This window comes from Panthera onca, chromosome D1, assembly GCF_046562875.1.
Source record: "Panthera onca isolate mPanOnc1 chromosome D1, mPanOnc1 haplotype 2, whole genome shotgun sequence".
NCBI classification, from domain to species: domain Eukaryota; kingdom Metazoa; phylum Chordata; class Mammalia; order Carnivora; family Felidae; genus Panthera; species Panthera onca.
The window spans coordinates 10,825,554-10,968,410 of record NC_138348.1 but is presented as its reverse complement, the minus strand read 5'-3'; the positions used below and the strand labels follow the sequence as shown (position 1 = coordinate 10,968,410).

The 142,857-nt window shown below is 40.9% G+C and overlaps 7 protein-coding genes and 1 pseudogene across 11 annotated transcripts; 4 read left to right on the top strand and 4 right to left on the bottom strand.

Moving 5' to 3' along the window:
- The first annotated feature begins 1,918 nt into the window (after positions 1–1,918).
- Positions 1,919–17,542, top strand: MS4A3 (membrane spanning 4-domains A3). Its single transcript, XM_060606769.3, has 8 exons — positions 1,919–2,000; positions 2,999–3,501; positions 8,633–8,804; positions 9,450–9,584; positions 12,046–12,102; positions 13,988–14,146; positions 16,378–16,479; positions 17,103–17,542. The coding sequence occupies exons 3-8, from the start codon at positions 8,649–8,651 to the stop codon at positions 17,130–17,132; spliced, it is 639 nt and encodes a 212-aa protein (XP_060462752.2). The 5' UTR covers positions 1,919–2,000; positions 2,999–3,501; positions 8,633–8,648; the 3' UTR covers positions 17,133–17,542.
- Positions 17,543–27,400: 9,858 nt separating this feature from the next.
- On the top strand, positions 27,401–38,184 carry LOC132661817 (high affinity immunoglobulin epsilon receptor subunit beta). Its single transcript, XM_060606770.3, has 7 exons — positions 27,401–27,674; positions 28,726–28,849; positions 29,385–29,519; positions 31,574–31,630; positions 32,580–32,735; positions 33,081–33,179; positions 34,042–38,184. Exons 1-7 carry the CDS (start codon positions 27,613–27,615, stop codon positions 34,138–34,140), a joined length of 732 nt encoding a protein of 243 aa, XP_060462753.1. The 5' UTR covers positions 27,401–27,612; the 3' UTR covers positions 34,141–38,184.
- A 9,081-nt stretch (positions 38,185–47,265) lies between these two features.
- On the top strand, positions 47,266–53,469 carry LOC132661818 (membrane-spanning 4-domains subfamily A member 4A-like). 4 transcript variants are annotated; one of them, XM_060606773.3, is made up of 7 exons: positions 47,266–47,508; positions 50,388–50,497; positions 51,108–51,242; positions 51,452–51,508; positions 51,895–52,011; positions 52,790–52,891; positions 53,272–53,469. In XM_060606773.3, the coding sequence occupies exons 1-7, from the start codon at positions 47,391–47,393 to the stop codon at positions 53,356–53,358; spliced, it is 726 nt and encodes a 241-aa protein (XP_060462756.1). In that variant the 5' UTR covers positions 47,266–47,390; the 3' UTR covers positions 53,359–53,469. The 4 variants fall into 4 exon arrangements, with proteins under 4 accessions (XP_060462756.1, XP_060462754.1, XP_060462755.3 ...); XM_060606771.3 differs by having other exon boundaries at positions 51,108–51,356; XM_060606772.3 differs by having other exon boundaries at positions 50,359–50,497; positions 51,108–51,356.
- Positions 53,470–54,491: 1,022 nt separating this feature from the next.
- LOC132661820 (membrane-spanning 4-domains subfamily A member 3-like) lies at positions 54,492–69,797 on the bottom strand. The gene is made up of 7 exons (XM_060606776.3): positions 69,720–69,797; positions 66,550–66,706; positions 65,917–66,048; positions 64,856–64,912; positions 64,080–64,223; positions 62,605–62,706; positions 54,492–58,037 (listed from the first exon to the last, which is right to left on the bottom strand). The coding sequence occupies exons 2-7, from the start codon at positions 66,703–66,705 to the stop codon at positions 57,897–57,899; spliced, it is 732 nt and encodes a 243-aa protein (XP_060462759.3). The 5' UTR covers position 66,706; positions 69,720–69,797; the 3' UTR covers positions 54,492–57,896.
- A 1,287-nt stretch (positions 69,798–71,084) lies between these two features.
- LOC132661821 (membrane-spanning 4-domains subfamily A member 4D-like) lies at positions 71,085–78,956 on the bottom strand. Of its 2 annotated transcripts, none has more exons than XM_060606780.3 (7): positions 78,702–78,956; positions 75,842–76,011; positions 75,403–75,501; positions 75,130–75,186; positions 74,414–74,545; positions 73,267–73,368; positions 71,085–72,807 (listed from the first exon to the last, which is right to left on the bottom strand). In XM_060606780.3, exons 2-7 carry the CDS (start codon positions 75,959–75,961, stop codon positions 72,718–72,720), a joined length of 600 nt encoding a protein of 199 aa, XP_060462763.1. In that variant the 5' UTR covers positions 75,962–76,011; positions 78,702–78,956; the 3' UTR covers positions 71,085–72,717. The 2 variants fall into 2 exon arrangements, with proteins under 2 accessions (XP_060462763.1, XP_060462760.1); XM_060606777.3 differs by having other exon boundaries at positions 75,367–75,501; positions 78,702–78,954.
- Positions 78,957–79,778: 822 nt separating this feature from the next.
- On the bottom strand, positions 79,779–79,891 carry LOC132662607 (U6 spliceosomal RNA; annotated as a pseudogene).
- Positions 79,892–87,881: 7,990 nt separating this feature from the next.
- On the bottom strand, positions 87,882–106,458 carry LOC132660712 (high affinity immunoglobulin epsilon receptor subunit beta-like). Its single transcript, XM_060604490.3, has 7 exons — positions 106,373–106,458; positions 98,199–98,355; positions 97,680–97,811; positions 96,845–96,901; positions 96,092–96,235; positions 91,845–91,946; positions 87,882–88,657 (listed from the first exon to the last, which is right to left on the bottom strand). Exons 1-7 carry the CDS (start codon positions 106,456–106,458, stop codon positions 88,538–88,540), a joined length of 798 nt encoding a protein of 265 aa, XP_060460473.3. The 3' UTR covers positions 87,882–88,537.
- Positions 106,459–129,129: 22,671 nt separating this feature from the next.
- LOC132661822 (membrane-spanning 4-domains subfamily A member 4A-like) lies at positions 129,130–131,665 on the top strand. Its single transcript, XM_060606781.3, has 5 exons — positions 129,130–129,391; positions 129,586–129,642; positions 130,042–130,173; positions 130,942–131,040; positions 131,475–131,665. Exons 1-5 carry the CDS (start codon positions 129,242–129,244, stop codon positions 131,547–131,549), a joined length of 513 nt encoding a protein of 170 aa, XP_060462764.3. The 5' UTR covers positions 129,130–129,241; the 3' UTR covers positions 131,550–131,665.
- Positions 131,666–142,857: the final 11,192 nt, after the last annotated feature.

Here is a 142,857-nt window from a genome sequence, read left to right as displayed (position 1 = left end):
GCTAAAACAGGAAAGAATAAGGCTTGTTTCTGATCATTGGTTTCATTTTATTTGATGGCTCACAATTTCCAGACCCTAGTAACAGCAATCTTTGTCTACCACAACCTTTTATTGTCTTATGGTTATACTAAGTAACGTCACACCTGGCAGGGCATGGTTTCCAAGCAGGGACTTAGAAACTTGCAAAGCTATAAACTAGTAAGCAATGAGCCAGACACATTGAACATATTTCAAAGTCAGAGATTTTAGATGGTTAACTAATTTTGTTTCTTAACAAGAATACATATGCTTACTAAGATATATAAAGGTACTGCCCCAAGAAGAGCATGATTTTAGTAGGTATGTGCACACATTAGCGTGCACTTGGGTGTAGGGATAAAAGCAAGGATGCAAACAGTACTTAGTAACTGGATTAAGACAAACAACGCTTGAGAAATGTATCACTTTTCAAGGTCTTAATGGGTCCCATGTGGATGAACAGCTGGAATATTGACTTCATTCAAATCAAGATTCATTTTTTTTTCCTTTTGGAAATTAACAACTTGAATTTTGAGCTTGATTATTCATTATGTTATTGCAGCACCAAAAGCTAGTCAGCATCCTTGAAAACATTTTCTCTTGAAATTAGGGACTATTGCACACCAGCAGAAGTCATCTGTGCAAATCGTGAAAGCAGTTTCTCATAATTCTCTCTCTCTCTCTCTCTAAGGAACTGAAGAGCCTTCCCATTTTTATTCATTTATTTCCAATGCATGTAAAGATCTTAGTTGCTAAGACCTCTACATGCATTCTGTCATTTAATCTTTATACGTGCTGTTCTCTAAGGTGGGTACTATGGTCTTATATTTACAAACGAGACAACTGAAGTCTTAGAGTTTAATTAACTTCCTTTCAGAGCTCTTTTTTTTTCCTACAGTTCTTAATTTAAAACGAGTATGTTAAAAGGAACTACTCCTTTCCTCACTTACTCATATTTCTTCCTCTCCTTCCCTGAGAGCACTTTCTTGTCTTTTCCCTTCTTATTCTTCCTCTTCCTTCTCCTCCTCCTCTCCTTCCTCCTCTCCCTCCTCCTTCTCCTTTTCTTCCTCCCTCACTTCCTCCCCCTCCCTACATCCCCTGTCCCTCCCCCCTCCTCCCCCTCCTCTTCTTCTCTTCCTCCCTCTCTTCCTCCCCCCTCCACATCCCCTGTCCCTCCCCCGCCCTTCTCCTCCTACTGTTTCATCAGTATTCCATTTGCAATGGCTCTGGCTAAAGTGAAACATGAGGAACATACCTTTTGCGGCCATCCTGTTAGCTATTTCCTTATGTTTAGAGTTTCTCTGTCATCCAAAGCTCCAGAGTCTCTACTCCAGGCTCGGGTACCAGCCCTGGTCGCAGAGCTCCTGCACACGATTACATTTTCCTGGCTGCCAGGCCTCCGCTCACTTCATATTCAGAGTCCAAGTTCACCATGTCCCCTCCCAGAGCGCTCCTTCGGTCATGGTATCCGGCCTCTTTTTCTCTTTTCTGTGACCGAGTTTCCCCTTCTGCTCCAGTTTCTAGAATGAGGACCTCACCCAGTCATGGGCTGCCCCCTCCAGACTCTGTCCTGTGACCTTCCTAAAGACTGCATTTTGAATCTCCACATGTGATTTATTGCCCTACTGCCTCTTGGCTCTGATCTTCCCATCATCTATTTAAGGGCACTTTATTTATTTAGGATGATTGTGGAATGTTAAGCCTAAAAATAAAACTGCCAGTCATTTCACCAGCAAAAATGGGTTGGTGCAGGAATAGTAGGGAATTGCAACGTGACAAAAGCAAGCTACAGCAAACCATAGGAAAATCCTCAAAAGGAAGGGGAGGACCACTCTTTTATCGAGAAAGGGGCGGAGCTGGGGAGGGCTGTTAGAAACAAAAAGTCCATTGGGGAAAAAGGGAATTCTAAGTGTAGGGGCTCCTTGTTGGCTGAGTGTGACTGTCTCTCATTGGCTGGGCTGTTGCCAGGAGAGGGTGGTGAGGTGAGAAACACCTTTCTGTCTTCTGCTGGGTATTAAAGAAGGCAAAATAGTATGGCTTGAGAAGGGAGGTCTCTTCCTGTGGGCTCTGCCATCCCAGGGAAGCAGTAGGGTGTGCGAGCTGCCTGCTTTTGGCTTCCCAACACCATTTTCACAAATGAGGTTTCTTTTTATTCACTTTCCCAATAATGTATCTTCTGAGCTGGGGTACTTTTGAAAGTGAGGAGAGGCTTTATTAATTAATTAATTTGTTTATTAAATTTAAGGAAATGTATATTTATTTTTGAGAGACAGAGACAGAGAATGAGCGGGGGAGGGGGAGAGGGAGAGGGAGACACAATCCGAAGCTGGCTCCAGGCCCCGAGCTGTCAGCACGGAGCCCGACGCGGGGCTCGAACTCACAAACCTCAAGATCATGACCCGAGCTGAAGTCGGACACTTAACTGACAGAGCCACCCAGGTGCCCCTCTTTATTTATTTTCAACTTTATTTATTTTGAGAGAGAGAGAGCAAGTGAGGGAGGGGCAGAGAGAGAAAGGGAGAGAGAGAGAGAGAGAGAGAGAGAAAGAATCCCAAGCAGGCTCGGCATTGTCAGCACAGAGCCAGACGTGAGGCTCGAACGCACAAACCATGAGATCATGACCTGAGCTGACCTCAGATGCTTATCCGAATGAGCCACCCAGGCACCCCAGGAGGCATCATTATTTACAAATCACACTGGGAGTAGCAGGCATGACCCTGACCTCACCCTAGCCAGAGCTTGAGGTTTGCACACAGCTTGGCCGGGCACCGGATCCGGTTAGGAAAGCTGGTTAACGTTTCTATGCCATAGTTTTCTCTTCTGTGAGATTGGGTTACCCGTTGTACCTCGGCCTGGAGTCATTGCGAGGCTGAAGTGAGTTAATGCGCGCAGGGCATTTAGAGCAACGACTGGTACGCAGCAATCATTCAATGCCATCAAACTACAATTTGCCTAATTTTTGTATCTTTGACGTTGGCAGACGAACCAGCCTGTCTAAGCCTGTGAGAATTGAACGTAAGGATGCGTGTGACCACCCTCCCTCCTCCAGACGCTGCTCTTACTATCTGACTTCATTCTTTTCTTACTGGGCAAGTGACTGCTCGACGCCCCCCATCCCACAATGCTTTCCCACCCATCTCCCTGTACTTCCTGCTTGCATTTCTTGGTCCAACCATATGTTAAGCAATGTCACAGGGCCAGCAGACGGTTACTCCTGCTGCCAGTTTCCTAATCAACGGCAAGCCTTGGGGACGCACAGTGAAAGCAGAGTGGTCCCAGGTGCCCGTGTGGTTGGCACACTCTGCAGTCAGCCAGCACCACATTTCCACCGACTCCTCTAGAGTGTTGCCTCAGGCAAAGGTACGTTAAGCCTGAGTCCGAAGAGGCTGCAGTTTTCCAGAAAGGACATCATCGCTATCATTACTGAGCGTCTCCTACTCTGCTTCAGAGGCAGGACGTCTTCCAACGCTTGAAGCCTCCAAGGTAAACCCTACAGATTCGCTCTTCAGAGAAAGCCCCCTTTTTTCTTGTCTCCTGGGTGCCACCCAGGAGAGTCAGTGGGCCGTGAGGATGTCTGCAGAGTGTTCTGGTTGGTTGTCACGTAGAGATTTGGAACTTTCAGCTGTGAGCATGGCTTCCCCTTAGAGTCTGATTGTTCCTCTGGTGTTGAAAATGTTAGACATAATTGTCTACTTATTTCTTTGGAAAGACACGGGCGCGGACACCACCTACACACACACACACACACACACACACACACACACACCTCTTAGATGTATATAATCCAAGTGGCTGCCGCCAAATTCGGCTGCCGGCTGTGGGAATGAGAGATGGTCTGGACACATCTGAAGTAAAGATTTAGTAAGTGAGTTTCTGCATGAGCTCAGAGGGACGGTAACGATACTCTGAAAGCCAGATTGCCAGGTTCGGGTCTCCAGCTCCTGAAATTGCTGGCCTTGTGGGTTTTGGCAAATTACTTAAGTCTTCTGGTGTTCCGCTTTCTCGCCTGCAAAATGGAAAGGATCATAGCAGCAGTACCTATTTATATGGATGTGTGAGACATATGGTGGTTAAATGGGTAAAACATTTAGTGCAATGCCTGACACACACTAAAAGCCAGATAGGTGAACTTAATGGGTTCTCAGGAAATCTACACTTCTCCCATTAAAAAAGAAAAGCTCAATTGACCACATTATTGAACATAGTTTATTTTGCCTGAAGCCTGAAAATTCTCCCTGATATGTATAGTTATTTTATTTTTATTTATTTATTCTTTAATGTTTATTTACCTTTGAGAGAGAGAGAGAGAGAGAGAGAGAGAGACAGAGTGTGAGCAGGGGAGGGGCAGAGAGAGACTGAGACACAGGATCTGAAGCAGGCTCCAGGCTCTGGGCCGTCAGCCCAGAGCACAACACGGGGCTTGAACCCATGAACGATGAGAGCATGACCTGAGCTGAAGTCAGAGGCTTAACCGACTGAGCCACACAGGCGCCCCATTTATAGTTATTTTAAAAAATCAAGAGGTACCTGGGTGGCTGAGTTGGTTAAGCATCTGACTCTTGGTTTCAGCCTAGATCATGATTTCATGGTTCATGAGTTCAAGCCCCACATTGGCCTTAGGGCAAACAGCACGAGCCTGCTTGGGATTCTCTCCCCCTGCCCCTCCCATCTCTGCCCCTCCTCTGCTTGTGCTCTCTCTTTCAAAATAAATAAATAGGATTCTTGCTCTCTCCTCTCTCTCTGATTCTCCCCCACTCAAGCTTTCTCTCTCTCTCAAGAAAAATAAATAAATAAACTTAAAAAATAAATGATAGATTTCCTCCTTCCAGAGCTACTCGGGAGTTTCTCTGTATGAGAGGCTCCAATCCTCACAAACATATTTCACATTATCATTCATAAGGCATGGCTACATCAAGCTGGACCAAAAGTTCATTTATTTATTAAGCATGTATTTGCTGAGTGCACAGCATGTGACAGACACAGATCTAGGCCCTGGGGTTACCAGGATGGGAAGACATCAGATACAGGTGAACATCCAGTCAGTTGAGGTTCAGACACGTAGTAGTAGGAAAAGGGAAGCAGAGGGCAGGGCGTTCTGAGGTAATAAAGGGGAGGCTTCCTCCAGACCCGGCTGGGACTCAAGATGGCTTCCCTCAGGAAAGTGTGGCATGTGGACTGAGAGTCAGTCTGGAAGAAGAGCAGAAATTTTCTAGGTGGAGCTTGAGAGAAAACGTGTTTCAGGAAGAGAGGAATAATACTGAGAAGGAGAGTTGAAGACTTTTGAGAACTTGATGCTTGGGGGGCATTAAAAGAAATAAAACATGGCTGGACAGAGCTGTGAGATAGGGAGGGGGAGGCGTGAAGCTAGACTAACAGGCAAGCAGGTATCTGATCATGAAGGAACACCGCTCTCCACATTAATACATTTTAGCGAGGTAGATATCTTATGTAAAATATAGTTGTATTTCCCAGGGCATGTGGTTGGCTGTCAGTGAAGCATGCAACTCTTGATCTTGAGGTGGTGAATCTGGGCCCCATGTTGGGTGTGGAGATCACTTAAAAAAGAATAAAATCTTTAAAAAAATGTATATATATATACATATTTCCCAATGGATAAATGTTAAGCCTGAGCTTTGCAAGGTGATGTTCAACATAGATGAGAGAGGGATTTGAGGGAATTAAAAAAATTTTGTTTTACGTTTGTTTATTTTTGAGAGTGAGAGAGACAGAGCACGAGCAGGGGAGGGGCGGAGGGAGAGGAAGACACAGAATCCAAAGCAAGCTCCAGGCTCTGAGTTGTCAGCAAGAGCCTGATGTGGGGCTCGAACTCATGGATCTCGAGATCATGACCTGAGCTGAAGTCAGACGCTTAACCGACTGAGCCACCCAGGTGGCCCTGTTTGGCCATTCTTATTATTATACATCCTGACCAGGATTACATTAGGTATTTATTAAAATAGACTTTGCTGTCAACTTTTTGACATTTCCTCCTTCTTGGATTCCGTGCATAGTGTTGAACATAGAAGGTAAGGGTTCCTTGTCATTCTGTATTTATCAGTGTTTAAACAGAGCATGTACCTAAATGCTAGCATGGAAATCAGTATTGGCAGGACATTTCGACGAGAGGTAAAATAGCAATTTCCAATGTGATAAAGTTAAAGATAGAATGTGTTCTGACTTTCACCTTCTTAGTGCCTTTGTGAATAAATAAGCATGACACATACCCTTTATGATAGAGAACTGGAAAGGTAAACCTTATCCTGAAAGGAAGCAGCATGGGTCTAATCTGATAAAAGTGAGTGAAATTATTAGAAAAATAGATCTGCCATACAATTTGCAACAAACAGTAGAAATTAAGAAACCATTTTAAACTCAAAGTCAATAGTTTTGGCAGAATTCAGCAGTATATAATGGGTTTGTAGTTAATCTCTTTTTTCTTTAAAAAAAAAAAAAAGCTTTTTTTAAGCTTATTTATTTATTTTGAGAGAGACAGAGAGCAAGTGGAGTAGGGGTAGAGAGAATCCCAAGCAGGCTCTGCACTGTCAGCACAGAGCCTGATGTGGGGCTTGAACTCATAAACTGTGAGTTGTGACCTGAGCCAAAATCAAGAGTCAGACGCTTAACTGACTGAGCCACCCAGGTGCCCCTGTGGTTAATCTCCTACTGTCCACCTCATCAGTTGTAAAAGCAGAGAAGCATTTTGCAATCACTTTGTGTTGGAGAAGCCTGTTATCAGTTATTTTACTAGCAAAAATGGGTTTATTCAGGAAGAGTAGAGAATTGCAATTTGGGACAAGCAAGCTAACACAAAATCTTATGTGAGTCCAGACAACAAAGAGAAGGAACTGCTCTTTTTATAGAGGGAAAGAGGGGAATTAGGAGTTACTGTTATACACAAAAAGTCCCTTGCAGCAGACTGGGACTTGGAAATAGAGTAGCTTTTAGTTGTGACAGCCTCTTGTTGGCTGGGCTGCTCTTCTCTGGGATAGTAAAGTGGTATTGACTTGGAAGATGCCAAGTGCTTCTCTTCCTGTTGGGTCTACAACTGAGGAGGAGGGACAGGGCACGAGAAGCCCCTGTTGTGGCATCCTGACTCCATCTGAAACAAGTTTCCCTTTATCAGTTTTCCCACTAGGAAGTTATATTGCTCAAGATTGAACATACTGTGTGTGTGTATATATATATATATTTTTTTTTAATTTAGTTTAGTTTATTTATTTATTCTTTTTAAAAAAAAATTTTTTTTTCAACGTTTTTTATTTATTTTTGGGACAGAGAGAGACAGAGCATGAACGGGGGAGGGGCAGAGAGAGAGGGAGACACAGAATCGGAAACAGGCTCCAGGCTCCGAGCCATCAGCCCAGAGCCTGACGCGGGGCTCGAACTCACGGACCGCGAGATCGTGACCTGGCTGAAGTCGGACGCTTAACCGACTGCGCCACCCAGGTGCCCCTATTTATTTATTCTGAGAGAGAGAGAGAGAGAGAGAGAGAGAGAGAGAGAGAATCCCAAGTCACTGAAAGTGCAGAGCTTGATGTGGGGCTTGAACTCATGAACCATGAGATGGTGATCTGAGCTGAAACCGAGTCAGACATTTAACCAACTGAGCCACTCAGGCGCCCCCAGTGTATATTTTAGCGACACATCTTTTTTAGGTGTAATGATTGAGGTGGTTGTTTGGTGAACCTTATATACAATACTTTGAGTCTTTTTTTTTTTTTTTTTTTTGCCACAAGGCAGAGTATGAGTTAAAGTTAACATTTACCAACTGTCTATTAGGTTAGGGACTTCAGACCTTATCAAAGTTGCCTCTTGCCATGTTAATATGAAATTAAAATTATTTTCATTTTACATATGTGAACACTGAGGCTCCCATTACTAGATCACACAACTAATAAGTGGCCAAATTTGGATTTAGATTCGTCTCTTCCACGGTGCTTAAACTCTTTCCGCTGTACCGAACGGTGACCTAGAACGGTATCTTCCATATAGTACTATATAGCATAACGATTAAAAAATGTTCGACCTTAAAGTAGAACGTCCCTAATAGAGCTGAACTCAGTTATGAGCTGTGTTAAGTGTGGGTAAGTTATCTGACCTCTCTATGCCTCAATTTTTTCATCTTTAAAATCGGAATAATAATATCGCAACATAGATTGTTGGGAGGATTAAATATGTTAACACGATCACAGCAACCAGACAGTACCTGGCATGTAGTAGCAACTCAATAAATTATACTTTTTGTTATTATAAGGAGGTGACCAAAGTCATTTTCCTCAACCAAGAGATCAACTCTCAGTGAAACCATCTGTCTGGTTGTCCAGGATTGATTTGAAGAAAGAGGGGCTATGTAATGTATACATACATATAAAAATGAGAAAGGAATCACACTTCACTGTTTCAAAGTTATGTGAGGCACTCAGACTTACTACAGTAGTTTGATGGTGTCTACTACTCCAAGACAAAATGAAATTCAACAATGTAAATTGATGCTCCATTTGTGGAGAGTCATTTTGATGTATGGACGGAAATGAACCCTTCTGTTGCACTCAAAAAATTGTAGCTGGTGGGGAAAGGGAAAACATCAAACCTTTGGATTTCTTTTCTGTGATAGCCATCAATAACCCCAGATGGCCTCCCGAGGAGATGAGAATGCAGAACTGGAGGCAGCCTCAGCAGGTGGTACCCCAGCGAGCCAGGTGGAACCAGAGGTGGTGAATAACTCTGTCTACCAGCCCATTAATGGATCACAAAATCAACAGAAGGAGAAGTTACAGGCCCTTGGGGTAGGTCATCTTTAGTTTACAAATTGGTTTAAGACAGAAGAAAATAAATAGCATGTGGAAAACCTTGTCCTCATCAGGAGAGATTTCTGAATTATTCATCACTAAGTCAATAATGTTGCTTCTTTAAGAAAAGACTGGGACCCATTTTAGACCTGGGGAGTAGGAACTGTCCTGTCAGCATTGGAGAATGGACTCCAGTCTGACCACCACCTCGGGAGGCTGAGTTCTTATGAATGCCTTCCGTATTTTAGATCTAAAAATTGGATTGACGAAAGCTTGGATGAACTGCTGTTTAATGTCTGAGTGCCTTCATCATACTATGGCCCCAAGGTGTGCTAGGAAGATATTTGACCCCATCTGTGTTGCCAGCCATATTGCCTCTAGTTTTCTACCACTGTCTGGAAGGAGTTTGTGAGAATGGACAGGAGGAGGGAGAGACGTGGTGATGAAGGGCTGCCATTGGGATCGGTGGGAATGGCATAGAACAAAAACCTCCCAGAATAAGGCCTTGCCCAGTTAAGCTTGACATTGTCATCATTTCCAGCACTGATATCTCCTTTCTGAAGAAAATTCAAATGGTCTCTTCTCCATGGACACTAGTACATGACCATTATGCTTTTTTTTTTTCTTTTTTCCTTCTTATAGGCCGTCCAGATCCTGAATGGAGCAACAATTCTGGCTCTGGGTGTTTTTATAGGTTCCTCACAAAGCATATTTCGTCCCTTCCGCCAGTTTTTCTTGGTCTTCTACACAGGCTACCCACTATGGGGTGCTGTTTTTGTGCGTATTCATGTTCCCCTGACCATAGATCATTTCTTAGATACCACTGCTAGAAATGTGTTAGATTATTAAAGTGTTGTTTTTAGGTTATTTGGAGATTGCATGCTGTGGGTTTGATTTGTAATTCCTTACACAACTTTTAAAAACAAAGTGCCTTCCTGAGTAAGAGAAATCACATTTGCTGAGTACAAATTAAGTCTCAAACATTAACTTGATGTATTCATGCATTAAATCCAGCTATTACATTTATGGATGCTAAGAAAATCAAATGAAAAATGAGTATTGGTGAATCGTCTTGTGCAGTCAAGAGAGTCCTGGTTTGGGAGATAAGAGATTTGCCTGCTGATTACAGTCTGGAAATCAGAAGACTGATTTCCCCTATTTGAGTCAAAACGGAATCAATAAAATAGGCTTTGGTTCTAGGTGGTTTTAAAATTTATTTGAATAAATAAATTTGTTATTTGATTATCAACTACCTGATGTTTTCTTTTTAAAAAGATAATTAGTTGGAACTATTTGCTAACCAGACACTGATTTTTTTGTCTTTGTTTTTTCTTGTCTATTCTGGTGTTAGACCTTTGAGAATTTATAAGTGTTCGGTCCCAGGCTACCATGAAATCCAAGATGGGCAAGTTTAGTTGAAAATAGTAAATGGAACATGTAATTGGCAAATGAAGAAGATATAAATTTATAGCAAATCTGGGGCTCTAATTTATTCGTGAGTTTAGTTTTTCAGAATCATCGACCTTCAGATCTTCTTTAAAACAAAATTGCTCATAATTTGGCAACAATCTCATATGCTGACAAAAGATGACATTCAGTTTCTGGATGCAGTATAAAACACGTAATTTGGATTTAACATTTCTGAAATTTTTAGATAGTTCCTACTATCATTTTGATGAAATACTTGGAGTCTGAATTTTTCTAGAAAACCTGAAGTACACATTTTCTCTGCATAATGAATCCTGACTATCTAAATGGAAAACTTCCATATTGTATAAGAGAGGATGGTGAAGTGTTTCAGTTATTCCATCAGGAAAGAGTTTTCTTTTCTCAGAAAGCTGGGGTCAGTATGTTGGGAAAATGTGGTCAGGAAGCCAGAGCTCATTCTTTGAAAGCGTCCTCAGCATGAAGGTTCAAATCTGACCATTGGATTCCCATCGCTGGAAGCTTTGCCCCAGCTCTGTCTATCGCTGATGGAGTAAAGTCTAAGATCCACGACATTATCTGGCCTTACCTGCAACTACACCCCTGTCTCCCTCCCCTTCCCTCTGTATACGGGCCCTGCTCTTTATTGACCGTGTGCTTCCTTATATGAACCAATCTTCCTCTTACCCATCCTTATTGACCTTTGAGAAAAATATCTAAGTTCTTACCCTTTAGTTTCTTCAGTAAGATAGTAGAAATAACATGGGGGCCCTCTTTTTGGGCCATTTTTAAATGGGGAAAAAATACATAAAAACCTTAGCTATTGTTAATAATACAAGTGCTTTAGGTGTGCCGGGCCAATTTCCAAGACCTCATCAAGTATCATTTCATTCCATCCCCATATAGCTACAAGGTCAGTAATATTAACATGGGGATATGCACATCTCTATTTTACAGAAAAAGAAAGTAGGCAAAAACTGAGCCTAGGTGACTGAATGAATACAAGCTGAAGATAGGGTCAGGGTGCATATGTTCTCGACCATAAAGCTCTAGTGACCCTGAACTTTCTCGTGATAACCATCTTGTTATTTGACGTGGAATCCGAAGCCTGTTCCTTTGTGTTCAGGCAGAATATTCGAGAATTGAATCTATGGAGCCAGCTCTTGCTCTCCATGATTTTGGCAACTTTGCCCTCAAACCATAGGCGTGGCTCTGCAAATTGTTGTAAGAATTTGTGGGGTATAAAACAGCATGAAATTTTGAGAAAGCCATCAACTTGTAGAGAATTCACTTTATAAAATTAGAGTCATGAAAATAATAGCTTATCAAAATAATCATTTAAAATGAGTGGGTATAGTGATGTAGACAGACTTGCTGAAGTTCTTTCAGAACATCTAATCCAATAAATCAAACCCTCATCTGAAGCTTGAGTCAGAATATGAGAATGACGTTATATATGCATGTGTATGTAAATAAATATTATTTACATTTAATATAAGTATAAGCATAAAGATAATTATATCACATTACATATATGTCTTTATCTTATGTTTTTAAAGTATGCACGCTCATATAATGTATAAAAACAGATGTAATAAAATATCACATGTTTGCTCAAAATTTTAACTAATTTAAAATTTTATTCATACAAAATGATGAGCAACATCGAGTATAATTCTCTGTGATAGAGTGTGAATTTTAGAAAGAAATTTTATGCATCCATTGCTAGATATCTACTAATTGACGGAAGACAAAATGAAAATGGTTGAGACTTAATGTTCTCTTATCTGTTTCATTTCCTGTGTTTAAACAGTTTATTGTTTCAGGATCCTTGTCTGTTGCAGCTGGGAGAAAACCCACAAGAAAGTTGGTAAGTGGCAGTTCTTCCTGTATTCCTATGATTGTGGAACTAGAAATAAGTTACCCATTAATAACAAGAGAGTAGAGGTTGGTGAATTCAACTGAGACACCGAGTCTTGTGTAATGCACAAGAAAATTCTCTTAAGGCATTCAGATGGTAAATTATCAGAAAATCATGGAGATTGTGAATGATTCCTGGGATGGTTACTTTGAATATTTGATGAATCTGAAGCTCAGAAAAAGGCTTCTTGATTTTTGCGTGTTGTGAAACTTGACTAATTCTAACTACTTTGAGTGTACCCTTTCCCACCACTAAGTCCACACCCAAAAGCCAAAAGTTCTATTCCTTTAGTGATTCCTTATACACTTCATAAGTCCCTGTTATGTGTTCTCACTAAATCATCTCTCTGCCAGCTACACGCCTTTCCTAGCTCATTCACTCTGCCTTCTCCATGGATGGCCACCTTGAACACCAATCCCTTTTCTTTTACCTTTATTCTCTGTTGATGACCTTGCTCCCTATTCTGAGAAACCCAAGCCCTTAGAAAAGAACATTCAGATGCCCTCTCTAACATCCACTTCACAGAACAGGTCTGAACCGATTCGTTTTTTATTCTAACTTCTTACCGTAGGTGACTCTGATTTTCTTCAAAGCTGTCATCCCTATTTGAATACTAGATTCTGTTCCTTTTTTTCCCACCTGAGTGCATCACTCCAAATGTCTTTCTGCTAGATTTTTTCAATCAGCCTATCAGCATCCAGTTACTAATCTAAGCAGAAAAAAAATACCTTGACCTTATTTTCTCCTGATAGCTATGGGCACAATTTGCTTTTCCTTCTGTAGTTAAACTCCTCAAAGGAATTATCTACACTCTGTCTCCAGTTCCAATCTACCCAGTAAGGGCTTTATTGTCTTCCCTACCTATCGAGTAAGAACTTCCAATCTACCCAGGAAGGGCATTGTTTTATAATAAGGCTTTATTTTCTTCCCTGTTACATCTTTGTAACCACTCTCCTTAAGATCACTACTGATTTCTCTGTTGGCAACGCAGAGATCAATTCCCGGTCCTCATCTAACTTGATTCATGGGCAGCATTTAGTACGCAGTGGATCACTCATTCCTCCTTCCAATCATTTCTTCGTTTAGCTTCTAGATCACTTCCTTTAGCTGGTTTCCTCTTGTCTTTTCAGTGTCCCCTTCTCAATCTCCTTTCCTTTGCTTCTCTCTGACCTTCAAAAGTTGGGGTGCCCCAGAACTCAATTCCTTGTTACCTGCCCTACTCACTCCTTTGGTGACCTCATCCATGCTCCTGGCTTCAAGTGACATTGCATGCCCACAACCCTGAAATAAACACTTCCAGCCTAGATCTCCCTCCGGGCAACAGGCCGGTGCATCTCATTGCTTCCACTTAAGAGTTCTAAAATCTCCCAAACTCTATCCTAATCTTCCTCCTCCAACCTTCTCCCTCCATTTCCTCCCCATATCAGCTGATGGGCACTCCCTCCTTCCAGATCCCTGAGGATTATCCCTGACTTCTCTTTCTTTGACAATCTTGAATCCAATTGATTCACACATCCTGTTGGCCCTATGTTCAAGCTAAATCTGACTTTGACTGTTTCTCATCCAGTCAGACACCATCTTTCTTAACCGGGTTCCTTGCTTCTACCGCTGGCCCTGTCTACACTAGTCCTGCTTGAGACCTCAGTGCTCCCATTAATCTAACTGCATTGCCCCTTTGCTCAAAATCCTCCAGGGACTCTATATTTTCCTCAGAGTAAGAACCAAAGTTCTTCTTAAGACCCGCAGGTCTTAGATGGGGGTTTAAATGAATTGCTACCAAAGGAAGGAAGCATGTGCTTCCTATATTAATTGAAAATTCCTGTTCTTTTTTTAGGTGGAACACAATTTTGGAATGAATATTGCCAGCGCTACCATCGCTCTAGTTGGGTTTGTTTTTGTCTCGATCAATTTAGCAGTTAATAAGTATTCTCTCAAGGGATGTCTGTCTTCACAGTCACTGGACTTATGCATTTGCATGGGCGTCTTATCAAACGTATGTTTTCAAAAATTATGTTTAATTATAAAATATTCCAAATGATCTCAAATGTACAGAAGAATATCATATCGGGTATCATGCTACCTTGATTTGAATCCGGGCTTTGCCACTTATTAGCTCTACAATGAAGGGCAAATTAGATAGTGTTTCAATGTGCTCATATTTTTTTTTTTTTTTTATTAGTTTTTGAGAGAGAGAGAGAGAGAGAGTATGAGTAGGGGAGGAGCAGAGAGAGAGGGAGACACAGAATCTGAAGCAGGCTCCAGGCTCTGAGCTGTCAGCACAGAGCCGGATGCGGAGCTTGAACCCACAAACTGTGAGATCGTGACCCGAGCTGAAGTCGGATGCTTAACGGACCGAGCCACCCAGGCGCCCCAATTTGCTCATCTTTGATATGAGGATGGTAATAGTATCAATCTCACAGGGTTGATGTGAGGGTTAAACAAGTTCATATTTGATGAGCAATTAAGACAGTGCACCTTGGGGCGCCTGGGTGGCTCAGTCGGTTGAGCGTCCGACTTCGGCTCAGGTCATGATCTCACGGTCCATGAGTTCGAGCCCCATATCGGGCTCTGTGCTGACAGCTCGGAGCCTGGAGCCTGCTTCGGATTCTGTGTCTCTTTCTCTCTCTGCCCCTCCCCTGCTCGCACTCTGTCTCTCTCTCTCAAAGATAAGTAAACATTAAAAAAAATAAAAAAAAACCCAGTGCACATTGTGTTATAATATTAGTATTTATTGCTGCTGCTACTATTACACTCCCCAGAGAGATTAAATGAAATTTTTTAAATTTCATATCTTACTTAATAAAACTGACTTGGGAGATTTACAGTGTTCTCTGTGACCTGGGATTTTTGAATCATGAGTCACCGAAGTTTGGAATGTGGTACTTCACGTTGGAATTTTGGGGGTATATTATTTTTAAAGGGAAGCTCCCTAAGAAACTTTTCAAATGATGTTGTTGTTTGCGTTAGATATTCTCCCTCTTCTGAGGTCAATTTAGAATTAAGGTTTTCCTTTAAATTTGCCTTTTTTTTTCCGTGATGACCTATTTGATGACCTATTTTTACTGCCTGACTCCCAGTCCTCCTGTTTGCTGGCAAAGAAGTTTGTGCCTCATTTTTTTTCTTTCTGAAATGTATTGTTAATTATCTAAGTTTATATTTCTATGGGTCTGGGTTTTTTTTTGTTGTTGTTGTTGTTGTTTTTTTCAGGTGGGTTTTGTAGTATTTTCCTTCTGGAACAATCTTGTGTTTGCTTCTCCTTCGAGGTGCCTCAGTGATAATAGCAGGATCGCTAGTCTAGTAATTTTGTGTTTAATATTTCAGTTTAGTGTTTAGTTTCTAGGGATGGCATAGACACATAAACCTTCTAATAAAATCCCATTAATGAAATGGTGGGGGGTCATTTTTGTCCATTGTTCTGAACTACCTACTCGTTTCTTTAGTTGGCTATGACTCAGATTCCTAGACATTAGCAAGAATATCAGAATTTTGCCTTTACAGCCTCTTCAGCTGTGACCACTTCACGTGGTTGATAAAAAATGCAATGTATCTCTCTCTCCAGGTAAATTTTTTCCATTTATCTATTTATTATTTACTTATTTAAAAACATTTTTTTTTAACATTTATTTATTTTTGAGACAGAGAGAGACAGAGCATGAACAGGGGAGGGTCAGAGAGAGAGGGAGACACAGAATCTGGAACAGGCTCCGGGCTCCGAGCTGTCAGCACAGAGCCCGATGTGGGGCTCAAACCCACAGACCGCGAGATCATGACCTGGGCCGAAGTCAGACGCTCAACCGACTGAGCCACTCAGGCGCCCCATTATTTACTTATTTTTAAAGTTTATTTATTTATTTTGAGAGAGAGAGAGAGGGTACGCATGGGAAAGGCAGAGAGAGAGAGGGAGAGAGAGAATCCCAACCAGGGCAATGCTGTCAGCAGGGAGCCCAACATGGGGCTTGATCCCATGAACCGTGAGATCATGACCTGAGCCAAAATCAAGAGTCAGACACTTAACCAACTGAGCCCCCCAGGCCCCAGTTTCTATGTTTTTAGGTTGATAAGGTGTCTCTTAAAGAGTGTTGGTGTGTGCCTGTGTCTTAAACCTAATCTATGGTTCACTTTGTTCTGTTTTAAGGGAGGGAGATGTTATATTTGGTTTCTTGATGACATGTTTTCCCTCTGAATGTTTGTACTATGTGTCATATGAGGCATCATATCTCCTAGGGCATCATGTCTCTAATGCTCATCCTTACCTTGCTGGAATTATGCATCAACATCTCTGTTTCAGCCATGTGGTGTGCAGAAAACAAATGTAATTCCAGAGAGGTGAGTTTGTTTCCATGACTAATAATTCACATGGTCTGCTAAGGTTTAAGGTTCTCTCCGACTTCCAGAGTTGAAAAGATATACTTTTATGTAGTAAGGATTTGTGGGGTTCCTGGAGTTAGAGACGGTGTGAAAGTGAGGGATGGAATGAAGGCTGGAAAAGGATTCTGATGTGAAAATCTAACCGGAAACAATATATTTAAAATAATATTCAATACATTTATAACATCACAGTATGATCTTATAGTAATATAATTAGTGTGATAATAAATGACAATATCAATAATAATACAGTTACTACAATATAATAATATAATAATAATATTTAACATATTTTTATACAGATATAATTAAGTTCAATAATTTCCATGTAACCTGTCAGTTTCTAACTGTATACCCAGGAAAAACCATGAATTCTTTCTAGATTTTAGGTAACTCACCTATAAGATGAAAACATTTTCATTGTCTTCTGACATTTGTTGTGAGGACTATGTATATAAAACTTTAGCATAGTAGTAATCAGTGAACACATATTATTGACGATAATCATGATGATTAAGGAAGGGATGGAAGGAGAGGGAGATGATGATCCTTTTCTTGGAAACTGATGTTTTATTTTCCAGGAGATTTCCTCACCTCGTAATTCTGTGTAAGCAGAAATGCCTCCTGATGAAACTAAATCTGAGAGCAAGGAAGTTCAACCTCAACTCTCCAAGGAGTCAGAGCTTCATCAAAGACCTCAGGAAGACAGGGGCCTCCTCTCTTTACGGCACGAATCAAGAGAAACTTGAATTTCTGACTCAACTTTTTTGTTTTTGTAAATTCTGTGCTCACCACTCCAAAGTTGTTCCCATAATCGGTGCTCTTTCTTCTTACCCGCCTACCCCATTGCCTTACAAGGTTTAAAGGAGGCAGGCAGAATAATTCCCGTTTTATGAATTCTCTCTAAATCCAACTCCCAACCACCCATTGAGAAGGAAAACGAGTCAGATGTTTTTTGCATTGCAGAAAAATGCTTCTTGACTTTAGCTGACGTCAGCATTGTAAAAACTCAAATAAAAAAATCATCATTATCATCGTTAAGATCGTTTTTTTCTCACATTTGAGGGGGGTAGGGTCATGTCTCAGAGGTTTTATTTCGGTCAGCTTCTGAGATTCCCACAAGCCCTGATACGTAAACGATGGTGTCGATCGGGGACTTTGAGAGCAATATCAATCAACATTTGTTCTTCAAAGGATGGCGAGAAACTGTAAAACGGAGAAGTAAGGAATAAGGGCTTTAGATCCTTACAGATCTGGGTTTAAATTGTGGTACCGTCACTTGTTACCTGTGTGAAGTTGAGCAAGTTACTTAAGCTCCCTGACCTGTTTTTCCTCATCCATAAAATAGGTGTAATATCAATGGACTACCTCATCGGTTGTTATAAGGCTTCAGCCCTTGTAAGTGGTACGTAGAACCACAAGTCCTAAGTGGCCGTTGTTGGTGCCGCCACTGCTGTTAAGGCTGGGGTGGGACGGTGGTCAGATGTGCAGGGAGGATGGCAGAAACCCTCACTTCCATTGTGGCTCCTCCCATCCCCCTGGTGACATCAATGGCTGTCTTTTTAAGGTGGCAGTTTGATGTTAAGTCTCCTCCTGATGTATCTGGTTCCCGATTTATCTTCTGCTGAAGCGCTTATGTTTCAGATTTAGAAATTAATTCCCCTCTCTTGATACTGAGCTGAGTCATTCATAATGTCTGTAAGTTCATACCCATAGGCTATTCTTAGCATCATGTTTACCACATGGGCAAAAATTCTTTCATACGCTTCTCTACTAATTGTTGCCTCTCTTCTTCAGAACACACACACACACACACACACACACACACACTCATTATATAATATTGGTCCCTGGACCAATATTATATATATCATATATATCATATATATATATATATATATATATATATATATATATATATATTATGTTTTTTAATCCATTCAGCAATATTTAGGGAATGTCTACTATGTGCATGCGCTGTGTGAAAAGTTTGATGTGCAATAGAGAATGATATATAGTCTCTGCTCTCAGGTTGCTCATAGTGGGGGATTTAGACCCAATGGAAATGTGTAATTACAACATGCAGTAATAAGGGCTGTGGTAGGAAAAATATAGGAATCTTGGGAAGACATAGGGAGAATTTCTAACCTGGGTTAGAGGGGATATCATTTTTTTAGAAGACTTTTCTTCTAAAATGAGGTCTTAATGATTACTAGAATTTGCACGATGAAGGGGGATTCATGCAAATGTCTTTCAGCTGAAGAGAATTGGGGATATCCAGGGAACTAACAGGAGAGTTTAGTGTATCTAACTTTGATGTGTGTGGGAAAGATGGCAAGATAAAACTTTGGAGAGAGAAAAAGCACACGCTTCACAGGAGACCATAAGACAGAGCAACTCTAGGAGTCTTCAGAAGCAGTTGAAAATTTCTGCAGTGGTGTTGAGCGGGCTTATATCGACTTGTGAGAGCTGATTTTAAATTTGCAGGGACCGCAAGTTAACATATTTTTGGTAGCTGACAATTGGCTATGGTGGTAGTATTTACACCTCAGAGATTGGTAGAAGCCACAAGTCACGTTCCCACCCCACCCTCTAGCTTTGGAAAGCCAGTTGTTGAATATCCACCAGCACACCACTGGATAAATATGGACAAGCCATGCACTTACTTGAAATTTAGAGATCTCCTGTGGAAGGAGTTAGTGGAGGAAAGGTTGGTTAGGAATCTGATACAGTACACAAGGCAACAAACTTCAGTTGAAGGAAAGGTATTTGTAGTAACATTTGTATCAACATTTTCATTATTTAATTCTATTTTTCTCCTCTAATATGTTATAAATAAATAAATCATTTCTTTGCATTTTGCCAAAGATAACGGCTAACAAATTTTGATCAAAACAGGATCGCTACAGGATTTTGACATCCTGTAGTGGATATTGTGATTGACTAGCCAGCATTCATTCTAGCTATCCCCAGATTGATGGCAACCTTGAGATTTTGGGGGAGTGAACCTTACCCTGGGCTCCACCATGATAGATCCAGATCCATCAGAACACTTCCATTTGTGACTCTCTCAGCCCATAAAATGTTCCTGGACCAAGGCTTGATTCAGTTGTGGAACCATCATCATTAAGTTGGAGTCTTTGTTGACAAATGTAAAATATGAGGAACGTATTTGTGAATTAAGATGCAGCTGGAACGAGTAGCTACTAGTGGTCGTGGCAAAAACTAACCTCAGTATTAAACTGAAGGCGATGTAAGAGAATTTCAGAAAATAGAAATCGAACTCTCACCCAACCACCTCTGAAATTTAGCCTATTTCTGGAACTGAAAGTCTCAGGAACACATACATTGTATTGTTCAACAGCATTTGTTGCAAATATCTTCTCCCATTCTGATTTTGTTTTGTTTTATTTTGATGTTTTTGTTAGCTGTTGTTACGTTTCCACCCCACGTTTTTGTTATAGTTGTATTTACTCAACGTTTCATTATGATTTATGCCTTTCGTGTTTTGTGCAAGAAACCCTTCCTTACCTCAAGTCCATGGAGACATGATGATTTAATACATCTGTAATTTACTTTATAGAGAATGACATCATCATCATCATCATCATCATCATCATCATCGTCTTTTTAGAAAGCTAATAATTCTAGAAATTTATGTACTATATTGTAGCACACAAACATTCAAGCATCTATCCAGAACTTCCTCTTTGAGGAACTTTGTTGTTGTTGTGAAAATACCACATTGTTTTAGTTGCACGGTATAATTATTGTTGGGTAGTACAGACATTTGACGGTATAATTCTTTAAGTCCATGAGCATGGAATATATTTCTATTAATTTTGTCTTCTTCAATTTCTTTCATTAATGTCTTATAGTTTTCAGTTATTCTCCTTAATTGTATGATTTTTCCTTTCAAGATCTTGCTCATTTTTCACTATATGTGCATCTACAAGTAGGGGAAATTTTCTTTCCTTTTTAAAGATCAGTATAGATCCTTAGTCTCTCTCTCTCTCCCTCTCTCTCTGCCCCTCCCTGACTTGCTCACTCTCAAAGTAAATAAATAAATTTTTAAAAACCTTAAGAGATAAAATTATAAGTTGTAGACTCATTTTGTCCCTATTTCCATTGAACAATAATTCATGAAGTCAAACATTTAAAATAAAGCCACAACCCAAGAAAGGGTTAGATAAACTGTCACAATTTGATACTGATTAAAAATGAACCGGAGTCGTCCATAAAAGTGTTTGCCTCTAGATGAATTGTCTCACCATATCTGATGTAGATGTTGCTTAGCTGAGACTCGGGACTTAATGATGTGGCTTGAAGTGTTGGGATTCGGCGTCGATGGCCAAGAAAGAATTCTTGAGACGTCTTTGGTGCAAAAAGGTGTTTGTATTAAAGCATGGGGACAAGACCTTGGGCAGGAAGAGCTGTACTGGGTTTGTGACGGGTGACTGATTATATACATTCAGGTTGGGAAGGGGTTAGGGACAGCCTAAGTCTCTAAGGAATTTTGGAAACAAGGTTTCCAGGACCTTGAGGGGGCTAGCTATTGTTAGGAAAAGATAATTTATTACTGTTTAGTAAAAACTCAGTCATGAGACACTTCAGATGTTTATGAGGGGACCATAAGCTTGGAGTATGATTGCCAAAATATGTCTTGGGAGGGGGTAGAGATAAAGAAGTTTTCAAAGGCATTTTTATTTTTTTATTTTTTTTTAATTTTTTAATTTTTTTTATTTTTTTTTAACGTTTATTTTTGAGACAGAGAGAGAGCATGAACGGGGGAGGGTCAGAGAGAGAGGGAGACACAGAACTTCAAACAGGCTTCAGGCTCTGAGCAGTCAGCACAGAGCCTGATGCGGGGCTCGAACTCATGGACCGCAAGATCATGACCTGAGCCGAAATCGGACGCCCAACCGACAGAGCCACCCAGGCGCCCCTCAAAGGCATTTTTATATGTTAAAGTAGACTTGGGATCCTGGGGGTCAGGATAATGTTAAGCTGAGATTCCCTTTTGCCCTTAGCAAAGTGTCATCATTAAGACAGCTGAGCTCCCAGGCAAAGGTCACTCTGCCTCTCTTAAGGACTTGTCAATGGCTGTAAGTTGTGAGGAAAATTTTTTCCTTCTGCCTTGGTTTTCCACATCATTAAGATTTTTGAGTTGATGCTGGAATGAGTTAAGCCATTGGGCTGGAATGAGTGTATTCTACATGTGAGAAGGACATGAAAATAGAGACAAATTCTGGATGTCTGCCATCTCCCTAATAAGCGGCCCACAAAGATGAAAGAAACAGGCTTTTTAAATGAGGAAGTTATCAAAAAAAAATACATGGATAATTTTTTTTTTTTATAACAAAGTACACAGGTGGGTCTCCAGTTCAAAAATGGCCCCTGACTATCCAGTAAAATTAATGTGTAAGATTTACATTAAATCCAAACATCATGTATTTTCACCTCTATGGGTGAAGAGATATTACACAAATCTCTAGAGAGAAAATACATGGCACATACAAATATTTGTAATTAAAAGTTACATTGGAATTGCTAAAATGAACTATAGATGAAGAAAATAGAGTGAATGATTCTGAGCAAAAGAATATTTTCCCGTTCAAACTCTATGCCTCTTTAGAATTCAATCAAGTACAAGGGTGTAAAACAGGAAATGTTCAGGCTAGCAAAATCCCAAAAACCCTATCTCCCAGGTACCCTTTCCCAGCTCGTAACTGGAGAGTGTGTTCTACCCCGACCATGAGTAAATTGAAAACGGAGCTAGGGAGCCCTGCAGGGGGCGCTCTCGCACACACACCACTCCCCCCCCCCCCCCCAACCCCCACCTCCTCACCCCAGCCTGCCTTACCAGCAGGAGGAAGGAAGGTAAGAATTAGTTTAGCAAGAGAGGATATTTTCACATAGAATTTTATCTTCTGGGGCGCCTGGTTGGCTCAGTCGGTCAAGTATCCTACTTCGGCTCAGGTCACGATCTCACAGTTCGTGGGTTTGAGCCCCGCATCGGGCTCTGTGCTGACAGCTCAGAGCCTGGAGCCTGCTTCGGATTCCGTGTCTCCCTCTCTCTCTGCCCCTCCCCCACTCACACTCTGTCTCTCTCTCTCTCTTTCAAAAATAAACATAAAAATTATTTTCTGCTTTTAAGAAAAAGAAGAAAGATTTCTCCTTGTCCGTGCAACGATGCACTCACCTCTGCCTGCAGCCAGTGAAAAGCCACCACAACCTCAAATCCTTGTTTTTCACCAATGAACTCTTGTACAGAATAATCCTCCTTATTTTCCTTCTGAACTCTAATAAAAGCTGAGCTTCCCTGGTCTTTTTGGACTCGCCTGCAGGTTGCCATACTTTGCTTGTCTCAAATTGCAAATTCCTTTGCTATTCCTGAGCAAACTCATTTTGCTGTTAGAACAACTGGCTGTTGTTTTGTCTTTGTTTTCGGTGTTTTTGTTCTTTAAGGTTAACACTACCAACCTGCAATGGTACACTAAGCAAGAGAAACACACGGGATCAAGGAAATAGGGAACCCAGTGTCAGACAGGGCAATGGAAAGTACTACGATGACCGCAGTGGGACATGCTTAGAGGCAACCAGTCCAGACTGGAACAAGGGCAGACAGGTGATCCAGGAAATAATCTGTGCTACCTTATTCTCCAGGGTTAGCAATGGGAAAAAGAGGATTGACAGGCAATTTATACCACACTTGGAAGGTACTGGGAGATAAAATTACGTTTGCTGGGCACCTGGGTGGCTCCATCAGGCAAGCATCCGACTCTTGATTTTGGCTCAGGTCATGATCTCCCGGGTCATGAGCTTGAACCCCAGGTGGGGGTCTGCACTGACAGCACGGAAACTGCTTTGGGATTCTCTCTCTCTCCCTCTCTCTCTGCCCCTCCTGTCCTCAAAATAAACAAACATTAAAAAAATTACATTTTCACCAATAAGCCGATAAAGAATAGGAAATTGTGAAAAGTTTGGAATAATACTGAAAACAGTAAAAAATGAATTTGAGCAAATATCCCAATATAGTTATTTTAGGAGGGCAGCGGGAAAGGCAGAGGATTCAGGAAATCTCACAAGCTCATCATCCATACGAGGAATACGAGTTGATGTCTGCCCCTTGCCCATGATTCTAGGTGTCTCATATTCTCCCCACTAAGCAGATGTTTTTGGTCACGAGAGAACAAATATATTACATGCGTATGATTTTCCCTGTGAAAGTGCCATTTGGGGAGCTGGAAGGAGTGTGAGCAGATAAAGAATGAACATGTGCAGGACCTTGGCAGTTCAGTGGCCCAGACTGGCAGATAAGCTCCAATTTCAAAGAAGGGTTCGAGGAGATTTTAAGCACCTGAGGCAGTCTGTGTCAATCTTTCTCTTCCCATTTCTGGAGTCATGTAAATGAAGAGAAAAAGGTTTTCTTTTTTTTTTAGAGCCACCTGGCCTGTTTTTCTTATTTAAAAAGAACAATATTTTCTTATTTCCTTCCTTCCTTTCCTTCCCAGTTTCCCAGGGAATCCTGGAGTTTGGTGTCAGTTGTGGCCTCTCTGGGCCTCTCATCCTTATTTATTTATTTATTTATTTAAAAAAAATTTTTTTAATGTTTATTTTTGAAAGAAAGAGAGACCGAGCGTGAGTGGGGGAGGGGCAGAGAGAGAGGGAGACACAGAATCCGAAGCAGGTTCCGGGCTCTGAGCTGTCAGCACAGAGTCCGACACGGGGCTCAAACCCATGAACCACGAGATCATGACCTGACCCGAAGCTGGATGCTTAACCTATTGAGCCACCCAGGCATCCCTCTGTTGTATTTACTGAACCCATACTCTGGGTTGTAGAAACCAGAGGGTGGGTAGGGGGAGACAGAGAGAATAAGGCTGTAATAATTCCTTTGGGAGTATCAGAAAATACCCGCTAAGAGATAGCAACTTTCCATTTGTAACATGCAAACTGGTGCCTACTTATCTCAAGGAAACTGAGCATTCAGTTTGAGAAAACAGTTGTTCAGATGGGATCTGAAAGCAAATTTCTTCTGAGTTTGGAAAGACAAATCCAGTGTGTAGTGTGTACCTGGAGAAGAAGCTTCGCTCGTGGAAAAGATGTCGCATGGATGGAAAGTGCCTGCAAATACACTGCCCGGAGGTGGAAATGCACGGCCTGCGGGAAACCTTTAACTATTATCTCTTCCTTTCAGGCAGAGGCATGATTAAAACTCATCTGGACGATTTTGCCTCCACCAAAACAGGAAAGTCATGTTGGCCTAGGTTTCAATGTTCACGATTGTGAAAGACAACAGTGCGTGCTGAAAAGACCCACATGTGGGTCCAGGAGAGGGTAGGCCTCTCAAGAACGGTGGGAAGAGGGGGCTGGTGAAACCCACATATGAAACAGTCTGGAAGCCCGCAGATATGTCTTCTGTTTCTGATCTGCACTTTGCTATTGAAAATTCTTGCAAACGAGTATCCTGTCCGAACACCACAGACCATCCTCCATTTATTTCCCGTCTAAATCTCAAGCCTAGTCTCTAATTTTTTGCTGCATGCCTCATGCACTATTCCGGGCTCCCAGGAAACACCATCAACAGGCATTTCTTCAGGCAATTTGCCAGCAGATGTGGTCTCATTTCACTGAGGGAGAGGCAAGCAATTTTAAATCCTGGCTCAAATGATACTTGGCTCAGGGAATCTCTTCCTTGAACGCTGCGTAGCCCTTATCAGGTAGAGTTGTTACAATCTCCTGTGTTTCCAGCGGCATCTGACATATTGGAGACCTGATCTCATTTATCTACGTCCTACTCTGCTAGCTTGTGAGGGTGAGTAGGGCCAGTGCTGGGACCATGGTATCCACCCCTGCATGCTCGGTGACAGAGCAGTGCCTGACCCAGAGCCTGATGTCCTTTTTGGATAAATATGTAAGTAAACGAGTGTTCTTTCTTTTCTTTCTTTCTTTCTTTCTTTCTTTCTTTCTCTTTCTTTCCATTTGCAAAACATTTATTATTTTAATTTAATTTAATTTAATTTTATTTTATTATGAATATAATTTATTGTCAAATTGGCTTACATACTCTTTCTTTCTTTCTTTCTTTCTTTCTCTTTCTTTCCATTTGCAAAACATTTATTATTTTAATTTAATTTAATTTTATTTAATTTTATTTTATTATGAATATAATTTATTGTCAAATTGGCTTACATACAACACCCAGTGCTCATCCCAACAGGTGCCCTCCTCAATGCCCATCACCCACTTTCCCTTCTCCTCCCCCATCCCCCCTCAGTTTGTTCTCTGTATTTAAGAGTCTCTTGTGGTTTGCCTCCCTCCCTCTCTGCTTGTAACTATTTTTTTCCCCTTCCCTTCCCCCATGGTCTTCTGTTGAGTTTCTCAAGATCCACATATGAGTGAAAACATGATATCTGTCCTTCTCCGATTGACTTATTTCACTCAGCATAATGCCTTCCAGTTCCATCCATGTTGCTGCAAATGGCAGGATTTCATTCTTTCTCATTGCCAAGTAGTATTCCATTGTATATATAAACCACATCTTCTTTATCCATTCTTCAGTTGATGGACATTTAGGCTCTTTCCATAATTTGGCTATTGTTGAAAGTGCTGCTATAAACATTGGGGTACATGGAAGGAGTGTTATTTCTTAATTCCAATAAGACATTGGTTAGGTCCACAGGTTCCCAGAGGCACAGTGGGAAGATGGCACATGGGTTAGTAAATTTCTGTCATGAAAGTTATGCTTGTATATCATGTAATGTCCTCTGTTCACACACATATCTCAGTTTCCTGGAGAATGAGGGGGGATTTTATCACATCTCAGAGACACTTGGCAGGTGACTGACTAGAGGTGCAATTTGTAGTATCTCATAGTTTAAGGAAGAGCCACTCTGGGTTATGTCTGTAGTTAAACTCAAATGAAACCATCCCAGATCTGTGAATCTTAACCTGTGCATTCATTTGTCTAGCTAGTTATGCTATTAAAATGAGCACCTTCATTCAGCTGGGACCCTAATTTAGACACCTTGCTCGGCCCGATGCTGCTTCGATCGGCCTATAAGATTTATTACCAAGTTCACGCCCCTCATTTCTCCATGGCCGCATCCTCACCATCACAGAAATCAAAGCAGCAGAGTCAGTGTAACATTTAGCAGCTCGTGGAGTCTTTCGTGTGAACACTTAGCTGCCACACTCTATCAGGAAAGGCCCACAGCATTCTTCCTGTCCAGTCTTGGAGCCTGTCTGCTGCAGACTCATACATATAGTGTCCAAAAGTCAGGAAGAGAGAGAAAGACAATAAATATTGAAGTCAGAGACCAATTCAGAGATCCAGAGGCTAAGACACACTTGCAGACAGTGTTTCAGCCTTTGTGCGTGAAGGCAAGTACACTTTAAACAGGGAAGACGGGGTGCCTGGGTGGCTCAGTGGGTTAAGCGCCTGACTTTGGCTCAGGTCGTGATCTCACAGCCTGTGGGTTCAAGCCCCGCGTCGGGCTCTGTGCTGACAGCTCAGAGCCTGGGGACTGCTTCGGATTCTGTGTCTCCTCTCTCTGCCCCTCCCCTCTCTGTCTCTCTCTCTCTCTCAAAAATAAACATTTAAAAAATTAAAAAAAATAAACAGGGAACACAGGCTTCTCAAGGGTACCTTTGGAAATCTTCTGGCACAGAAACGGCCAAGTAGAGAAAGCTCCAGAAGAGAAGAACATCTCTTTCTGTCCTGTGGTTCTCTCTCACCTTCTCAGTCTCCACTCAACTGTTTTTGTTTTTTGTTCTTTCTGGTTCTGTAAATGGTCCGGGTCGCAGGCGGGTCTATTCTCCAGGAGTCTCAAATTTCCTCATTCCATACTTGTCCCTGTTCAGTCCCTCAGTTTTGTTCTTCGATATAACAAAACCACAAACAAACCTACTGCTCTTTATCAGCTGGGAAGCTTATCTGTGGGACACATGCCTTGAGTATGAAGATAGTCATCAAGGTCATGAGACAACCCATCCTCACTGACCATCTGGAGCACACGACGAGAGGAAGCCCACCAAGGCTCATCGTAACAGCACTCTTCACGGGTGGCTCGCTCAGCTCATGAGAAAATGGACACAGAAAGTAGTAGCAGGGAAGGTCTTGCTTTCCCAATGCCACAAAGCCCCTCCAGGTAGGTACAGGCTACTGTTTTCTTTCTGTTCCCAGTGGGCCAGTGATAGTGACAGTGCCGGGGAGACGCCAATTCATGGATTTAGGCACAGACCCATCTGGTTTAATGAATACATCGAGTATAAAGAAGCTATCTGCTATACTTTGCCAGTAGTTCGTTCTCTCTGGGTGATGGGGAGGAAGGTTTTCCCTCAGCTTGGGAACTGGGAATAATGTGAACTTCCTCACAGAAGGACCTTATATTGTGGGGTTGAGGTAGGGGAGTTTCGTACTAACGAAGATTGAGATTTCTTGCCTCTGCATCTGAGGTGTGTTCAGGGAGAGAAAGTTTTCAAAACAACCCTGGGCTCATCCCTGGTTTAATCTTTGTGAATCTCCTTCCACGGAATCCTGTCCCACTGTTTAGAGAGAAAACAGGGGGTGGCGGGGAAGGTGCATAATTCAGTTTTCCTTTGAATACTGAAGATGGGCATGTTATTAAGACTTTCCTTTTAAAGATTTTAGGAGAGGCTGATGACAGAACTTTGGGAATCAATATTGGACTGAATATTATTGCAAAATGTTAAGTATATTCCAAAGTTTTAGAAGGGACAGTAGCTCTGGTTAGCCTCCTCTGAGGCTGAAAACAAGAATAGAGATTTAACCAACCCTTAAAAACCATTCCTTTGTGCACATGGTGAGTGTGTCGTTGGCAAAATATATTCAGGTCCATTTCTGGGTTAAAAAGACTGAGAGACACATAGGTAAACGCGTCTGTTTGCTTTTATGTTTATTTATCAACGTAGATCACTGAGAAAGAAGTTGGTAGTGACCCCACACCAAGAATAAGAAGACTTGGCTCATTTTTTGTTCCATTTTGTTCATCTAATCACTAGCCAGACAGTGATCTTGGCCACTAACTTTGACTCAGTTTCTTATATATTATAATGAAGACTTTCACTGAAAGATTGTTTTTGAAAAAATAGTCAATCCCCGCCCCCCCATTCCTGTCAGTTGAGAACTTCACAGAGAGAGAATTTTCTCATGGCTGAATTTCTGCTTAAACTATACAGCGTGCCCCAGATCGAACTTTCGGAAGTATCTCTCCATGATAACGCCTTACGGGAGGAGGCTGCCTCAGCCCCACCAAGCCGTACCTGGCTGAGGTTTTTGAGGAGGGAGCTGGAATTCCTGGGGGTGAGTGAACATCTTCCCACATCAACCAGAGTAGAACTGGCTCTACTCTGAGCCAGAGTATTTGGGTGTATGAACAGTTTCCCCACTTGGATTCATGAGGCATGAAAAACCTGGTAGATGAGGAGACAACATGGGGCCCGGTTGAGTAGAGAGAAGCATTTCCTCATGAAGACTAGGAGAAGAATGGCAAAGAGGATCTGCCAACACTGGTCAGTTGCTGGTGGGTTAATATCATGAATATCAAATTAATAATTGTTGTCTGCACCTCGATGGAAAGAACAATTATTGATGTCTACCATGACTATGTAAATAGAGGCACATGAGAAATGCATTGGCCATCCCTGCATCAGATCATGCCTGTATCCATTCTTAGAGGGGCCTGATGATTCTAGAAAATATTGCATTTGAATTCTGTCTCAGGATGGCTTAAGACACCCAAGCAATTTCTCATGTTTGGCCTTCATCATAAGGACTTTGATGCAGTCTTGAAAAAATATCTTCTTATTTTACAAAACATATGCATCTTTTTCTACAGGTAACACAAATTCTGATTGCTTTGATATGTCTTTGTTTTGGAATGATCGTCTGCTTTGCGATCAATGTTTCCGAATTTAAGGAAGATTTTTTTTCATCATTTAAAGCAGGCTACCCATTCTGGGGAGCAATGTTTGTGAGTAAACATCTACAATTGCCTCTGAGATAACACTGCCTGTAGCTTTTCTCTTGCCCACATCAGATCTAACCAACTATTTATTCTAGTATTTAGAGTATATATATATATATATATATATATACACACATATTGCAGTTTACAAAGCACTTGGGGTAAGCACATTAGTACTCTTTTATCAGATGAGAAACCTGAGATTAATAAAAGTGAAATGAATTGCCCAAGGGACATTTAGCTAATAAAAAATGAATCGAAACTTTCAGAATCCAGGGGCGCCTGGGTGGCTCAGTTGGTTAAGCGTACGATTTCAGCTCAGCTCGTGATCTCATGGTTCCTGGGTTTGAGCCCCGCATCGGGCTCTGCGTAGACACCTCTGAGCCTGGAGCCTGATTCAGATTGTGTCTCCCAATCTCTCTCTGCACCTTTCCCTCTTGTCTCCTCTCTCTCTCAAAAATAGAGATCAACATCAAAATAAATAAATAAATAAATAAATAAATAAACATTCAGAATCCAATTCCAGAAAAATATCCCTCACACTATTTGTCAGTCAAGTTATCTTCGTGACGGCAGGAGGAAGAGACTGAGGAGGTGAGGAGGACAAGGTCAAACAAGGCCAAGGGCATCTGATAAACTCATACTATGTCCTGGAAACTCTTTTAGGTGCTTTCTCATTGTATCTCCTTTTAAAAAAATATTTATTTATTTATTTATTTATTTAGAGATAGAGAGCACAAGTGGGGGAGAGGGACAGACAGAGTAAGAGAGAGAATCTGAAGCAGGCTCCATGCTCATGACCCTGGGATCATGCATGACCTGAGCCAACATCAAGAGTCAGATGCTCAACCAACTGAGCCACCCAGGCACCCTTCCATGACTCTTTTTGAACCTTTGCCATATTTTGACACGTCTCTCTACTGTCCTTCATCCCATACACTTCGCTTATTAGGTGTCTCTCTACCCATCATACACTCTGAACCTTTGAAATTGTTTTTAATTTGTGCTATTGATTTATATTTTCAAGAAATCTTTACCCATGTACATCTTCATAATTACTTTGTGTCTACATGACCTACGTGAGACCCAAGATATGCATGCCACAAACACATGCTTCTTGCCCAAAGGGGCTGACACTCTAACACACAAGATGCTCATACAAACAGATAATTACAACAAAATGAGAGCCATTTTACAACAGTCATGTACCAGGTCTGCTGGACCTTGCTACTCCAACAGTAACTCATGGATTGTCAGGATAAGCATCACTCGGGAGCCTGGTAGAAATGAAGAATCTTACGCCCCCTCCAGGACCTACTGGATAAAAGTCTGCATTTTGCAACAGACCCATAAATACGGACAACAAACTGGAGGTTGCCAGAGGGGAGGGGTGTTGGAGGATGGTCAAAATGAGTGAAAGGGAGTGGGCAATAAAGACTTCCAGTTATGGAAGGAATCAGTCGTGGGAATAAAAGGCACAGCACAGGGAGTATAGTCAGTGGTATCGTAATAGCATTGTACGGGGACAGATGGTAGCTATACCTGTGGTGACCAGAGCGTAATGGATTGACTTGTCGAATGACTATGTTGTATGCCTGAAACTAATGTATCATTGTGTGTGTGTCACATATACTTCAATTAAAAAAAGTAATCTGGGAATGCCTGGGTGGCTCAGTCAGTTAAATGTCCAACTTCGCCTCAGGTCATAATCTCGTGGTCCATGGGTTAGAGTCCCATTGTTAGCACAGAACCCACTTCAGATCCTCTGTCCCCCTCTCTTTGCCCCTTCCCTGCTCTTTCTCTCTCTCAGAAATAAATAAACATTAAAAAATAATAATCTGTATTTTAACAAGACTGTCACATGATTCATATGCACACTTAATTTTGAGAAGCACCCTATAGGACATAAGAACTCAACAATGATGAGCTTATGGGAAATATTAATACATAGCTTTATAGAGTACCCACAACTTAACCTTACATTTGGAGGATAGGGGAGAAAGGGGAAGTAAAGACAGACAGAGACTCACTTTATTTCTCCCTTCCTTCCTTTTGAACAGTTTGCTATTTCCGGATTTTTTCCAATTCTGTCTGAAAAGAAATATGCCATATATCTGGTGAGTTGCAATTCTGTCTTTATCCATCTGTGAGAAAATAAGAAAAATGGAATTTTAAGAGTCTTGAGGGAGATGTGCCATCATCTCCCCTATAATGAGTGAATGTGGATGTGGTTTTTTTTTTATCCAATCTACTTTGTGTTGGATATAATCATTAAAAATATAACCATTACAATATCAATCGTCTTCTTAAAAAGACAGTAAAGCATCAGTACCTTGACACTTGTTTTAAGAAATATCCCCACACTGGGCCTTGTCCTTGTGAGTACAGTCATATGATCAAATGGATGATTTGTTTCTTTTTTTTTATTTCCTTTTTTTTTTTTAACGTTTATTTATTATTAAGAGACAGAGAGTGAACAGGGGAGGGGCCGAGAGGGAAGGAGACACAGAATCAGATGCAGGCTCCTGACTCTGAGCCGTCAGCACAGAGCCCGACGCGGGGCTCGAACTCACGAACTGCAAGATCGTGACCTGAGCCGAAGTCGGGGGCTTAACTGACTGAGCCACCCAGGCGCCCCTGATTTGTTTCTGATTAAGGAGACTGCTTGAGGAGAGATGATGTGTGTCCACAAGGGCCTTCCTGACTACAGTCCTAGCAAGAAGGTTATAGATGCTTAGTAAACAATGAGTACATCAACCAGAGTAGAACTGGCTCTACTCTGAGCCAGAGTATTTGGGTGTATGAACAGTTTCCCCACTTGGATTCATGAGGCATGAAAAACCTGGTAGATGAGGAGGCAACATGGGGCCCGGTTGAGTAGAGAGAAGCATTTCCTCATGAAGACTAGGAGAAGAATGGCAAAGAGGATCTGCCATTCCTTTTTCAATTTACATTTGGAACCAAGGCATAATTTACTGGATGCAACCAGCCGTAAGAATGCAGGGAGGTCTACTGAATGCACTGGCAGATGGAAGCCCAGGTCTGAGTGTTGTCCTTCACCATCAGGTGTGGGGAAGCCTGGGAGCAAACACCGTCAGCAGCATTGTTGCAGGAATAGGAATCTTCATCCTGACCATCAACTTGAAGAGTTGCTGGCCTCATATCTACAACTGCCAGGAAACTCATGGAGATGACTTCTGCTTTGTGGCTTGGTTTTCCACCGTATGTATTTCTTGTGGAAGTGCTAAGATTCTGACTCCCAATCCAAGTAAGAGCTCTCTTTCCCTTTTCCGTGAACCCCATCCTCTGCTGTAACCTCTATCACATAATGTAGTGTTCTGGGGGTGCATGTATGGAGATGCTGGCTGCTGACCCCTTCCCAGCTGAATTCTGTGAGGTTGGAGTCACCTGCCTGGACGACCATCGTGTGGTGTCCCCAAGCGTATGTCACTTCATTGGGACTGATCACGTTGACGGGGTGATGAAATCAGGGGCTGCTATAATGGAGCACATTTTCAGGGCACCTACCTTGTGACTCCACTTGTCTTGTTGGTTATTGTTCAACAGGAGATCGTGGCAATGATCCTGTTTCTCACCGTCCTGGGGTTTTGTAGTGCTGTGTCACTCATGATCTATGGCCTTGGAGAAGTATTCCAGAAAAAGAAGGTAGGTAGAGGCCTGATAATCCTGAATGACAAACTGAAGAATTTGAGCTTCATCTTAAAAGTACGGCCTGGATCTCTGGGAACGTTTCTTCTAGAAAATTATTTCTTCATGTTTCAGTATTTTGGTTCCCAAATCTCGTATTTTAAATCACATTTTTCTACTTGTAAAAGCCCCAATCTCCGGGTATATCCTCATGACTGAGCATGAGGAAAGTAGAGTTTTCATAATTTTAGAAAAGGCTGTGGGTTGAGCATGAGAGACAAATGTGAAAGTAGCATGTGATGGAACCTCCCAGGTATCTGGGCTTATTTTCTCTTCCAGAATAGGTCCCTCATATGTGTTCCTACTCTCTCTTTTTTCTTGGCTTTCACCTTCTTACTTGCTCTGAAGGCTCAATTTTCTTTCCTTCCTAATTCATGATTACCAACTACATTTCTGCTTGCCTTACCCATCCATTATACCTTTGATGTATGAAAAGAACTCACCAATACTTGCACAAGCACTGACTCAAATCTTCCAGATGATACACACTCCCTTCATCTGTCCATTTGCCAAAGCATTCAAGTCTGGTGGCCTTTTTTTGTTTTGATCACTTGCCTCCAAAGATAAATAAGACAGCAGATATACCAAAGTTCAGACACAGTAGTCTCACCAGCTTGTTATTGACTGATGTAATTTCTCCTGGGCCCACTTGGCCAGCCAGTCTGGCTTGGTTTATTGGAGATGGAAGTAATAATTACAGTGTAATGAGAAAGAGAGTGACACTCAGAAAGTCAAAAGAGATGAGATAGATCTCTCAAACAAGTCGTCTAGTGGTGGAAAATTCCTGGTGATTAATATTAAATCATTTTTCCCTCATCAGATTCCAGAAGATCGTCTTTATGAAGAATTAAACATATATTCGCCAATTTACAGTGAGTTGGAAGACAAAGGGGAGACATCTTCTCCTGCTGATTCATAAGAATTATGTGTTCAGAACATTCTGACTCACAGCAAAAGGTCTAGAAAAAACCAAGATCTTTGTTTAAGGGGCTACCGACAAAATTTCAATTCTCTCTATGGTCTGCCAGTTTTACATTAAGATTTATTCTCCAGATGGTAATACTCTATCTGTTGTTTCTGCTCACCTAGACTCCCCCTGCCTCACCCATTTTTAGATATGATTGACTCCTATTTTTCTTGTTTTCTATTGCTGTCTCGTACCTACTTTTGTGGGAAGTCAACAAATAATCAGTTAGCATTTACTCTGTGCCTATAATGGCGCAAATAGAGGAAACAAGAGGAAGTCTGGTTGAGAGATGAGTTAAACTTTGACAGTTCGGTCATGTTTGGTTCTTAGCCCTTTTCAGAGTTCGTAAGGGCTACAGATGTGCGTGATATATGTCCCCCTACTGGACTGTAAGCACCTAAAGGACAAAGCCCATTCAGCAAATGTATACTGAGGACCAAATAAGTGTTCTAAGTTTTCCACACTTGTCTCTTTCGCTTCATGTTTCCCAGTTTCCTATATCATGGGAGCTCAAAGTGTATTTATGGAGTGGATGGGGGAACATTCGGAGAAGATATACCACTGGGTCAGGTGCCAGGTTGAGTTGCGAAGAAGAAAGAAATTACTTTAAGGTGAATTTGGAGGTGAGAAGGAGGCCAATTGGCAGATAATTAGCAATAGGAATATAGTCAGATGGAAATTTGAAAAGAATTCTATTCTATTAATCATTTTGGTGGATGTTTATCACATCAGCTTAGCAATGGATGCTTCCTGCTTATGTTTGATCTTATGTGGAGAGTCCAACATGGAATGTTAGAAGGATCACAGATCTTAGAAAATGCATTGGAATCCCAGGCCTATTGCTTATTAGTTGAGTGGGTTGTGGGAAGTTATTTAATTTTTTTTTTTACTTAATCTGGTTTTTCTCATATGTAAAATTAAGACATTAGGAATAATTTACCTGCCAGGATTAAAGGTCTATTGTGGGAACACACACACACACACACACACACACACACACACACACACTTAAAACTAACTCAAATGGCCCCACTCTCTAATTCCACTTCAATTTTCTCTCTTAAATACACTGTGTTTGACCATCTCACATCAGCACCCCAACTTGAAACGTTCTGTCATCTCTTCTGTGCTTGCTTGAATTTCTTCTTTCTTCAATCCCTACTTTAAGTCCCTCCTCATTCTTTAAGGTTTTCCAGTCAAAATTGTTCTTTTCTCTAAATGATAATTTTTTTTCAAACCAAATACTCACACACACACACACACCTTACACTATATACAACTTCCACATGCAAATATTTTTAATGGTTATTTATTTATTTTGGGGAGAGAGGGAGTGAGAGAGAGAGAGAGTGGAAGGAGTATAGAGAGAGGGAGAGAGAGAATCCCAGGCAGGCTCTGCATTGTCAGCACAGAGCCCAACATGGGGCTCAAACTCATGAATCTGAGCAGAAATCAAGAGTCAGATGCTTAACCCACTGAGCCACCACCCAGGTGCCCCTCCATATGCAAATACTTTACATCCCCTTAATGATCATACATTTTTTTCAAAGACACAAAGTCTCACAAAAATCTGTATATTTTCTGAATCATTCATATTTCACATTCATGGACACAATTTTGTTCAATAATGTTTGCAGAATGATGAGTGAGCAGTGGGGAGTTTTACTAGGTTACTCAGTATCTGGTGACATGGATGGGTAAAAAAAACAGGAAAACCATAAATGGAAAGATCATTTAATGAGGAATTTGAAATGAAAGAAGAATAAATGAATGAGGACTTGAGATTAAATGGAGTCAGTGGGGATGGAGAGAAATGGTCATACCTAAAACATGGAGTGAAAGAGAAATTGGTAGACGTTGTTAACAAGTTGAATTAAAAGACAAGATTTGATAAGCGATTGGTTGATAAACACATTCCGTCACTGGGTCTAAGGTCAAAGGAGAATACCTGGTAAGTGTGTGTGAAACATGGATTGTCAGAAATATGAATTGATGAATCTGATGTAGGAAGTCAGAAATATGAATTGATGAGGGGTGCCTGGGTGGCTTAGTCAGTTAAGTGTTTGACTTTTGATTTTGGCTCAAGTCATGATCTCATGGTTGTGAGATTGAGCCACGAGTTGGGCTCCTCACTGGTGGAGTCTGCTTAGAATTCTCTCTCCCTTGCCCTCTGCCCCTCCCCCACTTATGCTTTCTCTCTCTCTCTCCCTGTCACACAAAAAAAGTATGCATTGATGAGGGAGGAGCACCTATAGACCTAAATTAGGCTCAGTCTTAGGCTTTTATTTTTAGGAGACAAAAAAGAAATGCAGTAGAGAGAGCCTGATGGCATCTAATACAGAGTTTTGGTCAAAATGAAATTTGGTGTCATTATTGGAGAGATCATTAATGAAGCAGATTAATACTCTGGGGGAATTATTTTGAGATAAAAGGGAAGCCAAGTTAACTTTCACATGCCTATAATCACAGGGGTGATGGGAAGGACAAAATTCTAGGGTAGAAGATACAAGAATTAGTCAGAAAAGTGCATTGTGGAACAGTAGACAGCAGGTAGTTCAAAGTAGAGAGAGGTCAGATAAAGAGAGAATAACTCACCAGCTCAGACAGCATCTGCTGGCAGGGTGAGAGAGAAGTCTACAAGAGACGTCTTGTCCTGGGTGTGGTAGGCAAGAGAGAAGTCTGCCTCCAGGTGAGGCACAGAGATGGGGAGAGAAAGTAGCAATGGTGAATGAATGCCAGAGGTGCAGAGAAATTTGAACCAGGGGCTGGTGGTGAGTAAGTGAACAGAACATCTGCAGAAGCATTTAGAAAGAGACAATGCAGGTGTATGTGATATGAGAAGTAAGAGAATAGATTGCGAATCAAAAATCACAAAGAAAAATAAGCAAAATGATTACATTGCTGTGGATGTTTTTGTTAGTAAGAGGAGGAAAAAATAATTCACATCTTTAGCCTAAGCAGATGAGTCCTGTGGAGGGTCAGAAGAGTCATCTTGGGGCATTATTCACAAGTCATTAATAAAATAATTATGTTTTATATACTTTGCCAAAATTAAAAAGTGACAGGGAGAGATTAATTTCCCCAGGCCATAAAAGTGATCACATAACCACACACTTGGTATGCTTAATCTAGCCTTAGGACCTCGGGTTTTCTACTTTCATTTTTCTGAAATAAAATTGTGTTTCTCAAAATTTGATAGCAACATGAAAATATACCCTTTCACTGTGTTGCTTGTTACATTGTATCACCATTCTTGATCACATCGCTTCCATGGCATATATATTCCCATCCAAACTCCAAAGCCTGGTCTACCAGGACCCCTAGAAATGGATTCAGTCCGGGGCGCCTGAGTGGCTCACTCGGTTAAGCATCTGACTCTTGATTTTGACTCAGGTCATGATCTCATGGTTCATGAGTTCAAGCTCTGTGTCAGGCTCTGTGCTGACAGTGTGGAGCCTGCTTGTGATTTTCTCTCTCTCTCTCTCTCTCTGCCCTGCCCTTGTTTGCTCTCTACTTCTCAAAATAAATGAAAATAAACTTAAAAAATGCAAAAAAATGAAAAAAAAGAGAAATGGATCCTTTACAATTGTACATTATCATTCTTTCTCTAACTCAATTCATATTTTAACCATGTTATTGACTATATCTTTCCTGTGTATATGACACAATTTTTGTCTCAAGACCATTCTGATAGTTGTCCTGCCCCCTGCCTGCCTTTTATCATATGCCCACTTCAGGCATACCCTGAGCACGCAACTGGCCTTCTTCACACATTCATTGCTTCAAATTATCTTTCTAAGAATTTCAACTTGAAAGTCATCTACTCCATGAAGACTGCCTAATGCACACCTATTCATCCAGCCTTCATTTTTTGCTTCATAACCACTTTACCCTGTGATGCGGTATGTGATCAATAATTGTTAGTGTACTTGTGATCTTCCTGATGTATCCTCAATTACTAGTATTTGTGCAATAAATTGAAATAATTTCAGTTGATTTCTTATCTGTGTTTGTATTTGTGTTTGAGGGTGAGGGTCTGACCAAGGATGACAGAGAATCAAAGCACCAATTCAATTGCCTGGGACCAAGAACAGGGTGTGGAGTCCTCTTTTTTTAATCAATGTTTTATCAAATGGAACAATCTATAAATACCCTATGGACAGAAAACAGTTGTAAGAACAATTGTCAGCCATGTCTTGTCAATAAATGGTGGGATAAAGGGTTAAAGAAATTGTTATCATGAACCTCATTTTGGGGCGCCTCGGTGGCTCAGTCGGTTAGGCATCCAACTTTGGTTCAGGTCATGATCTGGCAGTTCATGAGATCGATCCCCGCATCGGGCTCTGTGCTGACAGCTCAGAGCTTGGAGCCTGCTTCAAATTCTGTGTCTCCTTCTCTCTCTGCCCCTGCCCCGCTCACACTCTGTCTCTCTCTCTCTGAAAGATAAGCATTAAAAAAAAATGAATCTCGTGTTACAAGTTGGTCCTGACTCTTATTTATTTGCTATGCAATGTGAACTGGGAACAGTCTTTTCCTTTTGTGGACTTCGGGCTCTCCATCTAAAATGATCAGAAAATTGTTGAAGAGGTGACAAAAGATTTCTAACTGATATTTCTGTGCTTTTGGTAAATCACAATTATTAAGTTTGTAGTTGGGATGGCAGAAGCAATCAGTGCTATCTGATGCTATTTAACGTGTGTCCTAGCAAGGTGTCTGCAACAATAATATTTGTTCTCAACTCTTCTGACAAAAAGCTCACCTAAGGTTTCTTTCTGAAAATTGTCTTAGAAATAAAATTTCCCAGATTATTCAATTCTATGAGGGTTGGGTTTACCTACAAAAAACACTGATAAAATAAGGTACTGTATCCATAATTTCAGATTTATGTAGAGTGTTGAGGTGAATTTATATATGCAAGAGTGTGAAAGTCCATTGATAGTTGCTATGTTTCATGAGTATTTCCACCCCCCGCCCCAGAAGACCTCTACTCACTCCACAAATGGTCAAGTGGGCTCAGTTTATGTCTCTCAAACAGCTTCTCTCTGGGATGCCCTGCCTAGGGTTTTGGTGAATGATATCGAGGAACAGGAATTGTTTAGAATGTGAACTTGGGAATATAATACAATCAGAAGCAAATTGCAGTAGCTGCATTAGATACCAACTCTCTGACCTTGGGGAATTTTATCTTAGGTTATTTTTCTTATTTCTTAAATGGGTATATGAAATATAACTATTTCAAATTCATTATGCATGCCCAAAGATCATGTAGCCAAGTGCCTGAAATGGTGAATAGGATATACTGCATTCATAAAGATTGATGCCTAATCTTGAACCCAAAAAGAGACACACCATCCCAACTTCTCAGAAGTCCTTCACAAAATTCACCTATACCTTGTCATTTCTAGTGGGAGAAAGTGGGTGTGGGATCCTGGAAGGGACCAGGGAAGGTAATTATTAGCAGCCTTCACATAGAATATTTCTAACTAAATTGAAATGCATGAAATGTACATTAGAGGATGATATTGTCTTAGCCCTAAACCATCAGAGAAGTAGGTGGGGAGATGCTATAGAGAAAAAAATGCTTTCAGATGAGCCTTGGGAGGGCCACTTATAAAAACATTTCTCTTGGGTGATGAGAAATATCTTAACACATACTATTAACCTATTAGGAACGAACTCCTAGGAAAACAGTGCAAAAGCCTCAATCTGAAACAAACACAGGGAAGAGAGGGATGGATAATCAAGGGAGATTCTGGGCTCTAACATTCAGCTGTGGCAAAAAGGTGCCCAGATAGAACAGCTCATTTCCTGTTCTTGTTCTTTGGTGGCCTCAGATAACATTTTGGGTTGGATTCTGGCCCATGCTTCTGTAAGGACTTGGTCACAAGGATAGATTTAAGCCAGTCAGAAGGAGTGTTGGCAATTAGTCTATGTAAGAAAGTTAGGAACATCTTTTACATGGTGTAGTAGTTTTCAATATTTTTTTGTTTCAAGAAACAAGTATCGTAGGATAGACAACTATCACTTCCAGCCTCTGGCCACATTTTTGCCACTCGTAAATAACATAGATATTTTATCTAATGGGATTCTATGGATATGACAATAGAACAGAATGATGGCTGATCTCATGTTGAATTCCAGATACTTTACTCTGTCACAGAAGGTAAGAAATATGCTACAAATCCTGTCCTTCAGAAGTTTATATTCAAATAGGGAGAGAGAAAAAGAAAGATTCATTTGGGTGAATAGAGACACTATTAGAACAAAGAGGAACAATATCCTTAGCAGGGAAGTTACCATAGGAAATCAACTAAATTTCAAAAAGCTGAACTGGAATTCTAACTCCCAAGGGAATAAAGCGAAAGTTAATTGAATTTCCACTAGGTCTCTAGCCTTCTGCTGGAAGCCTTGTTTTAGTTCACTTTTAATCCCTAAAACAAACTTAGAGGTAAACAATATCTCTCTTTAAAATCTGCAAGGTTCTTTACACAAGTATAAAAATAATTCACCGAAGGCCATTTAGCCAGTAGATTCTAGAGTTGGGATTTAAACCCAAGCCAGCTTGATTTAATAGCCATGTTGTTTCCACTTGGTTCTGCCACCTCTCTTGGTAATGAGACGTGTAGAATAGATGAGTTCTATCATCTTCTAAGTGATTGTTCATTTGTTCCTGATGTGGAAAACTTGGAGCATTGAAATGACATCAACATCACGAAGCATAAGATATCTCTCTTCTTTGTTCCCCTTACTAAACATTGACTCTTCCATCTGTGAACAAAAGCACCTCTACAAGAGCTATGGGGTTCAGCGCCAAACACCAAGGGACCTAGGAAGAGTTTTGCTGACTTGTGCATCTGGAGTCAGGCAGACAGATGTCAGGAGGGGCTGCAGAACCCGTGGGAGCTTGCTACCTGGTCCCAGACCCCTTGGCCTCCAGTAGGGGAAAACCAGGAGAGGGCTCACCTGGGCAGACACTCATAGGCAAGAGAGACTTTGTAGAAGTCCAATCTTGCCAAGGAAAGACTCTAGCACTCTGAACAAAGCAAAACCAAAACAAATGCCAAGTTTGGACACATTGGAGAGTGTTAGAGGAACTTCCGGTGGTGCCCTTTCCTTGAGGAGCCACAGCATGGGGGCTGAAGTAGTTGGCGGTGACCTCTCTCAGGGAAAAGTGAGAGCAACGCATGAATTCCCAGCTGCCACAGCTGTGCAGCTCACTGCTGGAGAAACCTGTCTCTCTCTGGTAACACCCTGAGTTTTGTGGCTCCATGACTGGGAGTATGGAGGAGATCAAGAAAGAGCCAGATAAGAGTACCAGAGAACATGAAAGGGATGTAGTTCCTGCTGACTGCTTTTAGGACCCCAGCAGGAAGCCCACCCTACAAAGAAACCCTACACAACCATCAGGCTAATAGATTTCTCCGCAGAAACCCTACAGTCCAAGACGTAGTGGAATGACACATTCAAAGTGCTGAAAGAAAAAAATTGCCCACCAAGAATACTGTATACAGCAAAGTTATTTCAGACATGAAGCTGAAATACAGATCTTTCCAGACAAACAAAAGCTGAAGGAGTTGATCACCATTAGACCTGCCCGGCAAGAATCTCTGAAAGCAGACCTTCGGGCTGGAATAAAAAGATGTTAGTTAAGGACATGGAAGTACACAACACACTGGTAAAGGTCAATGTGCCTTTGGGTTCAGAAGACCGATTCTGTAACGGGTTGGCATGTTAGCCACCTAATAACTATAGTATAAATGTTAAGAAAAATAGTGTTAAAAATCACAATAGCCACAATAACTTATTAATGAATACAGCATGTCAAGAAGGTAAATTGTGACATCAAAAGTGTAAAGGGGAGTTAATGGGGGGAGCTTTGGTATGCCATTAAAGTTAAGTTGCCATCAGCTTAAAATGACCTGTTTGTCTATGTTTCATCTAAGCCTCATCGTAACCAAAGAGCAAAAACCCTGTAGTAGATTAGGATGGCCATTTTCAAAACAAACAAAAACAATAAATAATAAGGATTGGGAACGATGTGAGGAAAAGAGCCCCCTTTCACTCTGTTGGTGGGAATGTAAATGGGTACGGCCATTACGGAAACCAGTACGGGGTTCGTCAAAAAGTGAAAAAATAGAACTACCATTTGATCTGGGAATTCCACTTCGGGGGATACATGGAGAGCAGGATCTGGAAAAAATATTTGCACACCCACACCCACTGCAGCATTACTCACAATAACAGAAGAGGTGGAAACAACCCACGTGTTCATCAACAGACCAATGAATAAAGAAAACGTGGTCTACACACACAGTGGAATGTTTTTAAGCCTCAAAAGAGAAGGAAATCCTGTCAAATGTACACCATGGCTGAGCCTTGAGGACATTATGCTAAGTAATGTAAGCCAATCACAAAAAACAAATGGTGTATGATTCTGATTCCACTGTTATAAGGATCTAAGGAAGTCAGATTCTTAGACACAGAAAGTAGACTTGTGGCTGCCAGGGATTGGGGTAGGAAATGAGTTGTTCAGTGGGTATAGTTTCAGTTTTGCAACAAGACATAGTTATTTTTCAGTTTTTTTAATCTTTATTTATTTTTGAGAGAGAGAGACAGAGTGAGAGCAGAGGAGGAACAGAGGGAGAGGGAGATGTAGAATCCAAAGCAGACTCCAGGCTCTGAGCTGTCAGCACAGAGCCCGATGCGGGGCTCGAACCCACGAACTGTGAGATCATGACTTGAGCCGAAGTCAGATGCTCAACTGACTGAGCCACCTAGGCGCCCCAACAAGAGATAGTTCTAAGTGCTGTTGCACATGTATCTGAATATATTTAACAGTGCTGAAACTGTACTTAAAAAGGGTTAAAATAGCAAATTTTTGGTTGTGTTTTTTTTACCATAATTAAAAATTTTTAAAAATGTTGGAAATTATTGGGGAGCCAGATTCAGGAAGACACTGCCATTGCCTATCCTTTTAAAAAATTACAGCTGTTTCCAGTATATTAAGATGATAGGATGATAGGAAGTTCCATGATAGGAAGGAAGTTGCAGAAAGCCCCACCAGTGGCCAGACAGCTACCCTAAAACACTGAGGCAAGTGACCGATAGGAAAACCAATGTTGCTGGTAAAACTCGTGCTTGCTGAAACATGCATCCACCCCTTTTCCTGCCATTTTAGAAAAAAGTACGTAACTTCTCTCTTTCTCCTACCAGATCTTCTTCTAGCATGTATCATGGGCAGAGTATAAATTGCCTCTAGAACACTAGCTAAGGTATCTGGGAAGTATTGACCCCAGTCTTCCAGCCCCTTTTACACAAAGTAGGATATGGAATGAGAAGCGCCCCCCACCGCCACCACCGGTTTCCATTATAAAAATCCAACATACATATTTAAGATAATCTTACCAAATGCTGGATGTTGACCTATTTGCATATTCCCTTTCCTGTATGGGTTAATTTATATTTTCTACCAGGAAGAGAGAAATTTAGGATGGAACGGGATGCCAGGATGGACACGGGTGTCTGTTGCCAGAGATGACTCGCCATTACTAACTCTGAGGGTTTTTGGTATGTGTGGAAGTGAGGACTGTAAGCTATAGGTTCAAGACAGTCTTTCTCCCATGTCTCTGTGAAAATGTTCAACCATGGTTATGGGTTTGTATTGCGGTGCATAATGTGTGGCCCAACCTTTGCATCTTGGAGGGTAGATTCACTCACTAAATACAAAATCTTTCCTTGTGGTTATTGTGACATGAATGTGCCCAGTGATGGTGTTGAAGATAATTCCATTTCCTGTGTGGGAAAAGGTGACCTTGTAGATTATTCCAGAAAGAGGAACCTCTTTGAAAAACAACGTTATCTTTCTTGCCTCTCTTCCTTTCCCAGTCATAATGTGATAAGATATGTAATCTCTTTTGACAACCATGTGCTCTTTTATGTTGGGCTTCTTTTACTCAGCAACCTTCTACTGGTGGTCATCCATGCTTTTGTGTGTACACAGTAGCATTCCATTGTATGGATTTACCACAGTTTGTTTATCAATTTGCCTATCGATGAGCATTTGGACTGTGTCCAGGTTGGTATATGACAAATTAAGCTACTGCGAACATTCATGTTCAAGACTTTATATGGATGCAAGGTTTAATTTCCCTTAGGTGAACACCTAGAAGTGGAAAGGCTCAGTCCTACGAAAGATGTTTTACATTTAAGAAACTGCCAAGTTGTATTGTCAGGGACCCCAGTGAAAAACAATGGGGTGATGAGATTTTGGAATGGGGATACGGTCATGAAAACTCAAAAATTTGAATTTCCAGGTTTTCCTTTACCCTGTAAACTGGCAGAGGCTTTCTTGCTAGAGAGAAAAATCTCTCTTGCTCTTGCTGATGAACTTGGAGAAGTGCAAGCATGATCCACTTTAAAAAAATGCAAATTGGAATTCAAATTAAAAACATCTGTTCTTTGAAAGATGTTGATGTAGAATGAAAAGATGAGAAAAGGCGGGGAGTAAAGAGTTTTAAATCATATTTCAGATAAAGGTCTTGCATGCAGAATATACAAAGATTTCACTCAATAACCAGAAAAAAAGCAATTCAGTTTAAAAGGAGACAAAAGATTTGAACAGACACTTGACCAAATAAACAAAGGATGATATGAAAAGAGCTCAAAACACAAGTTAAAATCACAATGAGATTACTTCACATCTGTTAGCGTGGTAGAATGAAAAAGACTGGCCATACCAAGTGCTGGCATCTTTGTGGGGAAACTGGAACATAAAAGGATTCAATCATTTTGGAAGATACTGCCTCTCTCCTGTAGCACCCTGAATTTTGAGGCTTCATGAGTGGGGGTATGGAGGAGATCAGAAAAGAGACAGATAAGAGTATCAAAGGGCACGAAAGGGACATAGTTGGAAAATAACAGTTGTTTCCAGTAAACTAAGATGTGGTTGCTGCTGTCCATGGTAGGAAGTCGCAGAAAACCCCACCAGTGGCCACACAGCTCCCCTAAAACTGAGGTCCCTGACAATACAATAAAAGCCTTATTAAAGACACGTGTCTGGTGCCCTTTGCAGTTGTATTATCTTTAAATTTTTTAATTTGTGCTTGGTTTTTTACACAGTCTGCTCTATGGCTGCAGAATATATATATTTATAAGTGTTTTAAGGGAAGCCTCATGACTTCCATAGTGTGTATTGCATTGATATTTAACTGACCTAAGAATTTTATTCCTTTTCCTCTAGATTTCTAATGCAGTTAATATCACCAGCCACAGCCACAATCCTTATCCCATATTGTTCAAAGCACTAAAACTGCTTAACTCAAAGCTTTCTCTTCTACACTGACCTCACTCCTACCTACTGCAGTCTGGAGTCTCAGTAGTGATGTTACAGCATGCTAGAGATCATCGTTATAATTCCCCCTAATATGGAATCTTTATGATTATCTGATTGTGTAGACACTTACTTCCAAAATCTAATAAATTTTCTTCCTAGAGCCACTTCCAGTTCTATTCTACTCACTTCCCCTAAAAGCAGCAAGGATTTGAGTGCAGAGGGTTTATTGGATGGTCAGCTCAGAAAGTTGTGAGAAGGGGTGGGGAGAGTAGACAGGAAGGGAGAAGGAAAGCCAAAACACGATGGTTAGGTCCACCATTTTGCAAAAGTGGGATTCGATTACCCAAATACCTTTGAAAGAGTGTGTAAAACACCTCCCAGAACCATCAGCTGAAAGCACAGGAGGCTGAAACGTTTAGCCATCTTTTTGGGAGGGTACACAAACATTTAGCCTTTAGTGTGTGTTAATCTTGTGCAATTTATATATCTTGCAAATATTACCTCCAAGTAGGTGGCCTTTATTTTTCATCTGCATGATTCTTTTCTAGGTACTGAATACTGGTTTAAATTTTTTTTTTAATTTTTATTTATTTATTTTGAGAGAGAGAGAGAACATGTGCACATGCATGGGGGAGATGCAGAGGGAGAGAGACAGAGAGAGAATCTATCACTATGTTTCTTGTTTGTTTTTTAATTTTTTTTACATGTATTTATTTATTTTTTTTAATTATTATTTCTTTTATTTTTTTCAATATATGAAGTTTACTGTCAAATTGGTTTCCATACAACACCCAGTGCTCATCCCAAAAGGTGCCCTCCTCAGTACCCATCACCCACCCTCCCCTCCCTCCCACCCCCATCAACCCTCAGTTTGTTCTCAATTTTTAAGAATCTCTTATGCTTTGGCTCTCTTCCACTCTAATCTCTTTTTTTTTCCCCTTTTATTTTTGAGAGACAGAGCACAAGCAGAAGAGGGGTAGAGAGAGAGGGAGATATAGAATTCGAACCAGGCTCCAGGTTCTGAACTGTCAGCACAACTCTACTTTTGTCTGCCCATACCCTAACAGAATGCCCTCCCTTTCGCAGACTTTCAGATCCAGTGAAACATGCAAAGGGCAGGGCATGGAAAATCAATGTGGGAAGAATATAATTTTTATTTATGTTATATATTGTAGAAAAAAATAGTATCAGTAAAAAACCAAATTTTTGGGGTCTGATTTCTACCTCTTGATCTTCTGCAGCAATTGGTTCTCTGATTTAAAAAAAAAAAACAAGTAATTAGCAAGCCATAAAATAAATGGAATACCTTTCCTGATTTTGTAGACCAACTGATGGGACCTAGGGGCTGTGGGTAAATTTTTGAAAACCCATCTTGGAAGACCAGGGTAGAACATCATGTGTTATATCTCAAGAAAAATCATAATCATAATCATGATCATAATCATAATCATAATCATAATCAATAAAGGTAGAGGGGGAAGAGTTTTCCAGTGTAGCCAAGAGAAAAGGGCTATCAAAAGGGTTGGTTGGTACCTATGATTAGTATACTCAATTGTAGCGGTTAGTGATTTTTGTCCTGATGTTTGTTAGCAAAATGTTAATTTGCACAAATTCAAGTTTATTCTTAGCTGCTATTTGGCCCTTGGATAAAAGTCAGAATCACGTGTTCTCCTGTGACTGAGGTTTTGCTATGAAAAGCCTTAAATACGGTACTTAAGAAAACAGCCTGGGAGTGCCATCAAGATCTAAAAGCAAGTTCTGTTGTTAGTTTGTCCGTGGCTTCACTATCTCATGCAAGCACAGTTTATTCACTGTGGTGGGCTGTGTAGGATGACCCACAGGAAATAACGGTGACTACACAGAGTCGAAGATGATTGCCCAATTACTCTTCGGATCAGATCAGACTCCTCAGTGGAAATGGTGTTACGGAATGATGGCCCGGAGGAGCTCGCACCTCCCACTTCGTGCAGTTCTAGAGGGATGCAAAGGTAGGAAGAGCCCATCTTCTGTTCTCAGCTTCTAGGAAGAGTTCTGGGTTGAGCTGTTGGCAGGTGATATGTAGGAATGTGGGTCAAAAGTATCTAGCACAGGATGAGGTGTGAATGAACTTTGGGACAAGTTAGCCTGCTCTTGACCTGGCTTTAGAAGGCTGGGCTCTCATCTATGTGGGAGTGAATGTTCAGGCTGCAGAATTTTGCCCCCTTCAACATCAGGGAAAACATCAACTAACTTCCAGAATAAATGGAATCTGAGCCAGAGAAATTGAAGGAAGGGAAAAGGAAGAAGTGGCTGACTGAAGGTATCAGACAGAGCCCTCCTTTCCTAGTAAATGGCTCTGTTGTGTATATTCATGTGCAGAAGGTAGTTCAATACACCCTGGCTTCTCCCTGACCTGATTTGAGAGGGAAACTCTGAAAGTTGATCATCTAAGGAAACTTTTGTGGTCCATTCTTTATTCTCTGTCTTGTGATAGAAAGATTACTCTTTCTGAGGTCATGATCTCACAGTTCGTGAGTTCAAGCCCCACATTGGGCTCTGCATTGATGGTGCTTAGCCTGCTTGGGATTCTGTCTCTCTTTCTCTCTGTCCCTCCTCCGCTTGTGCTCTCCCTCTTTCTCAAAATAAATAAATAACTTAAAAAAATTTAAAAAGCTATTATTCTTTTTTGAGACACATAAGATCATATAATAGCATGTTGTGATATTGCCTCATATTTATGAGCCTTAATCACACACAAAAACGATCTGGGAGCTGATGTCATCTAAGGTCACAAGTTTAAGTTTTGTCTTCAGGATGTTTTGCTTAGACCTGGATCCTGATCCCTGAACAGAGAGCTGTCAAAGCTCTGTCAGTGATCTTTTTTCTCAACAGAGGTAGTGAAATTACTGCTCAAGTCTATGTATAATTATCTCTGTTCCTGTGGGAGACTATTCAGGAATGACCAATCTTTTTTTCTTTAAGGCTAAAGAATGAGAAAGAAACTGGGAAATATAAAGAAACCACACTGGTGCATAACAAACACCCTCCTGAAACTTAATGGCTTAAAGCAATAAACGTGTATATTGCTGAAAAGTCTGCACATGGGTGTGCATGGTTCTTCTGAAATCCTCTGGGATCACTCATAAGAATGAAGGTCAATAATTGCCATCTGATTGAGGATGACTTCAGCCAACATGAATGTTAGGACATCTTGCATTTTCAGTGTCTTGTATCCTCAAGCAAGGTGACTCAGCTATGTTTTCTTAGCCATGGCATGAGTTCAAGAGCCTGTGCTTTTAAAACATTTGCTGATATCTCACTGGCCAAAGTGAGTCACATGGCTGAAATCAGAATTAAGGGGAGAAGGAAATACATTTATGTGATAGTAGCTATATTTATATGACAGTAAAGTCATGTGGCACTTGTAGGAATGCAGAGAAGTGTAAAGAATAAGGGCTATCGCTGCAACAAATCTATTTGCAAGGGGAGTATAAGACAATTAAAAGGACCTCTGAGCGGCGCCTGGGTGGCTCAGTCGGTTGAGCGTCCGACTTCGGCTCAGGTCATGATCTCACAGTCTGTGAGTTTGAGCCCCGCGTTGGGTTCTGTGTTGACAGCTCAGAGCCTGGAGCCTGCTTTGGATTCTGTGTCTCCCTCTCTCTCTGCCCCTCCCCTGCTCATGTTCTGTCTCTGTCTCAAAAATCAATAAAAACATTACAGAAACATTAAAAAAAAAAAGGACCTCCGAAAACCATGTTGACTCAGCTCTGGCTCATCAGAGCTTTTTGTTGATCAGCACTATGCTTGTGGTATAGGGGAACATTAGCAAAGGCCAATGTGCTAGGGAAATTGAATTCTCATTTGCTTCAAACACAGAAATGCTGACTGACATTGAAGAAGTGATATAATCCCTTAAAACTAAGTTTTCTTACATGGAAAGTGAAGGTTCTCATTTTACGTAGTTTCTATTCACACGCACTTATAAATTCATGATATAAATTAAATACTTATTTTCTTTTACTGTATCGTAGGCTTCCAACGGACAGGAATTGTGTGTGTTTTATTCGTCGCTATGGTCCTAAGCAACAAAACCTGTAACAGGGTCTGGCACATTTCATTGATAGACATTTCATCAATATTTGCTGACTGAATGAATGGATAGTATGCTTGTGAACAAAAAGCATAACACATATCCCTTTCAGGACTCTCTATAACAATTGATTCACTTTCCATCAGTCATTTTTTTTTCTCGAGGATATAAATTTAAGCATCCTGCATGAATGTTTACATTAAAATTTAATAATAATACATGAAAAATAATGACGCTGTTAATTATTTAGAATATACCAGTTCTGGGGCACCTGGGTGGCTCAGCTGGTTAAGCGTCGACTTCAGCTCATGTCATGATCTCGCGGTTCATGAGTTCAAGTCTTGCAACGGGCTCTGTGCTGACAGCTCAGGGCCTGGAGCCTGCTTTGGATTCTGTGTCTTCCTCTCTGTGCCCCTCCCCTGCTCACGCTCTGTCTCTCTCTGTCTCTCAAAAATAAATAAATATTAGAATATACCAATTCTAATTGTATATGTACGAATCTTTTGAAATCATATGGATGTATGGCAAACAACAGGAGGTGGGTACCCCACGCACACCGTTTTTATAGTTTCCTAGCCTAGGGCACGGAGATGGTAAAAAAAGACTTGCCCAAGTTTACACAGTGTGTGAGTGAAATTATAACTTAATTTAACTTACCGTCACACCAAACTTGCCTTATGATACCATTTTTCCAAAGGCTGTTCTTCATACCTAGAATAAAGGGGTTGGAGAGTGGATCTGTTCTCTGTAAAATATTTACATTTTACAGCACTAAAGACTATGTTGATACACCCAAAGGAACGACTGGAGGGTTTGGCCCAAATCCTCTCCAGAAAGACAACATCATCCAAGTACACCAGACAGACAACCTGAAGATCTTCTTGAAGGGGGAGCCCCAAATACTGGGGGTGAGTGAGCTTGACCTCCAAGCGTCGCATTTGGGGAAATAGCCATTTCCAGAGAGGAGAACAGTTGTCCCTTGTGGCTCCTGAGGTGTGATTAGCTGTGTCATAAACTGACCTTCCTAGTGGCAGGAAATAGATTTTTTCAAAACTAGAGATCCGGAATCTGAAAGGAAAATGTGTTTCCCTAGTGAGGGGGGTGGGGAAGAAGGTTACCATAAGACCTTTAGTTTTTTTTAAAATTATTATTATGTTTATTTATTTTTGAGAGAGAGACAGACAGACAGACAGACAGACAGACTGTGAGTGGCAGATAGAGAGGGAAACACAGAACCCGAAGCAGGCTCCAGGCTCTGAGCTGTCAGAACTCACTCACAGTGAGATCATGACCTGAGCTGAAGTTGTATGCTTAACTGACTGAGCCACCCAGGCACCGCACCATAAAACCTTTCTAAACAGTCTTGAACTTGAGAAAACGCCATGGATTCCTAAGGATTTCATTCCGGGAACCCTTTCAAAACCAGGGGATGGGAGTTCTGTGTAGAGACCACAAAATCGTCTTCCTAGAAGCCCGCATGCTTCATACTCTGAACGTATCTTCTTTTTCACTCCCCAGGTGACTCAGATCCTGATTGGTCTGATGAAAGTGTGCCTGTTTGTTATAGGTCTGTGTTTTTATTCTTCTGACTTTCCCTACTGGTGTTATCCTCTTACCATGGTCTCAGGATATCCTGTATGGGGATCCTTATTTGTGAGTATGTTGGAATATCTCAGCTTCCTCCGCGGTAGAATTCACAAACATTCCTTCCAGCCTTCCCTCTTACAAACCAATGATGTGACCTGGGATTTTACTTCTTCGAGCAAAGTATGTGGCCTAAAGACTGGGGTTCTGATGACCTCCAGGGTAGGGGGAAGGACAGGTGTGGGCTCACCAGGCTGAGCGGTTTCTTCCATTTTCAGTTCTTCTTATCTGGAGCTGTGTCTATTGCAGCTGGAAGAAAAATGACATTGAACCTGGTAAGTATGTCCCTGGGCCCAGAAGCAACAAGTAAAATCAGAAGTGCTGTATCTCAAGGCAGAAGAAATGTTCTCTGATTCTCTGAATCATCTGGGCTCTATGGGGGTCATGGCAAATTCTTCCATAAGGAAACTGGGGTTTGACTTAACTTTTTGTTTTTGTTTTTGTTTTTTGCCCCTACTGTCTGAAACTCCATCCTTGGGATTAATCTGTGAATATAGAATCCAATGCTTCAGCAGTATTCTCTTTTCTCCCTCAGACTTAGGAAAATTATTTGAGAATGTGTCTTCAACCCCTTCCAAATGAATGAATGTTTTTGTGTTCTCCGAAGGGAGGAAGGAGAAGAAACAGAGGGTTGTAGGGGACACTAATCATTCTCTTCCAGATCAAAGGCAGCCTGGGAGTGAACTTGCTCAGTGCTGTTGCAGGAGTGATAGGGATAATCGTGTTAATAATAGAACTGACTGTCCTATTTGCACCGGAGAAAAAGTGTCTTATTCTTGTAAGTGTTTCTGAGCTGCTTTTATTTTCTGCAATTATATTTATATTATCTAAATGCATACTAGTGTGAGATGACTGTCTCCCAGTTAATCCTGGCTTATCACCATAAGTAAGATCTGGGACTTTGAGCTCACGGGGAGAATTTTCAGCCCCTTGCTGCTAGGACCTACCAGGACAGTTACCTTTTTTTCTCTCATTCTTCTCTGAATGCAGTTATGTTAGAGAATTGATCATTAGGCTCTTTCTTTAGTCTCCAGGGTCAAGTTACGATGGGGGTGGACCGCTGGGCTGGCTCAGCAGGCTTTGTGTCATTTGTGGGTGGGTTGAGGAGAGTCAGGACACCAGGCCAAGATGCTCAGAGCCTCTGGGGGTGTGTGTATGTACAAGGAAAGGGCAATGATATCGCTTTCACAGACCCGGAGGTTCTCTGCTCTTTAGATGAGAAAAAGGTATAAATTCATACAGGGATGAAAATAACCTGAAGTGGACAACACAGAGAATCTCTAAGCCCAGAAAACTATGCAGACACATGTGATTTCATCTGAATTTCCTTGCACTTAATGAAGTTCCAGAATAGAACTCCCCTCCGCTATTTTAGCATTTGCTTTTCAATTTTTCTTTTTTGGTTTGTTATGAGAGGGAATTTACCTGTTTCCGTAGGGGAGAAGGAGTCAGATTGGAATCAGAGGATCCAGGGCCAGGGGAAGTATCCATCTGTTATTAATATTCCTTTCCTTTTCCTCTTCTCTCTCCTCATGGAATCTGCTCCTCCTTTCTAGAGGACGTTTGAGATTGTGATATTAGTCCTCTCCCTGCTGGAAGTCAGCATCGCTATCTCTCTCTCTGTATTTGGGTGCAAGGTGACCTGCTTTGTCACTCAGGTGAGTGTTGAGGACCTGATGGAGGGTTCAAATTTGTCACGTTTTTGTTTCTCTCACTGTCTCTCTCCTCCTCTCTGGACCAATGAGAAGGGTAAGGAAGCAGAGTGATGGAAAGATAGTTATGTACATGAGTCATTCTTGAAACTGAAGGAGACAGAGGAATACACGGATAGAGCTATGGTGTATGTTTCCAGGAACCTCATAGGTCTTGCGGGATATCAATTTTTATCGAGTGAAGGATGTAAGGCCCTGAAGGAAGGGACACTTAATTTTCAGGTCCTAGAATACACAAAAAAGGTAGGCATCACCAGGATAAATGCGAATCCCTCTAGCTGAAAGACGATGTGAATAATGGTATATATTATTCTCACTATCCACAGGTGGTGATTATCCAGTCAACCAATGACAAGGTGTCTTCAGCAATAGCCCCCCATGAACATATTTATGAGGAGCTGGAGTTTGAATAGAATAATTCCTGCTTTTGAAAATATTATTCATTGTGTATCTCTTTGCCTGCCAGGAAGTGTTCTCATCTGTGCACAGGAGCATAGTTATTACACAACCAAATAAAGTGCATTTTCTCCTCTATTGCTGCTGATTGTGGTTTTGAGTCCCAATCTCCCACTTCGTCCTATTGCCACTCAAATGACTAGGATGCACAGTGTCATTTCTCATAACTTGTAAAGGCCCTATACCACACATACAGAAAACTGAATAGATCATGGTTGTAACAGCTGCCTAATATTTTTTAAGATCTTAATTTTTGAGTAATCTCTACCCCCAACATGGGGCTCACATTTACAACCTAGGGATCAAGAGTCACATGTTCTACTGACTGAGCCAGCCGGGTGCCCCCAATTTTTAGTTATATAGAAGGTGGACATCCTCGTGTAAGCAGCATCCGAATCCATGAGTAAACACTACCAGTTTCAGACAATGGTGAATTCCCCTTTTCACTCACTAAGATCCCCAGCTTAACTGCTGTCTTGACTTTTACCACCAATATGAGTTGCATCTTTGAATTTCATAAAATGGAGTCTTGTGAAATATATGCACTGGCTATGGCTCCTTTCTTCTAGCATGTTTGTGAACTTCATTCCCGCCATTGCCAGTGGTAATACTATGTTCATACCGCTGCAAGATATTCTATTGTAAGACTTGCAGGACAATCTATTACATATGTAAATATTGATGAATATTTGGGATGCTTCAATTTGGGACGAATCATGCCGTGCGTGCAAAATGTATCCGTATATTTTGGTACGTGCGTGTGTAAAATTCCATCGGGTCTACGTATAGCAGTGGAACTGCTGGGCCGTGTCCAAAGTGCATATGGCATATGCACCTGCCTTCTAGCAATGCCTGAATTCCAGGTATTGTACATCTGTACCCTGATATCATGTGATTTTCATTCTAACGATTTTGATGTCTTTGTATCACATTGCAATAATTTGAATACTATTTCTTTTTACGACAGCTTTAGATTTATTTTAAAAAATTGAGAAAATATTAAAAGAGTTCCCATATACCCCAAATCAGTTGGCATCTTACCTTAGTATGGGATGAACCAATATTGATACATTATCATTAACTACAGCATTATTATTATTCAGATGTCTTTAGTTTTTAGTTAGTGCCCTTTTCCTCTTTCAAGATCCCCACCCAAGACATGACATTAGACTTAGCTTCCATGTTTTCTTAGCCTCCTCTTGGCTGTGACTATTTCTGAGACTTCCTTTGTTTTTGATGACCTTGATAGTTTTGTGGAATACTGATCAAGTATTTTGCAGAATGTCCCTCACCTGGAGCTTATCTGATATTTTTCTCATGATCAGACTAGTGTTTTGAGGTTTGGGGAGGAAGACGTCAGAAGTACAATATGATCCTTATCACATCCAATCAAGGGTACATATTATCAACATGACTTACGCTGTTGACGTTGGCTTTAATCACCTCACTGAGTACAGTTTTTCAGTTTTTTCCACTCTAAAGTTAGCTTTTCCCCGACTTTTTATACTGTACTCTTCAGAAGGATGTCACTATCCAGCCACCGTGTGCAGCCTGGGCTCAAGGAGTCAGGGAGTTAAGATCTATTGCTTTGAGGGTAGAGTAACCTCATAAGTTATTTGATATTCTGCCCTGGGGTTTTGTCAATTTTCTCCCACTTATTTATGCATTCAAGTATTTGTATGAATTTATGAATATTTATACATTCTTGGGGTTTTAATCTAATACCAATTTATCTTATTGCTCAAATTGTTTCTGTTTTGATCACTGGGAGATTGTTCAGTGGCTCCTGTGTCCCTTTGATGGACCCTATCATTGTGTCTCATTTGGGGCACTTGCTTCTTTTTATGACATGACCATGTTCTCAGGTTCATCTTACATCTTTTTTTTTTTAATTTTTTTTAACATTTATTCATTTTTGAGAGACAGAGAGAGAGAGACAGAGCATGAGCAGGGAAGGGGCAGAGAGAGGGAGACACAGAATCTGAAGCAGGCTCCAGGCTCTGAGCTGTCAGCACAGAGCCCAACGCGGGGCTCGAACTCACGAACTGTGAGACCATAACCTGAGCCGAAGTCAGATGCTCAACCGACTGAGCCACCCAGGCGCCCCTCATCTTACATACTTCTTGCCCACGTCTTAGAATCAGCCATTTCATCAGGCAGCCCATTTCTTCTTATTGGAGAACCATACTAGAAATAAAGATCTGGGCTCTAGGCGTGCTTGTTACTATTGGGATGTCATTTCTTTTAGGTTCTCTTAGCTAACAGAGGAAAACATAACTCTGTCTACTAATTCATGTGTCTTAGTTGAGCTATTCTAACAAGACACTATATAGTGGGTAACTTAGAAAATATTTATTTCTCACAATTCTGGAGGGTGGACATCTGAGATCCAGATGTCAGCATGCTCAGTTTTCCCCCCTGTCTTCCAGATAGCCATTTTCTCATTGTATCCTCACATAGTAGAGAGCAAAGAGAGGAAGTAAGTTCCCTCATGTTGTTTCTTATGAGGTACTAATTCCATCACGACAGATCCACCCTTGCTACCTCATTCCCTCCCAAAGGCCCCATCTCCAAATACCATCATATTGAGGGCTAGAGTTTCAACATATGAATTTGGGAAGGGGAGACACAGACAGTCCACTGCACCATGTTTATACACGTATCTGTAAATATTTCTATCTTTAGCCATCTATTATATGATGTATCACATCTGGCTTTGAAAAAAAATCACAAGAAGTGCCCCCCAAAAGCAAAAGAAACCCCATATTTCTACCTGTTTTAAAAACTTTCCTGTGGCTCAGGGACCATTTCGAAATATGTTGTTTGATTTCCAAAAATTTTGAATTTTCCACCTATCACAATTTTGCTATTGTCTGACAACTGTATGATTTATATTGTTTTAAATTTGTTAAGCTGTGTTGCCTAACACATGAAGCGACCAATATTGGCAAATATTCCACGCACATTGGAGAACAATGTATGTTCTGTTGTTGTTGGATGGAGAGGTCTATAAATGTCAATTAGGTCAACTTGATTGATACTGCTGCTCAGGTCATCTATATCCTTTCTGCTTCTCTACCTGGGTGATTTATCAGCTGTCAAAGAGGGGTTGAGGTCTCCAAATATAATAGGATATTTGTCGATTTCTCCTTTTAGTTTTATCAGCCCTTTCCCTCATATATTTTGGACTAGCTACAAGTGGACATTGAACGCTTGTAACATGGATAGTGACACTAAGAAAATAGGCTTTGAATCTTTTTTTCATTTTAAAGAACTTAAATTTTAATTGCCATACATGTGTAGTAGCTATGATACTGTATAGAACAGGAATGGAATTTTTGGATCTCATGGACACACTATTAATTTTACTAGACTTTGAAACATTCTGGTTGTATATTCTAGGGGAATGGGTAACACTTTGATTAATTGTCAGTGAGCCAACGAAGCAACCTAAGCTTTTATATATAAGCTTACATACGTAAAATATCATCACAAAAGCCTAATGTACTCTGAATGATGCAATATAATTAATTAACCTAACACTAGACCAATGAAATAGTATAATCTATAGTATTTTGTATGATTAAAAGTATTTTTTGCGTATATTTACTCTTTTCCTTGATGTATATCCCAATCAGAACTGAGTAAGCACAAGTGAGGCCATTTGAAAGATAAGGAAACTGATGTTTAGTCAGGAAAGAAACACATCCAAAGTCACAGAGTGTAAAAATGATGGACCAAAGACTTCATGCAAAGTGTTCACGACTGGTCCAGAAAAGTCTCCATTGACTTCACTGTGCTTCATCAAAGAAAGGTTAAACTTCAGAGCTTTAAGAAAGGAACGGAGCTTTATGTTCATACATTTGAGAGTTGGAGGAATTGAGATTTTTTTCTAACATGTAGTAATGAATGAATAAGGAAAATGAATTGTGATCTCAGAAAATAGATCCTGGCTGATGAAGAACACTGGGGTGGAGATAATATTATTCACTGATATTTTCTGTCCCTCTACATTTCCTGTCTCCCACACAGCACTGGGAAGGTCACCATTTAATGAGCTGTGGCCAGAATGACACATGCTTCTCGACCAAAGTATCTCATTGCCAGAGGTCCAACTTCTAACTTTTTTTTTCCCTACCTCGGCAAAATAAAAAAAACTTTTTGAGATATTATTCTATTTTGTAGAACCCATATCAGTGTGGGTCTAAACAGCCAACTAACAATGAACATGTAAAGTATGCAGTAAATGAACTTCTGATGTGTTAAGCCACCAATATTTCAAAGTTAAGTTTTGTTACAGAGCATACACCTAGCCTGTGATAACATCCAACCAAAAGAATAGTGACAACCAAATTCTTGATGCTATAGATGCTAGTTGCTGTCTTTATGACTTTGAACCACACAGTTGTATTCTCACACGTGTATATTTATGCCTCAGTGGTCACAGTATGATCTTCTTGCTATCACTGTGGATCCAAAATACAGAAGTATAGCTTCATATTTGTTTACTAGTATCTGTGGGATAACATGAAGGTGTTTCTTCTTTACATTCAAGTTCTTGATAGATTGAAGTTTGAGGCAACAAGTCTTGATAAGGACTTTCAGAAGGTGATTTCCAGCAAAAAAATACAGAAATCTGTAAAGAAGTCAAAGAATAATCCATAAAATAATCTGTAAAGTCTGTAAAATAAGCCATAAAGAATAATATAATCTAAGTCCTCAATGATTTGTCTCCAAATATATGCTCTCTTACTCTAAAGATTAATTGTGTGGATTTGGGGCCAGAGGAACTTAATGGTTGCTCTCCAAAAAAGGTAGAGGGTGAGTTCAGTTTCAATCATGACTAAAACTACCCAATGATTCAACAAATGGTGTTGGGAAAACTGGACATCAACATGCAGAAGAATGAACCTGGACCACTTTCTTACACCACACACAAAAATAAATTCAAAATGGATAAAAGACCTAAATATGAGGCATGAAACCATAAAAATCCTGGAGGAGAACACAGGCAGTAACCTCTTTGACATCGTCTGTAGCAATTTGTTTCTAAATATTTCTCCTGAGGCAAGAGAAACAAAAGCAAAAATAAACTATTGGGACTTTACTAAAATAAAAAGCTTCTGAGTGAAGGAAACAATCAACAAAACTAAAAAGCAATCTATGGAATGGGAGAAGATATTTGCAAATGACATATCTGATAAAGAGTTAGTATCCAAAATCTATAAAGAATTTATCAAACTCAACACTCGAAAAATAAATAATCTAATTAAAAAATGGGAAGAAGTCTTGAATAGGCATTTTTCCAAAGAAGGTATCCAGATGGCCAACAGACACATGAAAAGATGCTCAACATCACTGATCATCAGGGAAATGCAAATCAAAACTACAATGAGATATCACCTTACCCCAGTCAGAATGGCTAAAATCAACAACACAAGAAACAACAGGTGTTGATGAGGATGGGGAGAAAGAGGAACCCTCCTGCACTGTTGGTGGAAATGCAAACTGGTGCAGTAACTCTGCAAAACAGTGTGGAGTTTCCTCAAAAAGTTAAAAATAGAACCACCTTACAATCCAGCAGTTGCACTAGTAGGTATTTACTCACAGGATACAAAAATACGAATTCAGAGGGACACATGCATTCCAATGTTCATAACAGCACTATCTGCAATAGCTAAATTGTGGAAACAGCTCAAGTGTCCACCCACTGATGAATGGATAAAGGAGGTATGGTATATATACACAATGGAATATTACTCAGCCATAAAAAAGAATGGAATCTTGCCATTTGCAAAAACGTGGGTGGAGCTGGAGAGTATTTTGCTAAGTGAAATAAGTTAGTCTGAGAAAGACAAATACCATATGATTTCACTCACATGTGGAATTTAAGAAACAAAACAAATGAGCAAGGGAAAAAGAGAGAGAGGCAAACCAAGGCACAGACTCTTAACTATAGAGAACAAACTGAGGGTTACTAGAGGGAAGGTCGAAGGAGGATGGGTGGAATAGTTGATGGGGATTAAGGAATGTACTTGTCATGATGATCACTGAGTGTTGTATGTTACCAATGAATCACTGTATATTTTAACCTGAAGCTGATATTACACTGTATGTTAATGAACTATAATTTAATGAAACTTGGAAAAAAAAAAACCTACCCAATGGTTAATTTTTTTCAGATATTAAGCCAGGTGAGTATCAATCTACTTGGGTTACTAGTATTTAGTTTTGAGGAAGATAAAGGAAACTATAAACATATCCATTAAAATCATTCTTGAACAACAGAAATAGGGAGAGATAGTAGGGCCTTCTTTAATCATTTTGGTATAAAGAATGCCAACCCAGCTAATATTGGGACATTACATGTGATGCATTGCTGATGGGCTGGAAAATAATGAGTTGCTAATAGAACATAAGTTTTTGAGTGTCTGAACATGTTTTGTGTGATTACGCATAGAAAATTTTAAGTATTTTTGTATTTTGTATTTGTGATTTGATGTCTGTCTCTTATAATGAACGATTATTTGATGAGAGAAAATAATATAAGGTTTTATAAATAAAGGATGGTTATTGTGTTTTCATAATTTTTAAATAATGCTTAACCCATAGAGCTGTTGCTGACATTTCCCTTCTTCTCTTAACAATATAACCTGTTTCTAAACTGGAAAATGGAGATAAAATTGGGACTATATTTCCTAGGCTCTCTTGCGGCTAAGTATGGGAAAATATTTAAGTACTAGCCGACAAAACGTGAGAATAAGTAGTAAATCTCACTCTGGAGTTACACACTTAAGAAGAAGGGTATGTATTCTCATTTCCCTTTTCCTTTCTGCTGATTGGGATGTGGATGTCATAGCAGGAGGTCCTTCGTGGATCCAGAGGTGAAAGCCACATTTTGACAATAAAGAATCTACCTTTCCATCCCTGTTTTTGGTGCAACTATGTTGTCATAGAAGGCAAAAACCTGACTTACAGTAGCCAGAGAATATTTGACATATAAAAGCCATGTATACCAGTAGAGAGTAGATGCAAATACTGAGAAATATCTAAGAATACCTAAAAAGAGCATACTCTCCAATGTCTACTCTAGCGAGGGCCATGAAAATTAGCATACAAAGAGCCAGAGAGGAAAATGGATAAGTTAATACCTCCCCGAGAAGGGAACTATGACATAACTTAAGTATTTTATGGCTTTTGGGGGGCAGGGTGTCTCCATAATTCCTGCCTTAGAACATATTGTAATTGCCATAGATCAGTGATTTCACATTTCTCTTTTTATCTCCAGGTTGAAGTTTTATCATTGTCTTTGGTCAAGTCCACATTTATATAATGTAAGTAGAAATAGGGCAAATAATTTGTCTTTCGGCCCTCACTGCAATGAACTACTTCTGTTTTTGTTGTAGAGAATGACAAAGATACAGTAACTCCAGAGCAACAAATGGTTTGGATTATTGTCCTTCGTGAGCTGGTGAGTTGTATTTTAGGTGTGGGGAAGAAGGTAGATGTGTCTATTTGGTGCCTATAGAGAAGAATGTGATTGAGAATGTTCCTCATCTTCCTTTAAGAATAGAAATTCTGGGGGCGCCTGGGTGGCTCAGTCGGTTAAGGGGCCGACTTTGGCTCAGGCCACGATCTCGCGGTCCGTGAGTTCGAGCCCCGCGTCGGGCTCTGTGCTGACAGCTCAGAGCCTGGAGCCTGTTTCGGATTCTGTGTCTCCCTCTCTCTGACCCTCCCCCGCTCATGCGCTCTCTCTGTCAAAAATGAATAAACATGAAAAAAATTAAAAAAAAAAAAGAATAGAAATTCTGTATATTTGAGCTAGATTTGAGCCTAATGGAACTCTGTGGCCTCCATTACAGCTCAGTGTGGTCATGCAACACATGTTGTCCAGTGTAATGTGAGAGAAGATCCGCATTTTCCTTCAGACCCATGGCCTTACAAGAATAAATATGTCTTCCCCTTCTCTGTGTCTTTTCTCATTGGGTGCTGCACAAGTATTCTGTGGTGGGAAGAATATTATGGTGTCATTTCCGTGATTGTGTTATATCATATGGCAGAAAAACAAAACAAAACAAAACGTTATCCGGATGAGCCTAATCTAAGTATAGGAGTCCTTTCAAGGCAGAGTGCTCTCTGGATGGTAGAAAAGGAAGTCAGAGTGATTCAAAGCACGAGAACTGTTTGACAAAGAGGAAGCTCTCTGTTACTGAAATGGAGGGAACCTCTTGAACAGATCCAAGAGCAGCTTCTAGGAGCTGAGCATGAATGACTCCTGGCCAACAATCCCAGTTCCATAACACAGGCCACTGGATTCTGCCAACAACAGCAGAGAACTATCAGACCATCCCCAGACTTTCCGGGAGTCCAGGCATCCAGTACATGGACTTCAGCCTTATGAGATGACTGGATTCTGAGTAAAGAATCCACTCAGGTCCACCGGGACTTCTGATCAACCTTTGCCATGCCCGTGGGTCCATCCCATCCATGGCCTTCCTTTCTTGACTGCCTGCCCTGAGGAATTCAGACTTGCTTACCAGCCCTTAGACTCATGTAATCCAATTGCTTGTGATAATGTTATACGCTTGAAATGAGGGGGATTTCAATACCAGAAACCTTTCCATTTTCTGTCTGAATTAACCCTAATTGACACACAGTTGTGGCAATAATTTCAACACACAAAAAAGAACCAGGTAATGAAGTTGAGAAAAATATGCTGCTAGCTCTTACCTACATCTGTTACCTGTAATAATAAAACATAAAATTCTAACTATATCTGTGTTTCCAGTCAGCTGTATTGTCAACTTTATATACCTGCGATAATATATTTCATCTCTTTCAGGCTTTTAAATTAGTTATACCTTGATTTTATTATTTTTGGATGATATATACGTTGCATATTCATCACACTAAAGAGTGTACTTCATATAGTAAATTAATAGATGGATGGATGGATGGATGGATGGACAGATGTTTGAAGTCATGGATAGATACCCATGGGTGAGAGTTTCCGTACGGAAAAGAGAATTGCACACTGTGTATTCCAAGTGTGCTCAACACACAGCTAGTAGCTTCCAGGTTGTCCACAGAATCACTTCTAGTTTATGCTTTTGTTCATTTTACCAACGGTGAAAAGAGTCATCGACCACATTGTTTAACGAAACAGTTGAAATCATCCTCTTTCTTCTAAGAATTGTACATACCCAGTGAATATTCCTGTCATCCACATTATAGACGAGCATGGAGAGAGGGAGTGAAATTAAAATTTGCAGACAAGTTAGGATCATTAGGACAATCACAAGTCCCTGTTAAAAGAAAATAAAATGTCATGCATTACCTTCCACTTTGATGATAGTTTAGAAAGTTTTATGTCAGAGCCCCACATCAGGCCGTCAAAAGGGGACACATCACATTATAAAAATGGTGCAATGAAGTTGGGTCTGAACCCACAAATCTATGTGCTGTTACAGAAAAGCAAGAGTTAGGGATGATATTAAACATTCTTGAACATACTAATACAAGATGGGAAGTAAAACTTGATGACATTACAGAATTCACAATAACTACTCCACTTTTGATTTTTATTAAAATCATTATTATTATTATTATTATTGGTGGTAGGGTAGGTTATTAGTAATATTACTATTGAAGTTATTGTTACTCAGTCATGGAGATCAGAAATGTTGCCAAGGCTTGCAAAGCTGACTTTTCTCAATAAACAGGGCAGAAATGGTAAGGGTTCAGATCTCCCCAGTGAAATACTAAAATTTCCCAGTTTTCCACTGGACTCAATTCTAATTAAAACCAGAATGTCTCCGGGGTGCCTGGGTGGCTCAGTTGGTTAGGTGACTGACTTTGGCTCAGGTCATGATCTCACAGTTTGTGAGTTCGAGCCCTGCGTTGCGCTCTGTGCTGACAGCTCAGAGCCTGGAGCCTACTTCGGATTCTGTGTCTCCCCCTCTCTCTACCCCTCCCCTGCTCATGCTTTGTGTCTCTCTGTCTCTCAATAAGAAATAAACATTAAAAAAAATTTTTTTTAAAAAACCCAGAATGTCTCCTAAATTCGGAACACGCTTTAGGGTAAAAATTAAATAACAGTTGTGAAAATTTTTGTCATTGTCCTCATAAGTAAAATGTGTCTTCCCACACTCCAGTGTTCCTGGTTTCTTTTACTGGTTTCTTCCTGATTTCTTTCTCCTCTATTTCAGACCATTCGTCTGCATTTCTTTCACATGGCTTTATTGCAAAAAAAAAAAAAAAAAAAAAAAAAGGGATTACGCTCAAATAGTGGCAAGTCAGAATAAACATTCATTCTCCAGGTAGTTTTGGGTAATAACTTATTTTTAAAATCCTAGCAGTAATGAATATTATAATAGAAAATAATTTTAAAAAATAAAGGATAAAGTAAAAATTTCGCCAATCTTTGACTCAGATTTTAATATCATTCTAGTTTTTCCAGAAAAAATAAAATTTAGACCACAGAATTGGGGCTCTCTGCCATTGAAAAGAAATAGTTTTTTTCTCTTTCTAATTGTTGCACCTGTAGAGAGGCATTTGGAAGGACTCTGGAAGCAAGAATTTTTGTCATGTTCTTGAAATATACCAATGATCAGGTTTCATCTTCATCATGCTCAGATAAGCGTTCAGTCTTCTCCAAATTCAGGGGGATAATACTTACAATTGCAATTGATTTGATGCCCAAACAGAGAGTTTCCTTCTTGCAATCATAGCAGAAATTTTTTGTTAAATTATATGACAGAATACAGATCCCAACAATCGAGACTAATGTGCTAAGAGTGTTAGCACCTATATTCTTCCTCAGCTGGAAAAAAAAAAGACATAACTAGCTTATAAGTTAAGGACCAAGGGTTTCTAGACCCTACATGTTGGGGAGAGAATTCTGATTTCATTGACTTATCCATGAGATCTACAGGCATTCATCATCCTTATAGTGCCAATTTGGTTCAATGATAAATCACAATTGCGAGAAGAAGAGTTAGATAAGATTGATTTTTCATGAACACATACCGTGGATAGGATAAAAATATTACGTGCGTTTTTGTCAGCATCTCTTGTTTTCTCCTCCTATTAGCTCCTCCCTCCACCAAAGATAAAAATCTGCCTTGCTCAAGCCTAAGCCATGTTTTTCTCTTTATTAAACGTCACCCCACCCCATTACCATAACGAGGCTTGAATAGCTACATAAATCTTTACTCACTCTTCTTATGGTGACAAGATATGGGGATCAGAATTCTAAAATCCAGGGAGATCCAGACTGTTTGTGTCTAGACATAGGATGGTCACGTGATTCATTGGGCCAAAGGGACAGTTACACGATGAAATGTACTACAAAATAATGAATCCCCAGGGTGACTGGGCTTCACGTGGGAAACTCAGAGTGTTATAAGTGCTCATTTTCTCCCTGAATGACGAAGGGGAAGGTTGTTAGCTTACCAGTGATTTTGTTTGCTTCTTGGCAGACACAACAGTCAGAGATCCAGACACGATAAACTGTTTAGAAGATAAGAAAGGTATCTACAGAGCAGTGGCTTCTTCCAAGTCGCCTTTCCACCCTGTTGCCAGATGCATATCTTTCTTCATATCTAGTACCTCCCCCCTCTACCCCCCACCTGCCAGGGCCATCCCTTCAGAACTCAGAGGAAAGCAGATGATTAAAGTGTGTGCACCACACAATTAAAGTACCACAGTTATAATTTATTCTTCTGACCAGTAAAATTCCCTTAGCTAAATCAGAGAAGGGGACGTAAAAACCACAGGGCGAAACGACTTATTCAATGTGGAGAGAACAAAATAAATAAATATAACCCAAAGACACACTTTGGGGTGCAGAAAAGGGAACATGTGAACTCAAATTACATGGCGCTTTTCTCAATGTGTTTGGCCAAGAAGGGTGATGACTTAAGAAGAGTAACACCTGCTTACCCTTCCCACCCAGCAAATTCTCTAATCCAAATATTATTACATTTCAGAGATGCTTTTCCCATGTGTCAAACCCAGGATTTTCTTCTCAGCAAAATGGCAAGATCGTTACTGAATAGCTTCAGGCTATACAGCAATGAATAGAACTTAAGGGTATTATTATATTAGAATATATATTAAAGTTCAGGTTGGGAGGGGCGCCTGGGTGACTCAGTCAGTTAAGCATCGGGCTTCAGCTCTGGTCATGATCTCACAGTCAAGTCTTCAAGTTGGAGCCCCCCCCCCCCCCCCATCAGGCTCTGTGCTGACAGCTCAGAGCCTGGAGCCTGCTTCAGATTCTGTGTCTCCTTCTCTCTCTGCCCCTCCCCTGCTCACACTTTGTTTCTCTCTCTCTCTCTCTCTCTCAAAAATAAAAAAATGTAAAATAAAGTTCAGGTTGAAAGTTAAATCTTAACTAAGTGTCATTGCAAGTACTCTAGAATTGGCAAGTTGTCACAAAAATTGTGTGTTGAGTTGATGAATGAATGAATAACGGATTAAATAATAATAATTTGAGATATAAGTGAGATACTCACAGACAACGCCCCCCATAAAGGGAAGCCTGTGTAAATTGAGAAGAAAATAGTTGGGTACATTTCAGAATCAAAAGCAAAAAATCCAATTATCCCATAAAAGATGCATTTCACACCAATCATAATCTGAGCCACCTGGGTAAGAGACAAAACAAACCAAATTACCAACCATTCAAATTAACAAAACAAAAACAATGTCTTAAAGACAATGGTGAGCATTTCTCAGGAGAGAGAGAAGCCCTCGGTCCAAACATCACGGTCACCCATTTTCAAGGTTTGAATCCCTTGAATATTATGAAAAGATCTACTAAGAAGAGTCAGTTCCTGGAGAGTCTGCTTTTTCTTTTTTCCCGGAGGTCTGCCCATGGGGGTCAACCTTGCTCCAATAAGATATAGTCACTATTAGGCTCATCTAAGAGATTAGGACTTCTACGGTCTCCTCTTAATGCATCCCTCCCATCCTCCTACAAATGTGGTCCTTTGCTTTTAATTGAAGTGTCTTTCTTCCACACCACAGAATGGTCGACAGGGATAATAACCTGATGCCTCTATGTCAGGATAATTAGCCAGAATAACCCTCTACCCTCAGGATATGCCCCAGCTTCTGGTTCAAAATTCTTTATAGTGTTTACTTACCCCCAGAGCTTTTAGATTCCCCTTCAGGAATTTCTGCACCTTGTCGAGCAAATGTTTCAGGGTACCAGGCTTTTCAGTCTTTCCTAATGGGGTACTTTGGTTTGGGTTTGGAGGAATGTCCACAGTCTTCCCATCAGAATCCGAAGTTTTGCTCATTCTGTAATAGATGGCATCAGATATGCACCGTCATATGCCCAATACTGTTAATGTTATTATAATGGAAGTAGATACTGGGCTTCTTTTATCTGAAGTCTTTATCGTATGAAGGGAAGGCATTGGCCAAGTGATGCTTATGTGTCCATGCTGCTGACTCTGATATCACTGATGTGGTCAGCATGGAGAGACATGACAGAGGTTGAGAAATACCAAATCCTATGTAACTGTAAGATAGCCTCCAAGATTTTTTTTTTCTTTTTAACATTGCATGTGGCCACAGACTTGTATAAGAGAACCCCCAATGGGAATGGTGATATATCTATTTAGCCTTATCCCTGGTGGAGTAAAAATCACCTGAGATTTAAACGCAAAGAGTTTTGAATGAAAGACATTTCCCTTTAATTGAATTAAATATATCATGTAACTTATCATCCAATCCAAGATAATCTTAGGAATGAAAGAGAATAGGAGTGGTATCCATAATTATAGGAGAGACCTGGGGATACACTATGTAAAAGCCACCTTAACTTTGATCACTGTGTGACAATGAGAGGTGTATTTAGTTGAAACCCTAGGTTTGTCAACATAAAATATAATCATGCTTATGCTTCATAGATGTGACACTGGAAATGATGTATCCAATTTTTTTAGTATCATCAGAGATGTAACGTTGCATAAATTCTAGTATTATCTTCTCAAGAAGGTAGGGTGTGCTTTGGTACTCGTCAAAAACAATGATGGATTTCCATTGTAGAACAAACCCAAGAGGGGTTTCCTTCATAAACTAACTCATTTTGAACCTTTTTTTTTTTTTTTTTACCAAATATTCGCTTTTTATTTCTATATCATCATTTACTCTATCAATTTTAAGACTATTTTGTACCATTAAATTAAGTTGGGGAAATAGGGGCAGACTTTGTTCCTTATTACGTTGGTATTTGTGATGCTATCACTCTCCCTATTAAGTTTCAGTTTAGCTTTGCTTACAATTTGTACAATTCCTTCTTATGTTTTCTCCTCCTATTATGCTAATGATATGGAATTAGACCCTTTATATAGCTATTTATGTTTAGATTTCCTGAATCAAAGTGGAAACATAGTTTCTGGCTCTTGAGATCCATGCTCAGTGTCTTTAAAAAAAAAAAAAAAGAGTTAGTGTATATCAGTTCCAACACTCTTTGAGTGTGTAAATTTCTTTGCAGTCTCCATGAAAAGATTAAGATATCATGACATGGAACTCCTTTGGGACACTTAAGATTAATCATAAGTATTCGATGTTTCTATTCCCAGTAGTTGCTTTTCATTAAAGAGCTGAAACAGGGAATTTATTTTGTCTGATCACACTGGAAGTGCAAACGAGAGAGATTTTTTTTTCTATTTCTTTGGTGGATGAATCTCATTCATTAATATTTCATAAATAGAGAGGATCTCATCAATCTATGTTTTTAAAATGTGTTTTCAAACCTTGAAAATGGGTGACCATGATGTTTGGACCGAGTGCTTCTCTCTCTCAACAAACGAGAGAGATTTTTTTTTCTATTTCTTTGGTGGATGAATCTCATTCATTAATATTTCATAAATAGAGAGGATCTCATCAATCTATGTTTTTAAATGTGTTTTCAAACCTTGAAAATGGGTGACCATGATGTTTGGACCGAGTGCTTCTCTCTCTCCTGAGAAATGCTCACCATTGTCTTTAAGACATTGTTTTTGTTTTGTTAATTTGAATGGCTGGTAATTTGGTGTTTTAAAATGTGTTTTAAAAATAACATAAAATTATTCTATGTTTTTAAAATGTGACCCTTATATCTAAAGATGGTGAATAACTTGCCCAAATTCACAGACATATTTATAGATGTGGGACCAAAGAGCTATGGGTCTGATAAGTAAAAATCTGCTCTTTAGGCGAAGCCTGCCTCAAACTAACACATCCTTTTTTTAGCCTCCCGAAGCCCACAGGTAACAGGTTTGAGTGTTTGAGGGAGCCATTGCTCCCAACGTAACTTTTTTTGGGGGGGAAACACACTACTGACCCCCTCAAAGTATCCCCTATCACTCCTCACTGCAAATGTCACTATGTATTCATCCATTCACTCAACAAGTATGTGTTTTTAGATTAAAAATGCTGACCATAATACCGGGCACATTTTTATTCACTAATGCCTTTAATGATATTTTATTGCAGCTATGTGATTATCATCTGTAATATTCTATCAAATTGTAAGCCTGTAGTTGAACCTGTTAGTGCTCCTTGAAGCTACCATCCAAACGGTCAGTATTTTGAGTAGGACTTTCACATTTACAGCCGTCCTCTTTCTAACGAATGCTGCTCTCCACCTGTTGCCTACTTAGAGAATGACGTTGCAGTATTTCTTGGTTACTCAACAATACAAAAATTAGCCTTGTTTACCACGATGTCCTCACCTTAAGTATTGACTTCAAAGCCCAATGACCCTTTATGTGTTAATATAGCTTCAGACCTACCTAATCCTCCTCGTCGTGTCTCTACCAGATTAGTTATAAAACTCTCATGATTCTAAAAATATTATTATGAACTTAGCTGACTCACCCATGTCCATTCTTGATGTTCTGAATTTCATTTGCAGATCGTAGACAGAAAAGTTTCTGCGTCACAATTCTAACCAAATTATTCCCCTGTATCTTACATTGGGTCTTCTAGAAAATAGGGCTGGAGACAAACTTCCTTGGTAAGCTAAGCCTTCCTATCTACCCGCTGATGGGTAAAGTTGTTTGCATAATCAGACAGTCAGAAAGCAGGAATGTAGACAAGATCAGATGTGTCTACGTCACTGAAACTTTCTGCATTATCTTTAAAAATTTCCTAAAATATATGACGTTGAATATCTACCAGTGGAAAGAAAGGAAAAACTGTCTCTGCCTTGAGCCCACATTCTGTTCAGTCTCTGTCAGGTTCCACGGCTTTCCCTCTCAGAACATAGACAAAAGTACTTTCTGGTGCTCTGGATAATGGGGGAAAAAAAAGTTCTACCTACCTAGTGTTGTTCCACCACACAAATGTGGGAGCCTGTCGTCTTCTTAAGCTTATGTGTCTTGTATGTGTATCAAAGACTGTGCCAACATGTAGGGGAGAGAAATCTATGCTCAGATCTCTGTGTTTCCTCATTTGCTATATTTCCACACCTAGAACTCTAGATAAGCAGTTTTGATGTACATCAATAAAATCGATATAAATCATGTTTTGTTGCTCAAAATTAGAAGCATTATCACCTTGGGGTGCCTGGTGGCCCAGTCAATTAAGTGTCTGACTTTGGCTCTGGTCATGATCTCACAGTTCATGGGTTTGAGCCCCATGTCGGGCTCTGTGCTGACAGCTCAGAGCCTGGAGCCTGCTTCAGATTCTGTGTCTCCCTCTCTCTCCTTCCCTCCCCTCCTCGTGTTCTGTCTCTCTCTCAAAAATAAATAAATTTTTTTACAAGCATTAGCACTGTAATCCTCAATACCAATTTATACTTTTTTTTTGCGCTCACTTTCTTCGCATTTCTTTCCATTAATCTGACAAAGACTATATTTTTTCTTTTAACTTACTAAATAAACTTCTTTCCTTTGGAGCAATTTCTAGGAAATTCATATTTTCAACAAACTTTTCTTGGTGTTTGTGTTAGCACCTTATTAACTCTAACTTCACTAAAATAAAATAAACATAAACATGAGCAAAAACAAAAAATAATTATATTTCCAATGACACTTAAATTTATATCTAGCTAGCTATATCTATCTATCTATCTATCTACCTATCTATCATCTATTTCAATGGCCAGGCTCAAGTATACCAAGCAAAGTATTAATATACAACTGTATTACAGTAACATTACAGTAAAAATCAATAAAAATTATTAAACTTTCTTCAGCTTGACCAAGGGAAAAAGAGAGAAGACAAAAATTATCAATGTAAGGAATAAAAGAAGGGACATCCCTGCAGAATCCAGAGATATTCAAAGGATAATAAAGAAATACCGTGAATAAATTTAGGAAGTAAATTTGACATCTTGAAGGAAATGGAATAATTACATGAAAGACATAAATTATGAACATTGACTCAGTAATAGATGATCTCCTTAGTTTAATATCTATTAAACAATTGAGTGAATAGACAAAAACCATTACAACAACAACAATAACAAAACCAACTCCATCATATATCGCTAATTCTACCAAATATTTAAGGGAAAAAAAGTTGGACGTAATCCCTTCTATGTTACAAGGTCAACATTGCTCCAATACCATAACGAGACAAAGATATAAGAACTATGTGGCAATAACTCTCAACATAGGTCCAGAAATCCACAGCAAAATGTTATCACATCAAATCCAAAAGTATATCAAAAGATACCACACCACAGCCAACAGAGTTTATTTCAGGAAGGCAACAGTGGTTTAACAAAAAAATCAATGCGTAAAATTCATCATATTGACAGAATAAATACAAAAACCCACATGATCTTCTCAATATACAGGAAACGTGTCTGACGAAATTTATTTATTCATGATAAAGAAAAAACTCTCAAAAAACTAAGAAAAGATGTGGATTCCCATTATCTGGAAAAAGTCATATACAAAAACCTACAGTTACAACATACCCAGCAGTGAGATACTGACTACTTATTCCCCAATACTAGCGTATATGTGCTCACCACTCCTGTTCAACATCTACTGGAAGTCATAGCCAGGGTCATATGGCAAGAAAAGAAAGACCTAAAGTTCGGAAAGTAAGAAATATAAATGTCCCTATTGAAGACATTGTTGTTTATGTAGAAAATCCTACAGAATCTTTTAAAAAATCTAGAACTAGTAAATGAGTATAGCAGACTTTCCTTTCTGTGAAAAAGCATTAAAAGAAGAGATAAGGTTTGCTTTGGATGTTTTTTCTACATTTTTTTGTTTGTTTCCATAGACTTAGTCTAGTGTTTAAGACAGTGTTAAGTGCCAGTAACATATTGTAGTTGACGAAATGCTATCAGACTGTGGCAACAGCTCAGCCAGAATCACACAGTGAGTTGCCAGTTTCTGATCTTATTATAGGCGGTACAGGCAGAATTGCATTAAGCCATCTGCTAGCACTTCCTTAAATTGTGATTAGCCATATATTAAGAGAGGCCACATGTGTCTTTTGACTATAGATTACAAACTGATAGTGTTCCAGGCCTTTCCAAAAAGTCGAAATGTGATGATCACTATTCCCTTGCCACACAGTGTGTGGGTTACTTCAGGCTGAGTCAGGATCCACGACGCAAAGGAGAATAAGGACCTGCAGGGGCTCAATCACTGAAAAAGCAGAACCTGTGTGCAGAAAGTGTGTGTATTTCCCTATTTTCAAACATCAGTCACACTTTACTCATTGGGTTGCTTTTACAGGACCCTGAATTGAAAAGGCCATCACTGACTTCATGATGTATAATCGTAATGGGACAGAGAACACCAAAATGGAAAATAAAGGAAAATTATGGCTACTTCAAGGTTAAAGGATAAAAGCAGGGTTTATTTTAATTCATTTATGTCATAGAAAATTGTACATTTTAGGGAAAGTGTCAGGAAGCACATGATCTACCTAGCTGGCCTATTGCACAGCTCCCAGCATAGCATTAGCATTATAGTCCAAAGTGAAGGGCTTCTCAGAAATTGTGGGGATCAGCTGTTCTGGCACACATCCTCCAAGGCCAGACCAGAATCCCCAAATACCTACAACCTTTCTGGTGTGTTCCTTTTCTTCATACCGCCAACGGTATGAGACGATGCCAGTGCCGATGCGGAGGGATCACGTACTTCATTGATCATGTCCAAATGGAATCATAATTGAGGATAGAGTAGGGGGCCCCAGCAGAGTCAACATCAGCAAATCTATGACCTTGGATCCCCCCCCCCCGCCCCACCCCAGACACTTAAGACTCTATTTACTACCTGATTACTGATTTACTTTTAATGATACAATTAGAGGAAGTCCAGGAATGGTTCAAAAGTTGGTATCTCCAACAACTAAGCATGTTGGAAAGCCACGTCATCATAATAATGATAAAGAGAGGCTACGGCAACTCCACAGTCATTGGAGGATAAGTCGACAACCACCTGTGGAGGAAAAAAAAACAACACAGTAGATGGCATTTCATGATATGATATGACGTTTCACTTGTCCCTGGTCCTAGTTCTCCTAACGTGCAGACCTTCTTTGGGGCCACTCTTTCTGACATGAACGTCTACGTCCAGCCAAGCAACCTTCCACTAATGCCTGGTCCAATCTACTTCTTCTTCTTCTTTTTTTAAAGTTTATTCATTTATCTTGAGAGAGAGAGAGGGACAGAATGAAAATCCCAGGCAAGCTCCGCCCTGTCAGTATAGGTGTTGGGTCAATCTTAACGCTGGCGGCTCTTAGTGGCAAAACAGAGTGCGAGGGGCTCCAAACATGAAAGAGGGGCTTAAGAGTTTTTTACGGTTTGAACTGTTCAGTAAAACTTAAAGAGGTAAATGTACAAATGGTGGAGAATACCCTAAAACACATTCTGAGTCCTCGGGATAACAGAAACTCACTGAGGTCACATCACAGCAGACAGCACTGCATCCAAATGCAGACAGCAACACCGAGACGATGAGTCCCAGGATTATGAGGATCAGTTTCATAATCATAATCCCCTGCAAATTAAAATCATGCGGAGAGAAAAGATTAAAGGCCTGAGAAAGAGAGGGCCTGCCGTGGACCCTGCACACTCTCCTTCATAACCCAGGGTAGGAAAATATCCCAGTCTGGCCCCACCTTCAGATAAAATCTGGGCAGAGATACCCGTAATGACTCTAATTTACAGACTCCCAAATTTGCAATTTCATTCCTTTATAATTTTCACACAGATGAAGTGAGATCCCGTTATCCACTTTCTTCCTTGACATAACCCACTGATAAAAAGCCTGCTCATTTGCAAACCATGCTTTCTTGAGGTGTCTACAAATTGGAATGTTTTAAGATCCCTTTGTAGCTCATAGTGATTTTCATCATATGATCAGTAGATCAGTGTCGGTTTTGTTGAACGTACTTTCTTGAAAGGATCCTGGACTTTGTCTGTCATTGTGCTGAATGGACCCAACAACTAGACTCCTCTTTACCTTGATGAAGACAGCAATCACAATCATTGACTGAATTCATTGGCACCCATTCTGGTTTTATCTAAAGTAAGGGTTTTACTTAGCTTCACCTGATGTACTTAGATCCTAACATCACCAATAATGTGTAGTACAGAGATATTTATTCACTCAGGGTCAAGGCCCTGACCATCTTTCTTCAGGTGATTTGTCAGTTTTAAGCTATGCCCTATTACCCACTTGTGTTTTTTGGTTTTGTTTTCAAAATTTTGTTAAGCTTATTTTATTATTTATTTTGAGAGAAAGAGCATGAGTTGGGGAGGGCCAGAGGGAGAGGGAGAGAGAGAGAGAGAGAGAGAGAGAGAGAGAGACAATTCCAAGCAGGTACACACTGTCAGTGAGGAACCCAACGTGGGACTGGAACCCACGACCCATAGGATCATGACCTGAGCCAAAGTCAGACACTTAACTGACTGAGCCACCCAGGCGTCACACGCCCCTCCCCCCCTTGCTCCCTTGGGATGAAAATGACATCTGCAAGGAATTTTATATATGTGGATAGATATCAGGAGATATTTTTTCCACTAGGTCTTTCAATACTTACAATTAAGAAATAACGAGCTAAGACTGTTTCTGATAAGAAGTGACTGGAGACTTCCGTTCTGATTGCAAGGATTATTAGCGACACTCCAGCCAATATGGCAGCCAGCGTGTTCGTTCCAAGGCTGCTACAGATCTGAAAGAGAATCAGAAACGGAGTCCCTGTTCTTACCCTCTTGACTCTGGCAAATGATTGTACATATGTATGCATTATATTTAAAATGTAAGTAAAGTTGGAATTCATCAAAATTATGCCCAGGGTTGTTACCCACTATTGGATAATTTCTCATCTGAGCCAGACACAGACAGCATGACCTATGGGGGAATAGGGAAGGAATCATTCTGGAATCTTAACTCAAGGCAAAGAAAAACCTGGGAGTCTGAGACAGCTTGATCATTCTGGAAACAAAGGTTGATTTAACATTTTTTTAATGTTTATTTATTAATGAGAGAAAGAGAGCATAAGCAGAGAAGGGGAGGGGCAGAGAGAGTGGGAGGAGCAGAGAGAGAGGGAGACACAGAATCTCCCTGCAGCAGGCTCCAGGCTCTGTCTGAGCTGTCAGCACAGAGCCCAATGCAGGGCTCAAAATCACAAACCTGAGATCATGACCTGAGCTGAAGTTGGATGCTTAACCAACTGACCTACCTAGGCACCCCAGGAAATGAAGGCTGATTTATGCTATGCCTCTTTTAATTTTCTGAAATTGTAGGTAAACGCACCATTTTTTTTGTTGTTTTCTTTCCAGACGCAATAGACATAGTTCCAGATATAATTAACTGTACAAAGATAAAGTTCAATGAGTTAGTCTGTGAATGTATTCTCATTCTATAGTATTTTTTCCTAACACCAAATATTTCTCAATACTTTCCCCTAAATTTTGTGCTGATAGATAACTATTAAGGATTTTACGTAAGCTCTAACTAATACAGAAATCAAAGTGATTCCAATTTACTTACAAAGATTGGTCCCAAAAGGAAAATGAAGGTATATACCGTGTTCTCTAGGAATAGATGTAGTTTGTGGAATGAAAGAAAGACTTTTACCATGATCCACAGGCAAATATTCATTAGGCCAATCATGATCTGGCTCACCTAGAAAGTGAGAAAGTACCTTTGAGTTAGGAGGAATTTGCTTTACTCTTTGAATTACTTGCCCCACATTTGGAGGTTGTAAATGACTCAGGACTACTTTCATTTGGGGATTCCATGATCAGTACCTAAATTTACATTCAGTGTTCCCAAATATAAAACACTTTGGTGATTTGGCTAAATGGTATATGCGGTCCCTTATTTAAAAGTCCCATAGTCCTCTCGTTATAGGAATCACTGTGACCACTCCACACTTTTAAGTAATCATGTGGCTTTGGCCCAGAGCGAATTTAGGAGAATGTGAGCCACCTCAGAATCCTTAGATGACCTTCATTGTACTTACCCCAAGAATAACTGGCTCCCCCTTTAGGAAATTCTGCAGATTGCTCTGTGCCTCCTGAGGGAGAGGCATTGGCCCCGACTGGCCCAGGTAGATGGCTGGATCTCTTCGTTGAAGATCCATAGTTGTGTCCCTTGGTACCGTTGTTCTTCACAACCCTGTTGCTCATCCCACTGGGGGTGTTGAGTCACAACACAAGTGGAGCATGTGTTGGCCAGAAAGATCAGGTAAAAGGATTAGTCTCTTTGATTCCATGCGATAGTTAATGCACATAAATATTTTAAAGTAAAAGACAGGTACGGTGCTAAATGTAAGAAATTAGGACACTTGTAATTTTTTCAGTTCTCAAGGGTGGGAAATCTGACACTTATTAAGTATTTAACGATGTACCTCAGGCGGTTCAGATTGACATACTCTCTATTATATTGAGTTTCAGGAAGGCTGTGTAAGTAATGTACGCTTACATTATAGGAAGCTGAGAATCTTAGCTTGGGTGCGTGTGTCTTATGGGTCCTCTGTCTTGAAACAATGTTGGCCATCTCAGCCCTGAAGCTGAAAATACATATCGCCCACTAGTCCTGGTATTCCGGCCCCATGGAGAGACGATATTTGTTACTTTGATTCCTTATTTTGCTGTGCAGAATTCTTTCATTTACACCTCTGTTCCTAGGTAGTATCTGACAGAGCTATTATTGCCTGGTCTCTGGGTTCAGGAAGTTCTTTCTGAAGTTTGAGAACAAACGGCATTTGACTCAAGAAGCCACAATGCAGCATGCGTGTTCTTAGACTCCGAGTTTGCTTCCTCTTCCTACCTCTAAGTCACCATACAAACTAGGCACAACTCACAGAAAGTCCGGAAGGGACCATATGGCTCCGCACTGGCATAGCCAGCTAGGTGGCTTGGAACCGTGTCTGCCTAAGCCCAAATCCTCACTTTTCCACCCGTGATCTGCTTACAGAAATGTTAAGCAAAAATGCTCACGTTCGGAAGGCTTTCCTTCTCTGACACCAAGAAATCTTTCTTTATTTGAACACAGGGACCGTCCTGAGTATAAACAAAAAATAGTATCATCTTTGCTATCTTCATCATGACGGCAATGGATACTCTGTCTTGTGTACAGATCTTTTCGAAATGAGATCATGGGAATCTTGGTATATGGTCCATGCAGCCACAATTTCACGTCACCTCTAGAATTCACTATAAAAAGTTTTAGCTGCATGGTGTACAGGTATGTTCAAACTTATCAGGAAAATATATTAAAACAGTAGTGCTAAAACCGATATTTCTTCTACCTACCTTTATTAAGTTCTATAAAATCTGATGGTTCTTTTACAGAAATTAATGCCTTTTATTCTTAGGAGATTGACCAAGAAAAAAAAAAAACACTATAAAGTTGACTCTTGAATGACACAGTTTTGAGCCACACAGATCCACTTAAATGTGGATTTTTACAGTACAGTACTGTAAGTGTATTTTCTATCCCTTACGATTTTCTTAGTAACATTTCCCTTAGTTTACTTTACTGTAAGAATGTAGTACTTAGTACATGTAACATAAAATATATTTGTTAATTGACTGTTTATGTTATTGGTAAGGCTTCCATTCAACACTAGGCTTTAAACAGTTGAGTTTGGGGAGATTTTCTACTATTGGGGGGCATCCTGAATAATTACTTTCAAATGGAAAATGGATGGGGAAAAGCCACGCACAAAGAAAACTAGTATTTAGACACTAGATTTGCCTAAGGATCCAAGTGGAAATAGAAGTATTTGTGTTTAATGCAGACCAATAATCTTTTATATAGAATTGTTCCATGATATTCTGACTTTATTCCTACCCTTGTTTCAATGATAGTTACTGAACACTGTCTTCTCACACTGATCATCTCTGTTGTTATTACCAACAGAGTATCTATGTTAAGTATGGAAATAAATGTGTATTTTTTCTTACATCTTGTAACATTATAAATAGTATGATACTGTCTTCACTAATTTGCTTTTTACAAAAGCTTTAATCCTGTTCCTTATTATTAATCATATCTGAAGCAAAAATATCATGTTTCTCTGAACAGACTGTGACTCACTGTTCATGATGGTAAAGTCAACATTTTTAAAAATATTTTTTCAATGATTCCTGATTTACAAAGCAGTCTTTAGAACTGATTGCCCACTCAATGCCATATACTTCTTCTCAGCAAGAGTAAAGATTATAAGATCATTCCAGATCAAGAATATCTCCTTTTTGGATCAAAGTTCTTTTATTCACAAAAAATATCAAAAGTAATCATTTGTAACAAAAAATTGGATAATGCAGCATGAAAAGAACTAGCTAGCTAGACTTGGGGAACACTGGAAAAGTAGTCTGTGTTGCAAATTCTAGATAGAATATGATTTTTAGACCACTTGTTTTCTCTCTTTTGAAAATGATTACATGGCTGAGATAATTTCAAAGCACAATCTGAAAAGGTTCTATGGGTCTTTAAAATTATAACATTAAGGAACCCCCCGGGTGGCTCAGTCGGTTAAGTGTCTGACTTCAGCTCAAGGTCACGATCTCATGGTTTGTGAGTTCGATTCCCACATCAGGCTCTGTGCTTTCAGCACAGAACCTGCTTTGGATCCTCTGTCCCCTCTCTCTCTGCCCCTCCCCCTCACATGCCCTTGTGCTCTCTCTCTCAAAAATAAACATTAAAAAAATTAAAAATAAAATTGTACCATTAAGTTTGCTACTAGAAAGTCAAGCATTTTTTTTTTTTATCGGAAAAAAATCCCCTTAGACATTTATGTCCTTCTCAGATAACTAGTGCCCCCTTACAGGCCGATGGAATAGCCACTAAAATAAGAATAAAAGAGAAATACATACCTCTGTCCCCAAACTGCATTGCGTCTTAACTAGATATCCGTACAGGACCTGGAAACATCAGTCCAAAGAGTCAGTCTCAGAGTCTTTCCAAGGAAGTTCCCCAGAGCATCAAGCAGTATATGATCTGTGTCCCTATCAGGGACTATAAGCTGTGGGAATTTGGTATACGTAGGTTTTCCTCAACAAGACATAACTCCCTGTTGTATGAAGAGATAATGAAGCCTCACCCTAAAAGGCGTCTTTCTGTGCTGTATTTCTTGCAGATGGGTTTCTCTGATGGGGTAAATTGCATCATGTTGACAGAGATAATCCTTTATCTCTGCTGTTCAGATAGCCACAGTTTTGAGTGCCAAAGCTTTGCACACTCTTTTCTCATTGTGAGGGCAAATCTCAATCCGTATTTACCCACCCCCTCCCAAAGACCTTTTGAAAGAAGCATGTGCTCTCTGTTTGGGGCGATATTTTGATTTACAGTTTAATCTTAATTTGTCCATAGAAGTCCTCACCTTGGATAAAAAATATGAGATTTTTACATAAATATGGGATTTTTACCCTCTTTGTTTCCAGATTATACTTTGTATGTTTGGTTAACAATGATAGTTCTTCTATAGTGACTTTAGCTTTCTTACTCCCATTTCTACTGCCTGACAAATCATTATGGGAAAATAGCACTCAATATTTTTAGAGCCTAAGCCAGGAAACCCAGAGATGGGAGTAATGTGCTATTTGCCCATGTCTCTGGAATTATATTATCCAAAAATATAAGGGAGATTTTGCATATTCTATAGCCTTGGCTAAATTATCCTTTAACTTAGAAAGAAAGAAGAAATATGGCATCCTTTTGACTCTATGGTTTCTCTGGGTTCTTGCATGGGACTTGCCCATGGGTTCCCATCATGAATGATGGAGAATCTCACTGTTCCTCACCACCACCCCGCTTCCTGAAAGGCATAAGCAGTTGAGGTAAAGCTTCTAAGGGGAAGAAAAGATGCTCTTTTCCTATCCTTGGGTCTGGCAACAGCTGTATAAAAGAGTTAAGTGTCACTGTTCTTGTTAGCTTTTGTTTTGAATCCATCAAAAGGAATGCTCTGCCTTTTCTTCGTGAATTTGCATGTCATTCTTGTGCAGTGGTCATGCTAATCTTCTGTAAATGGTTTCAATTTTAGTACCTGTGCTGCTGAAGTGAGCCCTGCTCTGCCTTTTCTTAACCTGAAGATTTTTCAATATATTCTTAATTTGCTGAAAAGCTCTATTATGAAAGGAGTTCACCTCTTTCAACAGCTTTTTTTCCACCTATTGTAATGACCATACGGTTTCTCTCCTTTATGCTGTATTCAAAGGTGTAAAACTATCTTATGCACCTGGCATAAACCAGTTTGGTTATGAAGTATCTTTTTTTATACATATTTCTGGGATTAATTTATTAATATTGGTAAGGATATATGGGTCTAAGCTCATGTAAATATATCCATATTTTATTTTCCTATGATATTTTAAATCCTTTTGGGGGGGGTGGGAGAGCTGGTTACTGCTTGCCTCAAAAATAACCTCTAAAGTGCCTGCCTTCGGCTAAGGTCACGATCTCATGGTCTGTGGGTTCAAGCCCTACATCGGGCTGTCAGCACAGAATCTGTTTCAGATACTCTGTCCCCCCACCCCTCTCTGCCACTCCCCCACTTGTGTGCTCTCTCTCCCTCTGAAAAATAAACATTTTTTAAAAAGCTCTATTGGTTTTCTTCCTCTTCTGTTTTCAGAAAGGATTTGTGTAATATTGGTATTATTTCTTCATTGAACGTTTGATAGAATTCAGGAGCAAAGCCATCTCCCCCCAGTCTTCTCTGTGTGACAAGCCTTTCAATTACAAATTCAGTTTCTTTTCATGATACAGATCTATTTGTATTAATCGGGGTTCTCTAGAGAAGCAGAACCAATAGGATGCACTGATATGGCAATGGCATTTATTACAAAGGTTTGGCATGGGTGATTATGGAAGCTGAGAAGTCCCAAGTTCCACAATCGGCCAATTGGAGCCCAGAGAGCCAATGTATAATTTGGGTCCAAGTCCAAAGACCCAGGAAACTGGGGAGCCTACTACAAGGTAAGATGTTAAGGACAGGGTTTATTTTTAATTATTTATAGTTCATTGCTATTTATATTCTGTGGAGAAAGCATCAGAAAAATCACACTGTGGCACAGATGGCCTATTGCATAATTCCAAATAGCATTCACAGTGTGGTCTGAAGTGAATGACTTTCCAGAAATTGTACGGATCAGTGGTCCTGAGACATGCTCTGCAGGAGCAGACCAGCGTCTTAAATCTCCAACAGACTTACAACAGTCTCTTTCTTCTTGTTAAGAAGGCTCTGACATGATGACAGTCCTTATGGCATAAGCATTGTATACTTAATTTTTTATGTTCAATGGTCATCCACTGATGGAAAGAGTAGGCGACTGTAACAAAGTCAGCTTTAAAAAACCTGTGACCCCCATATTTCTGAGGACACTTTAGGCCCTCTTTGCTATGGAGACGTGGATATATTTTCAAGAACACAAACTAGAACAAATCCAAGACTTGCTCATTGAAGAGATAAATGAAACAACTTAAGTGGGTTGGGAAGCCACATCATCATAATCATGATATGGAGATGTTATAGAGGGTCCATGCTCCCTGGAGGACAAGTCAACTGCCATCTGTGGAGAAATCAAGACATACAACAGAGGAGCATATGGTATGCCTTTTGCCCGTGGCCTTATGTCTCCCAATGTCCTGTGGATCCTTCTTCGGGTTACTTTTGTCTTGTTCTGATACAAATACCTACACCTACCTAGACACCTCCTCAATGTGTACCCAGTCTAATCTTATGCACGTGGATCCTAGGGGCAAAACTGAATACGAGGGGCTTCTCACACAGATGTGTAACACGACACAGGGGCTCAGGACTTTAATATGCTTTATATGGCTAACAACAACGAGGTAAATATAAAAATGGCAGAGAATGTCCCAGAAAACATTCCAAGTCTCTGGACCACAGACCTTCACTGAGGTCACATCATAGCGACAGCCCTGGTAACTAGATGCAGAGGCCCCCAGATGGCAAGTTCAAGCACAAAGGAGATGAGCCTTAGAATAATAATCCCCTGCCAATTAAAATCCTGCATAGAAAAAGGTTACGGGGGGCACCTGGGTTGCTCAGTCGGCTGAGTGTCCAACTCTTGACTTCGGCTCAGGTCATGATCTCACGGTTCACGAGTGTGAGCCCCGCATTGGGCTCTGTGCTGACGGCGTGGAGCCTGCTTGGGATTCTCTCTCTCTCCCTCTCTCCCCACCCCTCCCCTGCTCGTGCTCTGTCTTTCAAAATAAATAAATTTAAAAAAAAACCATTAAAAAGAAGAAAAAGTTTACAGGATTGAGCAAAATGAGCTTTGCCATTGACCGTGCTTGCTCTCATTCATAAATGATTGACCTACTCTCATCAGTGATAAAATGTCCCACCCTGACTTCCTCTACAGAGCAAACTTAAGTGACTATGCAGCATAATTAACCACTATATCATACAGACACTCAAATTTGTAGTTACACTCACACAGTGACACGAGCTCCTATTACGTGTTTTTCCTGACATCACTAACATGAAAGAAAGCCTGTTGATTTGCAAAGATTGCTTTATTGAAGCTTATGTAATTTGGGGTATCTTAACAACGCTTTTGAACTTCATAGTAATCTTGACTATGTCCTCAGTGTATCAGGGCAGCATAGGCTCCATGTGATGTCTGTAGAGAGAATCGTGGGCTTTGTCTATCATCGTTCTGAAAGGAACAAAACATCTAGACTTTTCATTGTTTACCTTCCAGGGACAGGCATCAAATTCACTGAATGAATTCATTGACATTCATTCTGCTCTCGCCTAAAAAAAGGTTTTAGTTAGCTTTACCTGGTACGCATGCCTTCGCATGACAATAACTTAGAGCACAGAGAAATTTATTCATTCAGGGTCAAGGCCCTGATTTTTTTACTTCAAGTGGCCTTTCAGTGATAATCTGTGCATTTCTGCCACCTGTATTGAGAATACATTCTGGAAGTCATTTTGTGTATGTGGAAAAATACCAGGAAATTATTTCACTGGACCAGGAAATCCTTATAACAATGAGCAAATCATCTAATATGTTTTGCATGTCATAAATGAATCTGCCCAAACTGGCAGCAAAGGCTATGAGCCATACTCCTGTTAATATGGCATTCACAGTGTTCATCCTAGGCTGACATATATCTGAAAGAGATTCCGAAAGCACGTTCTTATTTCACATTCTTTAAACTGACAAATGATTACACATGTGTGCCCTACATTTAAAATAGAACTAAGCACCGTGAATTGACATTCTGAAAAGTTGTGGAAGAATTTGCTATCTTCCACTATGGAATTTTTCCTGTATAAGGCAGAAAAGAATTCTAGGGAGTTTGGGGGGAAAGAATCATTCCGGAACCTCAACTCAGTGCAAAGAGACACCTGAGAAGTTAAGACAGCTTGGTCTTTTTGGAAACATAGATTGACCTATTCTGTGACTCTTAATTTTCCAAAACCATAGAGGAACTAGTCATCTTTTTTTCTTTTTTTTGTAATTTTCTTTCCTGACATAATAGACAGTTCTAGATATAATTAACTTCATATAAGAATAGAGTGAAGCGAGTCAGTCTATGAATATATCATCTGTAGTCTTCTCTCCTAGCATTGAATGGTTCTTAATTCTCAATAGGCTTCCCCAAATTCTGTGCTCGAAAACAACACATGAAACAGATATTAAGAACATGTACATAGTCTAACTGCTAGAAAAATCGAAGGGATTACAAAGATTGGTTCCCCAAGGAAAATGGAGGAATTTTCAATTGCAGGCATAGAGGCAGAACACAGAAAAGGAGGCTTTGGCCATAATGCACATGCGAATGATCATCAAGCCAATCATGATTTGGCTCAACCAGCAAATGAGAAAGTGCCTCTGAGTTAGGAGAAATAAACTTTACTCTTTGCAAATTAATTGCCTCCTGCTTGAAGGAGCTCCTTATAATTTGGAGAAACTTTTGTGTAAGCGTCTAAATTTTAAATTCAGAGCTCTCAAATCCAGGACATTTTGGAGACTGGACTAAATGGTACACGCAGCCTCTTATTGATGACGTCCCCATTGTCTTCTGGATACGGGAATGACTGTGATCGCTCCACACTCTTCTCTTAGGTCTTCCTGTAACTTTGACCTATAGCTAATTTAGGGGAACATGAACCACCCCAGGACGACTGGCTCCCCCGTAGGAAGTTCTGCAGATTGGTCTGTGCCTCCTGAGGGAAAGGCATTGGCCCCGACTGGCCCTGGTAGGTGTCTGGATTTCCTCCTTGAACATCCATAGTTGTGTCCCCTGATACTATTGTTCTTTACAACCTGGCACTTCCCTTGCTGACAGAGGGTGTGTTGGCCCAGGAAGATCAGGTAGAAGGACGAATCTTTATGATTCCATAGGCAATTCCCACCCATAAAGCTTCAAAGTAAAACATGGGCGCTATGCCAAATGAAAGACATTAGACAATGGAACTGTTTTAAATCTTGACCAGGAAAGACATGATATTAATAAGCGTTTAACATTGTGTCTTGGCTACTGAAGAACGTTGTGACCTCTGTCTTATTAAGGCGAGTTAGAAAGGCTAGTACGTAACGTAATAAGTAACGTCAAATCACTCTGAGAGGAAACAGAAGGTCCTAGCCTGCAAGCTTGCTCCATTTGGATACTTTGCCTTAAAATATGTTGAACCCCATCAATGAGGCTGAAATGACACATTAGCCATTAGTTTTGGTGTTCCTGCCCCACAAAGATGTTTTTACTGGAACTCCAACTCCAGTTCTAGAGCGCACTATAAAAATCTTGTGAAGCATGCTATATGAAGAAAATACCTAGAAACAATAAAGGAAAACACAAATATTTTTTCTGACTCAATTACATCCCGTAAAACCTATTCATCCTTTTATAGAAATTTAATGCCTTTTTTTTTTTTCCAGGAGAATATCCAAGGGGAAAAAAAAAATCACTGTTGTTATTTTCAATGAGAAGAATAAGTAGGAAAGACAAGGCATAAACACATAGAAGTTAGTATTTAGATGCTGAATTTGTTGTGTTTTTTTTTTTTTTTTTACTTTTTTATGTTTATTAATTTTTGAGAGGGAGAGACAGAGCGTGAACAAAGGAGGTGCTGAGAGACAGGGAGACACAGAATTCGAAGCAGGCTCCAGGCTCTGAGCTGTCAGCACAGAGCCTGATGCAGGGCTCGAACCCATGGACTGGGAGATCATGACCTGAGCTGAAGTCGGCTGCTTAACCCACTGAGCCACCCAGGTGTCCCTAGATACTGAATTTGTAAAAGGACCCAGGTGGCATTGTGTTTAATGCAGGCTAATAATCTGATAAGAATTATCCCATGATTTTCTGGCTTTGTTCCAATTCTTAGCAATGACAGTTCCTGCACTCTGTCTTCCCATACTCAAAATGTATTTTGTGGGGCACCTGGGTGTCAGTTGAGTGTCCAACTCTTGATTTCAGCTCAGGTCATGATCCGTGAGACTGAGCCACTCGTGGGGCTCTGCGTTGACTGTGGAGCCTGCTTGGGATTTTCTCTCTCTCTCCTTCTCTCTCTCTCTCTGCCCTTTTCCCACCATCCCTCGCTAAGATTTTTAAAAAAGTGAAAAAAAGACAAAAAATGCATTTGTGTTTATTCTGTGTGTTGTTAGGAAAAAGCGTATTTTTCTTATACCTTCATAATACTATAATTAGCTCAAAAGTTTTGTCACTCCTCTCTCATGTCTCTCTGGACAAATTGTGACTCATTCTTCACGATGACAAAATGGTATTTTACCATTTTTCTTTTGCTGACTCCTGATTGACAAAACACACCCATTGGAAGTGAGAGCCTTTTTGCGCAATATCCTACTTCTCAACAAGAATAAGGAACACTTATGGGGCACCTGGATGGCTCAGTCAGTTGAGCATCTGACTTTGGCTCAGGTCATGATCTCACTGCTCGTGGACTCAAGCCCCGCCTCGGGCTCTGTGCTGACAGCTCAGAGTCTGGAGCCTGCTTCAGATTGTGTCTCCCTCTCTCTGCCCCTCCCCCATGCATTCTCTGTCTCTCTGTCTCTCTCTCTCTCTCTCAAAAATAAATAAACATTAAAAAAAAAAGAATAATGAACACCTAGAGAATATAATTCCATACCAAGTACACCTTCTTCATGGATCACAGTACTTATCCTGATAAAAAAAAAAACCCTTATTATTTGTTATGTAAAATTGGATAAAACAGCACCAAGGAAACTAGCTAGCCAGTCTTGGGGACCAAAATACTCCGTGTTGCACATTCTGGACAGAATATGGCTTTTAGGAGAATTATTTCCTGACCTTCGCAAATGATCCCCACTATTGAGATCATTTCACAGCACAGCTTGGAAGTGCTCTAAGGGCTTATGAAATTGCAACCTTAAATTTGCAGCCAGAGAGTTGGGTAATTTTTTTTATGCAAAAAGAAATGCCCTTAGACAATGATGACCTTCTCCAATAATTAGTGCCGTTACCTAACAAATAGCTTTTATAAGATTAATATCCGCCTACATTTTCCTTGCATGGGACAACTCAAGGAAAACTTACATGAGCCTTAGGCACCAGCACAGCCTGAGCAAGCCATCTAAGAATCTAAGAGAAAAGCCACCATATGTAAGAAAATAGGAGAAACACATACCTGTGTCCCCAAACATCATTCAATCTAAACTAGATGTTAGTGCAAGACTAGGGAACATCATTTTATGAGAATCTATTTCTAAACCTTTCCCAGGAGGTTCCCTGAACACAGCAAGTGAATGTATGAGCTGATCCCTCCCAGGTACTCTATTTTTTTTAATGTGTATTTATTTTGAAGGGGGAGGGGTAGAAAGAGAAGGAGAGAGACTCCCAAGCAGGCATGGAGCTCGACATGGGGCTTGAACCCACAACCCTGGGATCACGACCTGAGCCAAAACCAAGAGTTGGATACTTAACTGACTGATCTACCCAGGCACTCCACATAATTGATTTGTAGTTTATTTATTTATTTATTTTTTAATTTTTAATGTTTATTTGAGAGAGAGAGAGAGAGAGAGAGAGAGAGAGAATATGAGCAGGGGAGGGGCAGAGAGAGAGGGAGACACAATCTGAAGCAGGCTCTAGGCTCTGAGCTGTCAGTACAGAGCCTGATGTGGGGCTCAAACTCACAAGCTGTGAGATCATGACTTGAGCTGAAGTTGGACTCTTAACCGACTGAGCCACCCAGGTGCCCCAGATCTGTAGTTTAAACATACAGTTTTTTTATAGGTCAATTACACATTACTAGAGTGGTGGTAAGCATCTGAGCTCTTGTTTTTTATTTCTATAAAGACAAAAAAGTGTATGACTTCAAAAAGGAAAATGCTAGATTTTCCCTCCAATTTAGATATATAATTGGGCAGATACATATTTTGTCCTTCCCTTGAAGTGTGCCGTAGGGAATCGAACCCTCACTGTAGTGCTGAGAGTTCAGTGAAGACTATTGCAAAAAAGAGTTGTAGGATGTGTTGTATGGAAGCATTGAATCACTAAATTCTACACCTGAAACTAACATTACACTGTGTGTTAACTAACTGGAATTTAAATAAAATCTTAAAAAGAAAGAGTGAAAAGATGAAAAGGTTCTGAGGGTCTGATATAAACCATGGCGACTATAGTTGATAATAGTGAATTATATACTTGAAATTTGGTAACAGAGTAGATCTTAAGCATTCACACACACACACACACACACACACACACACACACAGCAACTATGTGGAGTGATAGATGTATAGTTGACTTGATTGTGAAAATCATTTCACCATATATACGTATATCAAATCATCATATGTACACTTTAAAAATACTACAATTTTGTCAATTATACCTCAACAAAGCCAGGTTGGGGGGGAAGACTTAGAAGAAAAGGAACTTTGGGGTGCCTGGGTGGCTCAGTGGGTTAAGTGTCCAACTTCAGCTCAGGTCATGATCTCATGGTTTGAGTTCGAGCCCCACTTCGGGCTCTGTGCTGACAACTCAGAGCCTGGATCCTGCTTCGGATTCTGTGTCTCCCTCTCTCTCTGCCTCTCCCCCACTCACGCTTTGTCTCTCTCTCTCCTTCAAAACTAAATAAACATTAAAAAAAATTTTTAAAGAGAAAAAGGAATTTTAAAAATTATATTGAGGAGGCTTTTGTAAGAGAGGCTTGTGCTCTGGCCTCTTTATCCCAAGAAAAATAATCACCATAAATGTTTGATCAAAACAATACGTTACTAGTCTTTTACATTTGAGAAGCTGCCTATGATATTGGTAATGGCTGTAATGTTTAGCCAGACTTATCTCCATGAAAAGAGAATGAGAAATCCTTTATTGATTAGAAGCTCGATTGGTTAGAGATGATACCAACGATGGCCCGTGATGTAAACTTGTCTCTCACCTGTACTCAAGCCTCTACCGAACTGTAGCTAAACCCTTCAGTCTGTGTCGGTTTAATATGACTGTAATTGGCAGGGGTGGCTGTGACCTAATAGGTCACATGGAACATGCAGCTAATACGGTTAAGTTATGATAAGCACAGGTGTTTCAGGGATGAAATCTTATTACAGCATCATGGCCTATGCTGACTGATACAATAGTAGTCAACAAAGGAGGATCCAAAGAAGGTTTTGGCCTTATCTCGTTTTATTCTTCCAGTTCCCATCTCCATGACTGCAGGTGGCAGAAGCATACTCTCACATCGGTACTTGTCTCAGGTGTTATAGTATAACAATGTGTCCTTCCTCTCAAGATTTTGGTAGAAGGAAGGCTGATTCAACAAGCCTTGATAAGGACTTTCGGAAGCCGATTTCAGGAAAGATAATGCAGAAACCTGTGAATAAGCCAAAGCATCATTCAGAATAGTTTCACCTAAATCCTCCGAGTTTTATTCCAGTCCTCTTCCTTAAGGTATACCCTGGACTCCAAGGCTACCCCATGTTACTCTGAGCTGCTGTGATTTAATACATATTCCCCAGGGAGGGCACAGTAGAGGTCAAGGTCAGTCACCACCGACACTGCCAAGTTACCCAGTGTCAGGATGTGTGTGAACATTTTTCAGCTTATTTCCCTACATCCGTGAGATTTGTAGGAGGTAACGGAAAAAGAAAATCGACTGATATCCAGGATGATACAAACTAGGGAGAGATAGGAGATCGTTGCCTTCCTTTTCTGTCTTTAATGTGGAAAAAGCACCCTGGATATTTCTGGGAACCCTAAATATTTACGAAGGCCTAGAAAATTAATCTGCGCCTGTTATATATATATGTGTGTGTGTGTGTGTGTGTGTATGATTTTTATGTCTGCTTATATATACATGTGTAAAGATTTCATGAGAGAATATATATAAGATTTTCTATATGTATGAGGGATGATCATTGTGTTTTCCAAAAATGTATTTGGTACTTTTTAAAAGACACTTGTATGAGGTTAAAGCTACATTTTCTCTTATTTCCTTAAAAAAAAACATTTGCATTTATCTGAGCAAACGGCTACTGATTTGTGACTTTAATTTTAAGGCTGTTTTCATCTCAGTATGGCCAGATTCTAAGACCTGGCCAAGTGGATGTAAGAAAAATTACTGTGAACCACTCTTGACTGGCACACTTAAAATACAGTGTGTGTGCTTCTTTTCTTTTCCTGCTGGCTAGAATACACATACAAGGGATGGAACTGAGAGAGCGCTCATGGATACAGACCTGAAATTCACCATTAAAGAGAACAAGGCTGGGGGCGCCTGGGTGGCTCAGTCGGTTGGGTGTCCGACTTCAGCTCAGGTCATGATCTCACGGTCCGTGCGTTCCAGCCCCGGGTCGGGCTCTGTGCGGACAGCTCGGAGCCTGGACCCTGCTTTTAGATTCTGGGTCTCCCTTTCTCTCTGCCCCAGCCCCGCTTGTGCTCTGTCTCTCTCAAAAATAAATATTAAAAAGAAAATTTTTTTAAAGTTGCCTCTTAGTAGTAAAAAATAAAAAAATTCCCACCCACTCCTTAACATTAAACAGTTCTGGGGGCCCCTGGGTGGCTCAGTAGGTTGGGCGTCTGACTTCAGCTCAGGTCATGATGTCACGGTCGGAGCGTTCCAGCCCCACGCCCGGCTCTGTGTTTACAGCTCAGATCCTGGAGCCTGCTTCAGATTCTGTGTCTCCCTCTCTCTCTGCCCCTCCCCACTCACACTCTGTCTTTCTCTCTCTCAAAAATAAGTAAACATTAAAAAAAATTAAAAAAAAAAGAGAGAACAAGGCTGTTCTACCATTCCTGATGGTTTAAAGATATTTTCTTTTCACAAGCTCAAAGGCCTACCTTGCAAAAACTTGGAACTATTTGGCATCTGAAACAATCCCCAGATCCCCTGCACCATCAGAACGTGGGGTGCAAAAATCAAGCAACCCCCAAAGAGGGCAAACTAATAATAATAAAGGGCTATTTAATAAATGAGAAGAGGAGAAAGCCATATCCTTGTTTGGGCTTCTCAACTCCTGCCTAAGCGAATCATAATTCCTATAGATGGGTAACATTAAGGTTATCAATGACTTGTTTTTCAAAGTGGGGATTTGTGTGATTTTTAATCCTCCTAATCAGCTATTATTTTTGGCTCTGAGTGGAAGCGAGGGCAGATAACAAGACTTCTACTCAGTAGCTTCTTAAGTAACAAGTAAGCAGTTCCAGAATTATAGGGGAAAACGGCAAATCACTCAGAAATCCTGTACTTTGAGCCAATTATAACAAATGCATGAGACTTTGGATTTTCCACCTTGATGATTTTCCAAAGTGAATGGGTGGTGCATTCACTTTGGGGGAGGGAAGTTGAATAGGGCATTCGGGTGGTCACCGAACAGAGCGTGATAGGAAATTGTTTGTCTACCAGTTTTCAGTATTATCTGCATCCTCAAATAGCACACCTCAGAGGTTTAAACTACACAAACAACTGCCCAGCTTGTGGCTAAATTATGCAACAGCTTTTGCAATTCGGTGTGGCCATATGGCAAAGATCCGGCTGACGAAGGAAGGCCTCAGAGCAGCAACTTCTACAGGGAAAGAGAAGCCACACAACGAAGAAGCTAAAGCTATACCTCCAGATGTGGTCCGCTGACTTCTGAGCTGTTACAGGAAAGGAGAATAAAATGACAACTTTCAGGTACTTTGGAGGTAGTCTGAGTTTCTACAGCACAATACCACGACAGTATAAGTTACCCCTTTGTGGGGTGATGTTCCTAATTATGCTTTGAATTATTCAAGCAGAGGACTTATTTTTGTATCTTTTCCATGCCACATGGTGCAGCCCACCAGTAGATGTTCTGTGTACGATACATACATGAATCAATGAACCAATAAGCTAACAAAAAAATGGAATTACTCAGTGTCAACATGGTTGAAAGTTTCTGATTGTCCTAGGCATTAATCAGTGTGCTGGAAAGTATGGTTAGCATATAAAGAGTGGTTCTCATGGGGCTCCTGGGTGTCTCGGTCGGTTAAGTGTCCAGCTTTTGATCGTGGCTTAGGTTTATGGGTTCATGGGTTCTCACGGTTCATGGGTTCCAAGCCCCAAGATAAGCTCTGCACTGACAGTGTGGAGCCTGCTTGGGATTCTCTCTCTCCCTACCCTGCTCTCTCTCTCTCGAAATAAATAAGTAAACTCTTTTAAAAAATTAAAAGGGGTACCTCAGTGGCTCAGTTGGTTAAGCGACCGACTTTGGCTCAGGTCATGATCTCATGGCTGGTGAGTTTGACCCCCACGTCGGGCTCTGTGCTGACAGCTCAGAGCTTGGAGGTCTACTTCCGATTCTGAGCCTCTGCCTCTCTCTGCCTCCCACCCCCGACCGCTCACAATCTCTCTTTCTCTCTCTCTTTCTCAAAGATAATTAAACATTAAAAAAATGAAAAAAAGAAACGAGTGGTTCTCAGAAATTCTACACCACCCGTTTTGTCTTTGTTTCTCTCAAAAATTATGCAAATAATCATAGCCCACATCACTAAATAAAACAATCAGCTGCACCCTCGTTCTCTCAAGAACTGCTACTTACCCAGTCAATTCTCTTGCCATCCACACTGTAGGTGAGCATGGACAGAGCAAGTGTAATTAAAAATTGCAGACAGTTCAGGATCATTAGTATAACCACAAGACCCTGTTAAAGAGAATAAAATTCTGTTGCATTGGATTTTCCTCCCATGGCCCTGTGAAAACCCATATCCCAGAGCTTCACCTCAGGCCCATTGTGGGGAGCACCTTAGCATTATATAAAATGGTGATACCAGGTTGAATCAGAATTTAAAAATATATGTGGCGCTTTTGACAAACTGGATTTCAGAAGAAAAAAAAGTCACTGAATTTTAACACAACAGTGACTGCATTAAAAAAACAGCTTTGGGGGCGCCTGGGTGGCTCAGTCGGTTAAGCGGCCGACTTCGGCTCAGGTCATGATCTCGCGGTCCGTGAGTTCGAGCCCCGCGTCGGGCTCTGTGCTGACAGCTCAGAGCCTGGAGCCTGTTTCAGATTCTGTGTCTCCCTCTCTCTGACCCTCCCCTGTTCATGCTCTGTCTCTCCCTGTCTCAAAAATAAATAAAACGTTTAAAAAAAAAAAAAATAAAATAAATAAAAAAAATAAAAATAAAAAAACAGCTTTGGTTACTTTCCTTTCCACAGTGATCACTTATGTTATTAATATTATAATATTGTTCATTCTCAGCTAGCAGAAAAGATGCAGTGTCTATAGGAGCAAGTCTTTTCAATGGATTTGGGGATTCAAGGAGAAATGGATCCAATCCCCCTCTTGAACCTGGTCTCCTAACCAAAACCAGAAGTCTCCTAGAGGTTAAAGTTTCTTTTATAGTAATTCATCAGAAAGATGGTTGAAATTGTCTACAGGGCCAAGTTGGTACTGGTTCTCATACATGATGTCAGTCCCTTTTAGCAGATGTGTGGTAATAGGTAATTGTGATGTTTAAAAAAAATTTTTTTAATGTTTATTTATTTCAGAAAGAGAGAGAGACAGAGAGCAAGCAGGGGAGGGGCAGACAGAGGGAGACACAGAATCCGAAGCAGGCTCCAGGCTCTGAGCTGTCAGCACACAGCCCGATGCGGGGCTTGAACCCACAAACTATGAGACCATGACCTGGGCTGAAATTGGACACTTAACCAACTGAGCCACCCAGGTGCCCAGTAATTGTGATCTTAATCTGTGTTTTCTTAATGACTAGTGGCATCTTTCCAGGTGCTCATTTGCCGTCTGTGTATCTTTTTTTGAAGTGCCTACTCTACCTTTTTCCCATTTTTTTCAACTTTTATATGGAAATAATTGTAGGAAGTTACAGGCAGTTGCTAAGAGAGCACAAGGTGGTCCCATTTACCCTTATCCACTGTCTCCCTATGGTTATATCATATGTGTCTATGGTGCAATATCGAACCAGGACATTAACGTCGGAATAATGTGTGTGTGATTCCGTGAGATTTCATGATGTGCGTAGATTTGTGTAACCACCACCACAGTTAAGACAGTATTATTCCATCTCCACAGAGCTATCCCTCATGCTGCTCTCCTATAGCCACACATACTTCCTTTCCTTCCACCATCGCTAACCCCTGTTAACCACTGATTTGTTCTCTGTCTCTGTAATATCGTCATTCTGAGAATACTGTGTAAGTGGAATCATACAATTGGTGATATTTTGAGATTCGGTTTTTCACTCAGCATGATGCTCTTTAGATCCAGAGAAGCTGTTTTGTGAATCAATCATTCACTCCTTCTATTTGCTGAGTAGTATTCTGTTGTGTGTATGTATCATAGCTGAGTCATCATTTATCTGCGGTAGGACCCTTGGTTGTTACCAGTTTTTGTGTGTGACATAAAAAGTTTCTGTGAACAACCAAGCACAGGTTTTGTGTGGAATTTAGTTTTTATTTCTCTGAGACTAATGCCCAGGAGTGAGATTGCTGGGTTGCATGTTAAGTGTATCTTTAGTGTTTTAGGAAATTGACAAACTACTTTCCTGAGGGATACTTTCCAGAGTACCATTTTACATTCCCACCAGCAATGCAGAACACATCCCGTTTTTCTGCATCCTTGACAGCATTCTGTATTGCCACTATTTTTTAAATGATGCATATTGTGTTAGGTAGGTCGTCATACCTTGTAATGCTCTTAATTTATATTTACCTAAAGGGGTGCCTGGGTGGCTCAGTCGGTTAAGTGTCCGACTTCGGCTCAGGTCGTGATCTCACAGTCCATGAGTTCGAGCCCTGTGTCGGGCTCTGTGCTGACAGCTCAGAGCCTGGAGCCTGCTTCAGATTCTGTGTTGCCCTCTCTCTCTGCCCTTCCCCTGCTCATGCTCTGTCTCTCTCTGTCTCAAAAATAAACAAAAACATTAAAAACAAATTTATATTCACCGAAAGGCTAGTCTAGTCATATTAAATGCCTTTTCGTGTGTCCATTTGCCATATGCACATATTTTCTTCAGCAGAGTCTCTTCATATCTTTTGCCCATTTTTAAAATTGGGTTGTTGGTGTTTCATTGTTGAGAGTTCTTTATATATTCCAGAAATGTATCCTAGGTGCCAGTCCTTTGACAGACATGTGTTGTGCAAATATTATCTCCCAGTCTGGCTTCTCTTTTCATTCTTATTTTATGAATTCAATGACTATCTCGTTAATTTTTTCCAAAAAATCACCTTATCATTATAAATGACGTTTTTCACCCCTAGTTGTATACCTTGCTCTGAAACCTACTTTAAGGGGTGCCTGGGTGGCTCAGTCAGTTAAGTGTCCGACTTTGGTTCAGGTCATGATCTCACAGTTCGTGAGTTTGAGCCCCACGTCGGGCTCTGTGCTGACAGCTCAGAGCCTGGAGCCTGCTTCGATCCTGTGTCTCCCTCTCTCTCGGCCACCTCCCCCCCACCACACCCGACTTGCACTCTGTCTCTCTCTCTCTCAAAAAGAAACGAGCATTAAAAAACTAAAAAAAAAAAAAGACTGTCTTTCAATCATTGGTTTTGAGAAATTTCACTATGATGTGCCCTGATACAGTTGTTTTTTTGTTTTCTTATGCTTTATTCATCTTCTTGGATTCTGTGAGTATACAAGTATTACCAAATTTTGGGAAAGATTCACCCAATTGATTCAAATATTTTTTTTCTGTCCTACATTCGCTTTCTGCGGGGACTCCAGTTACATGTCTCTTCAATAATTTGAAGTTATTTCGTTGGTCACTGATGCTCTTTTAATATTTTCACGTGTATTTTGTGCCTCTGTTTTTTCCTTTGGATGGTTTTTAGTATTATTTCCTCAAGTTCGTTAGTATTTTATTTTCCTGAATGTTTAATTCTGTCATTAATCTTATCGGCCAGTTTTTCTTCTCAAACATGGTAGTTTTCTTCTCTAGAAGTTTGATGTGGGACTTTAAAACATATATCTTCCATGTCTGCACATAACTTGAAAGGATGGAACACAGAATAAAGTAACTCTTAAGGTCATTGTCTGCTACTTCTAACATCTGTGTCTTTTCTGAGACTGTTTCAATTGATTCACCTTGTTATGGAACATATTATTTTGCTTCTTTGTATGTCTGGTCATTTTTTATTATGTGTGAGACATTGTAATGTTATCTTGTCAGTTACAAGACATTTTTACAGGCTGGCAGATGGAAACAGACTCTATACCTGGCCTTAGGTGAATGTTGGGTACTGTTCCCTCTAATCATTTGGGGTGATCCTTCCTCTGCCCTCAGGTATTTTTTCATGCACATGCACTGATAAGTACTGTAATTAATATTTAAAGGGACCTAGGTATAGATTTGGAATTATCTGTTTGCAGATCTCCTCAAGTGTGCTCTCCCACAAACTCGAGATGCCTTGGTTTCTCCTGACTCTCAGCTCCCTGCTCTCCTCAAATCAGAGAGTTTTCCTGGTTTTACCTGGATTCTAATTGTATACAGAATGCATATTTACTGTAGAAAATTTGTAGGAACATTAAAATATAAAGCCGACAATAGAAATCACCCCAATTACGGACCAAGAAGTAAATAACGTTGGTACATTTGTTTGCAACTTTTCGTGAAGGTATCAAATTGGCATAAAGGAATTTTGGGTTCCCTGCCCTTGTTCATATTGAATGCAAATATTTTGTCTCTTGTTAAAACGACATCGGACTTACCTAGAAATTATGGATCCATTCAAATGAAGGAACCTTTTTTAGACTTGTGCCTATCATCTCTTATCTCCTGATCCTGGGCCTCATACGTAGGCAGGCTTTTCAGCATTCAGAAGAAAAATACTTACAGTTACAATTGATGTGACACCAGGACATAAATCTTCCATGTCACAGTTCATGAAGGTGATTTTTACTAAGTTGTGTGAAAGAATAAGAATTCCGATACTCGAAACAACTGTGCTGAGAGTGTTAGCTCTCAGATTTCCTCTCAGCTGCAATACAGAAAAAGTTCATTCACCGAAAATATTCAGGACCCTTAACTTCTGATTTCTTACAGGCCTCCATAAACCTTTCCCAGGAGAGATATTCACAAATAATTCTTAATACCTCTTCTGGGTACTAATTAACTGTGTCGCAGTTAAATTAAATGGAAACCCACAATTGAGCAAAGGAAAGCTGGAGGCAGCTGACAGCTGAATAAAATATGCCACAGGAAAAAGCATCAGTTGTGAGCTTTTATTCTTTCCCTTCCCTGATATGGATGAGCCCAAATAAATGTCTACCCTGTTCAAGCCTAAAGGGATTCATGTCTCTATATCAACGTTACTCCTGGCCATAAAGTCTGTCTCAAATTTTACTCATGGAGATTTGTGTTCTGAAAACCCAAGGGAATAGATCTTATCTAAACCTGAGGAGGCTTCTGATTGTATCCAGACCCAGAGTGATCAGATGAATTCGTGGAAAGAAAAGACATTTGTACTTGTCCTCAAATGTACTGGAAAACAAGGAACTTCTGGCTTATTGGGCCTTCTATAGGATATCAGAGTGTTACAAGGCCACACACTATTTATAAATGAAATATGAATTAACTGATACATTACCAGAGCTTTGGTTTGCTTCTTTGCAGACACAACTGTCATAGATCCAGAAATGATAAACTGCTCATGAGAGAGAAATGAGCTTATTAGCACTTCTTCCTGCACATTAACTGGCCATGTCTAAAGGATCAATTACCCTTAGTGTGTATTTTCTTTTCCTATGAAAATCCCTTCAAAACTTTGAGTAGGGCAGATTATTGAAGTGCATACAGTGCGTGACTAAATTTTCATGGCTGTCTTCGCGTCCTTATGAAAATAATTGACAATCCTTATCTAAAGGTGAAAATCCTTATCTAAAGCAGAGGGGATGAAATCAAAGGAATCCAGTGAATGTTTCCATGGAAGGTAGAGAAAAATTTAAAAAGAGAGCTAAATTTATCTTGAGTTTCAGAGAAGGGACTAAGTGCACTCATATCCCATGATTCTCATCTCAGTAGCTTTGGCCAGGAAAAAAGACAAGTTCAAAGGAAGAGTTGTTCACTACATGACCATCATCTTCAACACTTCAATATTCTATGCATATTTGAAGAGAACTCTGTGGGTGAACCAGGAATTATCTAATAACCCAACCCAATACAGTCTCTTAAAGGAAACGAGCAGGATTTTACTGTATGGCTGTATGCTACCTAGACTTTAATGAATAATCACCAACACATAGACCTTAAGGCTCCTATGACAATAGAAGGTCTAGAATGGCTGAGATTAAATATTGAACCTTAGATCGGCAAGTTTGAAAACTCTGCAGCCTTTGCAGGCGGCCAGCGCGCAATTTGATGGATGACTGAATGAAGAGTTAATTGACTATCAGTTATTTTAGGTATAAGTCAGATGTACTCACAGGTAAAGCTGCCCATATCGGGAAGCCTATCTGAAATGAGAAGAAACCGGCGTTGGGTGTTGCGTAATGGAGAACTGAAATTCCAATGATCCCATAGATGATGAATTTCACACTAATCATAATCTGAGCCACCTGGATAAAAGACAGAGTAGAATAAAATACAGACGTCGGTGAACATTCCAAGAGAGAAGAATTCTCTGTTCAAACACAGAGGCCACCCGTGGATTGGACCGTCAGACGTCACTAAGAAGAGCTCCTGAGTAGAGCTGGGTACCGTGGTATCTGCTCCCTGTACTGGCAACAGCTAAAATCACATCACTGTGACAGCTTGCCTGTCTCTTGCCTGGAGTCACCCCTACAGGTATACACCCTGGTGTCCTTCAAGGCCTCCTCCATGGGATTCCCAGCACTCTACTATCTCCCAAGCTACCCAACCCCTCCCACTCCCCCACCCAAGATTAAACAAAAACCTTCTAGTTTCTCTTCACTAAAACTTCCACCTGGCTGAGGCTCACCTACCCCCAGGAGTTTGAGATGTTCCTTCAGGAATCTCTGCAGCTTGTTTGGTGTGTGTCCTGAGGTGTCAGGTGTTACGGCCTTCCCTAACCGGACACCGTGGTTTTGATTTGAGGAAACATCCACAGCTATCCCACTGGAAGCCACAATTTTTCTCATTCTGTGAAGAAACCAGCCGTTAACAGCATCAGATTCACTATTCACTACTCACTAGGCACAGTACTCTGTGCTCTTCTGTAAGAAGTTATTAGTAGGAAAGTAGACACTCGTGTTTCTGTTTCTGTAGACTTTATAGCTCATAAAGGAGACTTAGGCCAAGTCATGTTTGTCTACGATTGTAGATCCCAATACTGTGCCCACAGCAGGCCCTTCATAGCAAAAGTAGGAAAAAGAAAGGAAAAAGAAAATGATGGAGCCTTACAAAAGTCACTTAACAGGTGTCTGGGAAATTTTCTAGGTTATAGAAATATGTCACTCTGTGTCTGGGTTTCAACACGAGTTCTATGTGGATTAGGTGGCAAGATGGCCCAGGAAGAACTGCTCCATATTGTAGCATGGGCATTGCTTCCTTCTTTTTTTTTTTTTTTTTTTTTTATGACCATGGAGTATCCCATTGTAAGAATATATTACATTTTGTCTATCTGTCCATCAGTTGATGGGCATTTTGGTTGCTTCCACTTTTTGGCTATTATGAAAAATCCTGCTGTAAACAACGATGTGCAAAGTTCTGTGTGTACTTATGTTTTTAATTCTCTCGGGTATAGACGTGGCGTAGAACGGCTGTGTCATCGGATAATTCTGTGTTTCACCATTTGAGGAACTGTCAAACTGTTTTCCGGGGTGGATCCACCATTTTCCATTCCTACCAGTAGTGTGTGACAGTCCCAGTTTCTCCACATCCTTGACGACACTGGTTATTGACTGACCTTTTGGTTATAACCATTCTAGTGAATATGAACTGGTACCGCATTGTGGCTTTGATTTGCATTTCCCTATAACTAATGATTTTGAGCATCTTTTCGTGTGTTAATGGCATTTGCATATCTTCTTTGGAGAAATGTCTATTCCAATCCTTTGTACATTTAAAAATTGTGTCATTTGTCTTAGTATTGAGTTAAAAGACTTCCTTATTTTTTTCCATACAAGTCCCTTATCTCACATATGATTTGCAAATACTTTTTTTCTCATTCTGTGGGTGACTTTTCACTCTCTTGATGGTCTCCTCTGAAGACCAGCATTACTTGTGATGAAGTCCACTTGATCTGTTTCTCTTCTGTGTCTCATATTTTCAGTCTCATCTCTAAGAATCTATTGTTAAACCCAAGGTCATGAAGATCGAGACCTTCTAGAGAAAAAAATCTCTTAGATTTTTTTTAAGAGTCTTTTCTAAGAGTCTAATTTTAGCTTCTAAATTTAGATTTTAATCCATTTTGGGTTAATTTGTGTTTATGGTATAAGCTAAGGGTCTGACTTCATCATTTCATACATGGCTGTCCAACAACACTATTTGTTGGAAAGACCTTCTTCCCATATTGAATGGTTTGGGAACTCTTGTCACAGATCAGTTGAGTATAAACAGATAGATGAACTCATTTCTGGACTCTCAATTTAATTCTATTGATCTGTATGTCTATCCTTATACTGGTATCACCCTGTCCTGATTATTACTGCTTTGTATTGTTGCTCTGAAACTGAAAGTGTGAGTCATCCACTTTGTTCTTTTACAAAAACATTTTGCTATTCTGGGTCCCCTGCAATTCCATATGAATTAAAAAATTTTTTTTTCAAACGTTTATTTATTTTTAAGACAGAGAGAGACAGAGCATGAACAGGGGAGGGGCAGAGAGAGAGGGAGACACAGAATCTGAAACAGGCTCCAGGCTCTGAGCTGTCAGCACAGAGCCCGACGCGGGGCTCGAACCCACGGACCGTGAGATCACGACCTGAGCCGAAGTCGGACGCTTAACCGACCAAGCCACCCAGGCGCCCCCCATATGAATTTTAGAATCAGTGTATCAAGTTTTTAAAAAGTAGCTGGCTGGGATTGTAAGAGAGAGAATACTGAATCTCTATAGGTCACTTGGTGCCTATTGCCACTGTAAGAACATTAAATATTCTAATCCATAAGATTTCTTTTCATTTAACTACACCTTATTTATTTGAATAATGTTTCTGTAGCGTTGAATTTTATGCTTCTTGTACGAAACGCATTCCTAAGTATTTTATTCTTTTGGATGTTTGTAAATAGTGTTGTCTTACTAATTTCATTTTCAGCTTGTTCACTGCAAGTGTATAGAATTACAGGGATGTTTGTATATTGATCTTGTACCCTGTACCTTCTTGAACTAGTTTATTAGTTCTAATGGATTTTAAGTGGAGTCCTTTGGATTTCCTACCTACACAACGATGTTATGTGCCAATAGAGACAGTTTTGCTTCTTCCTTTCTCATTTGAATGCTTCTTATTTTATTTCATTTTCTAATTGCTTAGCTAGAACGTCCTGCATAATGTTGACAACAGGAGGGGTGGCAACAGGCAACCTCGTCTTATCCCTACTCTTGGCAAGAAAGCTTCCAATCTTTCACTGTTAAGTATTGTGTTAGCTGCGGGATTTTCATAGATGCCTTTATTGGGTTAAGAAAGCTCCCTCTTATTCCTAGTTGTTGAGTGTTTTTATAACGAAAGGGTATGAGATCTTGTCAAATGCTTTTTCTGCATCTGTTGAGATAATCATGTGAAGTTTTTCTTTTTGATGGCGCACTTTTCTAGGTGATGGTGCAGTACATTAATTGATTTTCAGACTTTAAATCTACCTCACATTCCTGGGATACATCCCACGTAGTTATGGTATATCATTCTTCTACGAAAAAAACTTTTAACGTTTATTTATTTCTGAGAGACAGAGAGAGTGCAAGCAGGGAAGGGGGCAGAGAGAGAGGGAGACACAGAATCTGAAGCAGGCTCCAGGCTCTGAGCCATCAGCACAGAGCCCCCCACATGGGGCTGAAGTCATGAAATCATGACCTGAGCCAAAGTCGGATGCTCAACCGACTGAACCACCCAGGCGACCTTATCATTCTTTTATATATTTCAGGATTCAGTTTGCTAGTGATTTGTTGAGGATTTTTGCATCTAGATACCTAAGAGATATTAGTCTGTAGCTTTCCTTTATGGTAATATAGTTTCTTGTCTGGCTATCAGGGGAAGACGGGGCATATAGAATGAATTTGTAGGTGTTCCCTCCTCTTCTACTTTTTTGGAAGAGTTTATGAAAATTTGGTAGTAACTCTTCTTTAAATGCTTGGTAGAATTCACCCATGAGGCCATCTGGGCCTGGGATTTTTCTCTGTGGGCAATTACTTTTATTAAGAAGCCAATCAGTGTCTTTACTCTTTAGGGGCACTCAGATTGCTTTTTCTTGAGTCTTTTCAGTAGTTTGTGTCTTTTAGAAATTCATCCATTTAAGCTAAGAAATCTAATTCATTTACATATAATTGCTTATAGTATACGGTTATAATCCTTATTTCTGTAGGATCGGTAGCAATGTTCCCTCTGTCCTTTCTAATTTTTAAGACTTCTACCTGTTTTTCTCGTTCAATGTGGCTAAAGATATGTCAATTTTGCTGGTCTTTTCAAAGAGCCAGCTTTTAGTTTCATTGATTTTTCTGTATTTATTTTTGTTCTGTATTTCATTAATTTCTGCTCTGATATTTCTGCTTGCTTCAAAAAGAATTTTTTTAATGTTTATTTTATTTTTGAGAGAAAGAGCATGAGCAGGGGAGGGGCAGAGAGAGGGGGACACACAGAATCCAAAGCAGGCTCCAGGCTCTGAGCTGTCAGCACAGAGCCTGACACGGGGCTTGAACCCACAAACCATGAGATGATGACCTGAGCCCAAGTCACATGCTTAACCCACGGAGCCACCCAGGAGCCCCAAGACTGTTCCTCTTTTTTAAATAGGTATTTTCAGGTAGCAATTTCTCTCTGAACACTGCTTTAGCTGCATTTCATAAGTATATGTCATTTATCATGAATGCATTTCCTAATTTCCCTTTTGCTTTCTCCCTGACCTCCTGCTTTTTAGGAGTGTGCTACTTAGTGTGTATGTGTGTGTGTGTGAGTTTCTCGAATTCCCTTCTATTATTAACCATTAACTTCATTCCTGGTGTGGTCAGAAAACATACTCTGTATTATTTCTATCCTTGTAAATATATTGAGGTTTGCTTTATGGCCTAGTTGATAGTCTATTATGGAGACTAATCTATGTTCACTGGAGAAGAAAGCCTTTCTGTTGTTGGATGGAATGTTCTCCATAAGTCTATCAGGTCTGGTTGGTGTATAGCTTGTTCAAGCCTCCTATATCAGTTTTGACCTTATGCCTAACTGTTCGATCCATTATTGGATTGAGGCATTGAGTCTCTAACAGTGATTGCTGAGTTATCTGTTTCTCCCTCAACGTCTGGTTTTGCTACCGGTAACACCATAACTTGGTGTTCCGTTGTTAGCTGCATGTATGTTTGTAATTGTGTCTTCCTGGTGAAACTGACCCCTTTAGCGTTATAAAAAGCCTCTCTTTATCTATGCTAATGTGTTTCTGCTTCTTTGCATGTCTTGTAATTTTTTGCTAGAGAATGGACATTTTAGGTAATATACTGTAGCATTTCTGGGAATTGTACCCCTCCTCGGCTTGCTATTTTTATTTCTTTGTTTACGTTTATATTCCCTGGCAGGACTATTTTAGTAAGCTTATTTCTCCCCACGCAGTATGAAGCCTCTGATGTTTCTATCCAGGGAACAGAGCCGTGGGTGTGCCCGCAGTCACCCTGGGATGACCTTGGTTTTCTCAGAGCTTGCTTTGAATGTTTCTTTCCCTGCCCTCAAGCAGTGATTAATCTCCACTAATTGCAGGCTGACTGCTCTACTCTTTTCAACAGTGCCCTTTCAGTGCATTTTGAATGACTCCACAAAGGTATGCAATCAAAATCAAGCTCCCTTAAAATCTTTTTAATGTTTATTTTTGACAGAGAGAGAGAGAGAGAGAGAGAGAGAGAGAGAGCATGAGTGGGGGAGAGGCAGAGAGAGAGGCAGACACAGAATCCAAAGCAGGCTCCAGGCTCTGAGCTGTCAGCACAGAGCCCGATGCGGGACTCGAACTCACAAACTGTGAGATCACGACCTGAGTCAAAGTCGGATGTTTAACTGACTGAGCCACCCAGGTGACCACCCTCCCCCCAACACACACACATCAAGCTCTTTAAAGAGGTAGTTCTAGATGCTCTACATCACTCATCATCAGGGAAATACAAATCAAAACCACAATGAGATAGCACCTCACACCTGTCAGAATGCCTAAATTAACAGCTCAGGAAACTACAGGTATTGGCCAGGATGCGGAGAGAGGGGAACGTTTTCGCACTGTTGGTGGGAATGCAAACTGGTGCAGCCACTCTGGAGAACAGTACGGAGGTTTCTCAGAAAAACGAAAATAGAACTACCCTATGACCCAAAGGATACAAAAATGCTGATTTGAGGGGACATATGCACCCCAATGTTTATAAGCAGCACTATCAACAATATTATGGAAGTGTTATGTCATGGAAAGAACCCAAATGTCTATTGACTGACAAATGGGTAAAGAAGATGTGGTATATATATATATATATACACACAAGGGAATATTACTCGTTGATCAAAGACAATGAAATCTTGCCATTTGCAACAACGTGGATGGAAAGAGTGTATTATGCTAAGCCAAATCAGTCAGATAGAGATAAATATCGTATGATTTCACTTATATGTGGAATTTAAGAAATGAAACAGATGAACATAGGAAAAGGGAAGGAAAAATAAAAACAGAGAGGGAGGCAAACCTTAAGAGGCTCTTAAAGACAGAGAACAAACTGAGGGTTGCTGGAGGGGAGGTGGGTGAGGGGATGGGCTAAATGGGTGATGGGCAGTAAGGAAGGCACTTGTCGGGATGGACATTGGGTGTTATAGGTAAGTGATGAATCACTAAATTCTACTCCTGAAACCATTATTACACTATGGGTTAACTAAATTAAAAAAAATAAAAAAAGAAAGAAAAGAGTTCCAAGTCAGTGTTTGAAACTTGTTCCGGCCCCAGGCAGGCCTTATTCCATTTTCCCCTGTGAAGCTTGCCAGTGTATGATTTAGCATATATCTCCAGTTAATCTACTGATGTGTTTTCAATTGCCTTTCATTACCATCTACACTGTTTTTGAGAGAACATTTAGGCTTCACCTTCACACTCTATTTCAAATGAAGTTGCTTCCTCTACTACGTATTTATCCAAGGGATACAGGGGTGCTGTTTCGAAGGGGCACATGCACCCCCATGTTTATAGCAGCACTATCGACAATAGCCAAAGTATGGAAAGAGCCCAAATGTCCATCGACGGATGAATGGATAAAGAAGATGTGGGATATCTATACAATGGAGTATTACTCGGCAATCAAAAAGAATGAAATCTTGCCATTTGCAACTACGTGGATGGAACTAGAGGGTATGATGCTAACAGAAATTAGTCAGAGAAAGACAAAGATCATATGACTTCACTCGTATGAGGAATTTAAGAGACAAAACAGATGAACATGAGGGAAGGGAAGCAAAAAGAATATGAAAACAGGGAGGAGGACAAAACACAAGAGACTCTTAAATATAGAGAACAAACAGAGGATTACTGGAGGGGTGGTGGGAGGGGGGAGGGGCTAAATGGGTCAGGGGCACTAAGGAATCTACTTCTGAAATCATCGTTGCACCACATGCTAAGTTGGATGTAAGTTAAACAATAAATTAATTAAAAAAAGAAAAACGAAAATAGAAAAAAAACGAAGTTGCTTCCTTTGGGGAGTGATTTGGAGACCTCTGTTCCATGGTCTACTACTCCCTACCCCCAGGCAAAAACAAACAAAAGTAAATCATAGTTCTAGTGCTGGGGTATAGGAATAATGACATACTTCTCTATGAATGACACCACTACTTTAGGAGCCACGTACTCAGTGGGGTAGGGTAACAGACCCAGGTCCCCTCAGCTTGCCTCTCACAGTATGGAACCCAACTCATGCGTTGGAGTGGGACAGTCAGGACCCAGTATTCTCAGCCATGCTGTGCCCAAGGAAGAGCCTTCATCCTCAAGCAGGGCGTCGAGAAGAAAAGAAGGAGCCTCACGTCTCAGGTACACTCACCTGGAGCTTAACCTCACAACAGGTAGTGGGGGGCAGGCTGCCAAATGTCGAGGTCCTGTCCCCGGTCGGGAAGATGGCCGTCTGAGTGGGAGCTGGGAGGGGTCACAGAGGGAGTGAGTCTAGATTCAAATACCACAGATTCTTGCTTTCTGTCCCTGTGTTTTCGTTGATTTGTCTTCAGTAAATAGTATTCACTTGCTCTCTGACCATTTGTAGACACATTAAATGCTTCTTAAGAATTTTTACCAGTTTGCCTGAGGAGAGCTCTGTAAACCTCCTCACACTTCCTGCTAGAAGGAGAACCCCTAAACCACTTTTTAAGTACGATTTTACCTCGTTTATGTGTTTTATTGGTCTTGTGTTTATACCGTGGCAATGTTTGTGAAACACTACCAACGCGCCACCCAGCATCCCTATCTTGTCCATTCTGTACCCCACAGTAATTAAACTAATATTAAAGGATTCAGAGGCTAGTTTTGCCCCCTCTTTCCCCCTGCGTGGGAAAGGATGCTCACATGATCCAAACACGAATTCTCCTCGATTTGAGGTCCAAAAATATGTTACTGGAGGCATCCCACCGTCTTCTGTACACAATTATGCAAAGCCTATTTCCTACTCGATGAAAGAAAAACTTTCCCCTAATCACCTTGATTACAAACAACACTCCTGCACGGGTCCCCTGGGAAACACAACCAGAGGAAAGCTTATTTACCATAAAGGCAATTCCCTCAGGAAAGCGTAAGTGAGGATACAGGGAAGGGAGGCAGGACAGTAGGGAGACGAAATACCACGTAGCCCCTCTCAGAGCTGCCATTTTCCCGGGGAAGCAGACGCCTTGCACCAGAGCCCCACCCCTGCCCGGGCTCTGTTTGTCTCCAGAGTCAGGGTCCTGTCTCCACATCCCGGAATTTACCCAAGAAGCCCCTCAGGTGCCCTTCAGAATCGTGAAGAAGAGTGAAGAGCGGTGCATACCTGGTGTGTTCCAGAACACAGAGGTGGGGGCCTGGCGTCTCCTGAGGTGTTGGCTTCTCTTCCGTGTCTGGCACAGACTGAGTCATCACGTGGGGGCTCAGATCTCCACTCTGATCTCTGTGAGGCTCCTCGTTGGCTGCGCTCCCACATCCAGTACTCTCCAGATAAGTGGCTGTGATGTGCTGATACTTCTCAAAGTTCACTGCTCAGAATTAGGAGCATTCTAGCCTATTCCTTTACTTGCCACCCCTCAGATTCCACGTTCTTCCAGTCTGCTGACTAAAAACTCTATTCATTGCCCCATCATCAATAAGTTAAAATGAGTCCTTCATCGGCAGCCTCAGCCTCAAGTCCATGCCTCATATGGAGCATCTCCTCAGACACACCTTTGAAGGAACATGGTACCGGGGAGCATTGCCAGTAGTTGTCAGGCTGGTACCACGTCTCCTTTCTCTTGTTCAGAAGGAACTGACAGAAGTAAATGTGGGCAGATGGGATTTTAGAAACTTGGTGAAGCAGGTTTTGTGCTGAGAACTTTAGGAACATCATCTCCTCAAATCCCTCCAGGAGGACACTGAAGGGCAGTTGGCTCTTCAACAGGTTTGAACCATGGGGGTCCAGTTGTACACAGATTTTATTTTTATTTTTTTAATTATTTTTAAAAATATAATTTATTGTCAAATTGGCTTGCGTACAACACCCAGTGCTCATCCCAACAAGTGCCCTCCTCAATGCCCATCACCTATTTTCCTCTCTCCTCCACCCCGCCTCCCACCATCAACCCTCAGTTTGGTGTCTGTATTTAAGAGTCTCTGATGGTTTGCCTCTCTCCCTCTCTGTTTGTAACTATTTTTTTCTCCTTCTCTTCCCCCACAGTCTTCTGTTAAGTTTCTCAAGATCCACATATGAGTGAAAACATGATATCTGTCCTTCTCTGACTGACTTATTTCACTTGGCATAATACCTTCCAGTTCCATCCATGTTGTTGCAAATGGCATGATTTCATTCTTTCTCATTGCCAAGTAGTATTCCATCGTATATATAAACCACATCTTCTTTATCCATTTGTCAGTTGATGGACATTTAGGCTCTTTCCACAATTTGGCTATTGTTGAAAGTGCTCCTATAAACATTGGGGTACATGTGGCCCTATGCATCAGCCCTCCTGTATCCCTTGGATAAATTCCTAGTAGTGCTATTGCTGGGTCATAGGGTAGATCTATTTTTAATTTTTTGAGGAACCTCCGCACTGTTTTCCAGAGTGGCTTCACCAGTTTGCATTCCCACCAACAGTGCACGGGGGTTCCCGTTTCTCCACATCCTCGCCAGCACACAGATTTGTTTTTTTACAAATACAGTACAGTACTAAAAATTCATTTTCTGTTCTTTATGATTTTCTGAACATTTTCTTCTCTTGAGCTTACTTTACTGTAAGAATACCGAATACCGGTTATAATACAAATAAGATACAAAATATGTCGTAACTGTTTATGTTATCAGTAGGGCTTCTGGTCAACTGTAGCCTATTAGTAGTTAAATTTGGGGGGAATCAAAAGTTATACTTGGATTTTTTACTGTGTGGGGGGTCGATGCCCCTAACTTCTGTGTGGTCCAAGGGTCAACTATATTATTTTCCTTATTCTTGAGAGTGCTGGCAAGAGAAAAGTGGTTTCCCTTTTCAGAGCACAGAGTTACTAATGGTTGGTCTTTGGGCTCAACTCAATCAGTTTCTATGATCTTTTTTTATTTTTTAAAACTAACCATGAGTTACATCTTCTCTTCCTTCCTTCCTTCCTTCCTTCTCTCCTTCCTTCCTTCTTTCTCTCCTTCCTTCCACCCATCATTCTCTCCTCCTCCTTCTTTTCTCCACCCCCTCTCATTTTTTGCATGCATAGGAATTTTTAGTTTAAAACTGGACATCATAGTTTTCTGTATTCTGTATTCTGTGCTGTTCTCAAGACTGCTGGCTTCTGGTGGTAGATAACAACACAATGATAAGGATTCAAATGTTGGACACCGTCTTTTCTGTAATATGCAGAAGCTTATATTTATTCTCTCCATTTCCCCCTGGCTACCATAAGGGTCTTTTCTCCATACTCCAGTGGTCAACCAACCACTTGGAAAGGGAGTATAAATTCAGCTAAAGCTGCATGAAGCTTGAAAAATTCACCCAGTAGAAGAATCCTCAATATAACAATCCTTACCAGAAGCAGTTCTGCCTTTCAATGATAGGCACCCTTTCAATATTGCCTTAGATCTTCTGATAACATGTCTATTTTTGAAGGAATACTCATCAGGTATAGTCCCCTCAGTACTTCATAAATTCCCATTTTTTTTTTCCTTGCCTAGTGTGTATTTTCTAACGTGAAATTTGTTACCATCCATCTCTTTGTTTGTTTGTACACATTTCCCCCCCTCTGGCAACTCTAGAGATATTCTGATTTTTGGTTTTCAAAAAATTAATTAGCATATGCCTTAACAGGGTCATCTTTTCATTTATCTTCCTTAGGATATCTTGCATTGAGTCATTGGGCCCCCGATTTCCACCAAATTTACAAAGTTTTCTGCCATAGTTTTTTCAGTGTTTTTCTGTTCTTTGCCCTCATTCTGTCTTCTTCTTTTTTAAAAAATATTTTTTAATGTTTATTTGTTTATTTATTTAATATGAAATTTATTGTCAGATTGGTTTCCATACAACACCCAGTGCTCATCCCAACAGGTACCCTCCTCAATGCCCATCACCCACCCTCCCCTCCCTCCCACCCCCCATCAACCCTCAGTTTGTTCTCAGTTTTTAAGAGTCTCTTATGGTTTGGCTCCCTCCCTCTCTAACCTTTTTTTTTTTTTTTTCCTTCCCCTCCCCCTTGGTCTTCTGTTAAGTTTCTCAGGATCCACAGAGTGAAAACATATGGTATCTGTCTTTCTCTGTATGGCTTATTTCACTTAGCATAATACCCTCCAGTTCCATCCACATTGCTACAAAAGGCCATATTTCATTCTTTCTCATTGCCATGTAGTATTTCATTGTGCATATAAACCACAATTTCTTTATCCACTCATCAGTTGATGGACATTTAGGCTGTTTCCATAATTTGGCTATTGTTGAAAGTGCTGCTATAAACATTGGGGTACAAGTGCCCCTATGCATCAGCACTCCTGTATCCCTTGGGAAAATTCTTAGCAGTGCTATTTCTGGGTAATAGGGTGATCTATTTTTAATTTTTTGAGGAAACTCCACACTGTTTTCCAGAGTGGCTGCATCAGTTTGCATTCCCACCAACAGTGCACAGGGGTTCCCATTTCTCCACATCCTCACCAGCATCTATAGTCTCCTGATTTGTTCATTTTAGCCACTCTGACCGGCGTGAGGTGATATCTCAGTGTGGTTTTGACTTGTATTTCCCTGATGAGGACAAACACATAGACCAATGGAATAGAATAGAGACTCCAGAATTAGATCCACAAAAGTATGGCCAACCTATCTTTGACAAGGCAGGAAAGAATATCTGATAGAAAAAAGACAGTCTTTTTAACAAATGGTGCTGGGAGAACTGGACAGCAACATGCAGAAGGTTGAAACTAGACCACTTTCTCACACCATTCACAAAAATAAACTCAAAATGGATAAAGGACCTGAATGTGAGACAGGAAACCATCAAAACCTTAGAGGAGAAAGCAGGAAAAGACCTCTCTGACCTCAGCCACAGCAATTTCTTACTTGACACATCTCCAAAGGCAAGGGAATTAAAAGCAAAAATGAACTATTGGGACCTCATCAAGATAAAAAGCTTCTGCACTGCAAAGGAAACAATCAACAAAACTAAAAGGCAACCGATGGAATGGGAAAAGATATTTGCAAATGACATATTGGACAAAGGGCTAGTATCCAAAATCTATAAAGGACTCACCAAACTCCACACCCAAAAAACAATCCAGTGAAGAAATGGGCAGAAAACATGAATAGGCACTTCTCTAAAGAAGACATTCAGATGACCAACAGGCCTCATTCTGTCTTCTTACGTGACCCCATTTATACATGTGTTAAATTTCTTGGTGTTCTTCTACAAATTACTGTAGTGCTGATTATTTGTTTTAAGGCATTGTCTCTTTATGCTTCAGTTTGTATATTGTCTGTTTTTATGCCATCACGTTCACTGACCTTTTCCTCTGCTATATGTAATCTGCTCTTAACCCCATCCAGTGAAATTCGCATTTCAGAGAGTGTATGTTTTATCTCTCAAGGTTTCATTTCTTAAAAAATATATATTTCATTTCAATATACCTTATAGTCATGCTTATGTTAATCTTTGAGGATATTTATACTATTTATAATAGCTATTTGAAGACTTTGTCACGTAATTGCATTAACTCTTTCATTTATGGGTCTATTCCAGTTCATTGCTTTCCTGGCTGTAGGTCACAATTTCCATCTTAGTGTTAGGTCTGGAAAATTTGAATTTTTGTGTGGATAGTGCATATTGTGCATGCTACTTGGAGTGACTGTATTTTGTTTCTTCTTTTACGTAATGCTGGTCTTCATTGCCTTGGGCACTTCTCTTATGTACAGATCAGTTTGATGTTTTCACGGTTTGTTTTTATACTTTGTTAGTATGGGTCCTAAGTAGCCTTATCCTGGCAAACTTTATCCCTTTTACTCAGGCATGATCTTTTTGTGGTCTCTGCTGAATGTGCTGAGTGATTACCAAGGACTCTCCACACCAGCCCGAGCATCCTTCCCCATTAGACAAACTCTGGGAATCACTGGGCTTACTGGGCTCAACTTCTCCTTTGTCCAGGTTTGTGGAGTTTTGCCCTGTACCTCGTGATTTACTGTAAAGCAGACTCAGGGACTCCTAAGCAGATTTGCAGAGTGCCTTTTCCACCTAGCCTCCTCTTCCGAACTCCCCCTGCAATTTCTAAATCACACAAGCCTCCCTGAACTAAGGTGTCTGTCTTTTCAAATCAATAAAACAACTATGCCCCCATTTGATCTTGCTTTCTTCTCTGGGAGTTGGACTATTCCTCCGGGCAGAGATCCTGAATGTAGGGCTCATCGGGTTTGTTTTCATCCCCTCAGAAATGAAATCCCTGTGCTCCCTCTGTTACAGTTTCTGGAAATAATCCTTTCATAGATTGCCCCCATTTTTCTATTTTTTTCTATGAGGAGAGCAGTTCAGGTCTTTACCAAGGCTGGTTGCATGTTGGTTTTACTTCTTATTTTCCAGGAATCATATACCCATTTAGTTCCCTATCTCTTTGGTCCCCTTCGTCTAGAAGAGTTTTGTATTTTCTTTGCTATGATTTTGAAGAGTTTTGGAGATTCCAAGCTAGCTGTTTTATAGACTGTTTCTTAGTGTGGACTTGTCCGGTGCTTCACCATGATAGAATGAGTGTATGCATTTGGGGTGGGGATATTACAGAAGGGTGGTGGGGTTTTCCTATTCCATCTTTTGGGTGGTGTGTGATTTTGATTCGTCACTTTACTGATGATGCTCTGATATTTCCCTTAATGATTACTTCAATACATACCTTGATGATATTACCACGGGACAGTAAATTTTACGTACTTATGTATTTATTTATTTAGAACATGTGAGCGGGGGAACGGGGTAGAGGGAGAAAGAATCTCAAGCAAACTCTACCCCAAGCACAGTGCCCTACATAGGACTCGATCCCACAATTGTGAGATCATGACCTGAGTCAAGATGAAGAGTTGGAGACTTGACCAACCGAGCCACCTAGGCGCCCCTACTTCAAAAGGTAGGATGCAACCTTTTACAAGCGGGTGCTTTCAAATGTTATGCCAGCTAATCTTCTGCAGAGATTCAGATGGGGAAAACAGGTCGGTTTGGCAGGCCTACCTAAAAACAGCAGATGTTCATGCCAAATGGAACATACCTTCTGGAGCAATAGCAGTTTCCCACATCTAAAAATCTTTTGGGGCTCTATGCACATAGTCACCAGCAAGAAATCTGAATTTGAGTGGGTTCTTGATCAGAAGAGCCATTAAAATATTTATAGAGAGCAATCGTGTAGACATTCCTCCCCTGTCCTTATGATCCAACTGCTGGGATACTACTGGAGATATATCTGCAACCCGAACACACAGTGGGACCTTGAGAAAAAAATCGAACAGGTCTACCCAGAGAAGGCGTTCTGAGTTTGGGTCTCAAAAACTGCCTGAGGCAGGGTCACCTGGGTGACTTAGTCAATGAAGGGTCTGACTCTTGGTTTTGGCTCAGGTCATGATCTCACAGTTCATGGGTTCAAGCCCCACATCGGGCTTTGTGCTGACAGTGCAGAGTCTGCTTGGGATTCTCTCTCCCCTCTCTCTCTGCCCCTACTGCACTCATGCACTCTCTCCTTCTCTCTCAAAAAGAAATAAACGGTAAATTTTTTTTTTAATTTAAAAAATCTGCCCGAGGCAATTTCTTTTTGGAATCCATTTGAGAGACAGCTGGTTTGTCACTGAGTTGATTACAGCTGCTTCTGCAAGCAAAGGGTAGAAATATTTGGTGATTTCGGACAGACCTTCTAGGAGGAAGCGGCACAGAAAGACTCATTCATCGTGTGTGGTGGTATCTTCAAAGGCACACTGCGATCTGGTTGCTTCATAAAATAGGGAAGGGAGGAGCCCTCTGAGAACCTCCTTGTCCCACTGCTGGGATCTGAATCCTAATATTCTCTCCTGCTGAAGGTGAAAAAGTTCCCATAGTTTACTGATGGGAATTCCTGGGTTAATGACTACATTGCTATCTGGAAGGCAATAAAAATCTAGATGGAGTGAGACAGAGTAACTCAGAGTTGATAGCAATGTATTTAGCTGTGGAAGAAGAGTCTGACTCAGGCCTCACAGGAGGGTAAGATTAACACATACATGCATGTTGTGGAGGTGATGTTAGCCAACAGGCTTTCTAGATGATCAGGAGTATTGGCCCTAGATAACCGAACAAGAAGGATCATCACCACGTGAGGTACTCTGTTATCAAAATCTACATAGAAATTTAGAGGAAGAATTAATTTGGCTCTTCTTGGTGCCTCCCAAAGAAAAGAGAACAGAACAACGATAAAAGCACCTGCTGGCTCAGGAGATTAGAATATGGGGGCTGATGCCTTAGTTGACGCTTCGATTCAGAAAATGAAAAGGCATATGGGTGCTCAGCCATGGGCCAATAGCCAGAGAGGTAATACATTCCCTTTAGTGTCATGGAAAGGCAAGTGCACGGAGTTAGAAGACCCCTCCTAGTAGTCTCTGAGAGTGAAGAGTGGGTATTAACTGGGACTGATACTTATTCTATTCTTGACTTTCCTGTCCTGTAAAAGAAACAACCTGAAAAAGTAGAATTCATGAGTGGGAACAATGAATTCTTGGTCACTTTGGATCCTGTGGGTATATTGATGCTGGCCAGGTACATATTTTAATGCTACCTACGAAAAATGATTGGCAACATGGTTCAATGTTATGCTGACCAACTGTGCTCATTACCCCCAGAGCAGTGTTGTCCTGTGAAATTTGAATGAACAATTGAAACATCTGTTATGCACAATGTTTTCTTTCTCTTCTACTTTTGTGGACAGGTTTTCATGGTTGGGAGAAGATCTTGTTTTCAATTATATTTCCCCAACAGGAGTAACCCTCCTGATACCATGCCCTCCTGGTAACAGCAGGAAAGATAAGAACAGAGACAGAGACAAATGACAGGTCATTGCCAGCCATGGTTTTCTTTCTCAGGTGTATTGGTGTTCCTTATCTGTAGATTCTTCTCCAGAAGAATAATTGGGGGTTTTGAGAAGATTGCAAGGAAGTATGTTTTTGGTTTTTTTTTTTTTAATATATTTTTTAATGTTAATTCATTTATTTTTGAAGGAGAGAGTGTGAGTGGGGGAGGGACAGAGAGAGACACACAGAATCTGAAACAGGCTCTAGGCTCTGGGTTGTCAACACAGAGCCCGATGTGAGGCTTGAACCCATGAACCATGAGATCATAACCTGAGCTGAAGTCGGTTGCTTAGCTGACTGAGTCACCCAGGTGCCCTTAGTTGTTATTTTTAATTTATTTGTTTATTTTGAGACAGAGAGTGTGCATGCATGCATGAGCAGGGGAGGGGCAGAGAGAGAGGGTGAGAGAGAATCCGAAGCAGGCTCTGCACTGTCAGCACAGAGCTAAAGGCAGGGCTTGATCCCATGAAATGTGAGATCATAACCTGAGCCAAAATCAAGAGTTGGGCCCTTAACCAACTGAGCCACCCAGGCACCCTTATGTCATTATTTATGAGGTCAAAATTGAGTTCTAAAAAGCAGAGAATTCCTAAGACAATGTAACTTCCACAGGGAATATTCCCTATCTTCTTCTCATGTCATGATTGTTCTGTGGACAAAGTGGTTTCTGATTCTCAAAATGTCAAGTTTTCCAATACTGATAATTCCCTCACATAACCCACTACTGACTTCTTGGACAACTGGTAGACCAAAGAGGAAAATGTGTGTCAGGTTCTGGGAATCAACATTTGTAGGTTGTGATAAAGGTCTGAATGTTTCAAAATAAAAGCTAAAAGGCTATCTTGGAGAGACTCCACATCTTAACCCATCTTAATACCCTCTCTGGAGGACGTAGAGGCTAGAGGGTGCCTATGTTGCATAATTATTTTCTTACACAACAGGGGAATTCAGTTTTGTTGAAGAGAAAACCTAGCATAAATGGGAGAAATGCCCAGCTACTTCACCACATTGTACCCCCCAAAGAGCCCAGTATACTGCTTCCTAGGGAAAGCTCTGTGCTACACCGATGCCTTACAGAGGTATCATCCTATGGCCCTGGTGGAACAGAATGATATTTATGGGCCAAGTCACTACACATATGGCAAATCCTCTCCATTTGATACAAAATAAGTTTGGCCCCAGGCCAATTTCTGGGGCTTATCCAAATTCTCTTTTTTCAGCTTCAGTTTTGAAATTTTGTCCAATAGGGGATACATCTTAGGAACAGATTATTCCTTTAAAGAAAGTTTACTGTGCTGAGAGTAATTCACTGAGAAGGCCAAACCCCTTTCTGAAACATTTCTCATTTTGGAGAAAACACTAATATTATTACCTTGCCACAGATTTAACATTGCAAGTTCCAAACTACAAAGAATTCTTCTAGACCATGTTTTTAAAAGATCTCAGTTACTTATTTCCAATTAGCATTAGACCTTATCCATCAATATAATAGAAAACTGGCCAAGATATTTGCCTCGTAGCTATTTAGGGAACCAATATAAGCATCCCAGGGAATCATCTTGAGACAAGTATGAATCCTAGGAGTGCTCACATTGGTTAGCTAATGTGTGATTTTCCCTTTTACAGTCTCCCTCAATATTTGTAGAAAGATAATTAGTTTAGAATTCTTGTACTGATTTAAGACATTTCATCTAAGAGGGAGGCTGAGTTCAAGAATCAGTTTCGCTATATTTTCACTATCCTTGTTATAGGAGAAGATTGTCCTAATAATTGTGTTTAGCAGTTGTGGAATTAGTGCAAAGAACAAAAAGAATACAAACTTTACACTCAGAAATCTCTGGTCAGGTTCTATAAAAGGGAACAGTGACATCATGTCTGTTGTCTCATCGTTGAACTGTAAGTGAGGAGCTCTAAATACGAAGATCAAGGCAACTGGAAGGTTGTGAATTGGGGTGTTTCACGAGAGAATGGTGATGATCTAACACAGGTAAGTACAATGTCTTCAAGATGTTTTGTTCAAGAATACAAAACCGAAGCAAGAACTCAAAAGCTGAGTATACAATTGGATGTGTAGCAGCTCAGTAGCAAGGATAGGAGCAAAGACAGAATATCGGTATATAACTGCTCCTGACTGCCATTACAACCTGCTGAACATTTGGAGGAAACTGTAGGTAACCAAGAGGATTACTTTCAAACCAAATGTATAGGCTTGCAGTTTTATCAGTGTAGGAAAGGAAAAAATTCTTTCTCTACCCTTCAAGTTCTTCCGGTGGACTTACACTTGATCTTAGCCAAAAGGCTGAGAAGCGATTTTCCGGTGGACTTAGAATGCAATCTACATGAGACATATTCGTAGGAGAAAAAAAGCTCCAAAGTTTTACTACATGCCTATGGAAGCCCGAGAATAAAATTGAGACCTAAAGAAATGATCAAGGCAGGAAATTTTTATACTTTTAGACAGACAATAAATCAGTGAGGAATTGACAGGACAAAGACAACTTAACTTTGGGAGCTTCAATTAGTAAGGAACTCTAAACGGAATTTGAGCTGGGGCAGTAAATTAGTAAAAAGTAACAAATGTCGTTTATACAGCCTCTTGGATCTAAATTTTCTATCTCTGGTGAAAAGGATATCTCTGTCCCTCCTGCTGTGAAAGGGTATCTTTCACACGGGAGATTTCTTTCCTGATTTCAGGGGAGACAGAGGAGGGGCTGAGTGTCCTTCTTGTGCAGGCTTTCTCATAAGTAACTTTTATTTAAAATAGTATGTTGGAAAAAAATAAAATGATAAAATAAAATAAAATAAAATAATAAAATAATAAAATAAAATAAAATAAAATAAAATAAAATAAAATAGTATGTCCGGGCACCTGGGTGCTCAGTTGGTGAAGCGTCCGACTTCAGCTCGGATCATAATCTCACAGTGCGGGGGTTCGAGCCCTATGTCAGGCTCTGTGCCAACAGCTCAGAGCCTGGAGCCCGCTTCAGATTCTGTGTCTCCCTCTCTCTATGCTGCTCCCCTGCTTGCACTCTGTCTGTCTGTCTCTCTCAAAAATAAAATGAAAACATAAAAAAATTAAAATGCTATGTGAAAGTGGCAGTCTATTTAGCCTCTATATCTGCTATGAGGTGGTGCACAGTAGATAAAGTCACTGATGAGGTGATACACACTAGATAAAGACGCTTATCATGTTGATAAGGAAAAAGGACATTAGTAGAACAATTGTTTTTGCCTTAGCTGGAAAGCGACAGCCTTAAGAACTTATGATCTTTATCTATCAGCCAGATTAATGGGAACTGTAGGGTTCAGAACTAACTAATCACCTCAAGATATCCACTCTGGCATGCAGACTATTTCAAGCTGAAAACAAACAAGGTCCAAACCACTCAGGAAGAAACTTTGATCTTCCCCTTAACTGCCTAAAAGAATTTAGACAGAGGACCTTCTCCAGGAAGAGAGTTATCACCATAGATAACTACAGTGTAATATGAGCTAGGGGTGGTAGACAGAGAGAAATTTAGCAAAGTCTGTTTGTTTAAGTGCCTGTAAAACCTATAGATCTTTCTGCTTTCCAAACTACTTCTGTCCTTTAAGCCCCCTGAATAGTCTTAATAACTCTAACCCTGTTAGGTCTCATTAGGCCAAGATATTCTCTGTAAATGGGTTATCACCATTTTCTATGGCTCAGGTGGATTATCTGTAGATATCCCAGGGTGTGTATCAGAACAAGGGGTATATTTCTGTATTGGATCTCCCAGCTCTAGATTCTAGATTGCTTATTGCAATTTTGTCTGATCTACTAGAAATGTCCTTATTATATTATGAATTAGAAGAAACACTGATGCGGACTATTGAACCCTTAAAAGTTACCACGGATCCTAAAAACTGACCAACCAACCACAAAATGTGATTCCTTCAGTAACCCGAAACAAGAAGCCACATCTGGTTTAGAATGAATTGTGCAGGATCTAAAACAAAAAAGGTTGAACATATCTTAGAGAAGCCTGTTTAATAGTGGGCAGGGGTCCACTAGCAAAGACACTTCGTGGAATAAGCTATGCTTGTTCAGGATCTCAGAGCTGTGAATAAGATGATCTCTTGCATTTTAACAAATGATTTCCAATCAGAAAATTGTTCTTTTCTTCCTCTACTTCAGATTCTGTTCATTTCATGGTAGTAGAGCTCCATTCTACTTCCATCATAATTCCTGGATGTGAAAAGTTTGCTGTCACTTAGGAAAAGCAACAATCCACTTACACAGCCATACCTCAGGTTGTGTTACCCACACATGGCTCTCAGGTTGTAAATCAAGATGAATGGATAAAGAAGATGTGAGATAATATATAATATATAATATATAATATAATATAATATATATAATATATAATTATACTTATATAAGTATTATATTATATATAAAGTATATAATAATATATTAATATTATATATAATATAGTATATATAATATAATAATATAATATAAAGTATATAATACTTATTATATTATATATAATACTTATATACTTATAATATTTATATATAATACTTCTATATTTTTATATATATACTTCTATATTTTTATATATACTTATTTTATATATACTTACTCAGCGATCAAAAAGAATGAAATCTTGCCATTTACAACAATGTGGGTAGACCTAGAGTGGATTATGCTAAGTGAAATAAGTCAGAGAAAGACAAATACCATGATTTCACTTATACTTGGAACTTAAGAAACAAAACAGATGGGGGCACCTGGGTGGCTCAGTCGGTTGAGCGTCCGACTTCAGCTCAGGTCATGATCTCCCGGTCTGTGAGTTCCAGCCCCGCGTCAGGCTCTGTGCTGACAGCTCAGAGCCTGGAGCCTGCTTCGGATTCTGTGTCTCCCTCTCTCTCTCTCTCTGCCCCTCCCCTGTTCATGCTCTGTCTTTCTGTCCAAAATAAATAAACATTAAAAAAAATTAAAAAAAAAAAAACAAAAACAAAACAGATGAACATAGGGGAAGGGAAGGAAAAATAAAATAAGATAAAAACAGACAGCGAGGCAAACCATAAGAGACTCTTAAATAGAACAAACTGAGGGCTGGTGGAGGGGCGGTGGGTGAGGGGATGGGCTAAATGGGTGATGAACATTAAGGAGGGCACTTGTTGGGATGAGCACTGGGTGTTATATTTAAGATATGAATCACTAAATTCTACTCTTGAAACCAGCACTACACTATATATATTAACTAACTTGAATTTAAATACAATCTTGGAAAAAAAAAAAAAAAGACTTGAACCATCATTTGAAGTAAATCCTACTCTTTTCCAATATATGGATGATTGAATCCTTTGCTTATCCTCTAGAAAACTGTCACTAAAAGACTCTCTTTATCACCCTCAAAAAATTGCCTTAAAATCTTACCCTGATTCCACTATACAACTTTTCTAATATTAGACTTATTTTGGGTGTAGCATCTCTAAGACAATCAGATATCAACAGACCATTAATGGGGCATCTACTTTTTCTCAACCAACTTCCAAGAAACAACATGGGATTGTTTGGATGGTGGTAAGATATGGTCATCCTTAGGTCCCGCATTTCTTCTCTGAAGTAGCCTCCAGACTATTCCCTGACCAGAATTGAGGTGTTCAGTCCTTTAGGATTCCACTCCTGATGCTACCTCTCTGCCTAAAGGAATAGACTTTCCTTCCTAAGCCACCACTTTGGGGCTTCGGCAATACTGTAATGGTGAATAAAAACATTTAGAACTTTCCCTGTTGCCAAATGGAAATAGACCTCTCTCTTCCCCTCTCCCATCTCCTTTTTAAACCGTTTCTTTGAGAAACCTAGTATTTGTGAATCCTTCTTCTGTCCCTTTGGTATGTATGTAAATGTTTTTTTAAAGGCTAAATAGATCTCTTGCCCAAATTACAACGCAGGAGTATTTTTCTTACGGGCTTTAGAGCCATCTCTTTGAAATGTAAACAATAAGAAAGATAGTATCACCATTTCCTTGCCACTATGAGTGTTTGGCTTAGGTGCCTTGCTCCAAACTGTAACCATCTGCCTGTCATAGAGATACCGGATTCTTGTTATTCCTTCACACAAAGACAGTTAGCTAGTACAGACGGCTATTCCGATGGCTAGATAAATTTAGTATGAAATAGAAAAGAATGTATGTGCTACCAAGTCCTCTTCCAGGAGTTCAATGGTCTTTATTCCTGGGAACATGTCTCTAAAGGATCGTATCTGCTTAACTGTATAAAAATCCCGTCGGTGGATTAACTATGACTTGCTGGGGAAATATGATGAGAAATAAAATCTGCTCCCAACCCAGAAAATCTTTCCACAAAGGAGAAAGAGAAAAAAAACCATTTCATTAGTGAATAAACATCAAGCCAGAATGTGATGTGACGAACAAGTTTCTACTGAGTTCCTGTCGATTATATCAGTCACATCACATTTACTGACAATGTAGACCCTTCAACAATTTTTACCTTTTCCCCAATAATGTTTCTGAGATGTATGACACAAAGACATCCACGTATGACCATTGTGCAGGCTATCAGGAAGCAGCTTTGCAACCTAGTGAGAGCTGCCTCTTGGAGATGGACTCCTACCCTCCACAGGAACCAGGAGTTAAGGGCACTGTCTTGACGACGATTTTTCAAAGAGATGGTTCCCAGGTGCTTGAGAAAGACATTCCTGAGTCTTAAAACTGTCAAGAGACATATTTGCCTTTTCAAGACGATGCTGGTAGGCCGGATCTGGAGACCTAGAGGGGGTCCCGCAAGACCAGCCAAGAGGGTTCTTGGCTTCAAGAAGGATGGAAATCAAGCGTGAGCCAGGAGGAGGTGACAGAGTTTATTGAAGATTTAGACAGAAGAGATACAGATGGACCATCCAGGAGACTCAAAGGAAAGGAGCATGAGCCTCGTCTTTGATCAGGGTCTGGGGGATTTATGGAGGATGGAGGTCTGGTGTGTGTGTCCTCTCAGGTATCCAGGAACCTGTTAGAACACAGATGAGGGCCCAGGTGTCATTTCTTGGAGCTAGGGGGCCTTGGCATCGAGATGTCTAGCATCAGTGGTCTGGAATACACATACGATGGCTTTGTGTCCCGTCATTCTCTCACCTGGTCCTTCCTTAGATGTAATTTATTCTAGAGAAATCATTAGCTCCTTGTCCCTTTCGAGGAGGACATACTTCTTCGCGTTCTGAGGCATGTGTAGAGTGAGGTAAGGGTGCAGGTCCTAGCGAGAATAGAAGCAGGAAAAGGAACAAAGAGATTTTTATAGAGTCTTTCAGTTTTCCTGTCTCAAAAAGATGTACATACATTTCCATAAGACAGAGGAAGAACTTACTAGTTTTCTAAGGTAAATATCCCAAGGTGGGGGGGGAGACTTTTCCCTTATTGTCGCCAAGGCAAATTAATCCTTCTATTTCTAACTTGTATTTGCTCTTACAGATGCACTAGGTACACTGGCATATATGCTTGTTCAAAGTCAAACTGGAAAATGGTGAAGGAGGTGGGAGGTCCAGGCTTCCATTTCTGGCCTGAATAAGTCACAGGAGTGAAAGGCCCAGCACAGAGAACATAGTCCGTGGTGCTGTAATCACCTGTGGTGACAGGAGTTAGCTACACTTGTGGTGAGCACAGCCTAACATTGTAGGGGCCAAGGGCAGGCCACCCCCAAATGTACCGCAATGGCATATTGATTGTATTGAATGAAAGCTACTTGGGAAACAGTCACTGCCAGGACACTCAGACCCTCCTCTGTCCCTCTGAAAGCAGGAAACAAATCTCCTGTATGGAAAAGTACCCTTCCCGTACTAAGAAGAAAAAAAGACACCCTAGGCCTCCTGGGGGCCTCAGTTCGTTAAGTGTCCAACTTCGGCTCAGGTCATGATCTCATGGTTTCTGAGCTTGAGCCCCACTTTGGGCTCTATGCTGACAGTACGTGGGATTCTCTCTCTCTCTCCCTCTGTCTCTCTCTCTCTGCCCTTCACTCATTTGCACCCTCCCTCTCTCAACAATACATTTAAATTTTTTTTTTTAAGTAAAAGAGGGTTAGAAAAAAAAGAAAAGAAAAAAGACACTCTATCACCCGAGAAAGGGACTTTCACATTGAGAAAGGTGTAGAAATAAACCACGTTACTTTTTTCCCTAACCTTCTACCTCAGCCCAAATTCCACTTAGAATTCCTTACTCATTAAAGCTCCTATGTATCTATTTTCCTTCTCCTATAAATTCCTCCCAAATGGATCGCCCCTTTGTTTAAATATCTAAAAACTGCCTGCCTTGGTCATTTCTTCGGACCTCAATTTCATCATCGGACCCCTGTGCACACATAATAAAACTGTTTTTTTTCCCCCCTCTTGTTAATCTGTCTCATGTAAATTGAATTCTTAGTCCAGCTGGAAGAACTTGAAAGGCAGAGGAAGATTCCTCTCCCCCACTGCAATGTGCAGACATGTCTTATCAGTATATTATACACCTAAGGTATGGTAACATTGTGTGTCAATTTGACATCATTTTTTTTTATGGGCAAAATTTGTGGATATTGTGGACTTGGCAATACAACTATAAATAAATTCAGTGGCATTAAAAAGAAAAGTAAAACTTGGGCACCTGGGTGGCTCAGTCAGTTAAACATCTGACTCTTGACTTCGGTTCAGGTCATGATCTCATGATTCTTGAGTTCGAGTCCCACGTCGGGCTCTGTGCTGACACTGCAGAGCCTGCTTGGGATTCTCTCTCTTTCCGGCTCTCTCTCCCTCTCTCTCTCTAAGAATAAATAAATAAACTTAAAAAAAAGTAAAGTTGTTTCCTGTATTTTCTGCTGTGGAGAACAAAGGCAAAAGGAAATATAGATAAAGCTAAATTTCCTTATAACTTGCAGCTCATTGACAAATACTTGAGACAGGGGAGTTTGACATTCCTCCAGGAACTCCCTGCTGTCTTAATGGTAATACCTTGCTAGAGGCAAAAACAACCTTAACTTGACAACAATCCTGGAAGTCTTCTTTAACATACGAAAATCCTTTTGGAAACTTCCTTTGTCTCTACTCCTCCCAAATTAAAAGTGTGTAATCAGTCACTCCTCCCAACCCCAGTGAAGCTCTTTCTGTCCACGGGAGCTATCCCTGTGCTTTAATAAAACCGACTTTTTCGCACCCATAAAACATCTTAAGAATTCTTTCTTGACCGTTCCCTCATGCACCCCACATCAAACCACATCATTTCCCACATTTTGTGGAGAGGATTCTGAGTTGGCAGGATTTAAAATTTCCTTTCGCTCTCACGCCTGCTCTCTTTATCCAGACATTTGTCTCAGGACACACACATTCAGCTTTATTGGAAACTGCTAGTCAGTTTTCAAAAGAGGTGGCACAATTTTAGGATTAAAAGGCAAGAAGGAGGAAGGGGTGAATGGACAGGATAAGAATTGGCTGTTGGGATTGACGTGAGGTCACTGAGAACAGTGGTCAGGAAAGAACTCTGGATATGTCTCCGGTGCAAAAGGTGTTTTAGTATGCCCTGGGACAGGACCCTTGGGCAGAAAGAGCTGCATTATGATTGTGAGGTGCGACTGATGATACATTTTTAAGTAGGGGTGGGTAGAGATGATGGAAGTCTCTAAAGGGATTTCCTTATGTTAAAGAAGTCTTCCAGGATCCTGGGGTTCTGGCTGTTGTCAAGATAAGGTTGCTTTTAGTCTCTGGCAAAGTATTAACATTAAGAAAGCTGTGACTTCCTTGAGGAATGTTACATTGTGCATGTCTCGGGTATTAGTAGGTTGCCCGTTGTAAGGAAATTTCATTTTATCTACATTTCTCTGGACTCGGTTCTCCTCATCAGGACAACCCATCTTTTTGGGATTCGGGAAAAACAGACCAAGGCAGATTGATAGGGAGCACTAGGTGTACGAAATTAGTTGAAGATCCCATTACCTGCTTATTGTTAGTGCCCCTGCTTAAAGCCTGATGTCTGAAAGAATAGGAGGTGATAGGTTTACTATCTGTAGCCTTCTGCCTCCATGACCTCCTGAGAAGAGTTTTATTTACTCAGAAATTGCTCAGTTAAAATCACTTCCACTCAAAAACTGTATGTATAGCAGAAACTAGGGCCAAAGGGATAGGAAATCCCCAGAGAATAGTGTATAAGAATTAGGACACTTTCTGGAAAGATCAGCAGAAGGGCAGATCATTATTGACACGGATTATTAACATCACAATAAGGAGACAGATTACTAACTCTAGATACTACTGAGTAGAAAGGAATGTTTGGGGGTGCATGATTGATCCCTAAGTGGAAGCACATTTTGAGCTCCAGATATTGTGACTTAACCTGTCACAGTGGGTAAAGGCCTGGATCCAACAGAGTTGCCCTCAGAGGAGAGTTCTTATGCATCAGTGTTGATGAGGGAGCATAAGGCAGGCAGAGGGCAAAGTACAAGCTAGCGCACCCCACCTCCCCAGGTGGGATATGTGTGATATCTCTTGGACAGTCCCGACTACCCCAAAACAGGAAAGGACAAAAAACCAAGTGGTTAACTGATAAAAGTCTCCAACAGTTTACAAGAAAAAGGCAATCCCATCAATAGCCTAAAGCCCAGGAACCCCCTGCTATCTTAATGTTAATGCTTTGCTAGAGGGAAAACCAACCTTAGCTTGACAATAGATAGGCCTCCAGTAAGTCTTTAGCATATGAAAGTCTCTTTGGAAACTTCCCTTTTGACTTTACCACTTCTGGCCCCAGAGTATATAATGAGCCACTCTTCACAAGCCCAGTGCAGCTCTTTCTGCCCACGGGTCCTGTCCCTGTGCTTTCATAAAATCACCTTCTTGCACCAAAGACGTCTTTAAGAGTGCTTTCTTGGCTTTCAGCTCCAAACCCCATGAACCCCTCATCACCCAAAAACCTCATCAGGTATAGTGTAAGCCCTGATGTTTTTGTTTTTGTTTTTGGTAATGCACGCGCCTGCCAACCTAAGCTTTGATTTGGAGAGAGGCGTTCTTTCAAACAGGGATCCACTTCCCAGACAACCATCTAGAATAAACACACTGCCAGCCATCTGGTAAAGAGTCATAACACCTCTGGCACTGACCCCTTTATTTTAGAGATCTTTGGCGATTTCCCTAACTGATACCTTGGGCCGCTTGTTTTTTCTCTTCCCATGCTTGAAATTCCTACTCTTGTGTTTTAAATTCACCGGCAAGGAGTGAGTCCCCCAGACCCTAGCCCCCCACCCTGTCCCCAATAAGAGCAGAACCCCAGGCCCCTGCTCTCTCTTTTCCCCCCACCCTTGACTTCACATTGTGACCACGGTGTGCTGTGTGATTTCCTGGTCTTGTAACAAATCTTTATTTTTTCAGAGTTTCCTGGTGAAGGCTTCCGAAGGGTGTCTTGCAATCATAATAACCACAAAAGTTGGTCCATCCCTAACATTGGTTTGGAAAGGGGAGACATCTGTGGGAAGCTCACAGGGGCCCAGCTGAGTGTCTCCAGACATTTCTAGCCAATTGCAATACTATTAGATGGGCTGAGACCATACAAACCCCTGGAACTTCGTGGCGATAACAAGATTCACACCATGTAGGAGGGATTTGTCAGTATGAGGCCCAGAACAAAACACCTTTTCCAAGAGAGTAGGATTCTTGGGGGACTGCCGCGTAGGTTGTAGCCTAAGACCAAAACTGTGGCCTAAAGGCACCTTATCATATTGAAAAGGACCTGCTAGCCTAAATACGGACAGTAGAGGGAGCACTTTCTCAGGGGAGTGGTTATGGCTGGAAGTCCACCTACAAGGACCTCAGAGCTGTAGGGGAATTCGAGAGTTATTCTAACACATAAGCATCACCATCACGGGGCTTTTGCTATTATTCAGGAAATACTGTTGGATATTGGTTATGGAAGGTGATGCCTTCGAGAATCAGTGCGTCAGCCTGTAGGAGGACAGGCTAACAGGAGAAAGAAGGAATTTGGGAGACAGATACCATCTGCATAAATGCTCACTGTTTCTCACAGGCACACATGTCACGGATAACTCGGAGATACTTCTTCCTCGTGGCGCATCCGGCTAGAATCGGGCAGAAGAACAACACCGCTTTCATTTTGTGAAGTGGGTTACAAGAGGTTACCATGGACAAGTCCAGAAAAAATCGACTCGTGATAAAGATTTCCCGTACAACCCAAAGTTTAATATGGAAAGTGTCTTGTGGAGTTGAAAATGTTATGTAATAAAATCAACTTCATTGCTCATATAAAGTAACATAAAATAGAATTAACTAAAACAGAGGCTGATGAAGCTTTGGGGTGATGGTGAGTGGTCTGGAGCCAACGGCCAAGAAAGAATTCTTGAAGAAGTCTTTGGTGCAACAAGGTGATTTTGTTAAAGCAAGGGGACAGGACCCATGGGCAGGAAGAGCTGCACTGGGGTCCTGATGGGTAACTCATTATATATCCTCAGGGAGAGGGTCAGGGATAGAGTAAGTCTCCAAAGAATTTTGGAAGTGAGGCTTCCAGGACACTGAGGGGTTAGCTGTTGCTAAGAAAACACCACTTATCACTGTTTAATAAAATCCCAATCCTGAGACCCCTCAGATGCATCTCAGGGCGGGGGGCCAGGGGCGGGGGGGGGTGTCGGGCATAAGTTTGGAGCATGATTGCCAGCGTATATCCTGGGGCAGTTGAGATAAAGGAAGTAGACTTACAGGATCCTCGAGGTTGGGACAATGGTAAGCCAAGGTTCTCTTTTGCCCCCAGCAAAGCGTCATCCTTGAGGCAGCTGAGCTCCTGGAGGGAGGTCACTCTGTCGTCTCGAGGACTTGGCAATGGGCTATAGGCAGTAGGGAATTTAATTTGTCATTTACCTTAGTTTCCCACATCACCAGGGCAAGCATTTAAACCCCTTTCCTTTGTTCTTGGGTAGCCAGGAGTGTCCGAGGAATATCAGACATATTCCACCTGGTCGGGGCTGGGGCGGGGGGGGGTGGGGGGGGTGGGGGGGGAGGGTAGGCCAGCCTGTATTTGGCCCTCAGCTGGCCCCAAGCTCCCTCATCAGAGGCTTCAGCAAAGCCTTTATTTATGAAAACTCATCATTTGCATCCAGCTTCTACTACATCAAGCCAGGATAGTGTGTGATGTGGGAAACAGAGGCAGAAAGAAATGGCAGATAAAATTCAATTTCCTTATAACCTGCAGCCCGTTGACAAATACTTGAAGCAGGCAGAGCATAACATTCCTCCAGGAACTCCCCACCGTCTTAATGTTGATGCTTTGCTAGGGGGAAAGACAACCTGAGCTGGACAGTAGCTGGGCCTCCAGGATCCTGTGTCTTTAGCATATGAAAATCACTTTGGAAACTTCCTCTTGACTTTACCTCCCCCAACTCCAGTCTCTTCTCATGGTTCGATCCTGGGGCAGCTCTTTCTGCCCGCGGGTCCTGTCCCCGTGCTTTGATAAAATCACCTTTTTTGCACCAAAGATATCTCAACAATTCTTTCTCGGCCGACAGCTCTGAAACCCCACCACTCCAACACCCCATCAGTGTGGGTCCCAGTCGTTGAGGATCTGGGCAAACACAGACTTCTGCCTAGTCCCGAAGAGGAGCACAGCAGTGGGGAGGAGCTGGTGTTGAGAACACGTGTGCCCTTTGATATAGTCTTCATGTGTGAGAAGCGGAGCTCGATTATTATCTTAGCTGAAGCACATCACAGATACTCATCTGGGAAGGTTGAGATAAGTCACAGGAAACAAATGGCCAACCCGGGACCCCGAGCAGAGTCTTCTTCACGCATCATACATCAGAGCAGGTCACTGTCTTTGAACGCTGTGAATTCGAGACCACGCCGCAGAAGGCACAACCACCCATTTGTGTGTGCTGAGGCGATGCATAGGTAGGAAGAAATCTTTTCTCATCTTTACCCCATGCTTTGTCTCCGAGAAGGCGTCTAGGTGGGAGGATACAAGTGTCTGGACTATGGGGCATTCCGTAAGTTGAGCTAGAGAAAATTTGTGAATGGAAAAATCTTGCTTGAAATCTTGCTGTGAGTGGGCAGTTGCTTTTGCTTCTGGAATATGAGCGGAAGGTAAATATCTGGCTTTCAGTCTTACAAGGTTTAGAGTCTCTGCTTTAGGATCAATAACTGTGTGCACATTGCCAAGGAGAGGCAGCTGGAACGCAGTCTAGATTATTCTGAGCTGACTGCTTGGGTAGGTATGGGAACCGGGATAGAAGGAAAACTCTGGGTTATGCCAGAGACACCAAATCCCCTGTCCCTGGATTTTGCTGAGGAACAAGGAAGATATTTAAAAGTGAAATGCTGAGGGGGCGCCTGGGTGGCTCAGTCGATTGAACGGCTGACTTTGGCTCAGGTCATCAATCTTGCAGTTTGTGGGTTTGAGCCCCGCGTGGAGATGGCCGCTGTCAGGGCGGGGCCTGTTTTGGATCCTCTGTCCTTCCCCCCCACCCCCCCACCCCCGTTCCTCCCCCACTTGCTTTCTCTCTCTCTCTCTCTCAAAAATAAATAAACCTTTAAAAAAAGTGAATCCATGCTGAGAAGTGTTTTCTTTCCTGGTATCAACAGAAACACAGGGACATTTGAGGCAGAGACAGCCCGGGACTACACGATAAACCTTCCTGAGAGTGAGAGTATAACCCAACCACACTGGCCAGGTACCTGGGTTTTGCCCTCGCAGCAGCAGAGTCTGCTGCTCTTCCTGAAGGGGCAGCCCCAGGTCTTAGGGGTGAGTGGGCCCGAGATCAGAGTGCAGGCTGTGGGGAGGGGCAGGCTTCCTGACACAAGACGGGTTTCCTCGCAATACCCCCATTCTCTAGATCATCGACGGTGGTCGTGAGCTGAACGGAACCATCCTGAACGGCACAGACCTTACAGATTCAGGAAGTGGAAAGAAATGGTGGAAAGCTGTCCACCACTGGAATTAAAAAAAAAAAAAAAATTCTACTTACGTAGTAATTATATGAATAAATACTTTCAGACTGACGTCAGTGTCCTGCATTGGACAAGGAAAAAGATTCGCTCTGTAGACTGTCACCTTCCTGGGACCTTCTCAGGCTTGGGGTCTCAGCGGTGGGAAGAAGTTAACAGGCACTGATCTGAGAGAGAATCTTCCTCCTGAGAAGCTGCCCCTCATAGGATGTCTCTTACCTTCCAGGTGGCTCAGATCCTGATTGGGCTGATAATACTGTGCCTGGGTGTGACAATCAGTCCTTTCCCCCTATATGACTATGATTCTCAATTTTGCATTACCACTGAACTACGCTATCACCTATGGGGACCCTTCTCTGTGAGTATCAGTGATTGTTCCAGTGTTTCAGATTTTTCAAGGGTCTTCAAGACCTTCATCCTTGTCTCTCAAAAACCCATGCACTGCTGTTTAGGTCCTAATCGTGGGCTGACTGGGTAGATAACACTGGCAGGGGAGCGGGGGAGATCAGGTGGATGGGACAAGCTCTGAGTGGGTTTTCTCTCTCTGGTCAGTTCTTCATATCTGGAGCGCTGTCCATTGCTGCTGGAAGGAAAGTAACCAAGGGTTTGGTAAGTGTTTCCTTGCCGAGGCTCGGATAGGTCTAGTGAAGTAAGGAGCTGTTCAGCTACAAGGCTAAGGCACCTACAACTTGCTGGTTCTCTAGAGAAGGACCCTAGAAGTGGTTCCAGGGGGTCCCTAGAAGTGCTTCCTTCGTGGCACTTAGGCAAGAATGATGGGCTTAGCTCTGTGCTCTGTGAGGTTCCACGTGCCCACGTGCTTGCTATACGAGAGCGCCTGAGGGAGTCAAAACCACAACTTTACCAGAAGTTCCTTTTTAAACTGGGGAAGATCTCCAAGTAAACTCCCAGACTCAGCTCAGATGAGCTGAATGTCCCCGACTGGCACATCTAACCTGGGAAGAACACGAGAAAGGTTCGCAACAACTCTTCTCTCTTACTCTCCTTCAGATCCAAGGCAGCCTGGGAATGAATACAGTCAGTGCCACCGTAGCAGGCATTGGCATAATTGTGATAATTTTTGAAGAAATAATCATGTATGACACAGTGATGTGGAAGTTTTCCTATGCAGTTGCATTTATAGTAAGTATATCCGGTCCCAGTCATGGAAACCTGTTAACTGGTTTTGTTTGAATTTTTCTCTTAATTCTCACCATGGAATTGGCAGCCGTTGCTTACTCTAGATTCTGGACACTCTCCTGAAGGCTAAGGGACCTAGCCTTTTGCGTCTTGCTGGGAGTACTGAGCAAAAAAAAAAGTTAGCTTTTTAGTACCATTCGTGTCTGAAGGCCCCGATGTGTGGTCGGTGAGTGGAAAATTCCGCAAGAACTCAGTTTTCCCTGGGGCACTTTTCTCTTGATTTGAAAAGCCATCTGAAGAGAAAAAAAGAAAAACTGGTGTTCCCAGTGCTCCATGAACAACCACCTGATATGACTGGGGAGGGTGTGTTGGCATTTGAATTGCATGGTGTAACCAGAGTGAGGGAGAAGTTCAGAGGGTTAACTGTAGGCTGTCGTGTGTCATAAGGAACAACGGCAGATGGACCAAAGGAGACGTGTAAGGCCCAAAAGTCAACACTGGTCATGAAAGGTGGGTAGCAATCAGGCAAACAAACCACCAGAAATCAGTATGGATACGCCCAGACTTACCTGACATTCTAGACCCTGTGAGTAAGAGTAGAATTCCAACAATCCATTTTCAAGTTGTTTGAATTGGGAGAAAATTCAGGAATCCCTCCTAAGGAAAGGGGTTCCTAGTGCCAGATGTGAAATTTTGCCAACAATTTTCTCTCCTAAAATACCTGCTTTTCTGTCTTCTATAGCCCGTGGGGGTTTTCCACGTGTTTTCCAGGGCATGCTAACCGGACTGCTGCTCTTGTCTCTGGCGGAAGGCTGCATTGCTCTGGCTCTCTCCATATTCGTGTGCAGGGCGGCCTGTTCCGTCAACAAGGTGAGTGTTCTGGGTCTTTATGGGGTCTCTCTCTCTCCCTCTCTCTCTACTCTGCTTCATTCTCTGTGTGTGTCCTCTATTCTTTTTGTGGGGAAGATCGGGAAGAGGGAAAGTGCTGCTCCATGTATAAAGTCTTTATCATCTTTGAAGGAAGTAACACAGGGGGAGACACAGGGAAATAGCCAACCACACTCAGCCAAAGAACTATCCCTAGACACTGAAGAGCCCTCTTTTTCTCGAATGAAGGTCACTTCTGGCAATGTTGAAGAGATGTAGGGAAAGGAAGGTTAAGGCACGAATGGGAACCTAGACCTGCAAAGTATCAGGATTCAGAAGGAAGGTGCTCAGTGACCATACGGTTTCTAAAGCAAATGAGATGGTTTCTTTCTCCCTATTGTCGACTACAAGAATCTAATGTTCTGATTTTTCCACAGGTGGTGGTTTTCTTGCCAAATAATGACAACAGCCCCTCTCCTGACCATTTGTATGACGAGGTCGCATTTCAATAGATCCCTGTGGTGTGGCATTTCCAGTCAGTTTGACCTATTGAATCTCCCTCAGTTGGCTGTTTACCACATGGGACCAGGACTGAGAGTACATCTGTCTGACTGTTCTTAAGTTTACATACATGGAATCTTGCTGTGACAAAACACAGGATAATAAAGACTGCTTTTATTTGCTGATGAGGATTATTCTTTTGATTCCCCACCGTACGAACTACCAGCTTTTCAAGGAATCGGGAAACAGTGTCATTTTAAGGTCTCCAAATCTGTGTAAATGGAAATAAGCTTCTTGATTCAGATTTTCTTGTATCAGTCCATGCCGTGCCGAATCTTTCACCAGAGGAAAGAAGGCCATGTTGGTTACTTCTTATTCCAACAGCTCCATGTGTCCCTAGTTTTTTTTAGATTCTGCCCCTCTGGATGAAGATCCAGGACATTTGTACTGCCAATGAATTCTTAGCTAGCGTCAAGCAGAATATAACCTATATTTTTCTTCCTATGTTCCTTGTTAACACTCTCAGACAAGGGCAGTGTGGTACTCAGAAAAATCAGTCCTCAAAGCTCTTTAGATCCTGATTCCCAGAACCATTAAATATGTTACATGGCAAACGGGAGTCAAACATTGCAAAAAGAATTAAGAAGATTACTAATCCTGGATTGTCTTTCTGGCCCAATAGAATCACACAGGCTCTTAAAAGTAGATAAATTTTCTGGTTGTGGTCATGGAGAGTGATGTGACAATCAAAGAGTCACAGATGCAGTGTGAGAAGGGCCTGGCCCCCCACTGCTGGCTTCGAAGGGGCTCGAGCCAAGGACTGCGATTATATTGGGCCCAAGAGATAATTCAGGAGAATGTCCCCCCCTTTTTTTTTTAGAGAGAGAGAGAGAGGGCACAAGTGAGTGAGGGGCAGAGACAGAGAGAGAGAGAGAATTCCATGGTGAACAGAGAGAGAGAAAGAGAGAGAGAGAAAAGCAGGGCTCACCTGAAGCAGGGCTCGAGCTCATCCCATGTGGTACTTGAACTCACAAGCCATTAGATCATGACCGGAGCCAAAGTCAGATGTTTAATGACCACCCAGGCACCCAGGAATCTACATATTTTAAAGCAAGATGTAAACAACCCTTTACTAAGCAATCCTTACTTGTCCTGTTTGAGGAGACACTGGTTTATCTTCCAGTTAATAAACGATGGGTGATCCAGATGTACATTGTGGGGAAAATCCATGATGCTGGACCACTAATCTTAAGTGATCTTAAGGGGGAAAAAAGGTAAAATTGGACTCATAACTCACGTCATTAAAAAAAGGCAATTCCACATGAATAATGGATTAATTTAGAAAAGAAAACCACTACAAAGTCTATAAGGCAGTGTAGAAGGATATATTATTATGCTGAGGCACAGAAAAATTTGTCAAACAAGATGCATAAAAGTTGCCCGAAGTATGTTTTATATGGTCCGTGAAAAATTAATTTTTCAATTAAAAAGAAATATAGAGTGAAAAATCAAGAAGTAACTTTCTAGAGTATAATTGTAACACACAAAACATCAACAGGATTAATGTGCAGAGTCTTTACAGATGGCCCCAAACCAATTTAAAAAGCAAACATAGAAAAGGGCAAAAAATATTAACAGGGACTTCATAGATGTGGACATGCAAATAAAAAAGAAACACAAGAAAATTCCCCTCATCAGTCTCCAGAGAAATGTCGGTTAAGTCCATAATGGGGCACAACTTCCCACTGACTAGGGAACCTGGTAACTCCAGCTGTTGGCGAACATGCAGACCAATGTGAATATTTGCTCTTATTTTGAAGGAGACATTTGATTTAAAAAAAGCACTTCGGAAAACCACTTTAAGTTTTCTCCTAAAGTTGCATACTGCATTTCCTAAGAACCAGTTCTTGCACTCCTAGGTATAGACCCAAGAGTACACTTGTACTCATGTAGACTGGGAGTCAGGCACCGCAAGGTATCTTAAAGGAAGGATAGCAAACAATTGAAACAATACAAACATCCATCTATAGCATGGTGGATTATATATATATATATATATGTATATATATATATATACACACACACACACACACAAATACAAATGAAAAATTTGTCAAACAAGATGTCAAAAAAATTTTATTCATTTGTTTTTATATTTATGTATTTGAACAAATAAATAAATGGACACACACACGCACGAGAGAGGAGAATATGTACACACTTAGGAACATTATAAAGCAGTGAAAATTAATGAACCACAACTCCATGTGGCAACCTCAGTAGGTCTATGATGGATGAAGCGAGGAAGGGGCCTTAAGTAGAACGAGGAGGGACACATCAGAGGAAGCAGAGTAACGGCACATATGGTCTATCCTCACGGGGAGATGCCCAGACCACGGAGAGAGAGGATTCTGATTATTTTTGAAAATGATAATTAAGCCTACCCAATGATTCATGTTAGAGATTTCCTCACTATTTTCTTTTCTTTTTGTTTTGTTTCATATCCTTCAGTTAATCCAGTTATGAGAATCTTTCTGTAAACCACCAGGCCATGATCTTTATGACAATGTGCGTATTTGCAATACCAGCTCCTTAAATGCCTCAACTCACATTTCATTGGCATAAAGCATGCCAAAGGGGGTTCTCTATTTCCTATGAAAAGCTAGTGTTGTTTTCTAAAGAATAGTGCATGAATAGATTCCCCCACAATAGATAGACTCGGGCATGAACTATAGTCAAACTACTTATGAATGGCGTGACTTTCACCAGTGGTTTTTTCTTTTAAGTTTATTTATTTATTTTGAGACAGGGAGAGAAAGAGCAGGGGAGGGGCAAAGGGAGAGGGGGAGAGAGAGAATCCAAAGCAGCCTTCGCACTAGTAGTGTGGAGCCCGACACGGGGCTCAAACTCACGAGTTGTGAGACCGTGACCTAAGCCAAACCCAAGAGTCATCCAACTCAGTGAACTGGCTGAGCCACCCAGGCACCCCTTACAGGAGTAGATCTTATCTTTGCTAGATCTGAGTTCTCCCATCTATAGAACAGGGGTAACTATTGGGCGGTGTGGTATGGCTGGAGGGTTGCTTTCTCTTCCAAGGGTGTTTCCTTCCTGGGGAAGGGAGCTCCACCAGAGCAACATTTCTGGCCTTTTTCTTATCCATCACTTCCTACTTCCACAGAAAGGAGGAAGCAGTCTGTTACACCAGGGAGGAGGAACCCGGCATCATGTAGAGAGTTACTGCTCCCTATGGAAGAATGGGCTGCTGCCCGTGACGGTGTGCTAACCCTGTGTGGGGCCAGCCTTGCCATGACTTTGCATGGTTGTGTCATTCTGAGACCCACTCTTGGGAAATCGAGCAGCCACCAGTTATAAGCCACATCTACCATTGTCAGACCTTTTGATCTTCTTCTGTTTTACTTGATTATTTTTCAAGAGGGTAGAAAGATGATGAAGGAAGATAAATAATATTTATCGGGTATTTCTCAAATCTCAGTACTTGGTGCTTAAGTCCGGACCACTCGAAAGAGAACAAAACTACTATTTTGGGTAGAATAATGCACACAGATGGTAACCTCCTGCAGGGACGTTACCTTTTTGGAGGAATTACCTTTTTGCTGCCCTGTAGAAGGGCCATGCAGGGTTTCTTCTAAGATAGCCATTGAGAGTATAATATCACGGTCCCTTGGTGGCTAGTTATATCTATAAACTATAATAGAACCAATAAGGGATATCTATAACTATTTCTGTATCTGTCTATGTATCCATGTATCTATCCATCTATCAATCAAGAGAGGAGAGAGAGATTTATTTCAAAGAACTGGCTCACACAATTATCAAGGCTCGCAAGTCCAAAACCTGCAGGGTAGCCCAGTAGTTTGGAGATCCAGCCCAGGGAAGAAAAGATGTTGCATTTTGAGTCCAAAGGCAGTCTGCTGCTTTCTCTTGGAAAGTCAGTCTTCTTTCTGCTAAGACTTTCAACTGCTTGGACAAGGCCCACCCACATTACCAAGGGTAATCTGTCTTACTCAAGTCCACCAACTTAAATGTGAATCTCCTCTAAAAAATGCCTTCACAGAAACATCTAGAATAATGGTTTGATCAAATACTTGGGGACTGTGGCCCAACCAAGTGGACATAACATTAACCATCACAGTAAACACTTGGGAGGAGTTTCTCAGTAAAGAAACTAGCTAAACCTGCCAAAGAAGACAGTAGGCTATCGGCTGTTGCAGGAAGAAAAGCGTTCCCTAGTAGTCTTTCACACATCACAGAGGAGAAAATTATTTTATCCTGCAGCTCAGGAGAGTCTTCTGTGTTTTCTGAAGCACTTGTGAGCTTGTAATTCAAATGGGCAGTCTGGTCTGGGAAGGCACCCAAGAAGAACGTGCACTGAGAAGCAAACAGAATAGGGCAATCTACTGAATTTGAACCCCCCAGGCTTGTACAGAGATTCATACTCAAAGATTATAACTGGGGGCGCCTGGGTGGCTCAGTGCGTTGAGCGTCTGACTCTTTATTTTGGCTCAGGTCATGATCCCAGGGTTGGGGGATTGAGCCCTGTGTCAGGCTCTGTGCTGAGCATGGAGCCTGCTTGGGATTCTCTCTCTCTCTCTCTCTCTCTCTCTCTCTGCCCCCTTCTCCCTCTTGTGCACTCTCTTTCTCTCTAAAATAAGATTTAAAAAAAGATTACGTCTGTGCATTTCTAAAGAGTATACCACTTTTAGATAGGCTGATAGACATTTACCGTTTCCTGAGGTAATATGCAGGAGAAAGGTCAATGTTAAGCCTCTAAGGGAAGGCCTTCAGATGAAAACATCCTGCTAGCCTCTCTGTGTCAGAGAAGGAAGGCACAACTCAAGCGCCTGATAAAAGGTGCTTCTACAAAGGAGACGAATTAAGATACACACAAATTGCTACAGCATATGCCTCTGTGGACAGAGATGGGGGAAGGAAATGCTTCTCAAAACCTGGGGCATTCACGAGTTAAGAAAGGTAATGTCTTGGGGCACCTAGGTGGCTCAGTTGGTTAAGCATCTGACTCTTAATTTTGGCTCAGGTCATGATCTCGTGGCTCGTGAGTTCCTGAGCCCCATGTGCTGGGGCTGACAGTGCAGGGGTTGCTTAAGATTCTCCCTCTCTTGCTCTCTCTGCTCCCCCTCCCCGTTCTCTCTCAAAAATAAATAAAATTAGAAGAGGGGCGCCTGGGTGACGCAGTCGGTTGGGCGTCCGACTTCGGCCAGGTCACGATCTCGCGGTCCGTGAGTTCGAGCCCCGCGTCAGGCTCTGGGCTGATGGCTCGGAGCCTGGAGCCTGTTTCCGATTCTGTGTCTCCCTCTCTCTCTGCCCCTCCCCCGTTCATGCTCTGTCTCTCTCTGTCCCAAAATAAATAAAAAACGTTGAAAAAAAAATTTAAATAAAATTAGAAGAAAGAAAGAAAAAAGAAAGACAGTGGCTTGAAAAACTCACGGTAGAAGCGTCAGGGACTTACTGGAGCCTTGAGCCAAATATGAAACAGGGGTTTCAGTGTAGGAATTTGGCGAGGGTGATTCTCCAGCAGAAACAAATGATGTGGTCAGGAAGCCACCGTCCAGGTAGGCAGGTTTCATGGGCTTAAATAATCCCTGGTTAGGAAATGAAAGCATTTATTGTGGTATAAAATTAAAAATGGCCAGAGAGGCCCTGCCAAGACACAGAATGCAAAGACAACACAGATGTGGTGGAAGAATGAGAAATCACTGCATTAACCTGGGTCTTCCCTCACTTCCTGTTTTCATCCAGACTTCCTGCTGAAAAAAGAAAAATTCCCGGAGGCGGAGCTAACCACTTTGGTCTTTGGATGGCATGAAGGGGACCGTATTAGACACTGAGCCTGGGTCAGGGAGAAGCATGCCAGACAAAATTTCAAATCCCCAAGGGTGACAGCGGAGACAAGATCGGGAGTTCAAGGTAGCAAGGGTGAAATGGCAAAACCAAGGAATTCATACTGGGAGAAACGAGAGGCACAGATGCGAGCAGTGCCCCGGTGCCTTCTTATGCTGGTGCAGTGCAGTGATGTGTGAGCCTGTAGGCATGGCTTCGGATGCTTGGACTCCCGCGGAGGACGAAGGGCCACCGTCTGGGAAGGGGTGGTCGGCCATCAACGTCTCCTTTCATATCTTCTCCAATGGCAAATCCAAGAGCGACTTGTAACTAAGCCCATACTGTATTTTTTTTTTTCAATTTATTGAAGTGAAAGTCACATAACATAAACATTTCTCCCCCATTTCTCCCCTCCCTCAGGCCCTGACAACCACCAGTCCACACGCTGTCTATGTGGGTTTACCCATTCTGCATATTTCCTATGCATGGAATCATACAACATGTCTGGCTTCTTACACTTAGCATAATGTTGCAGCTCATACGTATTTTAATAGGAATTTAAATAAAGCAGAGAATAAGGCAAAATAGAGAGCTAGTATCAGGCCTGATAGAATATTGGCTAATACTCACTGAGCTTTTAGCATATGCCCGGCTTTGTAGATGTATAAAGCACCTTGCAGACAAAATGTACTTTGTAGACAAAAATCTCATTTTTCCTCAAAACAGCCTTCTGATACAGGTCTACTATTGTCCTCTTTTAGAGACCATGGATAATAAGTAATTTTGCAAGATCACAGGCTAACGGCACTAGCATCTGATTCCAGGGCTCGTTCTTTTAAAACTCATTCTTCACTTCAGTGGGTGTACCTTTAATTGCAGAACTTAAGAGAAAGTCAGTCTTGAATAAAAGTGGAGGAAGGAAAATGAGATTAGTTACAGGAGAGCACTCTTTGCTTCCAGATTGCCTTTGCATATTCAACTGGCCCATTCTCATCTCTACATGTATCTAATGTGTATAGATAGATTATCGGTTTTTTATATTCTCATAAGGCAGGTGACGGGTCCTTTTTCTCTCAGAGCAAATCGTTCCTGAGATCAATATGTACCTGTGCCTGTTATTTGTTTCCTGTAATAGGATCAGAGTCAGAGTGACTGGGTTTATATCCAGCCCACACTTAAGCCAGGGCCCTAGGAGACGATGGACTAGAAGCACATTCCACACTGATGCAGGCTCTCTACAGTCAACCTTGTTCACTGACAACATAGGGAACGGTCATGACACTGGCCCTACAGAGTTCCATTATTCTTGTAGACCAAGGACGTCTGCATGTTTCCCATTCCTCCCTTTTTGGAACTGTCGTTTCCCACCCTTGACTATACACGAATTAGAGTAGGGGGTGATGGAAAATAAACGGATTTGTTGTTGGTGTGCTGTTTTTTAATTCAGAGGTCTCTGACTGTGAGGAATAACAACTGGAACAGATGAAGCAGACTACATACACCCAAAGGTTCCGGTTCTCAGGACGAGTACGTTGACTGGGTGGAGTTGTTTCCTTTGATGAGAAGAGTGAGTATGTTTTGAGATGGGAAAATGCCAGTGGGTAATTTTGCCAACAGAATTAGAGGTGGTGGAGAAAACTTGCTCTTGCTCAGAGTCTATTTTGCCGTCCATTCTAGACACAGAGTTAACTACATTTTAGCATCCTCTGCAGGCAGTTCTATACTAAGACCTCATTCTGGAACATTACTGACAGGTCTGGAGCATGGACTCCCATGGTGACCTCCTCTGTTGTGCCTTCCTTACGGTTTACTACACATACGTATAGGGTTCTAAGGAATGGTGAAGGCCAGATGGATGAGGTCAGGGTCACTGGGTCACAACCTGGGGAAGAGCTGCTTCTGGCTAGGGGTGCTCAATGTGAATTATTGTGTGCCTGAGAAATGAATTTCTATTATGTATAAGAAGTTAGACTTCCATATGTCTGTTTCAGGGTCTACCCTCATCACACCATTTTCTACTTCCTGCATACCATGTGTAAGGCACTTAACTTCTCTAGATTTCTTGTTCCTAACTGGTAAAAGCATTGTTTATAGGCACTGTCGTCGGATAAGAGTTGTGAGCATTGATTCATTTAATAGATTTGAACTCCTTAGGACAAATCTTGGTCCTCAATATTATTCATTATTTCTTAAGGAAACCCCGTTTGATTTCCAGAATGCTAGGTCTTCAGAAATACCCCTTTGTCTTTGTTTTGTTTTGTTTTGACTTTTTTCCTCTAGTAATTTTCATTTTGCAAACATTTCCCATTTAATTTAAAAAAAAAATTTTTTTTAACGTTTATTTATTTTTGAGACAGAGAGAGACAGAGCACGAACGGGGGAGGGTCAGAGAGAGGGAGACACAGAATCTGAAACAGGCTCCAGGCTCTGAGCTGTCAGCACAGAGCCTGACGCGGGGCTCGAACTCACGGACCGCAAAATCATGACCTGAGCCGAAGTCGGCTGCTTAACCGACTGAGCCACCCAGGCGCCCTAACGTTTCCCATTTTAGATAGATAGCTGTAACTGGGACCTCTGATTAATGGTTTGTTTTACTCTTAATTGAGTTGTTGTATCTTTCAAACTCTATAAACGATCAAGGCTGCAAGAAGGCCTGGTTCAAGGGACAGTCCAAAGATAGAAGATATCTAAGAAGATTAGTATGCCCTGTTTACTTGGTTGTGAAATATTCTGTAGCTGATGGATGGCATGATTTGCTCACGAGAGTTAACAATCTTATATATACATCTGACACTCACAATCAGATTAGGCCCTAAAAGGGGAACCTTCCAGCGTACCTCATCTGCACTAAGGAACACAGAAGATTTAAAAGTAGCATTTGTCATCTCTTGGTTGCAGGACCGGGAAAAGAATCAAGCTAATTTCCACTTCTCGCTCTCTTAGAGAGTCAATAACATGCTTGGTGGAGACCCACCCTGAGTGAGTAGTCCTGGGGCAGAGATAGCTCCTCCCTGTTGTCTGGATATTTGGAGAAGAGCTGTTTTCCTCTAGCAGGAGATGAGTTTAGGGAACTAAAGCGAGGTGTGATAAGATCTCACCCTCTAGATCGGGGGAGTGGATGGGTTGTGTGTAACCTGATATAACCTAATCTCCATTACGGAAAGCTAGAAACACAGGACTGAGCAATCGGGGTCTAGTAATATGAGGAAGACTTGGAGCCTGAATTCAAACTTTTTGAAGCTACCCAACCAGATGGTAATGGTTTCTCACTTGCCAGGAAAGAGCATGTTCTTAGTTTTACAAGTGACAAGGGGTGATTTCTGAATTTCTGTAAAGAGAGCACTGATTCTCATGAGAGTAAAGGCAGCTAGAAAAGTTGTCTGAAGAACTGTCTTCATCTTAGCCATCTATCTATCTTCCGGCTTCTGCTTCCTGGAGGAAGAGTCCTCTGGCCTGTGAATAATGTCTTAAAAACAGAACAAAACTCTTTATTGAGGTACAACTGGTGTATAAAACACCATCATTGTTTTAAGACTACCATGCGAAAAGTTTTGACTTATATACACAACCATGAACCATCATCACAATGAAGATAATGAACAGAAACATCACTCCCCCCAAATTTCCTGCCCCTCCTCACCCCATCCCCATTACCATAAATTATTGATCTGCTTTCTGTTGCTATTTTATATAAATGGAATCATACAGCATGTACTTTTCCTGTCTTCTTTCACTTGGTGTAATTATATTGAGATTCATCCATGTTGCATTGTCTACGGACGGTTCATTCCTTTTTATTGCTTGGTGGTAGCATTCCTCTGTTTGGATACGTTACAATCTGTGTATTCACTTGTTAACAGACACTTGGAGTGTTTCCAGTTGAAAGCTATTACGAATAAAGCTGCTATGAACGTTTGTGTACATATGCCTTTGTGTTAACATATACTTTTATTTCTCTTGGGTATTTACCCAAGAGTGGAATATCTGGGTCATCGGTATGTGTTCAGATTTTTAAGAAACTGCCAGAATGTTTTCCATTTCACATTCCCACCAGCTGCGTATGAAGGTTTCTATTCTCCACATTCTTGCCAATACTTGTTATGATCAGTCTTTTTCATTTTAGCCATTCTGATAGGAGTATAAAAGAATCTCATGGTCTTAATTCGCATTTCTTAACAACCAGTGATCTTGAGTACCTTGTCACGTGCTTATTTGTAATTGCTACATCTTCTCTGGTGAAGTGAAGATTCAGCACATCCAATTATTTTTCACATGTATTACTTGGGTTGTTTGCTATTTTGTTATTGAGTTTTGGGAGTTCTTTATGTATCCTGGATACATGACTATTATCAAATATATGTTTTATAAATATTTTCCCCCAGTCAGTGGCTCTGTTTCCATTGTCCCAAGAGTGTCCTTTGATGAACAGAAGTTCTTAATTTCTTCCTGTTAGAATGCCAGAATGACTTCTTAAATATACTGCAAGACTCTGTCATACTCTGGGGAGTTGGGGCTTTGTCCTTTACACGGCTATATGTATCTCTGAGCCAGTGGCTATTATGTATTGTTATAACCCTAATGGATAGAATACGGTGACCCCTCTCAAGAAATATCCCAGTGATCCATTTGTAAAGTTTATGCTTTTCCCGGAAGTTTATTCTCTGCTGAAGTAGAGTGTTGGTTCCTATGAGGCAGGGGTGAGGCATTTATCAGGTACACCGTAAGGGTTCCACCAAAACTAGTAACAGTGAGTCATTTTGGAATCTTCAAACCAGTGAATCAGAAGAAAATGAAAGAAGGTACTCTACAGAACTCACTTTCTTCGAGGAATTAGTATTGCTCTTAAGTGATCGGGGTGTAAAGGATTATGTCAGGAACTCATGGGATTCACCAGGATGCCTCCTGATGTTTCCATGTCTCGTAATAACCACAAATAGGTAAATGGAACAACCACGGCCTGGAGGAGGCATGAAACCAGAGGCTCAGACCTCTCAAAGGAGAATGTCTGGGCTGTCCTAATGGAGAAGAAATTGAGACAATCAGAAGTACTGAGTGAGGGTGCGTGGAATCCAAAATGGAGCTTAAAAGAAGGAATTGATGGATATACTATTGAAGCTTCAGAACAACTGTAGCTGTGGGTACCATTGTTTGTTCCTCTATTGCAATATTTTTTTTTTTTTTGAGAAGTTTTCATGTGAAAAAAGGCTCTAGCGTAGGAAATGAGTGTAGTCGAGCAGGACATGATTTGGCCAACACTGGTCACTGACCAACCCATGTCCCACAGGCCTTGTTTCTAGAGCACACTCTTGATTCTTTGCCTGAGGACTTTCTCCAACCCCAGAGAGGTAGGTCCTACATATGTACATGGCAGGAAGATATTGCCAGGGAATTAATAATTCCTGAGAACAGCTTTTAAATAGCGACAGCTAGGAGTTGATATATAAATATAGTTCCTAGATT

Bases quoted from the DNA above. Each gene is read 5' to 3' on its own strand.
- LOC132660712 (XM_060604490.3), bottom strand. From the start codon at position 106,458: ATGACTCAGTCTGTGCCAGACACGGAAGAGAAGCCAACACCTCAGGAG. The intron at 98,356-106,372 runs GTATGCACCGCT...GTTTCTTCACAG, and splicing joins TGTGTTCTGGAACACACCAG to AATGAGAAAAATTGTGGCTT. The intron at 96,236-96,844 runs GTAATGTATCAG...TCTGTATTGCAG, and splicing joins AGAAGCAAACCAAAGCTCTG to CTGAGAGGAAATCTGAGAGC.
- LOC132661821 (XM_060606777.3), bottom strand. From the start codon at position 75,961: ATGGATCTTCAACGAAGAGATCCAGCCATCTACCTGGGCCAGTCGGGG. The intron at 75,187-75,366 runs GTAAGTAAATTG...ATCTTTGTACAG, and splicing joins TCCTTTTGGGACCAATCTTT to TTAATTATATCTGGAACTAT. The intron at 74,546-75,129 runs GTGCGTTTACCT...ATTCTCTTTCAG, and splicing joins AGAAAACAACAAAAAAAATG to ATCTGTAGCAGCCTTGGAAC.
- MS4A3 (XM_060606769.3), top strand. From the start codon at position 8,649: ATGGCCTCCCGAGGAGATGAGAATGCAGAACTGGAGGCAGCCTCAGCA. The intron at 9,585-12,045 runs GTGCGTATTCAT...GTGTTTAAACAG, and splicing joins CACTATGGGGTGCTGTTTTT to TTTATTGTTTCAGGATCCTT. The intron at 14,147-16,377 runs GTATGTTTTCAA...CATATCTCCTAG, and splicing joins GCATGGGCGTCTTATCAAAC to GGCATCATGTCTCTAATGCT.
- LOC132661820 (XM_060606776.3), bottom strand. From the start codon at position 66,705: ATGAGCAAAACTTCGGATTCTGATGGGAAGACTGTGGACATTCCTCCA. The intron at 66,049-66,549 runs GTAAGTAAACAC...TCTCTTACCCAG, and splicing joins GGAATCTAAAAGCTCTGGGG to GTGGCTCAGATTATGATTGG. The intron at 58,038-62,604 runs GTATGTACAATT...ACTTCTTTACAG, and splicing joins ATGACAGGAATATTCACTGG to ATTTCTGTATTTTTTTGCTG.
- LOC132661817 (XM_060606770.3), top strand. From the start codon at position 27,613: ATGGACACAGAAAGTAGTAGCAGGGAAGGTCTTGCTTTCCCAATGCCA. The intron at 32,736-33,080 runs GTATGTATTTCT...ATTGTTCAACAG, and splicing joins TTGTGGCTTGGTTTTCCACC to GAGATCGTGGCAATGATCCT. The intron at 33,180-34,041 runs GTAGGTAGAGGC...TTCCCTCATCAG, and splicing joins AAGTATTCCAGAAAAAGAAG to ATTCCAGAAGATCGTCTTTA.
- LOC132661818 (XM_060606771.3), top strand. From the start codon at position 47,391: ATGATTGCCCAATTACTCTTCGGATCAGATCAGACTCCTCAGTGGAAA. The intron at 47,509-50,387 runs GTAGGAAGAGCC...ATACACCCAAAG, and splicing joins AGTTCTAGAGGGATGCAAAG to GAACGACTGGAGGGTTTGGC. The intron at 51,357-51,451 runs GTATGTGGCCTA...TTCCATTTTCAG, and splicing joins ATTTTACTTCTTCGAGCAAA to TTCTTCTTATCTGGAGCTGT.
- LOC132661822 (XM_060606781.3), top strand. From the start codon at position 129,242: ATGTCTCTTACCTTCCAGGTGGCTCAGATCCTGATTGGGCTGATAATA. The intron at 129,392-129,585 runs GTGAGTATCAGT...CTCTCTGGTCAG, and splicing joins ACCTATGGGGACCCTTCTCT to TTCTTCATATCTGGAGCGCT. The intron at 130,174-130,941 runs GTAAGTATATCC...CGTGTTTTCCAG, and splicing joins CCTATGCAGTTGCATTTATA to GGCATGCTAACCGGACTGCT.